This window comes from Ornithorhynchus anatinus, chromosome 16 (assembly GCF_004115215.2).
Source record: "Ornithorhynchus anatinus isolate Pmale09 chromosome 16, mOrnAna1.pri.v4, whole genome shotgun sequence".
Lineage (NCBI taxonomy): Eukaryota > Metazoa > Chordata > Mammalia > Monotremata > Ornithorhynchidae > Ornithorhynchus > Ornithorhynchus anatinus.
Genome location: NC_041743.1, coordinates 4,644,913 through 4,788,264, shown reverse-complemented (window position 1 = coordinate 4,788,264; position 143,352 = coordinate 4,644,913). Strand labels below are relative to the sequence as shown.

Here is a 143,352-nt window from a genome sequence, read left to right as displayed (position 1 = left end):
AGGGGCAGAGAAGGACCGACGGACAGGCAGACAGACGGCCGGCCGGACGGACAGGCGGCCTCGGCCCGGCAGAGCTCAGAAGGCAGGAGGGGAGAGGAGACGATCGGAACCTTCTCCACCGATGGTCGCGACAGGTCCCCGCTACTTTCCTTCAGTCGAGCCCGGCGGACTCCGGACGGATAATCCACGCGCCCAAGAGAGAATGAACCCTGCGCTCGAGTCGAGAGAAAAAGAGCCCTTCCAGCGCTCCCAAAGCTTTCCGCGACACTACGCTGCGAATAATAGAAGTGATAATAAGGACGATAATGGTGAGGATGTTAGAAAGAGAGGGAGGGGAGAGCCGGGAGGAGGGGGGAAGGGGGGGGGGAGAGAAGTTACGCAAACAGAAGAAGAGCGAGAAGAAGGGGGAGAAAATCAAAGGGTTTTTTTTTTTTACTTTAAGAAGTTATTCCCAGGCAAGAGTTTAAGCACCGACAGAAGAAGGCTTGTTCCAGCTTTAAAACATCTTCAAGAAAACGTGTTCCCCCCTTTCTGCACTCCTGTTGATTCTCAGGAGTGCTAGGGTTTCAGGAGGGAGGATGATGTCTTGCAGATGTATTGGAGAGCAGGATTCTCACTTTACTCTTCGTAAAGGATTTTTTTTCAAAAAAAAAAGGAAAGGTTTCAGAGTCCAAGAAAGGGTGGTGGGAGGGCGTTCGCTTTCCCTTCTCTCTTTCTCCGTCTCTGTCTCTCCCCCCTCTTCTCGTGGAGCTCCTTTCCCCTTCTCAGTTGGATCAAGAAGCTCTCTGGCACTTCAAAAGCCACAGACTGGCATGCAGAGGAGGCTTTGTAGGGAATACTTGAAAATTGGAGACCTCGGGGAGGGCAGATCTCGACTTAATAGGAGGCTGTAATTACGTGGCAAAGCCTTTGTGCTGTTTCTGACGTTTTACAGACCCCCTTTCTCCATCACAATCTCCCTCTTCCTCCTTTCCCCCGGACCAGAAAAACAGTCTGATTAAGAAAACCCCCTTTGCCAACATCTGACTGAGAGGGGAGGGGGCAAGAAGCGGGGGAGGGGGGGTTGGGAGGAGTGGGGTGGGGGGAGCTAGTTGAGCGAGCGAGAGAGCCCCTTCGGATTTCGTAAAGTAAAGATCTAATTATCATTCCCCTGCAATAGTATCACGGGGAGAAAAGACAAACTGAAACCCAGTCACTTCAAACGGGCTGATTATTTTGCTTCGGCATTAACTCCTCCTGATTTGTTTAAGATCCTGTTAGAAAATCTCATTTGCATGTTTTGATAACAGCTGCGGGAAAACTTTTTGGAAAAAGTCCACAGTCCTTGTAATCTCATTTTCTTTTCTTTCTTTTACCCTTTCCTCAGAGGGAGAGAAGAAAAGAAAATATAAGAAAGGCAAAGAAAGAAAAAGAAAGAAAGAAGGAAAGGAAGGAAGAAAGAAAGAAGGAAAGGAAGGAAGGAAGGAAGGAAGGAAGAAAGAAACTTTGGCTCCGTATCGACAACCTATTAAATAATCAACTAAACAATAAATAATTCAAGTCTCGTCCACGCCTTCCGGCGGGGGACTCAAGTAAGATCCGCGTTAAAGAGAAACACCTTTAAAAGTGTCTGAGAGAAAGTTACTCTCTCGCTCCCGTAGGGGCATCCGAATCTCAAAGCAACAACTGAACTCTTCTTCTCCAGAGGGATCGATAAGAAAGGAATCTCCAACACCTCCCCCCACCCCCCCCCCCACCTCCCACCTTGGAATTAGGATGCTGCCCAGGCTTGATCCAGAGATGCCCCCCGCCTCCACCATCGACAGACATCTATGTCTCTGGGTGTGGGGCTCTCTGGGGGAGAGGGGGGACTACTCAGGGGAGAACCCGCTTTTTAGCGAGGGAGAGAGAGGGGCTGGTGAAATCCCCTGCACCCCTCCGATCTCTGAGGGGAGAAAGGGTGGGGGAAGCATCTCCATCTAACTCTACACACCACACTTTTGTCGTCCGGCCCTGGAGCCTCAAACGGGGAGACAGGACGGGGAGAGAGAAGTGCCGAGCGGATTTTTCATGACCTGCTGGAATTTGGTAACGGTTTTAATAGTCTCATTAGAAATGAATTACTATATGGCAAGCGGGTAAAATATTAAGTGCTTATTTGTGGCGTTTTATGTTCCTAAAAAAAAAAAAAGAAAAACATCCACACACCCACGCTACGCCCTCACCACTTGGGTTGCTAGACTTTATTGTTGTTGCTGAGGTGTTTTCTGTTTGGGGTTTTTTTTTTGGGGGGGGGGCTCGATAGGAGAGAGCAGGGTGTATGTGTGTGTTTGGGGGTGGGGGGGGGGTTAAGGGCAGGAGTCTGGGCTCCAAGCTGCCACAGTTAACCCAGAACTTCCAGCCCCCTGATCTGGGAAAAGAACATTTGATGCCATCAAAGGGTTGCAGATTGAAACCAGATGTCCCTGTCTCGGTTCTTTCCATGCATTTAATTAAGGAGCTGGGGTGGGGAAGACTTTTTCATCATTAGTCCACCGCGGCCCCCTTCCCTCCCTCCCCCTCTCCCCCCCTTTTCCTCTCCCCTCCGCGGCAGACGGAGAGAGGCTAGGCCGGGGCCAGTACAGCGCGAGTCTGGCCTTTTCATCGGCGGGGCTCTGACCGGTCAAACATCTGTCCAGATGTGTAGGCGCGTCCCCACCCCCGCGAACACGCGTGGCTCAGCCCGGGACCGTGGCGCGCGGTTATGGATACGTCTCGGAATGCGGATCCGCAGGGCCAGAGGCGGGTCGGTTTGGCTGTGCGTAAAAGCGCGCTGCTGGCTGGCCGACCGCTGCCTTTTCCGAGGGGCTCTCGCCGCTCTGAATTGCGCCTACGTGTTCCTGGCTCCCGCCCGGGTCGGGGCAGGCTGGCGGGGGACTTCCTCTGCATCTCTGCCTGGGTGGGGGCGTTTGGGGGCGACAGAGCTGGATCTTAGGATGCTCCGAGCGTGCGGGTAAAAATGCGGTGAACGAATCTCGCCCTTCCCTCTCTTGCGGACACGAGGCCCGCTGTCGGCATTTCGATGATTGACGGAGGACTCATCGAAATCTGGTGGGCAGGAGCCGCCTCCCTTCCTCTCTTTCCGCCCCGGTCCCCTGGGTCATTTCTCCTTCGAGTTCGTCCTTTAAGTTGGTTAACCCTGGCTTTCATTTTTCTTTAGGTCTGATAGAAGCGGATCCGGCTAATACGGTGCACTGCTCGGGTCGGTGAAGGCGGGAAAATATATATATATATATTTTTTTTGCATGCACTTGGGAGAGGAAGGGGGCCAGGAGAGAAAGTGAAACGGGGGTGCTAGGGTAGCCCCGCTGCCTAACCTGGGCCCTACTCTAAGCCCCCCGATACCCCATCCTCCCCGCCCCCTCAACTTCACAAAAGTTGACTACGAGGCATACGGTGACTCCATAAATCACGACGAAGACGATGCCCATTTCGATGATGCAGTTGAAGCTCCGGGCGGGGGGGGGGGGGAGGCTGGAAAGAGAAGAAACAGAGCTTCCTTATCATCGGCTTTAAAGGACTCAATTACTCTGCCCTCTCCTACCTGACCGACATGCTATATAACCGTTACTATTACCCAGTCCTTGTTCCTCTAATGCTAAATGACTCACTGTACCTACATCTCACCTATCTCGCCGCCCATCTCTCGTCCACGTGCTGCCTCTGTCCAGGAAGGCCCTCCCTCTTCCTATCCGACAGATGATCCCCCCTCCTCACCTTCAAAGCCTTATTAAGCGAACATCTCCTCCGAGAGGCCTTCTCCCACTAAGCCCTCATCTCCTCTGCTCCTACTCCCTTCTGCGTTGCCTTTACACTTGGTTTCTCACCTTCTATTCACCCCCTCCTTCATCTCCACAGCACTCATGTACTCATCCGTATTTTTATGGTAACTGTCAAGCGCTTGCTAGGTGCCAGGCACTGTACTGAGCGCTAGATAGAAGCCGAGCAGGTCGGACACAGGCCAGGTCCCACGTGGGGCTCACAGTCTTGATCTCCGTTTTAAAGATGAGGGAACTGAGGCACAGAGAAGTTAAGCGATTGGCCCAAGGTGACAAGGCAGACAAATGGCGGAGCCATGGTTAAAATGCAGGTCTTCCTGACTTCCAGGCCCGTGCCCTATCCACGAATTATTTATTCATTTATACGAATGTTTGCATCTTCCTCTAAACCGTAATCTCCCAAGAGCTTAGTACAGTGCCCTGCACATAATAAGCGCTCAGTAAATGCTACTGATGGATGATGATGGAAAAGAAACACAGGAGAAGGGGGAGCAAGAGAAGATGAAGTTGTTTGCGGGAAAATGTGTATTGCTCTGCACATAGTAAAAACTCAATAAATATCGCTGCTCGATTGATCCATGTGCGGATAGAGGGTCAACTTTATATGTATTTGTTAAGCGCTTACTATGTACCAGGCACTGTACTAAGCGCCGGGGTAGGTACACACTAATCAGGTTGGACATAGTTCCTCTGTTCCACGTAGGGCTCCCGTCTTAATCCCCATTTTACAGATGAGGTAAAACTGAGGCGCAGATGAGTGAAGTGACTTCGCCAAAGTCACACAGCAGACACTGTAAGCCCGGTGTGGGCAGCGATTAATCTCTCTTTATTGCTGAACTGTACCTTCCAAGCGCTTAGAACAGTGATCTGCACCCACTAAGCGCTCAATAAATACGATGTATGAACGAGTGTGACAGAAGCGTGATTCGAACTCAGGTCTTCCTGACTCCCAGGCCCCTGCTTAATCCACAAGGCTACCCTGCTTCTGAATTTGAGAATGAAGCAGTGTCCCACACGAGTGATCAGGGATCCGTGCCGCAAACGATCCAACTTGAAGATTGAAGCCCGGGTTTGAGCCTCAAGTTGGCTTCGCCTCTGGGGAGAAGTCTCGACTTTGATCCTTCTCTCCCCGATTACTTTCTCGAATTCAAACGCTTCGGAAGGATTGGGTCGGGGTGGTGGGTGGGGCAGAGGAGGGGGAAGAGGAAGACGAGGAGAAAGAGGAAGAAGAGGAGGAGGAGAGGAGTGCGAGGGAAAGGAAGAGGAAGCATAAGAGCAGGGGGAGGGAAAGGAGAAAAGAGGGACGGGAAAAGGAAGAAGAGGAGGAAAAGGGAAATAAAGAGAAGGAGGAAAAGGAAGAAGAGAGGAAAAAGAGGGAGAGGAGAAGAGAGAGGGAGAGGGATCAAGTGAGAAGAGTCATCTCCGCTCTCACCAAGGGGATGTGATTCTTCGACCCTGATCTCACCTCTAAGTGTGAGCAAAAGGTGCCGCTGGTGCCGGGGGTGGGGGTCTTAGCGGGGAGACGAGGCCTGGGAAGGGGGAACAGAAGGAGGGAATGCAAGAGAGCTGCGGGAGGTGGGGAAGAAAGGGGATGGAGGGAGGATGAATCCCGAGAAGCCGCATCGGTTGGGAGCCGAGGGTCGAGGGCTGAGGGCAGTAGATCCCCATGAGGAGACCCCATGAGGAGGAGGCCCCGAGGAGGGCTTTGGTCCCGCTTCCCTAGGGTGGTTGTCGCCCGCAATCCCTCCGTCCAGAGGCCCATATCCAGCCTGTGGTTCCTTTTTAAGGCAGTGGTCGACCTCAGGACGGGAGTGGGGGCGAGCTGGGGTCCCCCCCGCCCCTCGCTGCCCCGGAGGGGTCTCTGTGTTGCGCGGAACAGGCCCGGCTGATTCCATCCGCCTCCCCCTCTTCCCCTTTCCCTTCTTTTTGCCTTTCTTCTCCTCTGGTTTTTGTCTTCCGTCCCTTCCCCCATCCCTCGAGGAGTTTCCCCGCTTAAAGATGACAGTTATTATTATTATTACTATTTCCGCCATCTGCTAAGATGCCCTCCCCCCAGTTGAAAGCCCTAGTGAAGGCACCTCTCCTCCAAGAAGCCTTCCCTCCCACTCCCTTCTGCGTTGCCCTGACCTGATCCCTTCATTCATCCTCCCTCCCATGCCAACGGCACTTATGTGTATATAAATATATCTGTAATTATATATGTATGCGTATCTGTAATTTATTTATTTATTGATGTGTATTCATGTCTGTCTCCTCTAGACTGTGAGCTCACTGTGGGCAGGGACCGTGTCTTTTTGTTGTTATATATTCTCCCAAACGCTCAGTACAGTGCTTCGCTCACGGTAAGCATTTAATAAATGCGCCCGAATGAATGAATTGCTATCCTTATTTATTTCTTTTTCATAAGAAGACGGAACGTTTCCCTCCGGCTGCAGAGGGCTAGACGCCCCCGCCGTCTCCCGCCTCGACCTCGGGCGGCTGGCGAGGTCGGCGGGCCTCCTTACCTCTTGCTCCCACCCTGCGGCAGCGCTCGGCCCTCCCCCGGAGGAGGGGGCGGGAGAAAGGGTGGGTAGGGGTCGGCGGGGGCCGGGAGAGCTGGATCTCCGCTGGGGCTCCGGGAGCGAAGGGGAGGAGGTTGGGAGGGGGGTGTCGTAGGAAGACCATCTGGCAGAAATGTGTGGAGGCCCGGGGGTCGGAGGTCGCGGAGGAGGAGGAGGAGGAGGAGGGGGTGGTTGCTTCAGCCTCCTCCCGGAGAAATGGAGCAAGAAGGAGCCTGAGGTCCGAGCTGACCCAGGACCTCACCCGGGCCTGGATCCTGGCAGGACTTTAACGGCAGTCGATCGATCAATTGATCAGTCGATCAAACACACCAGGCCCTGGCTCCCTCTCCCTTCCCCTCCCACCCCTCCTCAGGCCTACCAAAACTAGGAGTGAGGCTGAGGAAAGGTGTCCAAAGGGAATGCGCGGAGTCCAAACTCTGAGCTCCCCACAATGCTACGACCAGGGAAGCCATCCGTCCGGTTTTGCACCGGACAGTCCGGTTTTCAGCTGGTCCGGCCCCTGTCCTGGCTCCGATACGGTACCGGACGACTTTTTGTCTGGTATTTTCATTTAAGCGGCCAGTCTCTCTCCGCCTCGGCTTCTGCGGCTAAGTTCTGTGTCTCCGAAGCGGCTCCTGTGTTCAGAGTGACGTGGGAAGGGGACGCGGTGACTCAGAAGCGGGTAAGTTGGTCATGGGGCCTCGGGAATAAACATTCGGCATCTGTAAGAGTGCCACAAACTTCTGGGAAGATGGTTTATTATAATAATAATAATAACATTCGTTAAGCGCTTACTATGTGCCAGTCACTGTACTAAGCACTGGGGTGGATACAAGCAAATTGGGTTGGACAAAGTCCCTGGCCCATGTGGGGCTCACCGTCTCAATCCCCATTTTACAAATGAGGTCATTAAGGCACAGAGAAGTGAAATGACTGCCCAAGGTCACTCAAAACAAGTAACAGAGCTGGGATTAGAATCCATGGCCTTATGACTCCCAGGGCCGTGCTCTACCCACTCCATCTTGCTGCTTCTCATTATGTTATTTAAGTTATGAAAAGTACAAAATATAGCGTTCAGCTATTGCTTGTGCAAAAGTGGAGGGTTGGCAAAGGGGTGTCTGATATTTCTGGGTACAGTCAGTGGCCTCCCTAATAAGGACCCCCATTTCTCCTACTTGCCCTCCCTTTTGCTCTGCTTAAATACTTGGATCTGTATCCCTTAAACACTTGCTACTCACCCCACCTCCAGTCCTATGACACTTGTGTTACTCCTGTTCGTATCCATAACGTATTTTGTGGATATAGCTCATCCTTTAGACTGTAAGCTCTCTATGGGCAGGGAATGTGTCTACCAATTCTGTTGTACTCTCCCAAGCGTCTAGTACAGTGCTCTGCACATAGTAAGCGCTCAATAAATACAACTGAAGATATGTCTGTGTCCTTCTCTAGACTGTATGGGCAGGGATCAGGTCCACCAGTTCATTGTATTGTACTCTCCCAAGAACTTAATACAACACTCTGCACAGAGTATGTGCTCAACGAAGCCATTGATTGATTAATCGACGGACAATATGAGTGCTGTGAGATTTTCATTTTTAAGTCAGAGGTTTGTTCCCGACCCAGAGGAAAATAGTTCTGTCAGTCCTGTGTCTTGCAGGGCTCACAGTCAGTTGGTCAGTTCTGGGTTCTTTGGTCAGCTCAGGGTTTCCTGGTTGGAAAATTCCAGTTTGCCGCTGCAGGAGTTGGGCCCGTCTCCATTCTCTTCCCCCATTTTCCTGATGGGGACAGACGGGCCCAGGGCGGTTAAGCATCCAAAGTTGCAGCCAAGCTATGTCAGAGCTGGAGCCGGAATCTACGTCTCCTGACTCCCACGCCAGGCCTCGCCTCTCCTTTCCACCATCCTGCCACCCTGGCTCTGAACGAAGCCCTAAGCCTGGGCACCTTCTGCCAGCCATTATTTTCTGGTCTGACTCGGAACTCAAGGGTCTGTCCCATCCTACACCCTTGAGCAAGGAATCGTGCTGCAATTTCTATTGTATTGTACTCGCCCAATTGCTTAATGCGGCGTTCTGCTTGCAGATGAGAAACGGCGTGGCTTAGAGGATACAGCACAGACTGAGAGTGAGGAGGATCTGGAATCTAATCCTGGCTCCACCACATGTCTGCTGGGTGATCTTGGGCAAGTCCCTTAACTTCTCTGGGCCTCAGTTACTGCATCTGTAAAATGGGAATTAAGAGTGTGAGCCCCAAGTGGGACAGGGACTGTGTCCAAACCGATTAACTTGTATTCTACCCCAGGGCTTAGAATAGTGCCTGGCACATAGTAAGTGCCTTATAAGTACCATTATTATTATTATAAAACCTGGGTGGAAGCAGGCCTGAATTCTCACCTTGGTACCATCCCTGACTAACTGTGTGAATTTAGGCAAGCAGCCAAGTCTCTTCATTCCTCAGTTTCCCTAACTGCCCATCTCACCTTGTGAGAAATTTTCTGTTGGATAAAACAGAAGTCAGTCGGGCTACGCATTTCCTCTCTTCCTTGTACCCTTTTTTCATCTCTTGTCACTGCGGATAAGAACACGGGATTTACATGGTAGAATTTAGAAACGTGAAAAACGGCTGAAATAACATGTTATTTCAACACTTTGCAGGTCACGACCTTATTGCGTCAACACTTTCCTAAGCCATCATGCACCATTTTCAAGCCATCCATGTCTTTCTCCAGGTAAGAGTTCGTCTCTACTCCAGAAAACACATCTAAAAGTTCCCTGTGGCCTTTTCTTTTCATGCCTTAGCCCTCTCTCCACATAGATGAGGGAGGGGGTCACCAAACTGGAAGGAGCCAGGTGATGGGATGTAGGATGCATTCTAGGTTCCTCTTTTCAAATGCCCAGGTGGGGCACCCTATGAGCATCATTTTACTACCCAGTGCCTCTGTTTCCCCCTCTCTACAATCCATGGCATGTGATTATGAGGGTAATGGTCATATCCATTTACTCTATTGTACTCTCTCAGCTGCTTAGTACAGTGCTCTGCACAAGTAAGCCCTCATTAAATGCCTTTCATTGATTTAGGTGTTTGATCTGAATGTCATATTAATTAATAAAAATGGGTGGAGGAAGAGGGAGGAAGAGAATCATTCCCACCCCGGCCACTATCTTCAAGTATTATATCTTTCCTTCAATTTGCAGGTAGCTCTGGGATCCAGTGTGAGATACTGCATTTGTTTCTCATAAAAATAAGCTCATCTTGGGAAGGGAATGTGTCAACCAACTCTTTTATATTGTTCTCTCCCAAATGCTTGGTAAAGTGCTCTGTACACAGTAGACATTCAATAAATACAACTGATTGATAAAAGAACGAGAAGAACGTTGGTTGCTCTCTCCGTTATCATCGGGAAGCTTTGGAATGAATGAGATCCTGCTCAGAAAGAGCTTGTAGCTCTTTGGAAAGACTCCAGGTGAACGTACTTGGCTCAACACCAAGCTTCCAAGTGCAGTTTTGCCAAGCCCTCCACCCTGCTTTTCGGAATGTTTCTCTCCTCAGCCAAATCTCAATCACTAAATTAATCAATTAGTCAATAATATTTATTGAGCTCATATTGAGTGTACAGGACTGCACTAAGTGACTGGGAAAGTACAATGGAGGTATGAGCATGATCCCTGCCCTCAAGGATCTTACAGTCTAATGGGGAAGACAAACACGACATCATTTGCAGATAGGAGGAAGAGGAGGACGTCACAAGTTTCTGCTCTTGTAGGCCAGTTGAAACAAAAAGGTCAATTAATCCAGCTTTGTAGATTGATTCAAAAAAGTGGTCCAGTGTATCAGAATTACCACCGGTCCGAAAACCGTCCATCCACATCTACCAGTGCAGTGTAGGTGGCACTGAATACCAGACTGAAGTGGTGTTATAGCAAGCAGCGAGGAAGCAGAGAGAAGCAGCGTGACCTACCGGATATACCGCAGGCTTGGGAGTCACCTGGACCTGGGTTCTAATCCTGGCTCTGCCACTTGTCTACTCTGTGTCCTTGGGCAAGTCATTTCACTTCTCTGTGCCTCAGGCATCTGAGAAGCCGCATGGCCTAGTGAAGAAAGCACAGACCCGGGAGTCAGAAGGGCCTGGTTTCTAGTCCCTTTCTCCTGTGTGATCTTGGGCAAGTCACTTCACTTCTCTGTGCCTCAGTTACCTCAACTGTAAAGTGGGGATTGAGACTGTGAGCCCCATGAGGGACAAGGACTGTGTCCCACCTGATTATCCTGTATCTACCCCAGAGTTTAGAACAGTGCCTGGCACATGGTAAGTGCTTAACAAATGCCACAATTATTATTATTATTATTAGGTCTGATTAAATTTTCATTCTGATTCAAATACTTTCTCACACATTTCCAGATTTCTTACCCACCCACCAAACGTCAGGCCTGGAGGCCTTCTCAAATCCACCTTGCGGCACAGATTGAACAGCTGCGTGTCCTGATTTGATTCTAGATCCTTGGCTTATTTTTACTTTTAATGAGTGACACTTGAGGCCATCATTCCTTTCCACCCCAGCTCCCTCTAGTGATCTCCCGAGATGAGTTGGAGACTTTCCAAATTTCTCTGGAAAGAAGCTACAGCCAGCCTTGCTGTCCTTCCCCAGAGGATGCAAAAATTTGCTCCAGCCTCATAACCCAAGCTTTGACGGTCCTTTATTTTTCAGTCATCATTTGAAGGGAAAGGGGTGTCTGAAAGGTGATATGTTCTCTGAAGAGGAGGTTCTGGAATACAAAGATCAGGCTTCTGAGGTCAAATGGAAGCGGAGAATTGAGTCAGTTACCCAGATGATTTAGGGGGAAAAGATTAATTTTGCTCTCAGGAGCCAATAATGGCTCCAGTACTCTGCTTTATTTTAGGGATGGAGGCTTGGTCAGTGGGTGGGCGGTGTCCGGGTCTGGAAGCTCTGATTATTGTACTTGGGGGTGAAATCAGATGGGAATTCCCTGGACTCAGATTTGGCCCTTTTACCGGATAGAAGAGGGGGAGAAAAATTTGAGAAATTCCCCTGTTCATCTTTAAGCGTTCTTGCTCCTTTCTCTGTTGATGGCTCCTGTCTTTCCTTTTGAAAACAGATCTCTATCCTATTTGGGGGTAAGATATCCCCTGTAAACAATGTGTTCCTAGGCGGCTGTGAGCCCGTCTCCTGTTTTATGACGCCAGCTGAGGCCTGCTTTCACCACTCCGCTGTCGGGCCTCCTGACCTCAGACCTGATTGGTGAAACGCAGTCTGTCCTTCCCGGAGATAAGGGCCAAGCCGAAAAAGGAATCTACACGTCCATGGGTTGAGGAGGAATTTCAGCTACTGCTCATGTTGTAGCCAGAGGACTAATAAAAACCTGACCCACTAGCCACCCCGAAGAACATAGGTCCTTCTTCAGGAGATCAAATAAAAATCATGAAGGCAGACGATTCATGAAATACGCCTTCTAATGACGTTCAGGGCTAGTATTGGTTTTACCTGTCAAAACACCTGATCGACCAATCCGTCAATCGGTAATATTTACTGTGCATCTACCGTGTGCAGATCACCGTACTAAGCTTCGGGGAGTGTACGGTAGAATACAGTAGAGCGAGAAGACAGATCTCTGCCCTCAAAGGAAAAAGAAGGAAAAGCATCAGTAGCACATAGGACAGTGCTTAAGTAATAGGATATAAAAGACGCATACGTAAGGCCGAATACTCCAGTGCTTAGGTGGTGAAGAAGTCCTGAAGCGACAGTTGAGGGAGGATATGACCTGGGAAGATTAAGATGTTAATCAAGATATGCCTCCCGGAGGAGGTGTGTTGTAAAACTGAATGTTTCTCCTGTAGGCCCCAGACTCATCTCATGCTGCAGGTTCATCAAGGCAATTGTTTTTTGGTTTCATGGTATTGGTTAAGCGTTTACTATGTGTCTAACACTGTTCTAAGAGCCAGGGTGCTTACAAGTTAATTAGGTTGGACACAGTTCCTGTCCCATATGGGGCTCACAGTCTAAGTAGGAGAGAGAACAGGAAGTAGAAGAGAACTGAGGCACAGAAAAGTTAAGTGACTTGCCCATGGTCACACAGCAAGCAACTGGCAGAGACAGGATTAGAACCCAGGTCTTTTGACTCCCAGGCCTGTGCTCTTTCCACTAGGCAATGCTGCAATACATTTTGTGACTCCAAGAGCCAATCAGTTAAAAACAGCCCTCTTTCCCGAGCATGCCTGACTGGATATCTGTGGTGAGATCACAGGAATCAGCAGTGGAAACGACCTATTAAATTGGCAGTTTCCCCCCACTTCCCTACCGCACTAAGTTGAGGTAACTTGATCTACTTCCTTCACTCTCTAGACAATGGTGGCTCCACTTCCCTCTGGTACCGAGTGGGAAAAGCAATTTCCATACACGCCGTGGAACACTAACTCTACTAACGCATGCCTCAAACCAGATCCTATTTAAAATAGAACCAAACTATTAATAATATTTATTGAGCAACTGTAATAGTAATAGTCATTGTAATTGTGCTTACTCTGTGCCAAGAACTGTACTAAGCCCTGGAGTGGATACAAGATGATTAAATGAAACAGAGTCCCTATCCCACATGGGGCTCACAGTTTAAGGGGGGAACAGGAATTGCCTTCCCATTTTACAGATGAAGGAACTGAGAGCCAGAGAAGTTAAGTAACTCACCTAAGGTTACCCAGCAGGCAGTAGTAGAGCAGGATTAGAACTCAGGTCCCCACCTCCCAGGCCCAAGCTCTTTCCATTAAGCCATACCTCTTCTCCACTGGGTGGAAGGCTCCATACTAAGCTCTTGGAAGAATCCAATAGAGTTGGAAGATACCAATACTGACTTAAACTCTTCTCTCTCTAGACTGTAAGCTCCCTGTGAGCAGAGAACGTGTCTACCAACCCTGTTGTATTATACAACCCCAAACGCTTAGTACAATGCTCTGCACACAGTAAGTGCTCAGTAAATACCATTGATTCATTAACTGACTTCACCTTCAGGAAAATGCTGGAAGTGGAAGAAAAACTGGAGAGAAAGGATCTCATGCTCAACTCTCTGAAATTCTAGTCATCAGCCTTTTACTTATAATAATAATAATAGTGACATTTATTATGTCCTTACTACATGCTCAGCCCTGAGGTAGGTACAAAGGAATCACCTTCTGAGAGGAAGAGGTAAGAGTTTTCCTCTGCCCATTTTACAGATGAGTAAATGACTTGGCCAAGGTCACACAGCAGACACGTTGTAGAGCTGGAATTAGAAGCCAGGTCTCCTGGCTCCCAATCCTGTGCTCATTCCATTAGGCCTTGCTGCTTTTCTTGAGGGTCCCTTTTTTGCTCCAAGACCCACAGTGACCCTATTTAGTGGCGGGTTTGTGTATGTTTTGTGTGTGTGCCTTTGTTTGCCTGGGACCACACCTGGAGTTACTGCTGCTGTGAGGGATAGGTTTGCCTGGACCCGTGTCAGCCACGAACGATTCAAGTGACCACAGTCCCATTTCCAATCAGCAGCAACCTGAATGGCAGGCCCACACTCAAGGTGTGAAGAGACTCAATCAATCAGTTAACGAGTCATTGATATTTATTGAACGTTTAGTTTGTGCAGAACATTGTACTAAGCACCTGGAAGAGTACAACGGAGTTGGTAGATTTGATCCCCGTCCTCAAGGTGAAGACCGACATTAAAATAAATTACTGATAGGGGAAATGGGAGAGTGAAGGATATTTACCTAAGTGATGTGGGGCTGAGGATGTGGTGAATATCAAGCGCTTAAGGGGTAGAGGTCCAAATGCATATGTAGGAGGAAAGGCAAAGAAGGGAAAGTCAGGGCTTAGTCAGGGAAGCCCCCTTGGAGGAGGTTTTAGGAAGGTTTTGAAGTTGGAGAGAATGGTCGACTGTCAGATATGAAGGGGGAGGCGGTTCCAGGCCCAAGAGAGGATGTGGTCAAGGGGTTGGGGGCGAGATAGACAAGATCAAGCTAAGTGAATAATTTGGCGTTAAAGGAGCTGAGTCTGCGCGTCGGGTTGTCGGAGGAGTTCGGCAAGATTTAGTACGCGGGACAGAAGGATTTGAATGCCCAAAAACCTCTGGCAGAGAGTTTTTGTTTGATGCAGAGGTGGAGGATAATAGCATAAGTTGGATCTGGGCCTCAGTCTTCAAAAGGAGCAGAAAGAGTAAGCAGTTAAGCCCCCTGGGGCACAGCTGACTGTAATGAAGCAGCAACAAGCAAGATGGCTTCTTCCCTCTTCACTTTAAACCTGCTCGGGGGGGGGGAAGGTCAGAGAAGAGCTCAGTTCTCTAGTTCTCCTGCTCCTATTCCATGTCTTAGGGGAAGCCCGGAGAGACCCGAGACATCCAGACCGCGCTTACGCCTTGCAGAAGCTGAAAGTGAGTACCGTGGCCTGCAGCTGGATTTGTTTATTTCCTCTGGGGCTGAAGGAGTCCACAGAAACCACAGAAAGGTCTTAATCACCACCTTCTCTCATTTTCAATAGTATCGCAGGTGCCGGACTGTGAGATTGGGTGAATAAGGAGACTCTGGGTTTTTATCTAAGAACTTTGTAACAGGGGCCTTATGTCTGTTGTTGTTGCTAGTGTCTGGGGGTGTGAGGGGCTATAACTCACAGAAGAGTTACAGCCGTTAAGCTTTCACTATATAGGCTCATTATGAATTGATCCTCTGATTATTTGGTCTCTTGAAAGAATGGAAAAGTTAAGTGACTTTTACGAAGACTAACTATATTGTTGTTTAAAAACTGGGCCTTTAAGACACCATCGGAAGGTCGCGTGTTTTCTTCTTACTCCTTAGTGGTGGTGGGGAGGGAAGCGTGGGATTCAAGTTCTTCAGCACTTTGGGACCACTGGGTTTCACTTCTGAGGGAGCAAAAACAAAACATGATTACTCTAGCCCAGACAGGGCAGTCCAAACATTTGGATAACAATGATAATTGTTTATTAACCCCTTCCTATGTACTAAGCACAGGGGTAGATTTAAGATAAGCAGGTCAGGCATACTCCTTCTCCCACGTGAAGCTCAAACTCTAAGTCGGAGAGACAGTGGGAATTGAATCCCCATTTTACCGTTGAGAAAACCGAGGCACAGAGAAGTAAAGTGACTTGCCTAAGATCTCCCAGCAGCCAAATGGCAGAGCCAGGGTTAGAACCCAGGTCTTCTGACTCCCAGGCTTGTGTACTTTTCACTAGGCCACATTGTTTCTGTTATTTTAGTGTCTGTCTCCCCCCGCTAGACTGAAAACATTTTGGGGGCAGGGATTATGTCTGCTAATCCTACTGTACTCTCCCACACGATTAGGAAAATGTTCTGCTTTCATTTATTGTCGTATTTTTTGGACGCTTACTGTGTGCAAAGCACTGTACAAAGCAGACGCTCAGTAATGACTACTGCTTGACTGGGGCATGCAGCGGTGCATTGATTAGAAAGAAGCCCTGGGCTTTAGAAATTGGAAACGTTGCTTTGTCCTGGATCATGCCCAAGCTGTGGAATTGCTCTTTGTCAAATGTAGAAAAAAGACACATTACTTTAGTCCATCCAGACTGTAAACTCCCTGTGGTCAGGAAATATCTCTACTCAACTCTGGTGTATTGTATTCTCCCAAGCACTCAGTACACTGCTTAGCACACAGTAAGCTCACAGTAAATTCCATTGATTGATCCACCCCAATTCGAATGCCGAATGCCACTGCTAATGATAGGTGGAGACCAGCAAGCTATCTAGAAGAGTGTCTTTCTGGAATTAGTTGTTCCAGCTGAGGTCTCCTCAGCCAAATACTTGTGACAACTTCTTCTCAGGGAACTGAGATAGACACTAGCATTAAAGTATCTCTGATCAGTATTGGGCAAGTCACTTGTTTTTTCTCTAACTCAGCTTCTTTATCTGTAAAATGGGGATAAAATACCTTCTCTCCTTCTCCCTCTTCATTCATTCAATTGTATTTATTGAGCACTTACTACGTGGAGAGCACTGTACTAAGCGCTTGGAATGGACAAATCGGTAACAGATAGAGACAGTCCCTGCCCTTTGACGGGCTTACAGTCTTAGTCTGTGAGCTCTGGGTGGGACAGGGATTCTTTCCAACTTGATAATCCAACATCTACCCCAAAATTTAGCACAGTGCTTAGAACATATTGTTTATTAAATACTATCCTTATTATATATAGGACCTCAAATATTCACAGCAGCAGGAATGTCCTCTCCCAACATTTTAGAAAGTTTAACCTCAGTCCATTATCCAAAATTATAGATTAATTCTCCAGAAAAAAAATCGGGAAATGATGCCAACGCCTCTCCATTAAAGTAACAATGACCTTTAAATAGGATTGTTTCATCTAAGTGGTGTCACATTAAAAGTTAGAAGTAACAAATTATCTCTCTATTCCCACCTCCTTATCTAGATTGCCATTATACCACTATTTCATTTTCTGTTTAGCAGAAGTCGTCCCAGAAATGTCATAATAGTTTTATTTCCAGATCATAAAAACTGAACAGAATATCTCTCTTAGAGCCTTTACCCTTAGACAAGGTTAAAAAATTCAGTTCTTTGAAAATATTACGAAGAAGATTACAAGGCTTTCAAATAAATCACTCCTAATCATGATTTATTCTTGAACGGGAGGGTCAAGTTATATATACTTAGAACAAACTGGCGTGGTCGTTATCAAATAATATTTATCCACTGCTAGTTCCTCTAAAGATAATCTCAAATGGATACTTCATTGAAAAGCTGCTGTTATTGTTTCTCGGCCAGGACTCTTCATCATCAGTGGGAGTTTTACTTGTCGTGCCCTTCCACTTTACTCCACTCTTATTCATGACCCCGCCGTCCTGGGTCGAATCCAAGAATGATGAGAAGGTAGGCAGGGGTTAGGGTCAACCGTCATTGCTAGAAATCATTTCGGCTCATTTTCTAATTAGCATTTCCCTTGCTCCCCTTTAACCTGATCAAGGCTGGGTTATGGGCAGAGAAACTCCCCTCTACCACAACCCTCATTATAACCCTTTAAAATAGTGGCCGTTATTAGTGCCAAATATCCCCCTCACTGTTCAGTCCCTGCTCTTGCACTGTATTAAATCAAGTTACTGTTGAGGCCGGTACCGTAGGTACTATGACTAACTTCCCTTAGATGTGGGTGGATTTAGTTCAGTGAACAAATCTGTTGCTGTATTCATGAAGCACATACTATATTCCAGGGTGCCATGCTAAGCACTGGGATGGATTCAAAATAATCAGATGAGCTACAATCCCTGTCCCAAATGAGGCTCACAAACGAAGAGGTAGGGAGAGCATTTTATCGTCATTTTACAGATGAGAAAACTGAGACGCAGAGAAGTTAGCTAGCTGGCTTTCACGTGGCTGGTCAGTGGCAGAGCTAGGACTACTTGACTGCTGTGTGACCTGGGGCAAGTCACTTAACTTCTCTGTGCCTCAGTTCCCTCATCTGTAGAATGGGAATTAAGACTATGAGCCCCATGTGGGACAACCTGATGACCTGGTATCTACCCCAGCACGTAGAACAGTTCTTGGCACATAGTAAGCGCTTAACAAATACCACTAGTATTATTATTATTAATAGAAGCCACGTTTCCAGCTCCTCAGATTCCCACACCCCTAACTTTTCCCATTCGGCTACACCAAATATATCGACAAAAGAGAGTAATAAATATCGCCTATTTCGAGTGCATATGAGTCTCTCCTCCCTACCCCAACTCGGCCCCCATAGGCTAGAGATGTCAGAAAAGCAGCAACTTTATCACCGACCTCATGAGAAGGACCCCCTCATGCCCCCTAATTCTCTTCTCTTTTTACTAGGCTGCTCGGTGGAGATCGTAAAGCTAAGACTCTCAGAAGCAGATATTTCTAAGTATTTGACTCTTGACCAGCTCCTCCCAACTCAACTAGAACAACCAGTCTGGGTGGTATTTATTGAGCACTTACTGTGTGCAATCACTCCTAAGCAGTGGCTGAGCCGATAAGGTGCTTATAATTCACAGGAGACAGGCATTACCCGTTACTGGGCGGGGATGGTCTCTATCTGAGGCCGAATTGTACATTTCAAGCGCTTAGTACAGTGCTCTGCACATAGTAAGGGCTCAATAAATACTATCGAATGAATGAATTAAAGCAGATTAGGGATATGGGAATAATAGAGCGGGTCCGAAGGAGAGGTCCGCTTCCTCCTCCCTGCTGAATTCATTCATTCGATAGTATTTGTTGAGCGCTTACTATGTGCAGAGCACTGTACTAAGCGCTTGGAATGTACAATTCGGTAACAGAGACAGTCCCTGCCCTTTGACGAAATTATGATGGCGGTGGAGTTTGTGAGAACTCTATTGTGTCTCCTAGTGAGCTCCAGTCCCAGTGGCTGAAAGACTATACGCTGCCTTTGGATAACTTTTACAGTCGTAACATCCCGGCCGTGAAATATCTAGGTTTGGTAGCACAACTGATCATTTTGGAGGGGTGCTTACTTTAGAGGTGTATTCGCGGTAAGCTTCTCGAGGCTAGGGCACTTGATCAATCAGGACGGGTTTTTTAACTCTGTAATAGTACCCACTTAATATTACTAAAATAGAGGGAAGGAAGGGAGAAGCAGTGTGACCTAGAGGAAAGAACTTGAAACCACGAGTCAAAAGACTCAGATTCGAATCCCAATTTTTCTAATGGCCTGCTGTGGGACCTGGGCCAGTCACTTAACCTCTCTGGCTTCAGTTTTCTGATCTATACAATGGGTATTAGGTATCTGCTCTCCCTGCCTCTTAGGTTGTGAGTCCCGAGTGGTCAGATAGATTATTTTCAGTCTGACCCAGCATTTAGCGTGGCACTTTGGGCATATAGTAAGCACTTAAAAATCAATTGATCCAGGGATGTATTTCATTCGATAGTATTTATTGAGTGCTTACTATGTGCAGAGTACCGTACTAAGCACTTGGAATGTACAATTGGGCAACAGAGACAATCCCTGCCCAGTGTTGGGCTCACAATTCCTAAGAGCTTCATAGAAAGTGTGTCAGGACTGGTAACTTAGAGATGACTTTAATTTAGGGTAAAAATGTAAAGAAGCAATAAGACTTACATAGTGATGAGGGCTGGGCAAGGGGAGACAGGGACTTTAATCACTATATTTACATAATTACCTTGTGTCTAACCCCGTGCATAGAATAGTGCTTGACACATAGTAAACGCTTAAATAACACAGTTACAGTAATAATTATCATATTGTATCTACTTCAGTATTTGGCAGATGGAAGTGGCTTTCAAGTACCACAATTATTTTTATTGATAATAACCTCCTTATTGCACCTTAAGATATTTTTCCACTGAGGGTCAGCCATTCAGACCCAATATAGATTTGGCTACCTTTGTCTCTACAGGGGAAAAAAAAGGTATATCAGTTTCTCTTTGGGGAAAAGGTGTTCTACATTAATTTTACACAGTGAGCTCAACATTGTCTCTTTAATCCCAAACATCTTGATATCATCTGGAAACACCCAAAGCAGTTTGTAATTAGGATTTAGCACTTAGATTAATACAGGCAGCAGAAGGGTGAACAGACCATCAGAGTTCAATCAACGATTGAAAAGGGTTTATGACCCTTTTTGCTTAGATATTGAAATCATAATTGAGTTCCCATCACCAGACAACCATTTCCCTCAGAATGCTAATGTTTACACCGTGTGCCTCGGCTTGTCAGATGTGGAACAATCTTTCCCTTTTTAAAAAGAAGTCTAGTGGCTCTAACTGGGGCCTGTGGAAGGCTCATTCCTGGGACTCAGGTCACTTTTATAGGTTGCAAGCCACACTACATGGATTCTCAGCTGGTTGGAACCCAACGTGCACCTACCCGAGACGATCAGACTCTTCCAAGTGAACTTTCCCTGAGATAGTTAGGTGACAACTATGATTCCAAATAGCTCAGCCTAGTGTTTACTGTCTTACTTGAACAGGATTGGACCATGAAGATGTAATTGGATACCTCACACCTCTAGTCCCATTTTAGAATCCACTTCAAACTCTGTCAGCATTTTGACTTGAGTGCTGGTAGTTGTAGTAACTAATTTATCAAGACCCACTATGTGCAAAAGTACTAAGAAGTGGGAAAATATATATGGATGACAATCAGAGTCCCAAGGGGTTAACTTTCGAAGGATAATGAAGGAGGAAGGGGATGGTGACTCACCCATAAGAAAAGACAGGGCATCTCCTGTTTTTTCCACATCCATACCCCTTTCCTTCCACCCCTCTGGGCTGGGTGGCATTAGGACAGTCTACAAAGATCCAAGTGCATAGATGACACGAAAGGGATGACGCAAAAGGGAGAGCTGAGGAAAAGAGGGCTTAATTGGGGAAGGTCTCTTGGAGGAAGTGTGACTTTACTAAGACTTTGAAGGTAGGGTAAAAGGTGATGTTTAGTCCGCATTTTACACATTAGGAAACTGAGTCAAAAAGAGTTTAAAGGATATGCCCTAGGTCACAGAGCTGAGATTAGATTCTGGGTCTCCTGATGTCCAGTCCCTTGATTTTCCACTAGACTCTGCTGCACTTTTTTAATGGCATTTAAGTGTTTACTATGTGTCAAGCACAGTTCTAAACTGTCTAGGCACGGTATCTACCTTTGGGATAGATACGGGTTTATCAGGTTGGACCCAATCCCTGTTCCACATGGGGCTCACGGTCTAAATTCTCTGACCTTATTTCCATGAGGGTTAATTTCCATGAGCAGCAGACTAATCTTGAATGGAGCTGAGACTAAATGGCTCTTTTGACTGATTTTTTTTTTCATCTTTCCCCCTGTTAAGACCTTACGATCCACAGCCGAATGAACTAACATTCTCTGTCATAAGTTTGTTTGCTGTGGAGTAGACAGGCTGTGGGATTATTTTAGACTGTCTCCAATCCAGTAAGTTCTTAGTAAATATCATTATTATGTACATGTCTCAGCTATATGTCTAACTAGTTTGATCTGGGTTTTCACATCTCTGCTTTAGGTATATTGTCTTGCCGAAAGATTTAATTCAGTCGCTGGTTTTCTGTTGGCACTGAGGCAGAGGCCCCCTGCCTGTCTTTCCCAGATCTTCTGGGTGTTTAATTGCTATGATTCCAGGCCACAAAAATGTTTATGGCATCAATATGACTTCCCAATGGATCCAGGATGGCTTCAAATTAAGTTCATGATTGTTCAGGCAATGAAACTTTTTCAAGAATGAGGGGGTGGTCAGTTCCATGGAAGCCTATTATCCAGGTCATTCTTGTAGAACTTTCTAGCCCTGTGTTTGGACTGGAATACCCAATCCAAATTTATTAAAATGGGATGGGGGAAGAGCGTAGCATGGAATGTTATTTCACATAGGAATATGGATTATTGGAAAGTATCTCCGATCACTTTGTAGCTATTTGATGTCAATCCTGCGCTTCGCCACAATCAACTCTGGCTCCCTTGGTGGCAGTAAGAAGGCTGTCATTTTGAAGGATTCTGGGTAAACTGGGTACCACGAACTGGTGGATTCTGTTAAGGCCTTGGTCCTCTCAGAAGTAATCTCACTGGCAAGACGCCAGTCTCCACTGGGACTGGAGAGTATGTGGTGAACTAGCCTCCTCCTTCAGAGGACCATTATGAGGCTTTAGATCAGAGCCGTACGTGACGGGGGACAGGGAGGGTATGTTCTTCAGCTACCCCTGAAGGATCGTGATCTTTTCTGTGACACAGGTAAAGAATCACCAGGATTCTCTGTCCAGCTAACACTGCGAGGAGCCTCGTTTCACCGCCTGCCCAACATTCCATTCCCTGATTGTGAATGCAGCGGCTGGGGAGGGAGAGAAAAACCTCAACCTGGTTGGCTTCCCAACACTGACCTTTCCTCCAAAGTTCCCGGGATTTCCTCTATTCCTGCCCCACAGAAAGCTGCCTCTGAGGGGAAGGGGTAGGAGGGAGGAGAGGGCAGGCAAGATTTGTGTGGCATTGATCGGCTTTGGCCTCTCTTCTGTGACTGTCTACTCCGATTAAATAGTTTCTCAATTAGTCAGTTTCCTTTGAGCTTTGGAAATGAAATATGTGGTAGAGCCACAAATACACAATGGGTAAGAGTGTGAGTGTGTGTGGTTTTTATTATTCTCCCATTTTACATAAGAGGAGACTGAAGTGCAGAGGAGCAAGGCCATGTCCTTTTTCCACATGGCTTGCTCAACGGAGCCAGTTATCCATTACAGAAAGAGGGACTACCAAGTCTCTGCGGGTCTTCAGTTTGAGTGTGTTTCTCTAAAATCAGCCAGTCAGGCCTGACCCCGCTGTTATTGATTCAGCCTGCCTGGGAGCTCCATCCCTTTTTGCTGGGGCTCCTTGTTTGTTTTTTCCTTGGCTGAAGCCTGACTGGCTTGGGGTTTTCCACCGAAGAGGCAGGAGTTTGGATAAGCCTGAAGTTTAAGCAGGTTTTATTACCAGCCGGCGTAATAAAAAGCTCTCAGGGGTCACCCGAGAAACTTTAATCAGCACCAGGGGTCACTGGATAGCACTTCTAGACAGGAGACAGGAGAAAGAAAGCGAGAAAGATGGAGAGGGGCCCGAAAAGGAAAGAAAGAGTCTCGCAAGGTAGCAGAAATAACTTGGAAAAAAAAATCCAGCATTTTTTACAATCAGAAATGGTAAAAGAGCTATAATTGCCCAGCGGAAACTACAGATCTGCAGCAAATTTAGACGAGAATTTTATCCAAAGATTTTATTTCCCCCACCCCCTTGCAGTTTTGGATGAAAGTTTGGCCTTATGACTGGTCTCAGGATGGATATCGGATATCCCTCCCCCAAAGGGAGAAGCAATTCCCACCAAAACCCTCTCCCTAAAAGAGAGGAGGGGAAAAAAAAACCCCTTCATCCAATAATCAGAGCCAGGGCAGACAAATTGGCACCACTGGTTTTTTTTTTCCCTCCTTCATCGTCTTCCTCCCCCCCTACACCAACCCCCCTTCTTTTTTCCAAGGAGGAATAAGGCTGCTGCGTTTAGTCACAACTCACAAATATTTGGGGGTATTATGTTGCAGGGATTTGAAAAAGAAAGAGGCTGGAGGAAGGTAACTCTTAAAAGCTTAGCCTTCACTCATGCAAACAAACTTTATGCTCCTCAATAAATCTCCCTCATAAGTGGCCATTAAAATAGTAGATCATTTGATTAAAAATCTCTTCTTTTCAAAATGCTCATTTCAAGTTTTTTGGGGGGCTCTAAATAAGGACCCAACCATGATGTCATTAGCATGTTAATATATTCACGAGGTTAAAAGCTCCCCCCTTTTTAATAGACCCTTTAAAAGCAAACATTTGATTGCCCCCTGCGTAAACTGCATCTGAGCCCATTAAAATGTGACAACGACTTCGGAAGTGGTCCTGGTGGAAAAAAAAAAAAATTGATCAGGTATTTGCTGCATTTTTAACGGCTTTTAATGAAATGGAAACTGAACTGATGCCAATGTTTGCAAATGGAAAGAATTAAATTCGGCCCAACACCTTTCGATATAATAATGATATTTTAAAAATAAGTGGGTTTTTTTTCTCTTTTAGAATTGAACGGTTCTTTATGGCATGAAAATAGTTTGGAGTTTGAGAGGTTTATTTTTCCCTCTCTGGCCTCATCACAACGTAGTCAGTAGATCGTTAAACACAAGACGGAAAATAAGAAGTATGTTTCAGGTCTCTAAATCTGAAAAAGCGCTCAAGGCTGTGTCTCTAAATTTGGTTTTGTTGTTTATTTGGTTGGAAAAGCATCTGCTGCTTGAGTAGTTGGGAACTCTTCTGTTAAGCTTTGAACCAGCAAAACTGCATTTTTTCCCCCCAAATGGACAAGCTCACAAGAAAACTGCACATATTGTAGAGGAGAAAATGCAAAATCACTGTTACCACATTTGATATTTTGCAGCCCCAGATACAAGATGATTTTAAACTTTCTTCCATCCTGAAATTTAACATTTCTACATGAAATAAAAATGTGAGATTTTCCTCAACCCTCCTCATTTTGAGATACAATTCAAAAGATTATCTAGTTTTTATCCTGCTCTAACATATCACCAATTTCAAAATGGGTTTCCCTTTTTTAAAGGCTGGTAAGATTCCTCTCTCTAGCAGTGTGTGGTTAAAACAATATTGCCCCACAGCAAACTACATCTTTATAAGCTTTTTTCCCCCTAAATAAATCACTTAAGCTATTCTCCCTTTCCCTTTTAATTGCCTATGTATTCACGCTGTATGAGAGAAAACTTCCTAACTAACAGGAGCTGATCATGAGATAAGCTGGCACAACACACATTTTAATCATACAAACAACTCTTTCTGGGGAAAGTCTTCTGACAATTATGTCTAGAAATAAATACACCTCGCTGACTGTCAATAGTAATAAAACCCATGCAATCATTTCTTAAAGCTTTTATTGTTGTCCATAATTAGCATGCTGATGTGATTAAAGCTACTTTTGACTTCTGATAAGCCCCAGACTCCTATAGATAACATTTCTAACAGTTCAAAGCTGCTTTCATTAGGAGCTTCATTTATCTGATTTGTAACCAATCAATTGGAAATAAAACTTTCCTGTCCATGTAGCTGTAGCGGGCTGTTAAAACAGCCATCCTAGTCCTGGTTTCCTCCGAATTTCTAACCTCTCTTCGATTCCATGTCCTTGAGTAAGATGGATTCCATATGGCTGGGAAACGGAGAAAGCGGCAAGGAGCGAAAATAGTATAGACTGTAACATCTATAGAACCCCTTCCAGTTCACTGGCTTAGTCCTAGGCGCTGCTGTTATAAAGTGTGTTAACTTCTGCAACCAATTTTCTAGGAAAATACACTTTTGTGTATATAGTTTTTTTTCTTTAAAAAAAAAAGTCTAGAAAGCTGGGGTTTGTTAAGAAAGTCAGTCTGCACTCTATTTACTTTGCTCTTTCTTTTAGTCAATCTGCATTCAGCTCCTCTATCAGACCTTTTCTGTCCAGGTCTCAGCCCTGTCCTGAAAGAAGAAGAAAGAGAAAGACGCCTTCTGAGGAGCAGAATAAGTGTGATGGAAGCAGGGAGGTGGGTGTTTGGATTTGGCATGGACAATTGGTTTTTAAAATTCCAGGTAGGAAAAATGGGAGCTGGGGGTCCTGCAGGTTGGAGGGAGAGATACTTGGTCCACATGACCCCCAAATTTACCTTGAGCCAGGTAGCCCCAGATTTTCTAGAGTGCCAATTGGTCATCACAAGGATACTATTTCATCCTGAACTTCCACATCTGCTAAATTGCCGGGATTAGAAGTAAGATCAGAGGACACAGACTCTTTTGCTCAGAATGAGAAGTGTGGGAGATGATAAGAGCTATCAACATTTTAGGGCCTGCACTGGGATTTGTTTAAAAGCAGAGCCCACTTCCTTTCCCCCTAAAATGTTGCCCATTTTTAATATGCAAAAGGAAAATATTTCCCCAATAGAATCAGTGTTGACACACAAACTTTTACAGATTTCCACCCCTGCCTCATTTAAAAATCTTCCTTGAAATACCGTGATCATTTGCATATGTGCAGTACGTTCTTGAAATATGAAATAGAGCTGCACAGCGACTCAATAGTAAATCAGATGTAGCTTTCGGGAAAATCAGTAGGAAAATGAGAAACTTTTGAAACTGGGAAAATCTGGGGAAAGCTGGCTCTGTATGTTGATTTGGTTACAGAGTGCCTCTCTGCAGGTTGATTATAGGTCAGCAAGGCAATCGTATTTCTTGAGTCCTTACTGTATGCAGAGCCCTGTCCTAAGAGCATGGGAGAGTCCAGTATGACGATGTAACAGACACATTCCCGGCCTACAGAAAGCTTACAGCCTAGAAGGGGAGAAAGACATTTAATATGAATGAATTACAGATATATACATAAGTGCTGTGTGCCTGGGAGGATGAATAAACAGAGCAAGTCAGATTATTTTCCCTCATCCACTGTAATTTGAAGGATTATAGACTATTCCACCAATTCTGTGCCTTGTCCATGCAGAACTGTAATTTTGAAACAAACCAATCAAGTGCCTCTTTGATGTTTGCCTTTTCACATCTTCGCAATTTGTCCGATTTTAAAAATCGAAGGCATCCCATGTCATGAAACTGAAGTCTGAACTGAACTAAAGCTGAGTCTGTTTCTCAGTGGCACTGAGGGCTCTGAGTAAATAAAAAGTTGGGTCATTCCTGTGAAATTAATTTCCCAGAAATTTGCCAGGCTGCATGTTCAGTACATTTTTTCCCCTGCTCAGTGGGTAATGAATATATGGCATTGCCAAGAATATTTCTAGAGAATGCAGAGCCCGGAGGACCAGATTTGTACACACTATAGGTTACTGTCTTGCAGCCATTACCAAAAAGAAATTGAAACATTTTCTCTTCTGTTTTCCCCTTTTTGGGCAGTTGACAGTCACTTTTTAACAATTCAGTGGTGTGTGGTTTTGCAGTTTCAATGTGCCCTCATTTCTTCCGCCTGACCTTTCATTTCCTCATTAATACAAATGATAGAAAGGGAGCTTGCAAAACAGAGGGTGGTAAAAGGGTAAAAATAATTCTCTTCGGTCCCGGAGACAACACAATAATTTTTTTTTAATTCACTTTATCGATTTCACGTTAAAGATTTAAATATCTTCTTCCTACAGGCAGACATCTAGCAAATCTATTTCAGAATGAGGCTAGTTCTTTAAAAAAAAAATTAAAAGATGTCTCTTCTGCTTCCTATTACAAAATGAAAGGAAAGTTTCAACTATTTTGGACTTCAGCACCTGAGGTGCATCTTAGATTGACTAAACTCCAGATCCAGAGTGTCATAGAGGAAAAAATACATATTTCCACGGGGGAATCATGCTTTCCTTTAAAATTGTGTCCTGGAGGGAAGATTGGGTTTTATTACCAGAGTAGAGTAAATGCTCTAGGTTTAGTCTGTTAGCTAGCCTGTACTCTTGTTCCCTTTCTCCCCTGGGCAAAATATGCTTACTTTTTAGACTCTGAGATCTCGGTGCCTTCAAGTTGGCTGGCATACACCCTTACCTAGTTAATATGTATTAAGTTCACCAAGTGTGATTTAATTGTATAAGCCTCCATGGAGGCTAGAAGCAATGAAAGAGACACCATTCTCCTCACTGCACAGTTTGAGGAAGGCTTGAAAACCTGAAATCCTAATCATAAAGAGTAGAAGTGCCAGGGAGCCACATTGCAACACACCTCTCTTGTATATCCTAGACTGGGTGGCTGAATACTAGTTTTAGTGCTGGTTTGTTAAACTTTGCCTTGTTAAACTTCCCCTTATGAATCACCTGATTATTATTTTCCTTAAATACTGCTTCCATCCAGTTCACCAGGCATCCTGTGCTTTTGTTTCTTTTTGGATGCACCCTACAACTTGGATGGCAAATGGATTTTGAATTTAAGTCCCCCAGAGACCCAGTGGGTTTCTAATGTGGCATTTAAAACCTAGTCAAAGAGAACAGTTGCATGAATCTGGTTGGGAAGCAAACGGGGTAAGGAATCTCACTGCCTCGTAACACTTCTGTAGCTGAATCAAGTTCCAGGAACTATCAATTTGACAGCGATTTGGGCTTTTATTTTTTAGTTATGGGCCTAATCTGAAGCACATTTACCAACTTGCCCTGAGGTCAAGAGGGGTTGCTGGAGTTTGTCTGCAAGGAGAATAGAAATAAAAACACCGGTGATCTTTCCCTACAGGAATATTTCTCTCCCTTCTTGGAAAAATTCCTCATGTTAACACCTAGTACAGTGCTTGGCACATAATAAGCACTTAACAAATACCATTATACTTATTATTATTAGTTTGTTGAATCTAATCATTACCCTGGGACATCAATACCCAGAGCAAAAACTTTGACAGTCTGCCCGAGTTTCATTTGAAAGTTGGGGCAAATATTACATGTGATAAATAATTCTTTCAAGTGTCTCAAACTCGATCTGTTCAGGAAAAGCGAATGAACTATTTTAAAGAAAATGTATTTTTAATAACCTGGGCTTGTTGGCTCTTGGAAATCCTGAACTGTAAGCTACCTAGGAGTGGGAATTCTTCAGAGTGAGACCCCCTGAAAATGGTGGGTGTTTGTTCCTGTTAATTATGCTGGGTTTTGTTCTGGGGCAAAGATTTTTCCACCAGAGTGGCACGGTTGGGAGGCATTTTGCATGCCGGTTGGAACCCTTGGCAGCTGGATTCTGCGAGCCTGCTCTTTGCTGGCCATTTAAATTCCGAACGATTCGGACAGGGCCAGCTCCGGTGACATATCTTCGATTTGTTCTGGGCTTGGCATTTTCTGAAGAGCCATGGCAGAATGCCCCCTCCCGCCCCCACCAAGAAAGCCCCAAACCAAGCACACTCAGTCCCCACAGAAGCCATGCCAAAAAGCAACTAACTGAAACCAGACTGAACTGAAACTAAAAATGAGGAAAGAATAAAACGGATTGGGCTCGGGCTGACGCCGACACCACACGAGAGAACAGCTCGCAGGACTGGAGGAGCAGGGCTTGGCGTCTCTCTGGGACATTTTGCAATTGCATCTTCCTGAGAAAGCCGCGTCCTTCTTCTCCTTTTATCCCGCAGTTTAGGAGAAACCAAAGGGGCTTCCTCGCCTCCCTGGCTGAGATTTACGGGCATTCCACGGGCGGGACGTGGCCACTTCTCTGTCATCGTAGCCAAATGATAAAACCCAGTTAATAGGGCCTGCATCTCAATTCATCAGTCGAGGCCGCTTTCTAAAAGGCATGGGAACACTGGGATTAGTTCCAACCTGAGCCTTGGAACAGAAGGGAGTGGGGTTATTTAAACAGAAGGCAGTATCCAACCTTGATTCAGTCCAACTTTAAATAGTCCAAGCAGTCCAGCAGGCTGAAATTTGCAATCACGTTGGCTACCGGACCGAACCCATTGAGCTGGACCCACTTGGGAGCAATAGTTGACGTGCTCGTCTGTCATTAGGAATCCTTTTAATATTGTGTTCAATGGCATTATTGCTTTCTCCTGTTTTGATCTGAGACTTAATGCATTCATAATCACAAAAAGGAATGGTACGAAGCACTTGCTATGTGCCAGACACTCTGCTAATCACTGGGGTAGACACTAGATAATCAGATGAGATGAAGTCCATATTCCAAACAGGGCTCTCAATCAAGAAAGAGGTATCTTATTCCCATTTTCCAAATGAGGAAACTAAGGCCCAGAGAGATTAATTGGCTTGCCCAAAGTCACGTAGCAGGCTAGTGGAAGAGCTCTGACTGACTAGAAGACTCCCAGTCCCATTTCCACTAATAATAATGTTGGTATTTGTTAAGCGCTTACTATGTGCAGAGCACTGTTCTAAGTGGTGGGGTAGATACAGGGTAATCAGGTTGTCCCACGTGAGGCTCACAGTCTTAATCCCCATTTTCCAGATGAGGTAACTGAGGCATATGGCCTCATTAGTGGAACTGGGGTAACAATTTATACCCAGAGCCCTATGCCATACCTTGACATAATAATAGTGGTATTTGTTAAGTACTACATGCCAGATACCGTACTAAGCACTGGGGTGAATTTAAGCAAATTGGGTTGGACATAGTCCCTGTCCCATGTAGGGTTCACAGTTTCAATCTCTTATTTGACAGATGAGGTAACTGAGACACAGAGAAGTCAAGTGACTTGCCCAAGGTCACAAAGCAGACAAGTAGCCCAGCCGGGAACAGAGCCCATGAACCTCCGATTCCCAGGCCCGTGTTCTATCCACTAGGCCACGCTGCTTGATTCAGTTACGATAACAACGGTTTGTAGGGCTTTATCTGTGCAAGCATTGTACTGAGGTAGATTCAAAACAATCTCTAAACGGTAAGTTCACTGTGGGCAGGAAACGCGTCTACTAAGTCTTTTGTATTGTACTCTTCCAAGCGCTTAGTATGGTGTTCTGCACCCAGTAAATGTTCAGTAAATACCACTGATGATGAATTCAACCAGATGCAGGGCTCACTGTCTTGAGAAGAAGGGAGAACAGGTTTTTTAACCCCCATTTTACAGATGAGGAAACCGAAGTAAAGTGACTCACCCAAGGTTACACAGATCAGTGGCAGAGCTAGGAGATGCCAAGTCCTATGTTTTTCTACTAATCCACACTGCCTCTTCAGTGGAACTGGGGTTAACTACTATCAGCCTAGAGCCTTGTATTGTGCCTGGCTACTGTAATGCTAATTCCCTCTGACCCTTGAGTGTTGGGGTGGGGAGAGAAATTGTTCCTCCAGACCCAGAAAGCCAAAGGTTTCTGGGGAAGTTAGTGCATCTAACCAGAATGAAATATAAACTGTTCGTTCATAGGGTAGCGTGGAAGCAATCTGGTTTCAAAGTGCTGAGAGATTTCTGTGCTTTGAAATAGAGAGCCAGTGAGGGAACCAGAAGGGAGACCTGCCACTGAGCCACAGGAGGCAAAAATGCCATGGACTTTCTTCAGCCTCAGGAGTTTTGGGGTTTTTTTTAACAGTATTTAAGCACTAACTCTGTGCTAAGCACTGCACCAAGTGCTGGGCTAGATCCAAGCTAGTCATCTTGGACACAATCCCTGTCCCACATGGAGCTCTCAGATGAGATGAGGTTACTGAGGCACAGAGAAGTGAAGTGACTTATCCAGGGTCACACAGCAGACAAGTGGTGGAGCTGGGATTAGGGCCCCGTGAGTCGTTCTGACTCCCAGGCCCGTATTCTATAGTGGGAGTGTATTTTGAGTGTTGCTGCTGCCCCAGTACTTATCATGATAATAGTAATTATAACTGTGATATTTGTGAACTACTTACTATTTATTAAGTGCTAGGGTGGATACAAGATCGTCAGGTGATATATCATTTAATTACTAATAAAGCAAAAACAATAATACTGATAGGACCATCCTGTGGTGATGTTTTGAATGGGAAGCGTAGAATCTTTAAGCCCTTATGTCCCTGCAGAAGGAGCTAAGCAACCAGAAGTCGTGTACATCTAGAAGGGGCACCTCGCTCAATCAATTGTATTTATTGAGTGCTTACTTTCATTCATTCATTCATTCAATAGTATTTATTGAGCGCTTACTATGTGCAGAGCACTGTACTAAGCGCTTGGGATGAACAAGTCGGCAACAGATAGAGACAGTCCCTGCCGTTTGACGGGCTTACAGTCTAATCGGGGGAGACGGACAGACAAGAACAATGGCAATAAACAGACTTACTGTGTGGGCAGGGAATGTGTCCACTGTACTCTAAGAAGTGCTTAATACAGAGCCTTGTACACAGTAAGCACTCAATAAATATGATTGATTGCAGAGCACTGTAGTAAACACTCGGGAGACGTGTCCCCAACAATGTAGCAGAGTTGGCAGACGTTCTCTGCCCAGAGTGAGCTTGCAAAGATCTTCATTAATGTCAGTGCCTGGACCTTAGGAGTTTTGTTGAGTGCGGTGATGAAAATCCCATCCTGCCCATCTTTCACTGCTGCATCAAGGTTTGAAACTTACCCCAAATAGCATAATATCACCTAGCACCTCTGACTATTTTATAATTCTGAAATTCGGTCTAGATCAAAATATAAGGCTGGAAGAGGCTCCTAGAGGCTTTCTCATCCAGTCTCCTGCATCAGTGCTGAGCTGCATTTAGCAATCCCAGACCAGTGATGACTGTTTAGAGAAGCAGCGTGGCTTAGTGAACAGAGCCCAGGCCTTGGAGTCAGAAGGACCTGAGTTGTAATCCCAGCTCTGCCTTTGTGTCTGCTGTGTGACCTTGGGTAAGTCACTTCTCTGACCCTCAATTACCTCATCTGCAAAATGGGGATTTCTGAGTGTGACCCCCATGTGGGTCAGGGACTGTGTTCAAACTGATCAACTTGTATTTACCCCAGCACCTAGAACAGTTCTTGGCACCTGGTATGTGCTTAACAAGTACCATTATTATTTTTTTAGTGCTGGGCTTCATTTAATAACCCAGACCAGTGATGACCTTTTAAGCTTTAAAAATTCTGGAGAAGAAGATCCCACAAGCTTCCTCACTCGGTAGCCTGTTTTAGGGGTGTGACTGCTCCATTGTAGAGAAAAATTATGCTTTTTGTCAAACTGGATTTCTCTTTCTATAGTTTAATAATAATACTAATTATAATAATAATAATGGTACTTGTTAAGTGCTTACTTTGTGCCAAGTACTGTAAAACTAAGCGCTGGGGTAGATACAAGCTAATCAGGTTGTCTCGCGTGGGGGTCACGTGAGGTATCTGAGGCACAGAGAAGTGAAGTGACTTGCCCAAGGACACAGCAGACTAGTGGCAGAGGTGGGTTTAGAACCCGTGATCTTCTGACCCCAAGACTTGTGTTCTAGCCGTTACACCATGCAGCTTCTCTAGTTTCTAGTTATTTTAGATATTCTAGTTTCTACTTATCTGGTTTCTCGATAAGGGCCCAGATGTTCATTGTTCTTTAAGACAATGGGGTCAGGGTGGAGAGGTGGGCTCTGTCTTTGGTTAGCAGGGCCAGGTAAAAGTTGCCCGGTCCCTGGAAATGGGCCAGAGGAAGAGCCTCTGGGACTGGACTTGCCTTCTTGTATCTCTGTCCTGCTTTTCTCTGCCTGGGCAGCAAGCCAGAGTTGACCATTCTGATTGCCTGCAGGCCAGAGAGGGCGGCGGCCCAGGGCAAGTGAAGGAACATCCCCGAGCTGCTTGACCTGAGGAGATCCTTGCAGCCTCCGGCGATGCGGTTGGCTACTGGCAGGGATAGCTGGGCTTTGAAACCTGGGCTTTGGGAACAACCCTTTCTGACCCAGAACAACGTACCAAACCTCGTGTGGAAATCTACGGACCCCAGAGAGTGTCCCTGGGGCTATCCCTGACCCTGGAACTCTGCTCCGGAAGCCGAGGTAAAGGGAGGTTGGGCTTTTAAAATTTAAAATACCAGACATCAAAGCATCTGCAGTACCAGCCGGCACGGTCTAGTGGAAACAGCGCAGGGCTGGGAGTGAGGAGATGTGGGTTCTAATCCTGGCCCCACCCCCTGCCGGCTGCGCGACTTTTGGTGAGCTACTTAACTTTTCTGGGCTTGAGTTTCCTCATCTGTAGAATGGGGATTAAGTGTCTGTTCTCCCTCCCACTTAGACTGTGATCCCGGTGTGGGATAGAGACTGTGTTTGGTCTGTTTACACTGTATTTATCCCAGCTCTTAGCGTGGTGTGTGGCACATTAAGAAATGTTTAACCCCCAAGTTATTGCATAGGGGACAGATTGGCTGAAAACCTGCCCTCAGGGGTTCCTGGAAATGAGGAGCCCAGAACACTTTACTCCACAGTTAATTTGACCGGGGAGGAAGATGGGGTGGGGGTTCCTCATGCTAAGTACGGAGGATATGCTAGAGGGTGAGGCCATCTGGGGGAAGAGGAGAGAGGAAGGGTCCCGTGGCCCCATTAATTTGTCACAAGCGCCTTCGTCCGATCCTCAGGCCCTGTTAAATACAGTAGTTAGGTTTAACATCTTGTTTGTGGGAAATCAGGTGGGGGAAAGGTAATCTTCAGCCCTAACACATGTAAGGACTCTTTCCTGGGCTCTCTGAGACGAGGCAGCTGCTGATTTCCATCTCCGGAGAAGGAATCATTTCACTCAGGCAGTCTGGGTTGGCGGAAAAGCTACGTTTAGCCTCTAAAGTTAAATGTTTTAGTGCCTGGCTCTTTTTAACTGGCATATGTTAAGAGCTTTGAATTAGCAGGTGCATAAAAACTGTCAAAAAACACTTAAATCTCAAGACAGTCTGTCAGTTGTATTAAAAAATATGGTGTTACATAACCACGTTCTCTCAACACTTTTAGTGTGTTGCGGCATGGGAGAGTCCCCTCTCCCTCCCTGCAAGCCAGCACAGTTTAATCTGTCCCCTGAAACAAAAGAGTGTGGTTCTTCTAACCTCTTTGATGAAGGGGAAGGGGGTGAGGGGAGTGGCGGAGTCATCCCACAGGAAAGGTTTCTCTCTTCTCAGACTGGATCTTGTCACTTTTTCCAAGATCCTAATTTAAAGCGGGGATGTTTGAGGTGAGCAACATTTTCCCAGCTTGCAGATTTGCATACTTGAAATGGTTTCTTTCCCTTAAAACAAACAAATTATCATGAGGCATAGTTGTATTTAAAATTAAATCAGTAGAGAGAGGAGGGAGAAGGGAAAGGAGGAGGAAGAGAGAAGCAGTTGCCACAATCTTGACTGACAATAGAGAATGCCTCTTAGAGAAGACTAGGAGAATTAAGAGAGACTCTCCTTGCCTTCAAAATCCCCTTTTCCTTTATTAAAAAGGAATAAGGATTATGTGAAGACAAGTCCCCAAACTGGAAGAAGTAGGGGGAGCAGAGGGGCCGAAATTGGGTTCAAGTTTCCTTGTTAATGTGGTCCCTTGTACCCTTTTTCCTTCGGTTTCCATTTGTGATTTGTTGGATAAATGCAGGCCTTCAGGCCATCACTGTTATGACTGTTGGTTATTGCGTGTTTTGCCCTGATCTGCACGTGGGGCAGAAAGGCCTCTGAGAGGAAGATGCCTTCCATTACTCAATCCTGGGAATTAGGCAGCAGGTCCCCTTTCTCTGTGAAGCCCGAAACACCTCCTTAGAAGAACGTCATGGTAGATGACATGCCAGAGAGATTTAGCGGACAGAAGACTCGTTTTTTAAAGATATGGTAAACTTACTTTTGGGGGTCCACTAATCAGAGCCCTCAAACCATGACTTTTGATGACTGTTTCCCGGGACACTAGGAAATTTAACTCTTCTCCTGCTAAGAGTTTGGCCTGCCTAAGCCTGCAGGGAAATCACTAGCTTGTAAACTCTATCATGCTTGTACCGTGCTCTGAGTGCAATAAGAGCTCAAGTACTATTGAATGATAGCTGCAACCCCACCAGCATGTGACCTCCAAAAGACTCATCACCTCCCCTCCCTACCTTTCCCTCAGGCCCAGTTCTACTCTCTCAGTGCACAGCAGTTTGGCTTCTTGGACATGGCTTGCTGTTCACTGCTCCCAATTTCACGCCGTTCAAAGCTCTACCGACGTCTCTCTGTCCTGCTCTTTTTGGGCCAGTGGTGCTTCAGCCTGGCTCCCTTTTCTCGGGGGCATTTGGTCTCACTACCGGTCCCTCCCCAATTTGTCATCTTGGAGGTCTCTGAAATGGTATTAGTTCATGAAATGAACCAATTGATACATGGTATTTATTGAGTTCTTACTGTGTGGCGAGTACTGTTCTAAGTCCTTGGGAGAGTACAGTAAACAGAGGAGATAGATATGTTCCCTGCCTAAGTGGAGATTACACTCTAGAGGTGGAAGCGAACCTATGGGCCACCTGCAAGAGATGGTCCTCCTTATTCAGATCTGTAAACTCCATTACGGCAACTCTTTCCCTATCGCTGTCTTTAGTTCTCTGCCTGGAGGCAAGTCCTCTCAAATCAGAACATCCCCTCCTTTAAAGCAAGAACCTCGATGTCATAGCCTGGTTTCCTGTAGATGGGAACTTCCTAGTGATCTACCTTTCCTATGGAAGTATACAGTGTTTTTTCCTCTCACATCTCCTGGCTCCCCATCCCCTTCCCCAGGTCAGGGGGCACTGGGGCGATCTTCGGGCTCCTCTTGGATCGAAACATGAGGATTGAAATGCAGAGGCATTCTCCAGCAGTCCTCGCTCTTAAACCGATGGGGGGTGAGTTGCTGCTCCCTGCCCTATGCCACTTTTGAGGGGGGCTCCAGGCCCAGCCGGAAAATTAGTATGGAACTAACCTGCGTGATCCCAAATCATTGAGGAATAATTTGAAGTGGGGTCAGGCCCAGGCGAATGGGATGTACTGTGTACTAATTTCTCTGTGAAAGCCAAGCAGAACCAGAACAACCATCCCTTCTATGCCTTTTCCAACAGGAGGTGCTCTTATCCCCTCATTGCTACTTTACCCATGTAGAGGGCTGTTCCTGTTAGGCTCTGTACTGAGCAAAACCCTAGGGAGAGCCCCTGCCCCCTAGGCTTACAATCTAAATAAGATCAAAGTAGGGGTGTTTCACCCAATTCACAGTTCTCTGGTTACCTTGCTGCCCTGTGCCTGTCAACTGTGCAAAGGTAGTTTATGGGCACTGCTTGCTCTCTATATGTGTATAATATAATTATATGTGTATGTGTAATATGTTGTATGTGTATACACAAACACACACACTCAAACTTACACACTTTTACTCCCCCGAGATCTCTTACACAAACTCTCTCTCCTCCCACCCCCTTTTTTATCAGGGGCTGCTCCATTTCAGGTTATTCAGCGTCATGCTGTCTCAGGGAAATATCCCAGCAGATGGAGACTGTAAAAGGATGTCAAAAAGCACAACCCTGTTGGTAAATATTTTGATTGAAGGAAAGCAGAAAAACAATTGTTATTTCGGAAGTTGAAGGCCAAGGCAAAGAGGAAATTCCTGAAAGGCAACCTGCCTTGGCGTTTGCAACCACTTCAGCTGTGAGATATTTTTATCTTAATCTGGAACAGGAAGATCATTTTCTCCCACATTGCCGTGAAACAGAATCTTTGTCAGCCAGCCAGAAACCTGGAATGGAAAAGGAGAAAATGGTTCGAGTCTTAACTACCACACACTTAAAACCCAAACAATAAAACAAACAGCAAAACTCGAAGCAAACAAAATCCTCTCTCTATTCCTGGGAATGAACTAAACAAAACCCACCCCTCAGGGTGATTTGATTTATTTTTATTTATTTATTTATTTACATCTGTACCTTCATTTTACCCTTCCTCTGAGTTATTGAGGGTCCTGTACAAAATGACTGAAAGTGAGTTTCTACCCAGGCGTCCCCGAGGCTGTTATCCTTACGGTTTCATGAAGCTGCCATTTTTCTCTTTGCTGTGCAAGAGTGACACGGGTATGGAAGGAAGCTTCTGCAAAACGTTATGCAACTTGGCCATTGTAGCTTGTAAAGGGCACTCTTTTTTCAAGAGGGAGAAAAAGAGTTACAGAGAAGAACCGGCATACTAGGGAAGAGGGCTAGGCCGGAGGGTGAGATGAAGGAAAAGGGGCCAATCCCCATTTATCCCAGCTACCAGTCCAGGGAACACCGGCTCCTTCTTGCTATTAAAATTGGACTCTCCCGTTGGCCCAGGGGCAGCCTGCTCGTTTCAGGGTTGCCCCACGCTATTCCCACCTCCCAGAATCCCACTACTGCTCAGGAAACGTGGACCAGACATCCACTGTCCAAACGCCGCCGCTGCCTCCACCCACGGAGGCCGAAGTAATAATGTTGGTATTTGTTAAGCGCTTACTATGTGCCGAGCACTGTTCTAAGCGCTGGGGTAGACACAGGGGGATCAGGTTGTCCCAAGTGGGGCTCCCAGTCTTCATCCCCATTTTACAGATGAGGTAACTGAGGCACCGAGAAGTTAAGTGACTTGCCCAGAGTCACACAGCTGACAAGTGGCCGAGCTGGGATTCGAACCCATGACCTCTGACTCCAAAGCCCATGCTCTTTACACTGAGCCACGAAGTGGAAGAGGAAGTGCTGGGGTTGCTTGGAGATGGACTTTCTGGGGTGATGGTCTCTGGACCATCTAGTTTGCTGCCTATGTCTATATCCGGACACGCCGATCAGTCTTCGAGCCCGACTTCCCCGGCCTGAGAGGGGAGGAACAGTTCCGGCACCTTGAACTCTCTCACCTGGCAGCCGCTTGATTGCTTCGGGCTTTCCTGGCTCCTCCGATTGCCCCTTTCCTGGCAGAATCTGTTGTAAGGAATGTGGAGAAGCCCAAGGTGAGCTGCTCACCCCTGCCTTGAACTAATACTATGATTCTCCAACTGCTGCTCTCCTGAGGGATTCCCGGGCTGACTTGGGGAACAGGTTGGCAGTTGCCCCAAAACTCACTCAGAGTTTTTCCGGTTTGAAGCACCCTGTCCAGAGGGGCCCTTGAACATTTAAGACTAGGAAAGGCCACGCAGTGTTAATTAGTGGCAATAAATGCCACCTTTCAATCAATAGTATTTATTAAATGCTTCCTGTGTGCAGATCCCTGTACTAAGTGCTTGGGAGAGCACTGTTTAAAAGAGTCGGTAGATTTGTTCCCTGCCCACAGTGAGCTTACAGTCTAGATGGGGAGGTGAGCATTAATATAAATAAATTATGGATATAATAATGCTGGTATTTGTTAAGCGCTTAGTATGTGCCAAGCACTGTTCTAAAATATGTACATAATTGCATGGCTCAGTAAAAGAGCCCAGGCTTGGGTGTCAGAGGACGTGGGTTCCAATCCCGGCTCCGTCACTTCTCTGCTGTGTGACTTTAGGCAAACCACTCAACTTCTCTGCGCCTCAGTTACCTCATCTGTAAAATGGGGATTAAGACGGTGAGCCCCACGTGGGACAACCTGATTACCTCATATCTACCCCAGAGCTTAGAACTGTGCTTGGCACATAGTAAGCACTTACCAAATACCATAATGATAGTAAGTGCCGTGGGGCTTAGGGAAGGGTGAGTAAAGGGAGAAAATGCATCGTGAGGATGACACAGAAGGGAGTGAGAGAAGAGGAAACGAGGGCCGGATACCCGAGCAAAGATCCACAGTGAGTGGCTGAATGAAGAAAAGGACCCGGGGACTCTTCTGCCCAGCTCTCTCCTGATGAATGGCTGCCTTCTGGAGGCCATAGAGTGCCCTAGTCATGGGCTGGGCAAGGAGAAGAGGGAGTGGAGGGGAGTGAGAGAGGAGAAAGACGGGGAGGGGAGCGAGAAGGAAAAAGAGGAAAGAGAAAGGAGTCTTTGTTAAAGGCAAAGGAGCAAGACCGGCCATTTGTTGAGAGACTGAAGGCAGAGCCTGGAAGGTTTGTGTCACATTTTCCTTGGCAAGCCTCCCCTTAGGGGCCCGCATGCCAAATATTGTGTCTCTCGGTGAAAGGATCTTGTTGTATCAGGGCATGACACCGAGGAGACTAACACTGCCCTCGGATGTAGTCTCGGGCACATTCAATACAAGCTCAATCCAAACAACCAAAAGCTCTATACAACTGTACCGCACAATCCCGGGCCTTGTATCCCCTTCTTTTTGGTCTTTTCCATGAGGACTCACAGATATCAACATCGGTGGTATTTTCTGAGTGCCTACCTTGTGCAGAGCCCTGCACTGGGTTCAGAATAAAGCTAGAGGGCATGAATGGGATTGCTTGGCTTGAGTCTGTCTAAGAAAAAAAAACTTGATTGATTATAAGTACTGCCTGAGGGGTTCATTCATTCAGTCGTATTTACTGAGCTCTTACTGTGTGCAGAGCACAGTACTAAGCGCTTGGAAAGTACAATTCAGCAACAGATAGAGACAATCCCTGCCCAACAACGGGCTCGCAGTCTAGAAGGGGGAGAGAGACAACAAAACAAAACAAGGGGACAGGCATCAATAGCATCAAAATAGAGAAATAGAATTATAGATATATATCTACATCATTAATAAAATGAATAGAATAATATGTATAAATATACACAAGTGCTCGGGCAGGGAAGGGGATAGAGCAGGGGGAGGGAATATAGGGGTGATGGGAGGAGGAGCAGAGGAAAAAGGAGGCTCAGTGTGGGAAGGCTTCCTGGAGGAGGTGGGCTCTCAGGGCTTTGAAGGGGAGAAGAGAGCTAGTTTGGAGAATGTGAGGAGAGAGGACATTCCACAAAAATATTTAGAGAATGCCACTGATATAATCTGTGACTCAATTCTGCCCTTTTGTAGGGATGCTAAATTATAAACACACCATTTCCCCCAGGGGTTTCATTAAAAATCCCTAACTACTGAACATTCTTGCACTGCTTTCGAATTCCATTTTTTCCCCTAGTCTTTCTCACTGCTCTCTCTGCTTTCAGTAAGTAGGTAAATTCTACCATTATCTTTGTTCTCACTGATGTGGATGAAAACATAAGGCAAGTACCCCAAGTCTAGGCCTAAATGCAAAAATAATTGCTGCAAAGTTTGGGAAATTCACCCTTTCTCTCAGTTGACTTTTTTCCTTCTCTTCTTCTCTTATAGGTGAGGGGATCTGGGGGTGGGACAGTAGGGATTTTGAGAAGGGAGAAACCAAGTTGAGGAGTGGGAAGCAACTGGGATTGGCTTGGATTTTAGATGGAAGTTCAACCTAAATCCTGTGTTGTACTTTTCCTCTCTTTCCAGTCCATAAAGGTTTTATAGTTGCCTCTCCAGATTTCAGAATCTATACCCCCAATTTCAGACCATTTTCTTTCCCCAACCAGTTGGGGATTTTGAAAAACACGATTTACCCCCCAAAAAGAGTCTTAAAAGGAAAAGATTGATTGCTCTGCCCAACTGCAGGAGGGAAGCAGGCGGGGGATCCAAGGAGCTGATGGGAGGGAGGGTGAGAGGAGGGATGTGTGAGAGGCTTTAAATCTGCCCGGTCTTTGCAGGGGTCTCATTACGACTGATTTATGTTCAGTGAATTTAGAAAATGACTTTCCCCACACACTCCCGTCCCTAATTCAAAAGGCTGTGGAGCCTTTCGGCATCTCTCCCTAGAACCGAGATGGATGATTTAAGCCCTGTAATGAGTGGCCTGCCCAGTCCTTGAAAGTATGGTCAAGTTTGTCATCTCTTACCATATGCCTTCCCTCTCCCCTCATTCCCTCCACCTCCATCTCCCCCTGCCCCCCATTACTACTCTAGTTACCGATCTTCATCCGACCTGTCTGGGGAAGGCGACTGCTATGACATAAATCAGGAGAAATGTGATCGGGAAACACTTTCTCCTCTTCAAAGGAAAGCACGTCCCCATAACTGGGGCTGGAAGTCCAGAAAGCGATTCTTCTCCAGTGGATGGTTTCCATTATGCCAGGGAAAATCTGATGGATACAGGGCCTCTGACCTCAGCCGGGGCAGGTGCCTCTGCTGGAGACCGGTCTGGTAGCTTGATTTTTGCAAAAGCCCCCGCGAAGGATCAGGGGAAGTTCCAAGTATTCCGCAGGGTCTTAAACTCAGATCCTTGTTTTATGGAGGAGAGGTTGGGATGGGAGTCGTACTGTTGACTCACGTTGCTGGGGAAGGGGGGCTTGGTTTCTCTCCTAAGACACCTCCCTTGGCAAGGGTGGCTTATGTCCACACAAAGCAAACTGGGAACATGTCAGGTCCTTGACTTCATTTCCCATCGAAGGCCAGTGGAGATGGGTGGCTCGAGAGGATCCTAGCAGCTGAGCCTGGTTTTCCTGAAGCCTGAGCGGGTGAGCGATGGCGGTGAGACTAGCCTTGATTCGTTCTCTGTGTGCTGCTTCCTGATGGATCCGGGCCGACAGTTGACATTTCATGGTTGGGGGAGGAGGGATGAGAGAGGCGAGGGAGGGAAAGAAAGATTGGGTGGGAGGAGGGCCCGCGCCGTGGGCCAGAACCGAGCAGGTGAAGAGACAGGATTTCAATAGTCACACTGCCCACAGATCAGTTACTTCCTCCAGCAAGCTGTTCAGAGAGCGGCAGTCTCTGGTTCCACCACTACTTTGAATCTTTTCTAGCCGAGCCAATACAAGCCTTGACTTAGGCAACAGACCCCCGAACTACCCTGGGGAAATTGAGAGGGAAACTACACTAGGGCACAGTGCTTAGTACATTATTCATTCATTCAACCGTATTTATTGAGCGCTTATCGTGTACAGAGCACTGTCCTAAGCACTTGGAAAGTATAATTCGGCAATAGAGACAATCCCTACCCAACAACAGGTTCACAGTCTAGAAATAATAATAATGATGGCATCTAAGCGCTTACTATGTGCCAAACACTGTAATGAGCGCTGGGATGGATACAAGCAAATCGGGTTGGACACCGTCCCCTGTCCCATGTGGGGCTCACAATCTCAACCCCATTTTACAGGTGAGGCAACTGAGGTACAGAGGAGTTAAGTGACTTGCCCAAAGTCACAGAGCAGACAAGTGGCAGAGTCAGGATCAGAACCCACGACCTTCTGACTCCCAGGCCCTTGGTCTAGCCACTACGCCATGCTGCTTTCTGGGGACCTCGGGTATCATGAAAATCGCCTGCAACAGATTACACATATAAGTGGCCGATGATTCAGATGAATCAGATCCTTATTGAAGGACCATCTCCTTCAAGAGGCCTTCCCTGACTAAATACTCATTCCCTTTTTTCCCTCTCCCTTCCGCATCACCCTGATTTGCTCCTTTTATTCACCCCCAGCCTCACAGCCCTTATGTACGTATTTGTAATTTATTTATATTAATGTCGGTCTCTCCCGCTAGACTGCGAGCTTGTTGTGGGCAGGGAATGTGTCTACCAGCTCTGTTGTAGCTTACTCTCCCAAGCGCTTAGTAAAGTGTCCTGCATACAGTAAGCATTCAATAAATATAATTGATTGATCCCCCTGCAGGAACCCATCAGAGGATACAGCTCAGCAGGTTGTAAATCCAACCACCTCTACTGGAGAAAGATCAGCTAGAGGCTTTCAGGCACATTTGTAATCCAATCAAATGCACCTTAGACAATCTGCACTCCTGTCACTTAGCTGCTTGGGTCAAAAGGAGCCCTTCACGGGGAAATTTAATAATAATTAAGGCACTTGTTAAGGGCTTACTATGTGCCTAGCACTGTTCTAAACACTGGGGTAGATACAAGTTAATCAGGTTGAACGCAGTCCCTGTCCCACATGGGACTCACAGTCTTAACACCGTTTTACAGATGAGATAACTGAGCCCCAGAGAATTGGAGTGACTTGCCCAAGGTCACATAGCAGACACGTGGCAGAGCTGGGATTAGAACCCGGCTCCTTCTGACTCCCGGCCCGGTGCTTTATCCACTAAGACAAGCCGCTTCTCTAAAGGTCAGCAGGGAGGACAGAGAGGAACCAAAAATTGGGAATCTAGGCAAATATGCAGCTGTGACTTCAATGAAGAGAACAATTCCACAAATTCTGTGATGAGTTTTATGGCCTAAATAACTAGATACTCATGCTTTTGACTATATGAGCAAAATCCCTGTATCTCAAGAAAAATAACCAAGAACACGTCCTCATTTTTTTTCCATATTTATGCATAGGGAGACAGCGTCATATCACCCATCCTTCATGTACACGCAAACACACGTACATATTTTTACACTTGATTGTAATAGATCCTTGTGGGCAGGGTGTGTTTTACTGTGGTTTTACTTTATCAAGCATTTAGTAGAGTATGTTGCACTTTGAGGTGTTTTCTAAATGCCATTTTTACCACCCCCATGGTCCTTCTGATGGCAAATTGGGTTAATTGTGGGTGTGGGTTCATCGTGGGTGTTAGACCTAAAGGATGTGTACTGATAAAAAGATACCTTTTGGGGTGCTTCTCCTCATTCTCCTTGCTTTGTTTTGTTGTCTGTCTCCCCCTTCTAGACTGTGAGCCCGTTGTTGGACCGGGATTGTCCCTATCTGTTGCCAAATTGTACATTCCAAGCGCTTAGTTCAGTGCTGTGCACATAGTAATGATAATGTTGGTATTTGTTAAGCGCTTTCTATGTGTAGAGCACTGTTCTAAGCGCTGAAGCACGATGCTTCTCTAAGCACGGTGCTTCTCAGTAAGCGCTCAATAAATACGTTTGAATGAATGAACGAATGGAACCTTCTCCCAAGTACTTACTACGGTGCTTCACACTCAGAAGGAGCTCAATAAATACTGCTGATTGCCCGTTTGATCCAATGATGTGAAGCAAAGGACAAAAACATTCTTCTAGTGGAGGCTATGGTCCAATCAATAAATCAATTAAATTAATCATATTTATTGAGTACTTACTTTGCACAGACCACTGTACTTCGTGCTTGGGAGAGGACCATTTAAGAGAGTTGGCAGACACATTCCCTGCCCTCAACAAGCTTACAGCTTAGAGGAGAGTGTGAGATGCACAACTGTGACCTTCAGCTTTGTTTGGCTCATGGTGTAGTGGATAGAACACGGGCCTTGGAGTCAGGAGGTCATGGGTTCTAATCCCGGTTTCACCACTTGCCTGCTGTGTGGCCTCGGGCAAGTCACTTCACTTCGCTGTGCCTCAGTTACCTCATCTGATTAAGACTGTGACCCCCAAGCTGGGCGGGGGCTGAGTCCAATCTGATTTGCTTATTTCCACCCCAGTGCTTAGGATAGTACCTGGCACATAATAAGCGCTTAACAAATACCACAGTTATTATTGTTAGTGGTAGTAATAATTAAAATCTTGTTTTCGTTAGCACACATTCTTCCATAGCACTTGCGCATCAGTTGCCTCATTTTCTCCTCACACATCCTTGTGAGTAAATAATAATAATAATAATGTTGGTATTTGTTAAGCGCTTACTATGTGCATAGCACTGTTCTAAGCGCTGGGGTAGACACAGGGTAATCAGATTGTCCCACGCGAGGCTCACAGTCTTCTTCCCCATTTTAAAGATGAGGGAACTGAGGCCCAGAGAAGCGAAGTGACTTGCCCACAGTCACACAACTGACAAGAGGCGGAGCCGGGGTTCAAACCCATGACCTCTGACTCCCAAACCCATGAGCTTTCCACTGAGTCACGCTGCTTCCCAAAGACAGATAGCAGTACCAAATTTACAGATGAGGAAACTGAGGCTCAGAAAGATTAATTAACTTGCTCTAGGTCACTCAGCATGTTAGTGGCAGAACAGCGACTAGAACCCAGGTTTCCTGACTTCTGAGCCCACTGTCTTTCCACTAGGCCTCACTAAAATGTACTGCACCAGCCCCGCTGAAGTCTGGGTGTCTAGGACTTAGTTATCAGTAGGGAAATGAATCAAATAGCTGAACTTTTCCATTCGTTCAAATTCTTCTGAAACCCAGAACCTAACTGTACGCGGCTGCTCATCCTTGAAGCATCACGGAGCTTGTCGGGTGGAGGGGTTGTTGGTACCTGAATTCTCACCCCACAAAGCTGGTAACAGTTTGGACTTCAATGCCTTGAAAAATGGGGGATTTCAATTGCCATTTCCTTTCAGGAGAAAATGCTTTCTTTGCCCCTAAACTATCTTCCGGTGCTTTTGACTGACAGGCACATGGTTATGATTATGACTGGACTTCTTGACTCCTGCAGGGAAAACCTTCAAAACTGCCCCGCTCTGGCACAATCACAATATTCATAAACTTAAGCTTATGTCAGCGAAAATGGCCAAGCCACAATTGTAAGTGTTTTATATAGTCTCAGAAGTACATGAAAACACAGGGAGAACGAGTCGAACTCCCTCTCTGCAGAGAGAAAATGCCGCAATCTGTTGTCCCTGCTTTATTTTGCATGAATTCAGTCGTGCACACGTTTTGTTCTTTCTTTGGCCTGGAGCCGACACTCTCTATAGCTCATAACACTGGGTTCGCTTCACGTATTCTTTTAGTGACTGTAAAGGTGTTCCTTGAGCAGCTTTCGAGTGCAAGGCACTCTGCTAAACACTTTGGAAAGTACAACATAATCAGTGGTACTTATTGAGAGCTTTCTGTGTGCCGAGCACCAGTCTAAGAACTCGGGGTGAGTACAACGTGATAGAGTTGGTCGGCGTAATCCCTGTCTTCAAGGAGCTTGTAATCTAATCGGGAGACAGACATTAAAATACACTGCGAACCAGGAAGATTTACACTACCCCAGGCACTTGGGAGAGTAAAGTAAAAGTACTTCTATTGAGGAGGTTGGAAAGAGCATGGGCTTTGGAGTCAGGGCTCATGAGTTCGAATCCCAGCTCTGCCACTTGTCGGCTGTGTGACTGTGGGCGAGTCACTTAACTTCTCTGAGCCTCAGTTCCCTCATCTGTAAAATGGGGATGAAGACTGTGAGCCCCACGTGGGACAACCTGATTCCCCTATGTCTACCCCAGCGCTTAGAACAGTGCTCGGCACATAAGAAGCGCTTAACAAATACCAACATTATTATTATTATAATGAGGAATGCTTGTATTCTGGGCATGTCTATGCATCCTTCGTGTACAGAGGAGATGCTAGTGAAACCCTAGCAAGGCCTACAGGTAGCTGAAAAATCCCTCATGTAGCTGATCCTCCATCCCACACTGGTTAATATGGAGTCCTTAACCATGTGAATGTGTGTGCGACATCTGATCCGCCCGTCGATTAGACTGTAAGCCCGTCGATTAGACCGTAAGCCCGTCAAAGGGCAGGGACTGTCTCTATCTGTTGCCGATTGTACATTCCAAGCGCTTAGTACAGTGCTCTGCACATAGTAAGCGCTCAGTAAATACTATTGAATGAATGAATATTCTGATCTTCACCCGGAAGCAGCCAGGCTTAATGGATAGGCCTGGGAATCAGAAGGACCTGGGTTCTAATCCCAGGTTTGCCATAAGACTGCTGTGTGACCTTGGGCAAATCATTTAACCTCTCTGGGCCTCATCTAAGCCATCTGTAAAATGGAGATTATGACTGCGAGCCCCATGTGGGACAGGGACCGTGTCCAACCTAACTTGCATCTGCCGGAACACTTGAACAGTGCTAGACACATAGCAAACACTGAACAAGTACCATTAATATTATCGTTATTATTATATTCACATGGGTGAATAGGGGCAGCTAGGCAGGGAATAGTGGCAGAGGTGGGGATGGTGGAGGGATAATTAGGACAAGGTTGGCATGGCCTAGCTGGGTAGAGCCAGGTTTTGGGGTGCCTAGAAGCAGCATGGCCTGGCATTGATTTGAGGTGGGAGAAGAGTGCCCCGGCGGGTGGGGCTGAGGCCCGTTGAGCCTGGACGCAGAGCCTGGCTGAAGCAGAGAGGTCTCTGCCCCCTGATAAGTAGGCTAGAGTCAGCAAGAAACAGGTGGGTAAAGGGAAAAGGAAAGCAGGTAGAATAATAATTGTGATATTTGTTGAGGGCTTACTGTGTGCCAGGCACTCTACTAAATGCTAGGGTGGGTAGGAGAAGCAGCGCGGCTCAGTGGCAAGAGCCCGGGCTTGGGAGTCAGAGGTCGTGGGCTCTAATCCCAGCTCCGCTGCTTGTCAGCTGTGTGACTTTGGGCAAGTCACTTAACTTCTCTGGGCCTGTTACCTCATCTGGAAAATGGGGATTAAGACTGCGAGCCCCACGTGGGACAACCTCATCACCTTGTATCCCCCCCCAGCCCTTAGAACGGTGCTTGGCACATAGTAAGCGCTTAATACCACCATTAGTATATTATTTCAAGAAATCAGCTTGGGCACAGTCCCTGTCCCATGTGGGGCTCAGTCTCAATCCCCATTTTACAGATGAGGGAACTGAGGCACAGAAAAGTGAAGCGACTTGTCTAAGGTCACAAAGCAGGGAAATGGCAGAGCCGGGATTCGAATCCACGATGGTCTGACTCCCAGGTCCGTGCTCTATCCACCAAGCCATGCTACTTCTCAGAAGAGAATGAGGAGGTGGGGAAAGAAATGAGGGGTTGAAGAAATCCTCAATATGTAAATAACCAAGTCACCGAAGGCCTGAAAACCCATAGGCATTTTTTTAATAAAATATCTGGCCAATAGAATGCAGGAATCCAAAGAAGTGGGTTAAAATAAAGGTTCTTAGTTTCAGCATGTTGGATGCAATTGGCAGCCACTTCTGCTATACAGCGGCGACAATACCCAATAGCCATCGTGCTGGTTTACATAATGGTTTCTTCCTTTAATTTTCACTGTGGTGCTAATTCCATCTCTTTGGAGCAGGGAAACATTCCCAGCTATATAGCACAGGGGCCTTATTTTACTTCTCTGATGAACCTTTGGCCTGGTGCCTTAAAACCCCCCCTTAAGGCATTCTCTAATCACTAAGAAACGGGTTGCCTGTCATGTATCTCGGCTTAATTATGGCTTTAGCTTAGGGGCAGCTTAGGGCTCCTATTCGATCTTTTGATTCACCGAGACCTCTCCTTGGCTGGGCCTCCAAGTGGAGCCCTCTAAACCACCACCTTTTGTGCCTAATTGCACCTTCCCCCTTCTGGCTTGGTGGAGAGTGTTTGACGTCAAATCTGACTCAGGTCAGGGATTGCCCTGCCCCTCGATACTGATCTGGATCAGGTAGGCCCGGGAAAGTCATCTGCTCTGGAGCAGGGTGTGTTCTTTGGCTGGGGGATGTTTGAGAGACTTGTTCAGTCTAGGCTGGTAATCATCATCACTATTATTATTAATATATATCAATGATAAATAGGGTAGGCTTATTGTCATCCCTCCTGGGTGTTCCTGAGATAGAAAACAAGCATAGGCCTAAGTAAATTGGATGCAATCTGGTTCGGCCACGTCAGTTCAAAAACTTCTTTTGAGAGAACTGTCGGAAAACCAGTCTGTTTTGACTCCTGAAAATAGGAAGTTTCAGTCGACTGAAGCGAAAGCCAATGTGGATCGTATAAAGGGAGGTTCAGTGAAATCTAACAAAATCACCCCACTATTCCATAAAATCACAATTTGTGAAAGCAAGTTTTTAGGCAGTGGAGGGCATGGTTTTCCTGAAATGTGTCTTCACAGGAGCTTATCATATACAGGTAGGTCCTGAGGTAGAGTACCCTGTACCTTCGTGGGGATGCTTACGGAGATCCTTGAAAGTAGCTCGCAAGTGATCCCTGAAGAATAACCACGTTTTAAAATCAGCTTTTTCCCCCTCCGAGAGGACAAAATAGCTATTAGATTTGAAAGTGGACTCTGTGACATTGCCTTTTGAGTTAGTTCTTATATTAATTATGGTAAGAACGTTTAACTGACGGTCTAAAGCGTAAGATTGGGATTCTTCCTCACCAACAGGTCAGCAAGAACTGAAGCCTCAGATGAGTTACTTTGACCATATACAGGTTAGGAATTTTGAGGATATTATCGAACCGTCTTCCCGGAGAGACATAACAAATACCCAAATTGGAATATCTTACTCGATATGACTGAGAGACAATGAGGAAACTGCATCTACCCTGTTTATTTTTTTACAAAAACAAAACAGTAACATGGAGGATGAAGCATTCTTTTTATGCCTACCGCTCAAATACAATTTCTATCATTTAACTACATGGCTATTTAAAGTACAGCTAAAGAAAGTAACAACAGTTAGAAATTTCACTAAAATTGGATGGAATAAAAATATAATTTTGCATGGGATTGCCCTCAGTGTCTTCTGAGAAATAATACACTCTGTATTACACTTGTCCTTTCAAGGCTGAAAGGGTTTCAAATAATTATGCTCCTTATAACACGCTTAAAAAGAAGCCTGGTTTCTTAGAATATTGGAAATGCCAAGTTAAGTCATACAACCTGTGCCTTTTTAGTACTAAAATAAGAGCATCTGACTTAACCGCTTTATACGAATACCTAGATGATTGAATTAGGAAAGTAATTTTACTGACTGTGATTAATAAACCTATTATATAAATCCTGATTTCAGCAATGAAAACATTTTTAATATACAATAATTTACAAAGAGGTTCAGAAAAGAAGCACATTACCTTTTTAATGATCAAAAACAGCATTAATCAATTGAATGGATAGTTTTCCAATATCTACTTTCTTTTCTTATACATTAGCTTTCCATTTTTCAACTAATTAAGACATTTGGCAGGACTGATCATGCAGTTCTTTCTTTTAACAATAGCTTACCATCTTAAATGTAGTATATTCTAAAAAACACAACATAGTGTAGGTATTTCAAAAATTGACAAAAAAAATTATTATCCTCGTTAAGCACTTACTATATTACGAGCACTTTTCTAAGCACTTGGGGCATATGCGAGTTAATCAGGTCAGACACGGTCCCTGACCAAACCGACCTCCGTTATTTTCCAAGACTTTCTGTTGGTAAAGTCCACTGCAATTCTTTTTTTGAAACATAAAAGATGAGGAACAGCATGGCCTAATGGAAAGAGCACAGGCCTGGGAGGCAGAGGACCCGGGTTCTAATCCTGACTCCGCTACCTGCCTGCTGGGTGGCTTTTGTTAAATTGGGGAAGTTTTCTGTGCCTCAGTTTTGTCACGTGTAAAATGGGGATTCAGTACCTGTCCTACCTCCTAGACTATTTGGAACAGGAACTGTGCCTGCCCTGACTAACTTGTATCTACCCCAGTGGTTAGAACAATGCTTGAATAATAGGAAGCACTTAAATACAACAATATAATAGTTTTTCAAAAAGAGCAATTTGAAGCTAGCCTTTATTTTCTGTGGTGTTCTCCGAAGCACTTGGTAGAATGCTCTGCACAGGGGAGGTGCTCCATAAATACTAGTGACTGACCGAAGGTCACGTTTTCAGAGTTGTAGAGAGTTGGGGTTCAAACTTTGGCGGGAAGACCCGTACCCCACACGCCGCCAGTTGAACAGAAGGGAAAACGATATTAGAGATTCACGTCACGGGATCGGTTGGGATTTTGTCTGGGGCCATCTCAACTACCTGACGCTGGCTGCTTGGGCCGGGGAGAGAATTGCCACCGATTTCTCAGACTGTTCCTTTAGTTGTTGGGGGGCAGCAGGATGGACAGGCTCCTTTTCCTTTGCTGCTGAACTGAGAGTTGGGTCCTGCGAGGTGGTGGTGGCCTCTGAGGTAGCCGCTCGCTTCTCTCCTTCTATGTCTTGCTGCTGCAGTAACTTCTCCACCTCAATCTCGAGCTCTAGACTTTCCTCGTCGGCTTCCACTTCCAGTTGCCGCATTAACTCTTCCAGCTTCTTGGCCTTGCGGAGCTCATTCTGTTGAATGATGGTACAGAGGTGCTCTGTGAGGTGTTCCTTGAGCTCGTTCTTCCGCTGGAGATCTAGTTTTGCAGTGACGTACTCCGCTTCTGCCTTATCGAATCGCTTCCTGTAGAAGGAAAAGGCCAATGTGTTAGTTTGTCACTGAAGGGGCCGATATAAAATAGCCCCACTGCCCAACAACGTGACAGGGGTCTGGGGTACAAACGTCAGGACTCTTGCCACTATTGTCCTTTTAAAATCAGTCGGTGCCGGCCCTCCGAACAGTTTCACCCTGTGCTTGGCTCAAGTGGGAGTAAGACTGGCCGGGGGGTGTGTGGTGGATTGTGTTTGTGTGTCTGTCTCTACGGAGTTAAATAAAAATAACTCGTAGATAAGAAATGTTTATGCTATTGCACGTTGTGGAACGGGAGTAATGGAAAGTGTGGAAGGGTCTTGGTAGAGGCTAGGACGGGCTACAGGTTAGAAGAGTCAAAAATAATAGTGGACTAGAAGAGGTCTGGAAGGTGATATTGGTCAGCAAACTCATCGGTGCTGAAAATCTACCTGCAGGACTGGAATAAATCGTAGGAGTCATTTTACTAAATTTATGAAGGTTGCAGATCTAACGGCTTGAGAGTAAAAGAGAGCAAAAAACAAAATTCCCAAGCTTACCAAAACCAGGAGGCAGCTTGTGGAACTAATTTATGATTATTTATTATGGTCAATGACTTCTTAGAGCCAACTGGGTCACTGTAAAAATAGTGAAATAATTACTTTTCCCATCTAATTTGATCAAAAACCTCTTCATAACGCTCTTATGCTTTGAGCAAGTGGTCACATCCACCCAACCCATGGCTGCCACATTACAGAAGTAGTCGACATTTTAAACATAATGCTTATGTTGTTTGTGAATATGGATGTGTGCATCAGGGTGAGAGGAATCTGAGAGGAGTACATGGGAAGCAGCATGACCTAGTGGACAGAGCACGGGCCTGGGAGTCATAGGGTCATGGGTTCCAATCCCCGCTCCACCACTTGTCTGCTGGGTGACCTTGGACAAGCCACTCCTGTGCCTCAGTTACCTCATCTGCAAAATGGGTATTAAGACTATGAGCTCTATGCGGGACAGGCATTGCGTCCAATCCGATTTGCTTGTTTCCAACCCAGTGCTTAGCACAGTACCTGGCACAGAGTAAGTGCTTAACAAATACCATAATTAAATACACTGCAGAAACTTCAATCATTTATCTAGGGTAACAGATCAGTTAAAACCTGGTGAGCTAAATCTGAGTGAAATCTGCCTGTCCTGCCTGTGACTGAGGGAGACCATGGTCTTGCAGGGGAAGAGGGTAGCATATCTGTATGGAGATTGTCACAAGAGCTCTTAGAGAGAGCATCCACGATCAGGTGCACAGAAGATACCCATTTGGAGAGTTCCCTTAGAAAAACTCCCTTTCCACCTGGTATTTCTGAAGAACAGAGAGCTGGCCAGCTCAGTGCAATTTTCATTGTACCTAAGGAATATCATAGCAGAGTAGTCTTAATGGTCGCATCCATGGAGTGTATCAAACAGACTCGATGGATACTTTTCACTGAGCGTTAAACGCGAGAGGGCAATATTTTTCAGACCATCAAAAATCTTTCTCTAGCGTATTTTTGATCCATTATTAAATCAGACCCAATGAATGAATATTACTTGGGGTACGGGATGTTTTCTCTTCCCCCCGACCCTCTACTAACATCTTCTTCATCTTGGTTCCCTGAGGTCAAAACCTATGAATATTCTGTTTCTGCAATGATGGAAATGTGTATGATAGTCTTCATATGTGTTTACACCCCGGGAATACCTGAGGAAAAAAAACACACGATGCCCTTAACCTCCCTAAAATTGCCTCTCTGGTAAACTTGTGACCAGTTCAAAGTGTAAAATGGGCTGAGGGGAAAAGGTTTATGATATCATTTGAATCTCAGCAACTCTTGAGCACTTTCTTAATGACCTGAGAATGCAGATATGAAGCCCCGGCTACCGGTGGCAATCATTTAAGAAGCTAATTAACAAAGTCAACCCGTCACGTCTACTGGCATGTGGTCAGAAAACAGTAAAAATCACAAGAACCACAAGCCTCTTTCTTAAACACCAAACAGTGAGCTGAAAACCACAACCAAGCATTTCCGCTTTATTAAACTGTTACATAAACATTCTGATGCTGAGGTTTACCCCGGACTAATGAGGCATTCTGATTGATTTCTGGTGTTGCAGAAGATGCTGCAAAAGTGAATCATTAGCACAGCATTCCCTTGTGGAAAGAGACAACTCGGATGATTAAAGCAATGAGGAAACACTGGAAGGCCCCAAAATTGGACTTCTTTTTTCTCTTTTATCTGTCTGCAAGGTTTATATAATTCTTTACATCTGTTCCCCTCACTTCACAAGTACGCTACCAAGTCTTCCTCCTAAGGAAGACAATTAGCAGAGCCCCAAGCCAAGGAAATCTAAGCCATCAAACCAATGTTTATGCAGAAGAGGATTGGGAAGAAATGAGTAGGAGCATTACTGAGCAGCTAAGGTGGGCAGGACACTGTATAGGATCAGGGGAATCTACATGGGAAGTAATATACTTGGTCCCTTAGCCGTTCACAATGTATCAGGTATTCTTGGTCAGGAAAAACAATGTAGTTTCCAAAAAGACCGTCATTTTTCCTCTCTGAAATTCAAAAGTAATAGAGAATCAGAGAGTCGCAAGAGACCTTGAAGAACGATCTGGTTCAAGCCCCTGCTTCCGGGCAGGTAGACAAATCAACCGTCCATGATGGACAGATGGCTATGCTGGTTGAAGTCCTTCATGGAAGGAGACTCCATGACCTTCCTTTGGAGATTATTCTACTGTTTTACCTCTTCGGTAGTCCTGGATATTCTTCCTCGGGTTACACCAAAATCTCCTGCTTTGCAGTCATTTCCCATTAAAAAACAACACAAAACTAAAATCCTAAAATGGGTTGGGTCTTCTACTTCAATCTTTGTTACCTTTCATCGTCTCTCAAATTTCCCAAATCCATTTTCTAGAATTGAAGTCTTGCCACTGAAGAATGGAAATTTCACTTATTTTGGGGTTTAGTAAATCCCAGTCTCTTACAAAATCAAAATTTCATTTTTTGTCCTGACTTTTTCCCAGAGCATAAATTATCATCAACAAAAGTTCATCCAAGACTCACCGAGCATACGAATAGTCCATGCTGGCCTGATCAATTCGGTTCCTCAGGATTCCAATGTCCGCTGACACCATGTCATCTAGAGCCTGTAACTCCTTCTGGATTCTCTTTAGTTTCACCGTTTCTGCCTGAGTTCTTCTCGATCTAGTCACAGAAAAGGAGCAAACTTGGGTTCGGAGGAAAAATGCATTCTACCGAACGACATGCCATCTTGTAAACCCTCCAGTCCTGAGGCGATTGCTGATGTTCCAAAATCATAACCCTCCGCCACAATCAAAGGACCGGAAGGACCTTTGTAAGTCAGATAGGTCTGTTTCCCTGCCTCTGACGGAACTGCATCTGACCTTCTCAGGAAGGCAGACGTCTTCCCTTTCCTCCAAAACCTCCAGGTATAGAAAGGCATTCGATTTCTAACAGTCCTGATGGTCAGGAACTTCTTCCCAATAGTGAATCTAAGTTTCTGTTGCTGCGGCGTTTTACACTTACTACTTGCATACACTGTGGAGAGCGCTGTCCTAAATGCTGAGGTTGCAAGAAACTTAATTAAGACACAGCCCTGGCGTACTAGGGCCTCTCACTCTCTCAGTGAGGAAAGGCAGGCACGTAGGAAAATAGGAATATATTCCAGGCCGTAATGAAAAAAGTTAACATTCAATGACTGAAAAATAGTGTCAAAAAAACAGAGAGTTTAACGACAACTCGGAGAGGAGATACGGCCTAGTGGAAAGGGCCCAGGCCGGGGAGTCGGAGACCGATGGATTCTAATCCCAGCTCTGCCAAATGCTTGCTGGGTGACCTTGGGCAAATCACTTAACTTCTCTGTTCCTGTTTTCTCATCTGTAAAATGGGAATTAAACACCTGTTCTCCCCACTACTTAGACTGTGAGACTCAAGAGGGACAGGGATTGTGTCTACTCTGATAAACTTGTATCATCTACCCCGGCGCTTAGAACAGTGCTTGACACACAGCAAGCACTTAAATACCATAATTAAATTCACTTGAATCAATCATATTTATTGAGCCCTTACTGGGTGTAGAGCACTGTACTAGGCACTTGGGAAAGTACAATATATCAGCACTGGGAGACAAATATCACACGTGGCTAGTCCTCAATGATTAGAATTTGAATAAGTTTATTATGTTTGTTGAAAGTCAGGGATTTTATTCAGAAATGTAAAATGATGAAACAAATCTAAACCCTTCTGTTTTCAGCGCTGCCACTGGCCAGCATGTGACCTTGGAAAAAGTCAGTTAAATTGTTCTATGCCTCAGTTTCCCCAAGTGTAAAATGGATACCTGCTCTCCTTCCTTCTTAGATTGTGAGTCCCATGTGGGTCCGGGCCTGTGTCTGATCTGATTACCTTATACCTAGCCCAGTGCTTAGTTCATAATAAGTGATTAATAAATATCTTAATGGTTCAAAATAATGGTCATCCAAACTTCCTTTTCATTCAGTCGTATTTATTGAGCGATTACTGTGTGCAGAGCACTGTGCTAACTGCATAGCACTCTCAGGACCAGTGAATGCTCCAAGCCCCGAGTTTTCACCATTTTGTCTGATATTGTCTCAGATTTCTATTCCTTAATTTTCCTATTTTTGCTTTAAGTTATTAATACTGTAATTTGGTGCTCACAAAATTGAACTATTTTCTTAGGTAACAAAGCTCGGCCTTCAGCATCAATGTAGAGAAAATGGAAGCCCTGTTCTTACGAGAGAGACAAGAATTCTGGAATAATCTGCCCGACTGATTAAACCACCATGCTGCATAAGCAAGCAGCAGCATTCCTTCTTGTGGCAGGAGAACTTTTAAGCAGTGTCCTTACCTCTCAGCAATAGCTTTGGCCAGAAGTGCTTTCTTACGTTTATTTTTCTCTTCCATTAGCCGCTGCTCCTGCTGGAGGACTTCCCAGTGAGATTTTTCCTGCCTGGTCATTAAAAAAACCATAGAAATGGTTTACATAAAAGATTTCCATTTTCCTCCTCCAACCCCCTCCACCCCCAATAGTAATTAGCCAAGAATATTTTCTTTTAAGAGTCCCCATTAAGTAGCTTTAGAAACGCATCTGCAGCTCATCATTTTGTTCTAATAGGAACAAAGGGGGGAATCGGAAGGATGATCGGAAAGAAGGTTTAAATAAATTGGTTTCGTGAGATCTTCTTAATGTATATCATTTAGTAACAAGAAAGTCAAAGAAGCTGTGGCTCTTGTTATGAACACAGATGAATCTGTGCTGGTTATTTCTCATTTACAAATCGGGGACGAAATTCATCTGAAAGCTGATGGCTCACACCCTATTGGCTGCATGTATCTTGACTTAAAAGCTACCTACCACGTTTAACCGAGCACAAGGTAATCAGTGATCAATGATGGTTGCACTTAGCGATATTTTTTTACTTCCTACTTGGACCTCCCAAGAGCACATAATCTCAGCTCATCGTCACCTTTCATGCCACAGATCCAGTCTGGCACATCCATCCGTCTTTCCCTCGATGTCACCTTCCAAGTCACCCCTTTCCTCTCCATTACTACATCCTCAAGTTTGGTCTAAACCTCCGTCATTTAGCAAACTGGATCATTATATAACTTCCTCATTGGCTTCTTGCCTCTAGCCCCACATTCCTCCAAACTGATCCGGAAAGTTGCTACCAAAATTTCCTTCTCCACCCACTGTTCCGACCACACAACCTCCACGCCTTTTTTTTACTGGCACTCTGGATTAAGATGAAGTGCCTCACCTTCTGTTTTAAAGTGATCTGTTGAGACAAAATGAGGATGGGAGGAAACTGTCACCTCCCTACCATTTAGTGAAGGAAAGCTTCCTGGAGAAGGTGGAATACTAGGAACCATTTGAATAATAGGTGAGGCAGCCCACTAAGATGGACACTGGAAAGGCAGGTATTGGAAGCAGTGAAATTGCCTGGTTAGTGTTATCCTGAACCTATGCTCACAGAGTGCACACTGTATCTGCTTAACTTACCTTGTAAAACTTTCCTTTGAAAGATAGGCACTTCAAGGACAGGAAATCTCTAGAGGAGGGTGATGATAATATAGATTTGACACTGTTTTAAGGAGCCTTCCTAGGATAAGAGCTCATCTGCGAACAGCACCAGCCCTTTGGTCCCAGCTAGTTTCCACTGCACCGCACAAAACTAAATGGTGACAAATCTAACACCTCACTTGCAGCATAACTGATTTCTACTCCCTTCTGCTTTCTCACCTCCCTCTAAGGCTCTTTCCTTATGACTCCTCATATTACCCTTCCATATTACCCATATCTCTCCCCATATTACCCTTCCAATGCCAAAAACATCCAATCTGGAAGCCTCAGAGTGAACTCAAGTGCTTGAGAAGCACTGTGGCCTAGTGGAAAGAGCATGGGCCTGAGGATCAGAGGACCTGCGTTCTAATCCCCGCTCTGCCCCTTCTCAACTGTTCGACCCGGGGCAAGTTACTTCACTTTTCTGTGCCTGTTTTCTCTTCTGGAAAATGGGGGTTAAATCCTACTCCCTCCTAATTAGACTGTGAGCCTCATCCGGGACAGGGATTGTGTCTACCCTGATTACCTTGTCTACCCCGGCGCTTCGTACACCGGTTGGTGCGTAGTAAGTGCTTAACAAGCACCACAAAAAAGGTGGCGGTGTGGGGGAGAGGGCCCTTGAGAGCTGGCCTGCACAAGTTGAGTGGTGAGGCCCTGCACTCGCTCAGAACAAATTTTAGCTCCCCCCACCAAGGCTTGATTAGTAACATACACAAACTTGAATTTCCCAAAGCCCCAGATAAAGGAGTAAAGACGTGAAAAAATCAATCCCTTGATTTTAGAGACTTACTAACAATTCCACTTTCTTTTTTTCCAATTTGCAGTTTGGTTTTGGAATGATATCCTCAACTTTTCTGTGGCTATCCTGGGAATTCTCAAGTCCGGGATCTCTTCGATGATTTCCAACCGTCTGGTGCCGTGGCTCTCCATCCGGAGGCGGAGGGGGTGACGTCGGTGGCTGCTGAGGGCGAGGCTTCTGTTGAGGTGGGGAAAGTAGCTGTTCTGGCAGAACTGCCGTCGGCCCATCTTGGAGCCCAGATTTCTGCTGCTGCTGCTGTAGGGCCTTTTCTCGTTGCAGCCGTTGGCGACTTTTGTTCACCGGGAGATGCCGCTGCCGCTCGGGTGGTTCAAATGGATCTGTTTTGAGCAAAGTGGGGGAAAGAAATCATTCCTGCAGGAGGAGTGATCACAATTCCTGGCAGGTAGCGATTGATAACATATTCATTCTTTAGCAGGACCCTCCTTCTTATACAGCTTTATGCCTTCACTGGGAATGCCAATCACCTGTCCTCTCTATTTCCATCTCTGACTTACATGGGGCCGTGACAATCGTTGTCCAGGTTACAATAATCTGTACTCTGTCACTCTGAGTCCCAAATCACAGGGTGGTGTGGGGAAGGTGGAGGTGCAATATGATTGCAAAATGCAAGTCACTTATTGGGAATTTTCCCTATACATCTCCATGACACAACTTTTACTTTACCAGTACGATGATATGGAAAATCATAGTTCTTCCCTCCCTTGACTTTACTCCTGCCTAGAGGAATAGAGTAACAGATCCTATTCTGCAAGGATCTTTTTAAACCTGTTAGCTTTCAGGAGAAGAGTTAGGGTATATCCCCATGAAGAGAGTGCAGAATTGTGCAGGTGTTCAATATATATTTATAAATAATGTATATATTCATTCATTCAATAGTATTTATTGAGCGCTTACTATGTGCAGAGCACTCTACTGAGCGCTTGGAAACAAATCGGTAACAGAGAGAGACAATCCCTGCCCTCTGACGGGCTTACAGTCTAATCGGGGGAGTCGGACAGACAAGAACAATAGCAATAAGTAGAATCGAGGGGAAGGACATCTCATTAAAACAATAGCAAATAAATAGAATCAATATCAATATATTTGGATTGGCCACAGTTTCAACTGTCCAGAAAGTCTCCAGGCCCCAAACCTGTGGGTGGGGAATATGGCTGTTTTAATTGTTATAGTGTGCTCTCCCAAGCGCTTAGTACAGTGCTCTGCATATAGTAAGAGCTAAGAAATACCACTGACTGACTGCCAATACCATCCCCTCATCCTTATAACCAACCCATCTGCTAAGTGCTCCTTCTGCCCCTAGTTTTAAGAATCCCAAGTTTTAAAAATTTTCATTAATTTAAGAATTATATGAAAGGTCAATATAAAAGTAAAAAAAAGTAGTGGACCCATGTCCTCTGACTTCCAAGCCCGTCCTCTTGCCACTAAGCCACAGTGCTTCCAGCGTGGCTCAGTGGAAAGAGCCCGGGCTTGGGAGTCAGAGATCATGGGTTCGAATCCCGGCTCTGCCACTTGTCAGCTGTGTGACTGTGGGCGAGTCATTTCACTTCCCTGTGCCTCAGTTACCTCATCTGTAAAACGGGGATTAAAAGTGTGAGCCCCATGTGGGACAATCTAATTACCCTGTATCTACCCCAGCGTTTAGAACAGTGCTCTGCATATAGTAAGTGCTTAATAAATACCAACATTATTATTATTATTATTATTCTCTGTGCCTGTGACCCCATCTGTAAAATGGGGGTTAAGACTGTGAGCCCCACCTGTTTACCCTGTATCTACCTCAGCACTTAAAACAGTGCTCTGCACGTAGTAATAATAATAATGTTGGTATTTGTTAAGCGCTTACTATGTGCCGAGCACTGTTCTAAGCGCTGGGGTAAACACAGGGGAATCAGGTTGTCCCACGTGGGGCTCACACTTAATCCCCATTTTACAGATGAGGGCACTGAGGCACAGAGAAGTGAAGTGACTTGCCCACAGTCACACAGCTGACAAGTGGCAGAGCTGGGATTCGAACTCATGAGCCCTGACTCCAAAGCCCGTGCTCTTCCCACTGCGCCACGCTGCTTCTTCAAGTAAGCGCTTAATAAATACCAACATTATGATTATTATTCTCTGTGCCTCAGTTACCTCATCTGTAAAATGGGGGTTAAGACTGCGAGTCCCACCTGATGACCCTGTATCTCCCTCAGCGCTTAGAACAGTGCTCTGCACATAGTAAGCGCTTAACAAATACCAACATTATGATTATTATTCTCTGTGCCTCGGTTACCTCATCTATAAAATGGGGGTTAAGACTGCGAGCCCCACCTGATGACCCTGTATCTCCCCCAGCGCTTACAACAGTGCTCTGCACATAGTAAGCGCTTAACAAATACCACCACTATTATTCTCTTGATATCACTAATAATAATATTTACGGCATTTAAGCGCTTAACTATGTGCGAGGCACTGCACTAAGCGCTGGGGTGGTCACAAGCAGATCAGGTTGGACCCAGTCCCTGTTCCACGTGGGGCTCCCAGTCCCCATCCCCATTTTCCAGAGGAGGTCACTGAGGCGAAGAGAAGTGACTTGTCCAAGGTCACTCAGCTGACAAGATGTTCATCCCCTTGAGTCTATTTATTGCCACTGTTCTTGTCTGCCCGCCTCCCCCGATTAGACCGTGCGCCCGTCAAAGGGCAGGGACTGGGCTCTATCTGTTACCGATTTGTCCATTCCAAGCGCTTAAGACAGTGCCCTGCACGCAGTAAGCGCTCAATAAATACTATCGAATGAATGACTGAGAAGTGGCGGAGGCGGGATTCGAACCCATGACCTGGGACTCCCCAGCCCGGGCTCTTGCCACCGAGCCACGCTGCCCCACCCAGCGCTTAGGACAGTGCTTGGCATATAGTAAGCGCTTAACAAATACCATTATTATCCTTACTATTATTACGATTCCTATTATTATGATGAAGATTACCTTTGTGCTGCCTCAGCCTGCGCAGCTCCTCCTCGGAGAAGCCGGCCCAGGCCCGCGCCATCGGCTCGCGCGTACGTCAACGTCAACCCCCCCCCCCCTTACGCACGCACGTCGGTTGCCCCGCGACGGCCACATCCGGGTTCCCGCCGGGCCTCCTCTAAGTGCCCGCGCTCCCGCGCGGCCCGACCCGGGCTGCCCCTCTCCGTGCCCGATCGGCCGACGCCGGAGAAACCGTGGCAAAGCCGCCTCCGCCCCTTCCCCGCATCTCCCGCGGGGCGGAGGCGGGGTCGCATCGGCGCGGAAAGGGATGGCGGAGTCGGGAGGGGGGTGGGCGGGGAAAATCGAGGCGCCGCTGAGGGCACCGTAATGGGGTCCTAAGGTGAGAAGTCAGCTCCCAAGAGGCCTCGAGGGGCCCAGGCTTGGCCAGTCTCTTGGCCAGTCTCTTGGCCCGCCTGTTGGCCCGCCTCTTGGCCCGCCTCTTGGCCCCAGTTGGTGGCGAGTTGAGTTCGGCTGTTGGTGCAGGTTAGCTTCCCTCTCATCTCCATTTCCCCCCCCAGATAATAATGTTGGTATTTGTTAAGCGCTTACCGCGTGCAGAGCGCTGTTCTAAGCGCTGGGGTAGATACAGGGTAATCCGCTTGTCCCACGTGAGGCGCACAGTCTTCATCCCCATTTTACAGATGAGGGAACTGAGGCACAGAGAAGTGAAGTGACTCGCCCACAGTCCCACAGCTGACGAGTGGCAGAGCCGGGATTCGAACCCATGACCTCTGACTCCCAAGCCCGGGCTCTTTCCACCGAGCCACGCTGCTTCTCAGATCATTGCTCTGCTGGCATCTCTACTTACTTATCTACTAGCCGGTTGCCCCCGGACCACGTCCTCCTCCTGTCCTGGAACGCCCTCCCTCCTCACCTCCGCCATCATTCAATAGTATTTATTGAGCGCTTACTATGTGCAGAGCACTGTACTAAACGCTTGGAATGGACAAAGCGGTAACGGATAGCGACGGCCCCTGCCCTTTGACGGGCTTACAGTCTAATCTTCCCCTTTTCCCTCTGCTCCCTCTGCCCCCGCTTCACCTCCCCTCAGCTAAGCCCCCTTTCCTCCGGTCATGGGTTCGAATCCCGGCTCTGCCACTTGTCAGCTGTGTGACTGTGGGCAAGTCACTTAACTTCTCTGTGCCTCAGTGACCTCGTCTGTAAAATGGGGTTTAACCGTGAGCCTCACGTGGGACAACCTGATTACCTTATATCTATCCCAGCGCTTAGAACGGTGCTCTGCACACAGTAAGCGCTTAACAAATACCAACAGTATTATTATAGTCGGGCAAGGCGTCTTGGAGGAGGTGTGATTTTAATGCAACTTTGAAGGTGGGGAGAGAGATGGAGTGTTGTATATGAAGGGGAAGTGAGCTCCGGGCCAGAGGCAGACTTGGACAAGGGGTCGGCGGCGAGATCGACGAGATCGAGGTACAGTGTGTGGATTGGCATTATTAGAGCCAAGTGTGCGTGTTACGTCGTAGAAGGAAATCGGAGAGTTAAGGTAGGAGGGTTGAGCTGATTGAGTGTTTTAAAGCCGATGGTAAGAGGTCGGTACATAGTAAGCCCTTAACGCACACCACGATAATAACAACGATATAATTAAGCGATTCATTATTTTTAGAGTAGCATCCTAGCATGCTTGCAGAAGAAAATTAGGCAGCGTCATATTTTGGCCTATTACCGAGATTACTTTTGCCTGCTCTCACCTCCCCCATCTGCTCCATGAACCCTATTACTTTGGGGTTACTTTCTTCTCCCTGCTGCTTCCACTTTTCTCTCTTGGTTTTCAATGATTTCAGGGTTCAGAGAGATCAGAGAGCTTATCCACATTTAAAGATTTTCTAGTACAACATCTTGAGATTAGAAGAAATGTAGTATGGACGTCCAATGTTCGTACAGAGTCGAAACTGGTGTCAGAGGTGGTCTGGTGAAACTTCACCCTCATCGATCCGTCGACCGATCAATGGCATTTACCCAACACTTACGGAATATGAGTATTGTACTGAACTCTGGGGAGAGTACAATACAACACAGTTGGTAGATATATTCCCTGCACACAAGGGACCGATAACACAGATATTGTGGAACTCTGGCCCCATCCTGCTTTGCTCTACATTCCCTATTTTTCAATATAAAAGGGATTAGGAAGGCTTTGAGATTTGGGATGTTTCCAACTTCAGGCCTGAAATTTATCTTTTAAACAGTTTTCCTGATTCCATTTCCCCGACGCCTTCAAAAGGTGAAGAAGGGGAAAGAGGGTGGTGAGCTCTGGCGGTCCCATTCTCTAGCAACACTTGAATGGTTTTTAGTGAAACTCTGACCCCTCTCCTCTCCAGATGTCAGGGAAAAGCTAGAGGTCCCTAAAGAAGAGGTGTAATCTTCCTCTTCCCTCATAGGCAGTAACGGCGAATACAAATTCCGTTACTGGCCAAGGGTGGCCCATTGAATGCCATCAAGTCTTCTCGGTTCATCCCGCCTTTCTTCCCAGAGATTGCTTCCCGGAGAATCTAGTATCAACGTGTCCCAAAGGTTGTGTGTTCCTAATAAAGAATGATTATTATTTTTATTATTAGCAAACTTTCTTTGCAAATGTCTATCTACAACCCTCTCAAAACGAATTTATTTTTATTTTCGGCCTCATCGGCACTTTCATCCCCTCTGCCTCCCTTAGCACCCTACGTGTGTGTCCATACATATATTTATGATATATGTTTATTGTAAATTTGATTTGCCTAATTTCATCTCTTACTGTGCTCTTTTTTGCCTGTTGTGCATTTGTAGTTTTCATTCATTCATTCCATCATATTTATTGAGCGCTTACTGGGTGCAGAGCACTGTACTAAGCACTTGGAAAGTACGATTCGGCACAGATACAGACAATCCCTACCCAACAACGGGCTCACAGTCTTGTCTCTACCTGTCTCCCCTATTCAATTATAAGCTATTTGAGAGCAGGGATCGTGTCTCTTATTTCTGCAGGTTCACTTTGTAACCGAGTTACAGTGAGAATGAATAATTTAGCCGAAGTATGGTAAAAAAAAAATTCAGAAGTCTCGATTCAGGAGTGTAGCTCTGTTAACAAATTGAGCATGATTCTTAAAGTTATTTAAGGATAGAAGAATACAGTTAGAAATGGCAGAGGAACATTTAGGGGTTTCTATCTCAAATGTTGTTGTATTTCAGTGTGTTTTATACAAATGACCTCAGTAAATGGAAGCATTAATAATTCATATAGGAGTTTGGGAAAATACATCTTTGTCACATGAGAACAGGTTTAGCCGAGTAAAATGGCCAAGTAAGGGGAGGCAAAGACCTAGTCTAAGACACATTTTTTTACTTCTTTCTCACATTAGATAGGGATAGTTTAGTCGACTTTGTGGTGTGTAGTAGGAAGATGAAGTCAGAGACTTAGCACTTCAGAAATTTGTTGAAATTCGGAGCCTCACTCTGCCCACAACCATATGCACCTCCATAGCAGAGCAACCAGAAAATCCCCTAATGTTAGAGATCTCTTGGGTAGACTCTGAATCCTGAAAGCATAAGGATGGGCTTTAACGCTTCAGAATGCGCGGAGTCCAAACTTTTTGGTCGAGGGTTAAAATAACTGAACTCCTCGCAAGTCTGAAGCTTCACCTTCCCCCGGACTCCCACATTAATCTGTAACTTAGGGTGAAGCACCAAATTCTCTTTATTGCAGTAGATATTGTAGGCACAAAGTTCCCATGTACTTTTTATATAAAAATTTAAAGAATTGTTAACTAGAACGCTCCTGGGCAGAATGACTCCCCTGTTTAACAGTTTCCATCAGACCACAGTTTAATTACCACTCCTTTCTGCCAGTTTTCTCCAGAAATAATTATGACTGCATGAAGTCATTTCATTGGACATTTACAAACACTAGACCCGTAAAGGGGAGACTGTCAATCCCCTCCTGGCTCGGAAACGGCTGGGTGGACTGTCCCGGCCGAGCAGAACTGCCGTCGGGCCTTGCGGTATTTTCACGGCCACCATTCCAAGAAGATGTTCGAGAAGGGAGAGATGTGAAATGTGAGGTGTAAGGAAGGAGCATGGTCTCGAGTAAAGAGCACAGGCCTGGGTGGCAGAGGACCTGGATTTTAATCCCAGCTCTATCACTTATCTGCTGAGTGACCTTGGGGGAGTCACTTCACTTCTCTGGGCCTTGGTTACCTCATCTGCAGAATGGGGATTGAGACTGTGTCCAACCTGATGATCGTGTATCTACCCCAGTGCTTAATACTGTGCCTGACCGTTAGCTAGCCCTTAAGAAATACCATTTTAAAAAACAGGAATGAAAGAGAGGGATTGTTTAATCCAAGACCCAGGTATCACCGTGTTGTTAGGAAAGTTCACGGTCCAGCGGAGGAATTCATTTGATCCAGAACCCAAAAGGCAGAGAGTGATTTGTTGGTGTTGGCTCTAGTGTAAGGCAAATAATAATAATCATATTATTTATTTTTTAAAATTATTGTTATTATTGGATTTATTAAGTACTTACTAGGTACCGAGGTTCTAAGCACCGGGGTGGCTATAAGATCATCGGATTGGACACGGCGCCTACCTCCCATCGATCTCCCAAACTAATAGAGCAGGTAGCTCATCCCCATTTTAGAGAAGAGAAAAGTGAGGAACAGAAAGGGACAGAATGGTTAAGTGACCTGAACAAGGTCACAGAGCAGACCGTTAGAACCTGGCCCTCCTGACTCATGTTCTTTCCTGTAAACTACACCGTCTGCTTTCTGCATTTCTACAAGGGTCAGTAATGGACAGAAATCCACAAAGCCTCTCAGAAGCCTAACTAGGATTTATTGCCAAAAGACACAGTCTAGTTTGAGGTAATAGAAACAATGACTACGTAGACTGTGCTGAAGTCAACTGTATTCCAGCGGCAAGGATACTGATTTCATAAAACAGGAATTTCCGTCCCGGTCCAGATCAGGTTGCAGTGGTCCAAACAGTTAGATTCACCGATTGACCGCTGCAGTGTGATGCGAAGAGGGAACAGGGGGTGAGAGAGAGACGGACACTTTATTTTGGGAAGTGGAGGGAACACATAGGCCCTCTAAGAGAAAAGTAATTTAAGATTTGAAATACAGAAGAGGTCGGGAATGGAACCTAGCTGAAATGAGTTGGCCATGTCAAAAGAGAAAGAGTCAGATTAATGGCAGATTCAAAATTCTTAGGGTTTCCTTACCAGGATTACTGTTCTCTCACACATGAACTAGGAGGATCTGTGTCTATAGAACTGTACATACTTGCATTTTTAGGTTACGGTTCACCCACGGGATTTTTCCTAATGCAGCAAATTCATGGTCCCCGCCCCCCGCGATTGACATCTGTTGCCTGAGGATGCTGGAATGTCTGCAATCTCTCTACTCACCCTGCTGCCTCATTCACCTGCTTCGTTCTTCTCAAACATGATTTTGCCCGTCCCGCCTTCCTCACCCTTCCTCCTGCCTGGAATCCTTCCTCCTTCATATCCACCAGACCACGGCTCTCCACTTCTTTGGAGGCTCTTCTGAAGTCACATCTCCTTCAGGAGGTCTTCCCTGAATAATTTCTCCTCTCCCTGGGTTACACCCTCCACCTGCCTCCTTTCTTGCCAACACTTGTCCTGCTCTCCTCAGCACTTCTGTACCGACCGTACTTTTATACGGTCCCAACAACCTGTGGCACTTTTGTGCGTATCGGCCTTCATATCTTATGACTCTATCACTCCCTCCTCTCCTTCTTCCTCTGCTCAGCAAATGATTGTAGTCCTCGACTCCCCCACTAGATTATCAGTTTCTTGAGGGCAGAGATCAGGTCTGTTAACTATATTGTCCACTACTAAGTAGTCAGTATCATGCTCTGCACACAGTGCGTAGCGTTTACTAAAATACCGTTGATTAATGTCCAGCTTGCCTGATCTCTAGGCACTGCCCCGTGGCTCTCTAAGATAGCAGCAGGAGACGTCTCCTTCTGCTTCTCTTTAAGTCTGATAGAATCGGCGTATAGCCTCACATGCGCACATTTATAAAGTCCGTGTGCTGTTTTATCATGAAGCTCTATGGCCTAGAGCACTACACTGGAGATAGACCATTATTTGAGCACTATATGAGTGTAAAAGATGGTTCTTTACTGATCTGATTCATTTTCAACTCTCCTGTTGAAGTATATGCCTCCGGGCAGTCCCATCTTCCTGAAGCTGGGCTGTTACTTGTCCTCTAAATTCAGGGTTCCTTGAAAAGTTGAATAGCTGTTGGCTCCCCACACCATCTTAGGTACCCCACCACTCTTTTATCTCTTTCTTGTTCACCTGGTGTTTAATAATAATAATAAAATTATGGTACTTGTTAAGTGCTTACTAAGTGCCAAGCACTGTTGTAAACCCTGGGGTAGACACAAGTTAATCAGGTTGGACACCGTCCCTGTCCCACATGGGGCTCACGCTCATCCCCATTTTGCACGTGAGGCAACCGAGGCACAGAGAAGTGAAGTGATTTGCCCGAGGTCACACAGCAGACGCGTGGTGAAGCTGGGATTAGAACTCAGGTCCTTCTGACCCCTAGGCCTGTGCTCTATCCATTAAGCCATGCTGCTTAGAGGGTATAGGGAACCAGGGACAGTGGTTCCCTGGGGGAGAGGGTGGTGATAATTGTCCTATGCAGTTGACTGAGGGCAAACCTTAGGATTTAGACAGGAACAAACTCCATCTTTAAAACCGAGTTTTAGAAGGAGAGAAAGATGTTTACCCCCTTATCATTCTTACCGTTCTTCTTTAATGTTGCAGCAATTAGTCAAGTGGATTTCACTGGATTTCTAACCATATTGAGATGTAGGAAAATAATGGGGAAAGGTGTAATGTGCAGGGAAATCCAAAGGATCAGTCAGTCACATTTATTGAGCGCTTACTATGTGCAGAGCACTGTACTAGGTGCTTGGGCGAGTACAATATTACAGTTGGCTGACACGTGCACTGCTCACAAAGCACTTACGGCCTAGAGGTTTACTCATCGTTCATCCTCTCTGTGGGATTTATTGAGCATCTATTGAGTGCAAAGTACTGTACTAAATGTTTGGGAGAATACAACAAAATCAAAGGTACTCGCTGTGGGGCGGCAGAAGGCATTCCTGACGGTTCCCCCGATTTCAGAGAGCCAGGCCTAGTTCCAAAATGAGACCACCTCTAATAGTTCATTATAGGAGGCATAAAACACGTGGTTCATGCTAACAGATCCCCCTCTCATGACTAAGTTGACCAGGTGCCCTGATTTAGCTGGGACAGATCTCTAGTTTTGTCAACTCTCTCGGGCCATTTTAGAAAAATCGGCAGATGGCCTATAACTGAGAATGTTCCGGCTACCTCGCACCGACTCGCAGGTGTTCTTGCTCACTTCAGATTATTGTATTTCCATGTACAGGCTGGAGCCTGTTCCATACACGTTCAATTTAGGGTCCATAGCCTTCTCAGGCTTACAGTACCCATATTCCAGAATGCTGAAAGAGTTTCATTACCTCATAACACCTTTCTCTTCCCTCCCAACCCCCATTTTTTTGGTCACTGAGAGGCAAGGGGTATTTGTTAAGCGTTTACTGTGTCTTAAGCACTAGGATAGACACAAGGAGTTGGACACAGTTCCCTATCCTGCATGGGGCTCACACTCTAAGTAGGAGGGAGAACAGTAGAAATGAAGTATATTAAGTGACTTGCCCAAGATCACACAGCGAGCAGTTGGCAGAACCGGGTTTAGAGCCCGGGTTCTCTGACTCCCAGGCCCATGCTCTTTCCGCTAGGCCATGCTACTTCTCAAGTGTTCTAGTTTTAACAAAAATTTGGGCAGCCTAGCAAGAACCCAACAGAGGAACACCTCCAGAATTGAAAGTAAACCCTAAAGGATTTTACTAATCTATCCAGAAACCTAAATTGCATCAGCCCATCAATCATTGGTGTTTAATGAGCATAGACTGCTTGGCAGACACTCTACTAAGTGCTCGGGGGAGAGTACGACAGTAACTAGGCGCATATTTCTTGCCCTCAAGGAGCTACCGATTTAATAGATGTTTCTAAAGAACTCACCTTCTTTCCATAACCCATAATGCGAGGGGAATCATTTGTCTAGTGCTCATATTTCTGGGACTGGTAAGAATTCCGTTTGCAAGTTACCAAACATTGTTCAGAACTGCAGTTGATTAGAAATGCCAATGTGCTAATACCTTGGGCGTTGTTGACTGAAGATCTCAAATCCTCTCAGATCCTGGGGCTCACTGGAGGTTGATAGCTCTCTGCTCGCTTACCCGGGCGGCCTCGCTGACCACCACCTCTTGCATCCTTTAGCTTCTCGACAATGGGCGTATTAAAAAAAATAGACCTTCAGAGAGGGTGAGATTTCAACCAATATAAGAGTTGATCAAAGCAAATTCCACGTCTCCAAGATGAGCCATTGACCTTAAACCGGCGATAAAATGTATATGGCCCAGAATTCTCCCAGAAAGTTAGGGGCTAGCGGTCCTTAGTCAACATTTTCTGAGTTCTTCTTTTTTTTGTTAGAGGAAATAAAAGTATATAGGCAAGCAAACGCTCACCGTCCCCGTCCCCCCAAGATTTTGTCACATTCCATGACTCTCCTGTGGCTTTCATGCCTTCCTGACCCCCATTCTTATATTAACCTTTTGCCTCTTTGCTTGTTTTAGGGGCAGGCTCAGAGTCACAGAGGGCAGGAGGTTAATTGCAGGCAGGGATGGAGTCAGCATCATTTTACGGATCTTTCTGAACCCCGTGGTGCTCGTCTGTGAACCCGCTGTCTGCGGTGTCGGGGACTGAAACCAGGAGATCGGAAGCTTGGCTCAGGTAGGTCCAGGAGGCAGATTTTCCTCGGCTTATGTGTGTTCCCCCCCCGAAGAACTCTTCCTCTTCAGTTCATCCAGAGACTCACATGAAACGTGTGCTATCTACTAGACATTTACAGTTTATGACTCTTTTAAGTGAAGCAGCGTGGCCTAGTGGAAAGAGCCTGGGCCTAGGCGGCAGAAGGGCCTGGGTTCTAATCATGGATCTGCCAATTTCTTGCTCTGTTTCCTTGGGCAAGTCACTTAACTTCTCTGTGCCTCAGTCTCTTCAACTGTAAAATGGGGATTAAATACCTATTCTTCCTCCTACTTAGTCTGTGAGCCCCGTATGGGACAGGGACTGGTCTGACCTAACCCCACTGCTTAGAACAGTGTCTGACACACAATAAGCGCGTAAGAAATGCCATTTAAAAATATCCCAGTCCTGTAAGAGAGGACTAAAAATATTCCTGCCGTCATACTTTTCTTATGGTAGGCAAATGAATAAATAATAATAATTAGGGTATTTGTTGAGCTCTTACTATGTGTGAAGCACTGTTCTAAGCATTGGGGTAGTTACAAGGTAATCAGGTTGTTCCACACGGGGCTCACGGTCTTAATCCCCATTTTACAAATGAGGGAACTGAGGCACAGAGAAGTTAAGTGACTTGCCCAGGGTCACACAGTAGACAAGTGGCAGAGCCGGGTTTCAATAGTCATTCTTCTTTCCTCACCCCGCATGGATTCTCACTCCCTTTGGGTGAGTAGAGGCTCTTTCCATGGCTGCATTAGACATCGAAGGTACCTCACTTTTTGACTCTAGAAAATTATGTTGCTCAGCAGCTCATCTTAAGAAAGAATTCCAATAACTCCATCTTCCCACATACAGTTCACCAGTCTGTCCCCCTCACCCCCTGCCAGAGTGACGTCTCTGACGGCAGCTGGCATCGGCAGCATGAAGCCCTATACCAGTGCTGGGGCTCATTAGTTTCAATTTTAATTAAAATTCTTACTTGCCCACATCCTGATTGCATTTCGGTCTAGCCTAATTCTTTTCAGGTCCAGGGCTAACTTTCACTCTCTTTGTCCCTCTGAGAACTGGTACCCAATCACTATCCCAGCTAAAGAGACCTGCTCTTGGCAAAGACAAAAACAAAAAAAAAAAAACCAAGCACAGGCTGTAACATTTCAAGGCTCTTAAAGTTGGATAGCATGAGTGGTAACAATAATAATAATGGTGGTATTTGTTAAGCACTTACTATGTGCAAAACACTGTTCTAAGCGCTGGGGGGAGATACAAGGTGATGAGGTTGTCCCACGTGGGGCTCACAGTCTTAGTCCCCATTTTACAGAGGAGGTCACTGAGACAGAGAGAAGTGAAGCGACTTGCCCAAAGTCACAAAGCTGGCAAGCGGCGGCGCCGGGATTGGAACCCATGACCTCTGACTCCCAAGCCCGGGCTCTTTCCACTAAGCCATGCTGCAAGATGGTCTGCTCCTTGCTCTGTTTCAACTCAGACCCTGGTGTTTGGTCAACATAAATTTATTCCACGATTTTAACCGGAGACAACTTGCCTATGCGGGTTCTTGTCTGGCATTCGGGAACCAGCCCAGAGGCAGCTGAGACGGCTCCCAGAGCAGGGGAGGTAGGATGGGACACCCTGGCATTTGACCACCTTAATAGCCCGCTCCCTCGCCTTTTCCTCGGTCCCCTTTTTTTTTTAAAAAAAAATTAAGCGCTTACTATGTGCTGGGTACTGTACTAAGCACTGGGGTAGGCACAAACTAATCACGTTGGACACAGTCAGTGTCTCACATGGGGCTCACAGTAGTAATCCCCATTTTGTAGATGAGGGAACTAAGGCCCAGAGAGGGCGAAGTGTCTTGGCCAAGGTCACGCAGCAGACAAGTGGCAGAGCCAGGATTAGAACTTGGGTCTTTCTGACTCCCATGCCCGGGCTCAATCCACTAGGCCTTGTTGCTCTTCCTGTAGGCTCTCTGCAGCCCACCCCTCTCCCCTCTGTGAACTTTCACTCTTCCCCTCCTCCCCACCCCGGCATATAAGGAATATCTGATGGCAAGTGAATTTTCTGGCTCCCGTACCGTCCCTCTGCCTGAACGTAGAGTTTTGAGGCCACCCCTCCAGATGCAGCGGACACATCTCAGTCCAGGTCACGGTGCTCAGAAAAAGGAAGGGCAGCAGGGGTCTTCGAAGCCAGCTCTGACCCTGTCCACCTGTAAAGCCCGTCCGGAACTCTCCTCCCATCAGCGGGGCTCAGTGGTCTCCCTGCCTCTTGGCGGTGATAACCCCCAGTTTCATATTAATAGTTGGCAACCGTGCCTTTCTCCGGGTGGTTCCCGCTTAACCAAACCGTTCCGAGTTCCTTAAATCTCCCCCCGTACGTCGGTCCCTCTGGCCCCTTAATCGTTTTTGTAGCTCTTCTCTGAACTCACTCCAGTTTGCCCACATCTTTCTGGTAATGAGGTGCTCAGAACTGAATGCAGCATTCCAGGTGTGGACTTGCCAGGGCCCTGCTGGGTGGGGCTGGCGGTGAGGGGTGTGGGAGGAGAGAGAATGAGAGAGACAGAGACAGAGACACATGGTCGGTCTGCTCATAAACACGTGCGGCAGCTTTCCAGGGAACCGAGTCAAAGTTCTGGGTAAGCGGGTTTCAGAAGGAAGAGGGAAATGACTCTTGAGTCAGAGGGAGAAGTAAAGCCAGCTGCCTGGCAGGATGGAGGGCTGGAGGTATATTTGAAGAAAGCCCTCACTGGAAAAAATGACATTGAACCGCAGATTCTCAACAGGACGTTTACCCGCAAATAAGGGCTGCCGAAACGAATCGGTGGAAACAATAGCCGAAACAAAGGGCAAGTGATCTGTGGGTTTGGCCTATTTCAGTGCTACAACCAATCGATTGATCAGTGGGTTACTGAGCGCTTATCGTGTGCAGAGAACTCCTCTAAGCGCTTGGGAGAGTTTAATAGCTCTTGCAGTTGATTTTGTATTTATCTATCTTCGTGTACATGATGGAGTTTCCCATCAAGAATGACAGAATGAGCCTCGGTCTTGAGACTTTGGGAACGAGAAGGAATCGATCAGAGTGATAGTGATTTGCTCAGTGCCAGGCTCTCTTTCATCCCGGGGTAACAGTTTGGCAAAAGCATGGGCCTGGGAGTCAACGTACCCGGATTCTCATCCCAGTTGTGCCACTTCCTTGCTGTGTGACCTTCGGCAAGTCATTTAACTCCTTGGTGCCGTAATTTCCTCATCTGTCAAGAGGTTATTAAAGTACCAGTCTTCCTTCTCCTCTTAGACCGTGAGCGCCTTTTGGGTTGGGGACTGGGTCGAACCTGATTATCTCGTAATTACCCCGGGGCTTAGTACAGAGAGCTTGTGACCCAGCTCCTGAGGCCCTTGAGATGGCTTTCCGTGCCCAGGTTGGGGTTGAGTTGCTGGATGTGGAAACATCCGTGCCGTCTCATGGCTTCCGCCGGATATGCGGTGCAGCGTAGTGATGCCAAACACACCGTTCTGCGGAAGTATACTGAGTTTGTCCAACCTCCAGGAGTAGTAATAGTATTTATTAAGTGCTGACGGAGCTCAGGACACTGTACACAGTGCTGGGAATAAATAACCAGTAGGAAGTATTCACGGTCCCTGCTCCTTGGGGGCTCAAAGACCTAGAGTGTTTCTCAAAGGGGACAAGATTTGCCCCAGAGCCTTTGGGTTCCCCCAGCAGGTCCCTCTAAATCCGGGGGCCTCTTCCTAGCTGCGGGATTTAGTAGCGGGAGGGAGCCTGGGTAAAGAGAGGCTTAGATTCAAAAAAATAGACATATTAATACTAAAAATTGAGGTATTTGCTAAGCCCTGAGTTACTATATGCCAGGTCCTCTGCTAAGCCCTGAGGCAGATACAAGGTGATTGGGTTGAACGCAGGCCCTGTTCCAAGTAGGGCTCACGGTCTTAATCCCCATTTTCCAGTTGAGTTAACAGAGGACAGAAAAGTGAAGTGACTTGCCCAAGGTCACATACCAGGCACGTGGCAGAGTCGGGAATAGCGCCCAAGTCCTTCCGACTCTCCGAGCTACGCTCTGTCCACTAAGTCACGCCGTTTCTCTAATAAAGGCGTTTGGTGCCATTTCTGTATCGGGCAGGCAGACACACCAGTTGAAAAGCAGATCGCCTGGTGGAAAACCAGACAATTGCCTGCGCTATTCCTCTGTTACCTCAGGGTAAGATCGATCAGTCGTCTGTAGCCTGTCCTCCCACGGTCGGCTCTTCTCCTCTCCAGGGCCACTGACGTCGACCCTGGAAATATCTCTCAACTTGTCCAGGTGCTTTAAACGACACCATGGGCCAACCTAACAGTGAACTCTGGAAGGGAAGGGAAGGCGGGTTGGAGAGCAGCAGCTACTTTGGACACAGCTGGGCTCTCCTAAGGTTGTTAGGTCTTCAGGGGCCTCTATACCCAAAATAACGCTGGATAGTTAAATCCGACCACGTGCGAAATGGCAGCTGCCTTTTAATTTTTAATGGAATCTTTTAGGGTATTTTTATGGCCCAAAGTTCTGCGTTTTCACCTTAATGAAGGAGCAAAATGTGTTTCTCTTACTATCGATTTCATAAAACGTTTAAAACCATTTCTGCGGCGCTTAACAATGTTGTAGCCGTGGGCCTGGTTGGCTCAACCCATCCCCGGTTGCCTCCTGCCCTCCTGCCCACGTTTTTTTTTTCAAACGGTATTTATTAAGCGCTTACTAAGTGCCAGGCACTAAAGTAACCGCCGGGGTAGATACAAGCTAATCAGGTTGGACAGGAGTCCATGTCCCACAGGGGGCTCACAGTTTGAATCCCCATTTTACAGATGAGCTAACTGAGGCACAGAGAAGTGATGTGACTTGCCCAAGGCCACACAGGAGACAAGCGGCAGAGCTGGGATTAGAGTCCAGGTCCTCCGACTCCCAGGCCCGTGCTCTTTCCACAAGACCACACACCTTCTTCCAAGGGTCATCTGCTGCCTTTCGGACCAAGGCGGTCACGTGAGAAGGAGCTGTCACCATCTGGGGTTGAAGGGGAAGCTGATAGGAAAAAGTCGCTGATATGAAAAAGGTGTAGACTGCGGAGAAAGACCACGGAGCCGTAAGTCAGGAGACCTGGGTCCTCATCTTGGCTCTGCCTCTGAGCTCCTGTGTGACCGTGGCCAAGTTATCGTCATCATTAATGGTATTGAGCGCTTACGGCGTGCAGTGCTTGGAAGAATGCAGTAAAACTGAGTTGGTAGACACGTTCTCTGCCCACGATGAGTTTACAGTCTAGAGTCACTTTGCTGCCGAGGAAACTGAGACACAGAGAGGATAAGTGGAGATAAAAATCACAGTCTCTTTCTGCCTCAAGGGAATTGTGACAATAAAAATGAGATAATCGACGTGAAAACGTTTGGTAAAAATAAAAGCACTCCACCACCAAAAGTCCTTCACCAAGCCTTGCAAGTAGCTTTTTGTCCACTCTCATGGGATGAGTTCTGACTTCTGCTGGTAGACTGCTTTCATTTCCTTACTTTTCTTTTACCCTTTGGAGTGAGGGAGAAGGCAGAAAGGCAAAAAAAACCACTCATTTTTTCTGGGAGCAAAACATTTTCCCCCTCCTAGCACCCCCTCTTCAAATAGAACAGAACTCACCCCATTTTCAAAACCCTCTTAAAATCATCCCTCCTTCAGGAAGCATTCCACACGCTTCAGGTCATGTCAACAGCTCCCCTGGCACTTTTATTTTACACCTATGTATATTCATCTGTTCTGCCTTTTCGACTCTGGCTTCTACCACTTATATCCGTATTCTTCCTCCTGCTCACATTCTTAGTAAACAGTCTCTCTCCTCCTGCCTCCGGCGTTAGATTACAAGCTCCTCGAGGGCAGGTAATGCCATCAACATCACACACTCTCCGGACTCTACAGGAAGACGCGAGGTAGAGGAAAGTGCTGGATCTTTGGATCTTATTTTTTTTATGGTATTTGTTAAGCGCCTCCTCTGTGCCAGGCACTTTACTCGCAGTCTTAATCACCATTTTACAGCTGAGGTGACTGAGAGCCAGAGAAGCCAAGTGACTTGCCCAAGGTCACACAGCGGATATGTGGCGAAGCCCGAATTAAGCCAGGTCCTTCCGATGCCCAGTTCTCTACTCGCTGGGCTACGCTTCTTCCCCGAAGCAGTCGTTCCTCCCGGCCTGAAGACCCCGGGGAGTTATGTGCCCGCCCAGACGCCAAGGAGATCTGCCGGGAAGGGCATCCAGCCTGTCTTCCTCAGGTTTGAGGAATGATGGGGGCTTTTCCCTCCACAGCCCCAAGCAGTTTTCCTGTCAGAAACGCCCATCCGCCCCTGTCACCGGAAAGCTATGCGCTGGTAAACTCACGACAGCAGTTCAAGGTTAGCGAACCCCAGACAACACCCCGAGGGCGGGCCAGCACCAAGGCGCCTACTATCCCCGAGCCGCTAATTTGCTGGACACCGCACAGCCCCTTTCTGTCCCCTCCCCCCAGGTTGTAGGCGAGTGGAACCCATTAACATTTAAAAATATTTGCAGAAATCAGAGGGGAAAAAAGGTATTTCTGGAGGGCCATTACTCAGTACACTTTCATGTGTGCCAAAGTTTGCTGGCATGGCTTCGACTTTGATATGGAACATCTGGGCAGCTGCTGCTTGCCGTTAGAGCATATAGATTGGCCAGGGGCAGCAAACAAAAGGGGCTTGTGCAGGAATGTCTGAGGGGGGAAATGCCTCGGAAAAAGGAATCGAGTAAATGCTCTCTGTGAAAGAAGCCTTAATGCACATCCCATGTTCAGGCTTAAAAAAAAATGGGGGAGGAGGCGATTAAAAGGTGGGGGAGGGCGGCGGGTTTGGGGGATTTCTCTCCCTGCAAGAGTGTCAGGGTAATGAACGTCAGAGGCTGGTCTGAAGCACATACAACTAGCCTTGTTCTCCTGCAGATCTCCTGGTCATGCAGTTGGAAAAAATGTAGTTCTCCTGCAGGTCTCCTGGTCACCGCAGTTGGAAAAAACGTATGTGCTCCCGGGGGAAGATGGACAGGGAATCGGCAAACGGCTTCTTGGGCGCCCTGACTTTTCTAATCCATCAGCTGAGCGCTTACTCTGTGCGGAACACCGTATTAAGCTCTTGGGAGAGCGCAACACAACCAGATTAGCGGACGCGTTTCCTGCCCGTGATGAGCTTACAGTCGATCTCACGGTCCTTCGAATGCGACCGTTAGTGGTGCCGCGCTAGGTCAGCCCTGGGGCCACGAGGCCGGTGTTCTGTCTGTAATAGTTGATCTATCGATCAACAGTAGCGATGTGTGTCTCCAGTGCGCACGGCTATAAACTAAGCGCTTGGGAGAGTTACATCGTGGACCTATAGACCGTACAGGTCTACAATGTAAGCTCGACCCTCTAGACTGTAAGCTCGTTATGGGCGGTCAGTGTGTATCTTTACCGTTATATCGTACTGTCCCAAACAGTACAGTGCTCTGCACGCAGTGAGAGCTCAATAAAGATGATCGAATGAATGGATCGACCTATTGTTCATAAACCTAAATGAACGCCTTCTCGAGCCACGCGACTTCTCTAACTTCCCCTCTAGCATCTACGTCTTTATCATCTAAACTGTCCCCCCACGGACCGCTCCGTTAATTGGCCCAAGGCCTTCTTGCACCTCTTGATATTTTCTACCTCCAATCGATCAATCAAGCAGCGGTATTTATTGAGCGCTTACTGTGTGCACAGCACTGTACTCCGTGTTTGGGAGAGTACTTTACGACGGAGTTTGGAGACACGTTCTCTGCCCACAACAGATTTACAGTCTAGAGGGGGAGCAGTTCTGTTCTAGCCCGGGGCTCCCGGGGGGCTGCTGTTCCACTTAGGAAATGATATAATAGACTCTGAGTTCAAACCAATAGAGAAGGGAGTCAAGCTACGTAGTCCCAGTACCCTGAGCCTTAATAATGTTGGTATTAAAAAATAATGTTGGTATTGCCGGTCACCCCTGCATCTCACCCCTTGCAGGTTAGGGGTGAGAAATTGTCCAGGTGAGAAGTCCAGGAAAATAAAGGGAGAGACTTTTGTAATGGGAACTGAACCAAACCATCCCCTCTTCCAATTAGAAACCGATCCGTTTTCTATAATAGATTCCAAACCCACCTGGCCCCACGGCCAGCTTGCCAAGGACTTCAGGGAACTCCTAAGTAGGACCAAGCTGGTTAGGTTAGACTTTATATGAAATTCAGGGTCGGGCGTGGCTTCAACAAGAACCCATGTAGAATTTAGCTGCCCTTTGGGGTTTTCAGGTTGATTCACACCTAAAGCTTTAGGACTAAAAGTTTGGGGAACAATGGGTGGTATTTATTGAACGCATACTGATGTGAGCCACTGTTCTAAGCACTTGAAATAGTACAAAAGAAGCAAATCCTTCTTCCTCTGACTTAGACTGTGAGCTCCATGTAGGACATGGGCTGTATCCAACCTGATTATCTTATATCTGCCCCAGCGCTTAGTGGGGCACTTAACAAGTACCATTAAAAAAAAAAGAAACATTTCCCACACTTGAGGGGCTTACAACTTATGGATCGTGGGAGAGGGTTTTAACTTTCAAATCGGCAGCAGCAGCAGAGCAACCTTGACCTGAAATCTCTTTGAACGAGCAGTTTGCTTCCCCCCGTCCATTTTCTGGTCACCGGTCTAGGCTTTGAAGACACGGAATGGAAAATCCAGTATCATTTTCCAGAGTTCGAGTCACGCGATAGACCGTATGCACTTGTGCGACTCCTGCACGCTCATTCTTGTGCATGGTGTGGCCAGGTTTTATATGTCTGCTTGTCTCTCACAATAGATTTTAATATTCTTAAAGGCAAGGAACCTCTTGTATTCTACTTTGCAATTTCCTCTCTTAGTCCAGTACGGTGGTTTGGACTTACAGGGGGCCATTGACCCGATTTTGTACCGGTTGTATCTTTGTCAGCTGGTCTATCTCTGTCCGCTACAGATACGACAGTGGACGCGTTTATGTCCATAAATATCCAGCCTCCCTCTGCTTCGGTCCTACCTCCCAGTTTCATGGGTTGGAAGGGAATCCGGAAAGGGAAAGAAAAGACTGTGGAGCGAGTGGCAGGGGTTCATTCATTCATTCATTCGATTGTATTGACTGAGCATTTAACTGTGTGCAGAGCACTGTATCAAGCACTTGGGAGAGTCCACTGTAACAATATATAGACACGTAAACATAACGAGCCGATTACGAGCTTGGGTGTTCCCATTGGAAAAGCACTCTCCGTTCAGACAAATGTGGCGTGTTTTCAGAAAATTATGCATATGGCGCTATGTGCCCGGTGTCACGCGTGCGACGTCGTCCACTTCTGTATGTCCAGTGTCGTCGGGGACCATCCGGGGCCATGCCAGATGTACTCGATGAACACGGATGCCGACGCCTTCCTCCGGTATTCACCAGAAACCCATTTCCGGGTAAAACCTGCCCTAGCAGAAAATCATCCGACATCTAACCTAAATCCCTAGCGCTGTAGTTTAAGCCCATTTCCTTTTACGTTGTCCTCAGTGGGGATGGAGAACAGCTGGCCGCCACCCTCTGACTAACAACATTCAAATACAAAGGCCTTTATTGAAGCAACCATCAGCCCTCTTCTCTCCGGGCTGAATAATCCAAGTTCCTTTAACCTTTCCTCATAGATCTTATTTTCCAACCCTTTAATCATCTCTGTGGTTCTCCTCTGAACCCTCTCCAAATTCTCCACGTGACTTTTTATTTGAGGAGCCTGGAACTGGACTCAGGACTATATAGTAAGGGCTTGTCCAGTGGTAAGTAAAGTGAGAAGATTACCTCATGGATTTTACACACTTTACTCATATTTAGGTTTTCCAGGATTCTCTTGCCTTTTTTTTTTTTAACAAAAACATCACATAACCGACTCATTTATGGTGGTCCACCCCTCTCTACTTTTACGCTGTTTTCACACGGAGGTAGCCCCACTCACACGATCTCCCATCTTATAGTTGAGTAGTTTCTGGTCCCTCCTTCAGGCTTCTCACTGGGTTTGCCCCAGTTTCACTTCATTCAGTTTCTGATGACTCTTCCAAAGTATCAGATCATTTTTAAAGTCCCAACTTTAGCTCCAGAGTCCTGAGCTTTCCCTTCCTCAGGCCCCTCATCTAGCTCCCACACCCCTTATCTATGAATTTAAAGGGAATGGTTTGCTTTCCCTCACTCAGGTGATGGATGAATACTCCGAGTCCAGGCCTCGGCGCCTCAATAAGTGCCCCCTTCTCCCCAGCCGATGTTGAATCATGTTAATAAGAGGGACCCCGAAGGTGACAAACCCCCAGGGACACACGAGCAACACTTCTCCCCCGTAGTCTAGCTTGTCCTTGGTCTCTGAGTCCCATGGGGTTCTGAGACTTTCCAGTCAGGGTGAAAAGGCCCCAAATGGTGACTTTTTTGACCTGTTTTCTCTTTGCACCCCATCCCCTCCCAATTCCCTGTGTTGTTTTTTTGTCCCGGCACTCAAAAAAAAAGTTGGCATCCATACAGGCGCTGCCGATCATTTTGGGGCCACCATTCATAGTCCTATAGATCAAAGTAATCAATCATCTCAGAGAAATATTTAGTGTGTATTTGACCAACTTCTTGTTTACGTAGATTTATAATGGTAATTATAACGATGACATCTGTTAAGCGCTTACTATGTGCCAAGCACTGTTCTAAATGCTGGGGTAGGTATGAGGTAGTCAGGTCGGCACAGTCCCGGTCCCGGCTGGGGCCCATAATCTAAGTAGGAGGGAGGACAGGTTTTGAATCCCCATTTTACAGATGAAACGGAGGCACAGAGAAGTTATGTGACTTGCTCGAGGTCACACAGCAGGCAGGTGGAGGAGTCAGGATTAGAATCCTGGTCCTCTGACTTCCAAGCCTGTGCTCTTTCACCAGGCCGTGCTGCTCTTCGTTGATTCAACGTAAAGCACTGATGATGATGCAGCCCCAGCAGTACTGTGAGGTTAAAGTTACGGTCACCACAAAATCTTCTCAGAGACCCACAACTTTGGAGCACATTTTCCTGCTTTACTGAGGAGACTATCATGCCGGATCAAATCAGAATCTTTGCTCAAGTCAAGATATTGCTATCACTTCCTCTTATTTTACTGCTTGAGATTTCTTTTTTTTCTGCGAGTTATTTTTTAGTTTGCTGCGTATTATCGTCATCAGTGGAATTTATCGAGAGCGTATTGTGTGCAGAGCACTGTACTGAGTACTTGGAAAAGTACAGTACAACAGAGTCGACAGGCGCGTTCCTTACCCACAGTGAGCTCTGAGTCTAGAGGGGGAGCTTCCTCCGTGTTACGGTTGGTTCGTGTTAAGGATGGAAACATAACTAGCGACAAGCACCTCCTTCATCATGGGCCCTTCCTTCCCTTTCTAGTCAGATGTCCCTCAGCTAAGATTTGTGCCATCTCTTGGGTCTTTCTCGGTGTTGGATTCTGAGAGGTGACCCAGCCGTGACCTTTCAGGCGGCAGGCTAGACAGTAGGTTGCCACCGCTGCGCCTGCCCGGCAATTAGCAGCTAATTGCCCCGGAGCTAGTTCAGAAGGTCAGGGGAGTCAGGTCAGAGGCTCACCCTCACTCCAACGGGCAAGATGCGTTTTCCGGGGCGCTCGGAATCGCCGCCGGAGCTGCGGTCCCTCACGGTCGATCACGCCTCCTTCACGGTCCCCTATACATTTAGCCACGCGGCTCGGGAGGGGACGGTGAGATCCGGGATCCTTCGATCCCAGGTGGCGGGGGAAGAGAGCTCTCGCGTTGCTGGATGTCTCTCGTTCCGCGTGATGGCTTCAGTTGGCCGTCCCCGCTGGAAGACTCTCTTAGGCCGCCTCAGCTCCCAAGGGATGACCCAAACTCTAGTTCCCGTAAATCCTCTCATTCTGGCTTAGGACCAGTTTGCTAAGCCGATTTGGAAGCCTCCTTCCTCACCCTCCGAACTGCCGGTTGTGTGGTTCGTGCTCTTAAAGTAAACCCAGTCCTTCCGTAAGACCTGTTTTCACTACGCTACACCAGAGTGCCGTCGTGGAATCGGGGAACACTATTCCGACAATATTTGTCCACCAGGATAGTACACGATTGTGAGGTCGGAAGAAATGGTTGGGCGGATGCATTCCGATCATTCGAGGGTATTTCTTGAGGGTCTACTCTGTGCGGAGCACTTTCCTAAGCATTTGGCAGAGTACAACAGAGAATTGCAATATTTGAATCCAGAGATTTGATCTCCTTCGATTAAGGATTGATTCATTTTCAGTTGTCAGGTCTCAGGCTGCGATGAGGTCCCTGATTTTATTTTTTGATCATTTTAATCTAGTAGGGAAAGATAGCTGGAGTAGATTTGGATCTAATAAAATGAACCCAGGAAGAAATGCAGGAATAATGATTACGAAGCTGTCGTCAAATGAAAACACTGACTTAAAAAATGTTTTACATATATGAAGCAAAGGGCAGGGATCATGACTTTCAACTCCATTGTACTGCACACAATACAATCAGTGCTTACTATGATAAGATTAGTGTTTATTATTTCCCAGATAGAGTACTAAGTGCTGAGGTAGATACAAGCTAATCATATCGAGCCCCACGTGGGACAGCCTGATTACTTTGTATCTACCCCAGGGCTTAGAACAGTGCTTGGCACATAGTGAGCACTTAACAAATAACAGTCCCTGTCCCATATGGGGCTCACAGTCTCAATCCCCATTCGACGGATGCGGTAACTGAGATACAGAGAAGTGTAGTGACTTGCCCTAGGTCACGCAGCAGACGAGTGCGTGGATTAGAACCCGGGTCCTTCTGACTCCCTGGCCCTTGCTCTATCCACTAGGCCATGCTGCTTCTCCTTTGTGAGAGTAGTGTGCAGATAACCCAAGGCTTCTCAGTCCCGCCCCGTTCTTTTGGTACCCGCTGCCCGTGGGGACTAAAGAAAGAATGTATACTTTAATGGCGCGGAGGGTCGTTTTCCTTTTGGCGGATTCTGCTCTTCACCCCTAGGGAAAGGGGAAACAGAGGCTCTGAAATAACTAGTTTATCAGTATTCTCACCAATCTTACGGGAAGAATTCCGTACGCACCTCAAGTTTTGTCGCTAAAGGGGCGGAGGGGAAATAGATATTTTTTTAGCTTGAAATGGAAGGAGATGTAGAGCTCTAATCCATCCCTCTTTTAATCATCTCTGAAGTAGGGATTAAGACTGTGAGCCTCATGTAGGACAGGGACGGCGTCCAACCTGATTCCCCTTTATCTAGCCCAGCGCGTAGAAGAGTATCTGGCACATGGTAAGTGCTTAACAAATACCATAAAAAAAAGCTACTGAGACTAAGGCTAAACCGTGTGACGTGCCCATCGTGTGACGTTTGCCTTCCTGTGTTGAGGGGCAGGAGGGAGAAAGCTTCAAAGAATCAAACTGGGGTCTTGAAAATAACCAATAAAGAGACTCAGGGCACGGCCCCAGGTACGTCCCCTTAGTGGAGAGTGAGATCTGGGGTAAGACAGAAGCAAGGAGCCAAAGACACTCCTGAATGAGCTCTCCGAGGCCTGCTCGATTGTGTCTACCGGCTCTGTTGTATTGTACCCTCCCAAGCACTGAGTACAGTGCTCTGCACACAGTCAGCACTCAAAATGTATCATTGATTGATTGGCTCATGCGCCGGTCCCACTCTGTTACCGTGCAGAATGCCACCTCCCTCCACTTCACGCACAGGAGCCGGGCCCTTCTCTGCTATCAGTCAGTCAGTCGTATTTATCGAGCGCTTACTGCGTGCAGAGCACTATACTAAGCTTTTGGGAGAGTACAGTGTAGCAGTATAATAGGCACATGCCCTACCCACAGTGAGCTTATAGACTAGAGGGGGAGATATACATTCATATAAATAAATAATATTCCAGCAAAGTGCTGGGAGGCTGGGGGCAGGAATGAATAAAGGGAGCAAGTCAGGGCAACACAGAACGGAGCGGAAGAAAAGGAAAAGAGGGCTTAGTCAGGGAAGGCTTCTTGGAGGAGATGGGCCTTCGAAAAGTATTTGAAGCGGGGGCAGGTGATTTTCTGTTTGATGTGAAGAGGTAGGATGTGGGCGAGAGGTTGGTTGCAAGATAGGGGAGCTCAAGGTATAGCGAGGAGGTTGGCATCAGAGGAGTGAAGTGTGCAGGCTGGGTTGTAGTAGAAGAATGGTGAGGTGAGGGAGGAGGGGGCAGGGTGACCGAGTGCTTTAAAGCCATGATTGAATGCTATGCAGGCAAATAATTCTCCAGTCAACTCGGGGTCGGGGGGAGATACCGGACGGGCCGAGAATGGTCTCCATCCTTCCACTCCTGCGAAGGTTCGTGACTAGATACCTCCCTGCTTGAGGAGATAACGGAGCCTGATATGTATCATGCTTCCCAGCCCCGATCCCCGAGGTTAAATGGATGATTGGAAAGCAACTTTCACACGTATGGAAGCGCTGAACGGAATAAAGGAAAAACAGCAAATAGCAGGTTAGGCATTTCTAACAGTAAATCATAGACCACAGGATATAGATCTACAGTATGTATAGCCGCATCTATATATAGACGTCTGTGCGTGCAGATTAATATATGGATATATTGGGAAATACCAAGCCGTTGTCAGCAATCATTATATCTTCATTTGTCATCAGTGAGGAGTATTGCAAAATTCGACGTGCAGTATAGTCGGGGGGTTTGATTTTATTAGTCCTGAGGGAAACTTTGACAGAGGCCGTGTTTTCACTCATTCAGTGTAAAGATCGTGAATTTCATAAGGGATCCTTGCCTGGTCTCGGGCTTTCGTGATCTATCCCTCGCTTTCATTTTTTTTCTCCCCTCTGAATTCAGATGATGCAGAAACATGCTCGATCCCACCCCACGAAACCCAGAATTACACGTCGCTCAGCAGTCTCTTTCCTCGCTTCAGTCAACACCGATATTAAGGAACCCGCAGACGGCCCCCTCTTCATACCCCACCATTTGGGGTGTTACAGGGGAAGGTGTTATTTCCCAGAGATAAGGGAACAAAGAGGTTTTAATATCCGCTCAGCCAAAGCAGGAAATTGCCTGCTTCCTGAGCCAGTTGGGTAAAGCAGAGAATGAGAAGCAGGGATGCCTTATTATCTGGGACGCGTTCACTCTCTTAACTACTCTGGCCTGACCGGCGCTCACCCTAAATGCCAAAGGCCCAGGATCAAACGGTGGTATTTATCGAGCACTTACTCTGTGCAGAGCACGGTACTGAGCACTGGAGGAGTAATCGATCGGTGGTATGAATCTAGCGCTTACTGCGTGCAGAGCACGACACTACGTTCTTGGGAAAGTACAGGGTCGGTAGACGTGATCCCTTTCTACAGGGAGATTGTATGTTCAGGGGCAAAGCAAGCAACCGGGCAAGAGATTCTCCAAGATAAATCCAATCAATCGATGGTATTGAGTGCCTATTATATGTTCACTATTCCGGAGAAGCAGCACGGCCTAGTGAACAGAGCATGGGCCCGGGAGTCAGAAGGAACTGGATTCTAATTTCGGTTCTGCTGCTAAGCGCTTAGTACAGTGCTCTGCACACAGCCAGCGCTCGCTCGATAAATACTACTGAATGAATGAATGCTACTTGTCTGCTGGGTGACCTTGGGCAGGCCGCTTCACTTCTCCGTGCCTCAGTTACCTCTTCGATAAAATGGGGATTAAAACTGTGAGCCCTAGGTGGGACAGGGACTGTGTCCAACCTGATTAGCTTGTATCTACCCCAGTGCTGAACACAGTGCCTGGCACATAGTAAGTGCTTAATTACCGTAAAATAAAAACCAAAAAAACTGCCTTACCGCATTTACTAAATGTCAGAGCCGTCAGACACACCTTACCCACGCTACCTCTCTTATGCTCGGTTCAACCGAGATACGTGTTTTCACTAAATAATTTGGATAGAAGGTGATGGCACAATTAGAGAATATTTTTTCACATTGCACAGTTGGGTGACAGAAGAGGCAGCTGTGAGGAGGTACACAACATCAGAACCCGGGAAAGTATCCCAGCACGAATTTTCCTCGATGAGGAGATTCATTCATTCATGCAAAACGTCTCCTTTTCAGGACAGACGCTAAATGGAAAACTTGGGATCGCAGTCACCAGAGGGTCTTCAGCATCCAATCCAGAATTTAAATCACCGTCTCCTTTTCCACGATCGTCAGCTAGGATGCCGGGACGTAAGGGACTATTCCACCTCCTCCGGTCAGGCTTTCTGGAGCGAGCGTGTTTGCGGTGCAGGAAGAAATGTTATTTGGGGTTTCCTAAAAAAAGGAAAGGAATCGGATGAATGGGCTTCAGAGATCTGGGGAGACCAGGAGTCAGGTTCTAAAGCAGAGGACCGATGGTTGTCTGTAGAAAACCCAGCAGCAGGGTCAAATAGTAATGGTATTTATGAAGTGTTTACTGTGCGCACCGCGCTATACTAAACAATGGGAGAGGATACATAGGTGGGAGCCTGTCTGCCAACTCTCTTGTATCGCACTCCCCCTAGCACTTAGTACAGTGCTCTGCACAGAGTAAGCGCTCAATAAATACAACTGATTCAATTAGACATCGTCCCTGTCCCTCCGGGGGCTCCCAATCTAAGACGTTAAGTTGGGGGAAGGTATTGAAGACACAACACCAACAAATCCAGAAAATAGGCTCAGCATCTTGGCGGGGATGGGAGGAGCCTGAGCAGCTTTTATTCCTGGCCTGGTGGGACCAGACATGCTGGGAGCAGGGTGGAGAATCTCCACACGCAGGTTGAAATGGAAAGTCTGATGACACCTCAGAGTCTTTTAGACTGTGAGCCCGTTGTTGGGCAGGGATTGTCTCTATCTGTTGCCGATTTGTACATTCCAAGCGCCCCATGTGATACCCGATTATCCTGTGTCTACCCCACAGTTTAGAACAATGCTTGGCACCTGATAAGCACTTGGAAAATCCCACGATTGTGATTACCAATACTCTCCAGTGACAATTTAACATCCAAGCTTTGCCTCCGGTGTCCAAACCAAAACCTTCTTTGTGGGAATGTTTGCTACTTGACGTTTCCATTACTGTCCAAAATGATGTATCAGGTGGCTCTCATTTCTCCAGTGCTAAGACGTAAAAAGCGCTGCAGAGCTCACATCAAATAGGCACGATTAAATGTGACTCTCTTAAAAATGCCCAAAAGCCGTTTAAAAGTCCAAGTAATGAGTAGCTGCTGCTATAGCTCCCTTCACATCTTCTATTGCCCAATTCAAAGCACGTGAGTGCTACCAAAAAGAAGCTTGGCTAGGGAGTCCTTTTTCGTCCAGGAAGCGAAACCAGTAATCGGTTCTTTGGCGTTTACGGATCCCTCATTGAACTTCTTACTCAATTTCTCACAGAAGTAAGATGTGAGCTGAAAATAACTGCGGCGCTCTGGAACGTATATTTTCCCAGGACTTGATTTTAGGCCCTCTATCTGTAAGGATGTTGGTATTTGTTAAGCACTTACTCTGTGCAGAGCACTGTTCTAAGCGCCGGGGTAGATACAGGGTAATCAGGTTGTCCCACGTGAGGCCCATTTTACAGATGAGATAACTGAGGCCCAGAGAAGTGAAGTGACTTGCCCACAGTCACACAGATGACAAGTGGCAGAGCTGGGATTCGAACCCAGCCCGGGCTCTTTCCACTGAGCCACGCTGCCTCTCTGTTTGTCTCCTACGGATGCAGTCTTTGAGATTCCGTGACCTATCTAGATAGTGTAGTAATAGCAGTAAAGAGATTTACTGGGGGTCTACTGAACGCAGTGCAGTGTACGTAGCGCGTTCAACAGAAGCGTAAAGCAGATTCCCTGCCCGCGTGAAGCTCACACACTATAGGGGAAGAAAGCTGTTTAAAAAAAAGCGTCGATCTTCACAATCAATCCATAGTATTTATCGATCGGCTACTATGCACAGAATGCTTTACTGACAGTGTGCCAGGGTATAGTAGAATTAGTCAACATCACCCCTGCCCACAAAGAGTTTATCATCTAGTGGTGTGTGGAAATACTGAAATAGTAGAGTTTGTAGTATGTGCCAAAATCTTACAGGTGGTTGAGCGGATAAGTGCTGAGGTAGCAGATGAGAGGATATGGATCCGGAGAGCGTCTTTATTGAGCAGGATACTTAACCCCATTTAAGTCATTTTCATTCCAAATTTTCACTGGATAGTTCTAAAAATTATTCCCGCCGGTTAAATATAGTATACTGAAAAAAACACAAATAACCTCTCGGCAGGTAGCATTTTCAATGAATGGATGGTGATATGTTTTCATTCACTTAAGTTCCCACATCGGTATTTTCTTTGGAAAGAGTCAAGCCGGGGTCAAAAAAATGTTAGTGGGCTCGATGATATCTTCCTTGTCATAATTACCTATACAGATTACACTGTTTCCACTAAAGACAGGGAAATAGTTGCAAGAATTAATTCCACACTGTCTGCTCTTCTTTACCCCTTTGCCCGGAATTTTCTCTCTCTCTCTTTCTCTCTCTCTCTCTCTCCTTGGTATCTGTTAAGCACTTACTATGTGCCAGGTACTGTACTAATCCCGGCTCCTTCACTTATCTGCTCTGTGACTTTGGGCAAGCCACTTCACTTCTCTGTGCCTCTGTTCCCTCATCTATAAAATAGGGATTAAGAGTGTGAGCCCCAGGTGGGACAGGGACCGTGTCCAACCTGATGCTTGTATCCACCTCGGCGATGAATACAGTGCCTGGCACAAAGTAAGCACTTAACAAATACCGCAGTTATCATTATTATTATTATTATTATTATTCCCTTGGCCGGCCATCCTGCTGTAGCCAGCCCGTTCCCCCGTGTTCCCACTTTCTACACTGCATCATCACTGCCAGCGGCTCCGGGCTGCCACAGTCTCTCCCGGCGACTCAGCGAGGAGTTTAAAGCCAACTTTAAAAGTTCTGGCATTCGCTGTTGATGAGTTTCAAACGCGTAGCGAACCTACAGAGATGTCAAAGGGAGACAGTCAGCGTGCGGGAATTGCTGTGCTTAGGAGACTTCTGTGGAAAATTCAAAACACCCAGCACTTAACACAACGCCAAAGCCGATTAGGGAAGTTTATTGCCAACCCCCAGGGGATGCCCGCTGGCACCAGGCTCGACTCTGGACCTGGGACCTGAGGGAAGGTGAAACGCTATGTTAGTTCCGCACTTTTTCTATTAGAGCCGGCTCAAAGCTGCCGACACCCAGATGTGTTACAAATGAACATTAATTCTCCTTCAGCATCTGGATCGCATGTACAGTGAGGGGCGAGATTTATGCCCTGCTGAAGCATTCCCCAGTTTTTAGCACAGAAATGATTGAACTCCAGATGTTAACAAGATGCAGGGACCTCTCGGATTATTAAAAACATGATTTCTTGTTTTGCTCATGACAAAAACCATTGGATTAACTTATTAGGAACGGAGCTGCCGTCGGGCTCGTTGGGAGCCGGGTCTGCTTTTGCCGTGGGGAGCCTGTCGTCGATGCTTTTATGGAGGATGAATTGCTCATCAAGCCTGAAATGAGCAACTTCAAGGCTTCGCCCTTAATGCCAAGGTGATCTCGTAGGTGAGAGGTCAATGAGAACCGAGCCCTGACCGGGTACTAGGGGAGGAGTGTGGAAAAATCAACGACTAGTGCCCTCCTTCCACTTCTGAGGAGGACTGGGAAGAGCTTCTCCTTCCTTGAGGACAACATTTGACGACCGCAACGGGCTGTGAATCGTGTCACATATTAAGTCTCAAATCGGGGAAAGGCCGGTTGGTGTTACTACTCGCTGTTGTAGCTTTAACTCCCCGCCGAGCACCGCGGAGGCCTCAGCTTTCTGTTCGGTGCCTTGCCGGCAGCGGAAGCCACGGCCCCTGGCCGTGACTCTTTCCGAGCGTTTCTTGGAAGCGTTCGTGTCCGTATCGCCGCCGAATAATTCCGGTATTTTGTCGAGTGGGACGCAGTCCCGGTCCCATGTGGATTGACAGGCCTAAGGGAGAAGGAGAATAGGTATGAAACCCGATGAGGAAGCCCAGTGAAGTAAAGTGACTTCCCCAAGGTCACATAGCAGGTAAGTGGGCACGTCGCTTCTTAATAATGTGCAGTGCAGAGCACTGCTCTGAGCACTGGGGTAGATACAGGGTAATCAGGTCGTCCCACGTGAGGCTCACAGTCTTAATCCCCATTTGACAGATGAGGTAACTGAGGCACCAAGAAGTTAAGTGACTTGCTCACAGTCACACAGCTGACAAGTGGCAGAGCCGGGATTCATTCATTCATTCATTCATTCAATAGTATTTATCGAGCGCTTACCATGTGCAGAGCACTGTACTGAGCGCTTGGAATGAACAAGTCGGCAACAGATAGAGACGGTCCCTGCCGTTTGACGGGCTTACGGTCTGATCGGGGGAGACGGACAGACGAGAACGATGGCAATAAAGAGAGTCAAGATTCGAACCCATGACCTCCGACCCCCAAGCCCGGGCTCTTTCCACTGAGCCACGCTGCTTCCCTTCATAGGCTCCGAACCTCTTGGATGCAGTGGTGTCCAACTGGGAGATTAATTTGGCATCGCTACGTAGTGTTCTAAGAGAACATCTGACCCCCAACTTGTCCATCCGTTTTCATTATTACTCAGAGCTTTGCTCCAGGACTCTCCGACTTCTTTAAAGAGCTTATGGACTTCATTTCGGATTATGACATTTAAGTTTCGGGATTTCCTCCTCTTCTGGTCCTTGGGCGGGAATTAACGGGCAAGTGATTTTCATCATCTCTTGATTTCATTTTCATTAAGGAGGTTAAGCTTGTCTGCCGTCTGACCACGGCACTTAACTTCCCCGGGCCTCAATTGTCTCATCTGTAAAATGGGGATTAAGGGTGTGAGCCCCACGTGGGACAGGGACCGTGTCCAACCCGATTAACTTGTATCTACCCCAGCGCTTAGAACAGTGATCGGCACAAAATTATCATTATCGTAATTATTATTATCATTATCATTCTTAGGGCTCAGTCTGATTCCTGAGAGCACCGTCACTTCTGCTAAAATGTGGTAGTTGAGTTCCCGAAGAGCCACACGTCGTGGAAAAACTGTTACGGCATCGTCGGGTCAAGGGGAATTAACGGATTAGGGGACAGATAGTTTGACGACAGTACCGTGACCGACATTTTGTAGTCCAAATTCCTACATTTTTGTTCTGGTGACTGTTAAAAGAATTATTGTCCCCCTTGCCACTCGTCGCTATTTTACATAGTAAACGATAATGCCGTCTCAATCGATCAGCGGTATTTTTGGAGCTATGTGTAGAGCACTGGGCTAAGCACTTGGGAGAGTATAGAACATCAGGATCGGTAGACACGTTCCCTGCCCACAGCGAGCTTACAGTCCAGAGGGGGAGAGGGACATCGGTGCAAATAAATCATTTTTGCCGAGGGTCGAGTGAATGCCAGATGCCCAAAGGGTTCATATTCGAGTGCACAGATGATGCAGAACGGAGAGGGAATCGGGGAAAAAAAGGGCTTGTGGGGGAAGGCCCCTTGGCGGAGACGTGACCTGATGTGGCCCCCGTCAGGAATGAAGGTGAGCCTCAGTCCGGAAACTTCCGGACCACGACCTCGCCCGGGCGAGCCGACGATGCTGGTGGCCTGCGCGATGCTACTCACGCTCCCTCATCTCTGCCCATCAGGCCCCCGCTGGGGCGTGGAGCAGGTGGCCAGGGGCGCAACGATCACAAGCGCTCAGTACAACGCTCTGCACGCGGGAAGTGCTGGCTCAGTGGAAAGAGCCCGGGCTTGGGAGTCAGAGGTCATGGGTTCGAATCCCGGCTCGGCCGCTCGTCAGCTGTGTGACTGTGGGCGAGTCACTTCACTTCTCTGGGCCTCGGTGATCTCATCTGGAAAATGGGGATTAAGACGGTGAGCCCCACGTGGGACAACCTGATTCCCCTGTGTCCACCCCAGCGCTTAGAGCAGTGCTCTGCACATAGTAAGCGCTTAACAAATACCAACGTTATTAGTATAAATACCACTGATGGACCGACATGCAGTCTTAGAGAAGCAGCGTGGCTCAGTGGAAAGAGCATGGGCTTGGGAGCCAGAGGTCATGGGTTCGAATCCCAGCTCTGCCACTTGTCAGCTGTGTGGCTGTGGGCAAGTCACTTCACTTCTCTGTGCCTCAGTTACCTCATCTGTAAAATGGGGATGCAGATTGTGAGCCTCATGTGGGACAACCTGATTACCTTGTATACCCCAGCCCTTAGAACAGTGCTCTGCACATAGTAAGCGCTTAACAAATACCAACGTTATTATTATTATTATTATTATTAAATGACCCAGCTGTAGACGGAACTAAGATTAGAACCCAGGCTCCCTGATTCCTAGCGCTGGACCAGCTAGCAGAAAGAGCGCGCGGATGCGATTGAGGAAGCGCGGCTTTTAATCGGAGCGTATTACCCCTGCATCATTAGATACTGTAAATTCCGTATCCCTAAAGAAGCACCGCATACCGAATCGTACAGAATCTTAGGTTTGAGACAGAAGCCGGGAACCTCGGCAGCCTCGCACCTCGATTCCTCACACACAGCTCTTGCGGCCACGTGGATCGTGTTTATCCCGAACTAGGGAACGTCCTCCAGCCCTGTGGGGAAAACGCTTTTAATTCTTCGATAACGTCGTCTCCAAGTTGCCGAACGAAAACGCGGGCTCTAGTGGAACTGGCCGTTCAGTGTGTCTCTGTGTGGCGGTGTGCGGTCTGAACACTGCAGAGTACCGTCTGTTTTACTGGTAATCCCTCAACTCTGGAAGGTGGGTTGGTCTTCCGTTACTTCCCAGGCTGGTCTTTCAGCTGGAAGGATCTAAATACAAGCCTCCCCGATTGATTCGCAGGACCCAGTCGTGGCAGCCCAACACCCACTGTAAGCACTTGTGTTTTTTATTACTCTCCTTAGCACTCGTGAACATATGTATTTTTTTATTTGTGTAGTTTACTTGTAAATTCATCTGCACGACTGTTATTTCTGCAGGGGTTTTGTCCCGATGAATTTGTACCGCTTCCCGCTTTACCCTTGTCCTTCCTCCGACTTTCGACCGCGTCCCTCGGTAAATTTAAGCCCCTCGAGGGCCGAGAATATCTCGCCTCGGTCGTTCTCTCCCCGGGGGCTCGCAGTGCGCAGTATAGTGCCGGGCACTCAGTCGAGTACTCGGTAGACATGATCGATTGACCGTGGCGTCTTGCATTTTAGGCGTCCCAGCCCAGAAATTTCAAATGGAGCAGTTCTTGGAACGGAGCTTCAAGACCATGATGCGAAGAGGAAGAAATGAAAACAGCATCAGGTATGGTGGAGAGCGAGTAAATCAGGGCAGATGGGCAGAGGCGATAAGAGGCTTGCCGTGCGTAGCCGACCAGAAGGCTAAAAAGAAGGCCCGGTTGCTATAAAAGAAAGGAAGGATTTATTTTAATGTAATAGGCCTTCGGTAGACTTTCTTTCTTTGGACCAAGATGGCACAAGGGTGTCATGTCATGGCCACTGGAGTGCAGCATGCTTTTCGGACGCTCTCTTTGTGAGGTATGACAAAGCCACCGGAGAGGATACTGACATTTCTACCCGGGGCTGTTTTTATTTACCGTGGAGAGAGTACTAAAGACCGTTGTTGATATTTCTGCATTTCCTTGTTGCTTGAATTAGAGTCTCATGGTTCTCTGAGGCTGTCCCCCCTTACTGCAGTCCCCCCCCCCCATTATAATTTTTTTTATTTAATTGTGCTTTTCCTATAGCGCTATAATCCTGGCATTACATACAGCATTCTCTTACTTAAGAAAGCCCAGCAAAGTGTACTTTAGCACTGGCCTTCCCCCTTTGAAAAATCCTCGGGTGATTAAAGCCCACTAATTGATCAGTTATTTCCAACTCCTTAGCATAACTAATGGCAGTTCACTAGAAAGTTACCTCAAGATCACTCCTTGCTGAAAAGAGCGTAAAGCTAGCGTGTTGAAAGTTGAATAGCGTACAGCCGTCCTCCCCAGAATCTATTTGAAATCTTTCGTTGTTGGTAGGGATTTACACCGCTGTTTGATCACATCACCGTGTCTACCGTTCACCGTGTTAGAGAAGCAGCGTGGCTCAGTGGAAAGAGCCCGGGCTCGGGAGTCATGCGCTTTTAATTCTTCGATAACGTCGTCTCCAAGTTGCCGAATGGGTTCGAATCCCGGCTCTGCCACTTGTCAGTTGTGTGACTTTGGGCAAGTCACTTAACTTCTCTGGGCCTCAGTTACCTGATCTGTAAAATGGGGATGAAAACTGTGAGCCCCACGTGGGACAACCTGATCACCCTGTATCTCCCCCAGCGCTTAGAACAGTGCTCTGCACCTAGTAAGCGCTTAACAGATACCAACACTTTTATTTATTATTACTGTGTTTTCCAGTGTATTTATGTGGTAGTTATGTGGTGTTCGCTGAGGGATTGCTTAGAGCGACATCCGCAAATGAGGTACAACCATGGATACCCATCTCTGCCAAAGAGCAGAAGTTATTCGTGCAGCCCGCGGCCGTCCGGGCTCTCCGTGCGGGTGGAGGTGGCCATCCGGTCACTAGAGAGATGGGATCGTGGGCACCGGAGACCAGAGAGGCAGCTAGCAGCGGGGGGAGGAGCCAGTACCGGGCCTTTCGCCATGCCCGCAGCCGTGAATATGGGTTCAGTCAACCACAGATAGGTGGAACAACAAACAAACAAAATCCTAGGGACTACTGTATATAGTTGGGTCAATATTTCGGACCTTGAGGACGAAATGGGGTTTGCAAGATCTGTAAGTGTCTAGGCGGTGCATAGGCTAGCGAGTGGAAGGCGGTCGGCTACAAGTCCAAAGTCAACCGGGCTGGGCAGCAGTGACACACGAGAGGGTCGAGGGTGGAGACTCAAGTCTAATGCACGGAAGAAGGCAATGGCAAACCACTTCCGTATCATTTACCGAGAAAACTCTGCGGCTCCGCTGTCGGAACAATTGCAGGTGGAGGCGGGGCGTTCCGGGAGAGATGCGTCCACGGGGTCGCTATGGGTCGGAGGTGACTCGACAGCACGAGACGAGAAAAGACGGGGAGATAGGTGATCTGTTTGATTTGAAGAGGGAGGAATTCCAGGCCGGGGGACGTGTGTGAACCAGAGGTCGGGGCTGATGGTTACATGTGTTTGTAATATGGTTGTATTGTACTCCCCCAAGCACTTAGTACAGTGCTCTGCACCCAGTAAGCGCTCAATAAGCGAGACACAGACAGAAGGTGATCTTGAGAGGAATGAAGATTTTGATCTGGGATGTAGTCGGAGAAGAGACTGGGTAATTGGAAAAGAGAGCGCCGAATGCGTTTCTTAAAGCCGGTGGACCGAAGCTTCTGCCCGGTGCGGTGACGGATGGGCGGCCGCTGGAGTTTTTCGAGGATTGAGGAGATGTGGGCAGAGTGGACGTTTTGCAAATATGATCCGAGCAGCGGTATGAAGTTGAGGGGGAGACCCTGGAGGCGGGGAAACCAGCGGTGAGGCCGACGACGTAGTAAAACCAGGGTATGACAAGTGCGCGGACCCAGCGTGGCGGCTGTTTGGATGGAGAGGAAGGGGCAAATCCTAGAATTTTGTTGGGGCGGGGAACCAACAGTATTTGGTGATCACTCAATACGGGGTTGAAAGTGAGAGAAGAATCAAGGATGATGATAAATCTGTGGACCTCAGAGGTGAAGGTAACCGCGATCTGACCTTTCCATCATTCTCTACGATAGCTCCCGTTCCTTCGCTCCTCGAACCCATCCCGGCTCTGTTACTACTCCCAGCGACGGTGATATTAGTAAAGCGTCACTATGCGTCAAGCACTGTACTGAGCAGTAGCGGAGGTACAAGATGCTCGGTTGGGACCCAGTCCCTGTCCCACGTGGGGCTCACGGTCTAATTAGGAACAAGAATGGGCACGGAATCCCCATTTTACAGATAGGAAAGAAAGCACGGAGAAGGTAAGTGACTAGCCCAAGGTCACACAGCAGGCAAGTGGTAGAGCTGGGTTTCGGACTTAGGTCTTCCGACTTGCAGGCCTGTGGGCTTTTTCCTCCAGGCTTCGCTGCTTCTCTAGAACAACGGCTTCTCTCTCTCCCTCTCTGTCGTTCTCTCAACAATTTACCATCACGTTTTAAAGTACCAATAAAAAATAAAACTTTCTCCTCTAACTAAGAGCATCCCCTATGTCATACTTCTAGGCTTCTTTCTCCTTTAACTCATTCTTTTGCATAACACGTTATACCGAGTAACATGGAACTGTTTTACAATTGTCCTAAATATCTTTGGGACTGACTCATTGAATTATCCCTTGGAAACGCTGGGACTCTACAGACCAAACACAAGATGGGGAGTTAAGGCATTTTTGTTCCAGTTACGACTTATCTTCTGATCTCAAGCCAACCATTTTTAGGGGCTTTCATTTCTCTGCCAGTATAAGGCGAAGTCCATTTGTAAAGGCAATTTAAAGATGGCTGCCAACTATATGAAGCCATTTATTAATTACCGTTGCCGAGCAACAGGTGTTATCATCGAGACAGACGCTTTGGGTTCCTCACTGTCACTCGAGTTTGTTCTGCACTCTGGGAAGCTTGGCTTCGAGGCCTCAACATACACCCTGTTAACAGATCACTTCTAGCCCACCACCATCTTTGAGAAGAGCGGCAGCCCAGCCACCTGAAAGGAACACTGTGGCAGCACCAACTAATGATAATGATAATTATGGAATTCGCTGAGCTCTCACTGTGTGTCAAACGCTGTTTTAAGCACTGGAGTACGTACGTGTTAATTAGGTCGGACCCAGGCCCTGCCCCGCGTGGGGTTCATAGTCTATGTAGAAGGGAGAACAGGTATTTAATGTCCTGTTTGCAGTTGAGGAGACTGAGGCACCGAGAAGTTAAGAGACTTGTCTGAGGTCACGCAGCATGCAGTTGGCAGAGCTGGGATTAGAACCTAGATCCTCTGACCCCCAGGCCCGTGTTCTGTCCGCTAGGCCAAGTTGCTTTCCATTTTTGAGAAGGAGCAAGTGGCCCACCATCTCTCGAAGGCTCCACTTGGTCGTCCTCCACCATGCCGTTCCCCGAGGTAGGGTTTTACCTCTCTCGGAGTCTGAAGCCGCCCCTACCTACTGCTGTAGAGAAGGTATAGCGACTGGCTTGCTTATGCAGGAGGAGGAGGGGCATATTATCTCCCGAGGGTAGGGGTTGGGGGTAGAGAAAGTAGACTTACATTACGAACAGCTATAGGTAGTCTCAGACCCGCCAGGATTCTCTGAGACCCCCAAAGGATTTAAACTCTGGTCTCGGTGAATTCGGGGTCCCGGGCGGTTCCGCGTGAGACAGACCTCGTGGAAAAGTAGAACAGGTTTGCCGTCTATCATTAGGAGGGCGGATTCTTGTACTTTTGCAGGAGATCCAACACCTTGACTTATTTTGGGAGTTTGTGGGTTTGCGAGTTTGCGAGTTTTTTGTGTCTGCACTCTCCCCCACTTGCCGGGAGTTGTGCGATCGACAGCTGCTTCCAGGAGATGTCGGGGGCCCTGCCCTCATCTCTTCCTCATTCTGCGTGATTTAGGGCAATGCCCAGGTTATCAGGGGGATGAGGGAGATGGGACCTGGTGGCCCGAAGGCCCAAAATATTCTCGGTCAGTCGGACGGTTATCGGAATTTCTGCGCTGGCTTGGATGCCGGGCTGATGATTCATGATTCCAAAGTTGATCGTGCCTGCACCGTGGTTCCCACCAGAGATGGGTTTTCCCCAAGGAGATTCCGGTGAAGGACAGGTATTTTTTTTACAGGTTAATTCCTTTGGAACAATCCTGCTGCCCCGAGAAGACACAGTGATCCTCATCATCTGGGATGCAGCTTCCCATTTTGACCACAGAATGTCCCATTTGAGGAAATGATGTGGGGATGGAAGTTCTGCGTAAAGATAGATGTTTTAACTTTGAAATGTTCACCTTCTCAGCTTCTGAGGGAAGCCGGACAATATCAATCTCAGTTTGAAGCTTTATCGGATCATAATTCTCTTAACCTCAGGTTTCTAGAATCCATGTATTTTGTCATTCTGTTCCAAGATCCAAAAATTTCTCCTGGGACTCCCTTCTTGCCCATCCATAGACGGGATAGAGAAGAGAATGACATTGAGAAGAATGACATTGTGCATTATCCTCGTTCAAAGCATGAGGGAGAGGAGGTGATTAGAATGATTTTTTACCTTTTTCATCCTCTCACAACTTTACCAGATGAGCTTGTTACTCTCTGGGCACCGTGTTCCATCTCAGCTGTTTGTAGCTCCGGCCTGAACGTTTCATCTGGAAAACCGGGTGCTTTCTCAGGGCTTCTTGGAATGCGCTAAGGCTTTTTGGAGAGGTCCTGCGATGCCCGGTTTTGGCAAACACTGAGGGAGTTCAAGAGAGTTGGACAAGAGGATGATAATCTGTAGAGATGATGATAATTGTGACCTTTACGAAGTACCCACCGTGTGCCAAGCACCGGACTCATCCCTGGAGGAGATGCATGAGAATCAGGTTGAATCCAGTCTTTATTTTACTTGGGGCTCACGGTCTGAATAGGAAGGACTAGGGAGATCTTTCCCGTTTTCACAACGGCCCATACTCCCTGTCTGGCTCAAGGCCTCCTTCCCTTTCAGCTGTCCCCCCAGTCAATCCTCAGTTTGATTTGGTGAGAAAAAGGATCGTTTTCATAGTGACTTCATTCATCGTTCAGATCGTTGCTCAGATTGGGAAGCGGCACGGCGCAGCGGATAGGGCACGGGTCCGGGAGTCAGAAAATCGTGTATTCTAGTCCCACCTCTGCCGCTTGTCTACTGAGTGACCTTGGGCAAGTCACTTCACTTCCCTGTGCCTCAGTTCCCTCATCTGCAAAGTGGAGATTGAGACTGTGAGCCCCACGCGGGACGGGGACTGTGTCCAATCCAAATTGTTTGGATCCACCCCGGCGGTGCCCGGGAAGCGCTTAACAAATGCCGTGATTATTATTATTGTTATCAGAATCCCTTCCTACCTTGCTTTTTTTTTTTTAATGGCACTTGTTAAGCACTTACTACATGCCAGGCACCGTACTAAGCAATGGGGGTAGATACAAGCTAATCAGGATGAACTCAGTCCTTGTCTCACGTCTTAATCCGTCTTAGAGAAGCAGCGTGGCTCGGTGGAAAGAGCGGGGGCTTCGGGGTCAGAGGTCATGGGTTCGAATCGCGGCTCGGCCACTCGTCAGCTGCGTGGCTTCGGGCGAGTCACTTAACTTCGCGGTGCCTCAGTGACCTCATCTGTAAAATGGGGATTAAGACCGTGAGCCCCACGTGGGACAACCCGATTCCCCCGTGTCTACCCCAGCGCTTAGAACAGTGCCCGGCACCTAGTAAGCTCTTAACAGATACCAACATTATCGTCATTATTATTAATCCCCATCTGACGGATGAGATAACGGAGGCACAAAGAAGTTAAGTGACCAGCCCCCGGCCGCACGGCAAACAAGTGGTGGAACCGGGATTAGAGCCCAGATCCTCTGCCTCTCAGAAGGTCTTCTGACCGTTCGGCAGGACCTCGGACCGGAATCTCCTCGGACAACTGCGTGCAATTGTCGCTCACGAAAGCTTCTGAGAAATTCCTCCTGTGCATCCGAGAGCGATCCAAACCGTCCGGGGTCTCAAGTCGAGTCACGTCAACCTCCTCACCGGGAACAGAGGGGAGAAAATCACCGGTCCTTAGGAGCGGCTCCGAACGGACAGGGGGATGCAGTTGGAGCTGTGGAGAAAGGTGGGGCGGGCGGGCGGAGGAGCGCCGAGCTGGCGAGCCCGCTGGAGAGAACGTCTTTTCCGGTAACTGCCGGATGCCAAGAGACGAGGGCAGGCGGGTGTTCTTTGGTGCAGAGCCAGATCCCGGCAGCGGTGCAGGAAGCTCCCGGGAAGAGGGAGAGGAGAAGAAGGGCCGTCCCGAACCCCTCTGGCCGGAAGCTAGACTCTTCCGGGGAGAGGGGAGGCTCCCGGAAAGCCGGGGACCTTCACGCCCCGCCACAGCCCACTGCGGGGAGGACGGAGGTAAGAGGGCGTAGATTCAGGGAGACACCCGAGGGAAACGATCCGCGGCAGCAGGGGAGCCACGGATCCAGGCCGCCGTCCGAAGGAAGTGGAGCGTGGCAGCCAGAGTCCCACTGACGCACGAGGAGACCACAAGGCCGGGAGAGACTTTCCAAACCCAAATCCCGGGATCAAACGAGGGGCGGCCCGCGGCCCGGCCGCCGGCCCATCCGTGGCCGCCCCCGCCGCCGCCGCCGGCCGGATTTAGAGCGGTGCCGGCTGGAACCCCCAGCCGGGCCCCGGCAGCCTCTTTCATTCGCTCGTTCGTACTTATCGGGCACTTACCGTTTGCGGAACAGCGTACCGAGCAGCGGGGGGAGTAGAACAGCGGACGGGCACGTTCCCCGCCCAAGGCGAGCCCTCCGTCTAGAGAGGGAGACGGCCGTCGATACGAATAAATAAATTACAGATGTGTCCGTAAGTCCCGTGGGGCAGGGAGGGGCGATGAATGAAGGGAGAAGGGGATAGGAGGGCTTGGTCGAGGAAGGCCTCTCGGTGGAGACGTCCCTCCGGGAGGGTTTCGAAGCGGGGAGAGATACCGAGGTACCGAGACTGCTGCCTTCTGGAGACACGCCCTTGGAGAGGCGATGGAGTTTCACCGGTGGGATTGGGACCCAGGAGCGGGAGCCGGGTTTGGGGAAAAACGTGACTCCATCAATCAGTCGGACAGCCGGGAGCGTCTATCGGCAATCGACCAGACTGAGTCACCCCTTTCCACCTGCAGAGCCCTGGAGGAAGTCCTTGGGAGAAGACAGTAGAGGTACAACAGACCCAAGCCCCACCCTCAAGGAGCTTACAGTCTAGTAGGGAACTTACTGGAATGTTGGGAGTGTAGTTAATAATGTTGGTAGTTGTTAAGCGCTTACTGTGTACAGAGCACTGTCCTGAGCGCCGGGGGAGACACGGGGGAATCAGGTTGTCCCACGCGGGGCTCACAGTCTTCATCCCCGTTTTACAGATGAGGGAACCGAGGCCCGGAGAAGTGAAGCGACTCGCCCAAAGTCACACGGCTGACAGGCGGCAGAGCCGGGATTCGAACCCACGATCTCCGTCTCCAAAGCCCGGGCTCTTTCCGCCGAGCCACGCTCCGCGGCCGTTGGCGGTAGCCCGGGGCCCGAGCCAAATGGGATGCCACCCTGTCCCCAGCCGGGGAGCCAGATTTAATGACGGAGAAGATTCTCCATTCTACTCACTCTGTTCCGCTGAAGGTGCGTTTCCCAGTCCTTCCCCGGTTCCTACCAAGAAACGAGCTCTGACGGCCTCACGGGTAATTTTGAGAAAGCCTACGGAGATTCAGCCGGGCCCCTATTAACCAAAGCCCCCAGTAACAGCTGGTATCTGTTAAGCGCTTACTATGTGCAGAGCACCGTTCTGAGCGCTGGGGGAGATACGGGGTCATCGGGTCGTCCCACGTGAGGCTCGCGGTCAATGCCCATTTTCCAGATGAGGTCACTGAGGCACAGAGAAGCGAAGTGGCTCGCCCACAGTCACACAGCTGCGCCGCTCCCAAAGCCGGGAGGCGGCGAGAACGGGAGCGACTGCCGTTTCCCTTCACTTGGCCACCTCCCCGGCTGCCCATATAACCAACACAGAGGGAGAGTTAGAATTTATCCAGTTTCTCGTCAGGTTGGTGGAGAAGCAGCGTGGCTCAGTGGAGCCCGGGCTTGGGAGTCAGACTGGGTCACGGGCTCTAATCCCGGCTCTGCCGCTTGACACCTGTGTGACTTTGGGCGAGACACTTCACTTCTCTGGGCCTCAGTGACCTCATCTGGAAAACGGGGTTTAAGACCGTGAGCCCCACGTGGGACAACCTGATCACCTTGGATTCCCCTCCGGCGCTTAGAACAGCGCTCGGCACACAGTGAGCGCTTTATTTGAGAAGCGGCGGGGCTTAGTGGAAAGAGCCCGGGCTTGGGAGCCAGAGGTCGCGGGTTCTAGTCCCAGCGGAGTATCTGCACACACCACTGGTCGGCTGTGATTTGTAACCACACTTCTGGCTGCTCTGATCCTGTGTTTACTGAATATATCTATTTTCCTGAAGTGTTTTTAATCGAAGCCCACTGTGAATTTTTATTTGAGTTCTCAGAACCATTATCGAACGTATCAATCGGATTTATTGAGCACCTATAGTGCGCAGAGCTCTGTACTACGTGAACGGTACAATATAACAGTTGGAGCTCGGGCTGGGGAGTCGGAGGTCATGGGTTCGAATCCCGGCTCCGCCACTCGTCGGCTGTGTGACCGTGGGCGAGTCGCTGCACTTCTCTGGGCCCCGGTTCCCTCATCTGGAAAATGGGGATTAAGATTGTGAGCCTCACGTGGGACAACCTGATGAAGCCGTATCTACCCCAGCGCTTAGAGCAGCGCTCTGCACGTAGTAGGCGCTTCACAGATGCCAACATTATTATTATTAAAGCCCACAGCCCCACCGGTCCCCCAGGGACCACCGCCAAGGGGAAGTCATTTTGTTCAGGTGAGAGAAACCGTGCTATAGACTTGTCCAAGCATTCATTCGTTCAATAGTACTTATTGAGCGCTTACTGTGTGCAGAGCACTGCACTAAGCGCTTGGAATGTACAAATCGGTAACGGATAGAGACGGTCCCTGCCCTTCGACGGGCTTAGTTCCCACACGCCAGACAGGAAAGCAGACTCCGTGGCTCACTCCGCAGTCCCTTCCTCTCATTTCCCATATATTGGAGATTCAAATTTAATAATAATGATAATAATAATCATAACGTTGGTATTTGTTAAGCACTTACTATGTGCAGAGCACCGTTCTAAGCGCTGGGGTAGATACGGGGCGATCAGGTTGTCCCACGTCAAGGCTCACGGTTAATCCCCATTTTACAGATGAGGGAACCGAGGCCCAGAGAAGTGAAGCGACTCGCCCGCGGTCACACAGCCGACGAGCGGCGGAGCCGGGAGTCGAACCCATGACCTCTGACTCCGAAGCCCGGGCCCTTTCCGCTGAGCCACGCTATCTAGGAGCGACCGCGAGAGACCAACCCGTGGGACTCCTGAATTCGGGTTCGTGGCAGAGGATTCTGGGTTACCCTTCCCCCGGGAAGCGTGAACTCAACAGGGTTTTCCGAGCACCACGAGTAGCGGGGCATTCTGGGACATGCCTCCTGTGGGAAGGGCTCACTCCGCACTGTGCCGACACCAGACATTTGAAGAAGAAAACCTCTGGATTTTTCTTCTCCTTTTCCCCTGACTTTTGGCTCGGCTTTTTCTACTGAAACACGCTTCAAAAGACTTCTCTACAGAAAGGATGTTTCAAAAATACACTATTTCCATCTGTTATTCCAACAATACGTGCTCCGGGACTCTCCTCGTGAACCGTCTTCCTTTCTTTGCTCCCATTTAGATGTACAGATATTTGATTATAAAGTCCTTAGGGATGTCCGGCCAACCCGATCTCTGGACCGGGAACATTCCTGACCCTCTAATTTTGTCTATGGCAGGCCCTCCTGCTGTGGAACTAACTGCTGAGGGATCGTGGCGCTATAATCCTGCGATCATTCCGCTTCAAGGTTACTCGGAGGTGGAGGGAAGGAAGCGGTCTCAATATTAATAAAATAAACCTCATTTTCTGAATTCATCATTTGTTTTCTCTCCCCTCCTTCCGGCGCTTTACGATCAACGCGTCTGGTTCTCCGAGGGCGGTCTGGCCGTCCGCGGGACGGCCCGAGGGCGTCTCACTTGGTTCGTTTAAGAGGCGGCGGCTCTAACTCCGACCCGATTCCTCGGGTCCGAAGCTCAGAACCGGAACTGCTGTGGGTCGCGGGGACTACTGAGCCCAGCCGTTCCCAACCTGTTGAAAAATACGCCCTCGGGAATATCCGTATCCTTACTCCCGAGCCGTACTCTCTCGGATTCATCTAGTTACAGATTCGTTCGTTCGATCGCATAACGAGACCGAAACACCCAGACGGCGCCGTAAGCTGCGGAGATCTAGATCGTATTCCACGGGCAGATCATTTCGTTCTCTTCCAAGTGCTGGGAAAATCTCACTTGGCACTCAGAACTATATTCTAGCAACCGCAGGAACAAAGATACGATAAAAGTGGCAGGACAGATTTGTGCTAGGATCCGTTTATTCACCTAAATACTCGTACACGTACGTACACCCGTACAAACAAATCCATCCAAATAAACAGTCGCGCAGAGTGATCTTTTTTCTTCGCATGGAAACGGCTCTGCTTGCCTCAGATCCGAAGTGATTCTTTCTGTGGGAAAAGGGTATTCACGGGAGAGCTCTGGAAGAGGATGGGATAAAGCTATTTTCCCATTTCTCCGTAAGTAAAAACTTTGCGATTGCAAATGCCTGAATCCCGAAGACAGAGCCAATCGGGAGGTTTCAGAAATGAATGACAGCTACCTTTGCAGTTTAGAGAAGACTCTTTTTTTATTTGCGGAGTAACACGATGACTGGCATTTGAAAATTCTTCACAGTTTTTAAATGGGGTGCGGCGTAAGCCTTCGCTGAAGAGTGCCCAGTTCCTTCCTGTAATAGGGCCAGTGGATGTTAGCCTCAGAGACGCTCGGGGCTAGGAAAGGCTTTCAGAAGTGGGGATGTAACAGACTTATTCTGGGTCACCCGCAGAGTTGGGGTGGGGGAGCCATTTCCCCCTTCAGCCACACTTTAGTAACGTCGGTATTCGTTAAGGGCTTACTCTGCGCAGAGCGCTGTTCTAAGCGCTGGGGTAGACACAGGGGAATCAGGTCGTCCCACGTGGGGCTCCCAGTCTTAATCCCCATTTTACAGATGAGGTAACCGAGGCACAGAGAAGCGAAGTGACTTGCCCACAGTCCCACAGCTGACGCGTGGCAGAGCCGGGATTCGAACCCATGAACCCACTTTAGTTCTCTGAACCCACAGTTCCCCAACCCATTTGTATATCCTGGAAACCCGAGGCCCACATTGCTCCCTGGGGGCCATCTACTCTGCCCTCGATCAGTTCTAGAGATGGGCTTCGAGATTGGTCTCGGAAGCTCTGAGGAGTTTCCGCCCGGTCCCTCTGCTCCATCTTGCCCCAGATCCCTCTGTCGGGATCCCCCGTTACCGCTCCCACCGTGAATTCTGAACTTGACTGTAAGCTCCCGGAGAGCAGGGGACGTATCCGCCGACTCTATTTTATTGTACGCTTCCCAGCGCTGAGTACAGTGCTCTGCACTCGGTAAGAACCCCATGATGATGATGATGACGTTGGTATTTGTTAAGCGCCTACTATGTGCCGAGCACTGTTCTGAGCGCTGGGGTAGACGCAGGGGAATCAGGTTGTCTCACGTGGGGCTCACAGCCTTAATCCCCATTTTCCAGATGAGGTAACTGAGGCACCGAGAAGTGAAGTGACTCGCCCAGAGTCACACAGCTGACGAGTGGCCGAGCCGGGATTCGAACCCATGACCTCTGACTCCCAAGCCCGTGCTCTTCCCACTGAGCCACGCTGCTTCTCGATGCCATAAATGCCATCGATTGAATCGTAAGGAGCCTGAAACTCTGCTTCTCTAACCACAGTGCCAATCCGCTCTTTTTATATTCATTTTTGCATTTTTTTGTCGACTCGACCTCTTATGTCGTCTTTACTGTTTCTTCTTTCCTCAAGTATCTGTCTGCCGTCCCTTTCCCATCCACGTATCCTTAGCCGGTGATCCCCAGGGGCCATACCGATTCTCACCCAAGGATTTTTTTTTTTTCCTCAGAGCATATTAAATTGCTTTGCGCTCCGTAGACACTTCAGTAATGATTACGGTATTCGGTAAGTGCTTGCTACGTGCTGAGCACTGTTCTGAGCGCTACTGTTACTAGTGTTAATGCCACCGGCCTTGGTCAGAGGACAGGGCCTCTGATCTAGGAGTTCATGCAGCTCCATTCCCATCTCACCAGGAGGATTAGAGCTTAGAAATGATAGGTTTAGCCCTACTAATGTCGCCGTAAATTGATTTTAGCGTCTGTCTCTCCCTCTAAACTGTAAGCTCCTTGGGGGTCAGGGACCGTGACCGCCAACTCTATCGTGTTGTGCTCTCCCAAGCGTTTAGTACAGTGTCCTGCCCTGAGTAAGCACTCCGTAAATAAATGATTGATCGATGGATCGAATGCCCCCTCTACTAAGCCTCTGGGGAGCGCAAAACAAAGGAGTGACCCATTTCCTGCTCACAGGGAGCTTACACTTTCTCAGGGAAGCCGGATATGAAAATGGGACCTTCTGGGGGTGTGGAGAAAGATTTTCGTGGGCTACCAACTCTTCCGTAGCTCCTTCCGCCTCTTCTACCGCCTGCTGCCGCAGAGTGATCTTGTTCTGCAGGAAGGATGTGACGTTGAGAAAAGCGGAGGAGGGAAAAGGGAATTTGAGCATAAAATCCACTGGACAGTGAGCTTTCCTAGAGAAACAGGAGTCCGGACATTAACGCTCACGCCGAGAACAGCCTTAGAATGATTTCTTCCCAGAAGATGTCCCGAGCGAATGAATGGACTAGATAACTCTCTTTTTCCTTCCCAGCGTCTTCATTCCTTTCACACGGCATGGATCGGCAGAAAACATGAAAAGGGGCTAACTTTTGGCAGAGAACCTTCTTCTCCTCTGGGATTCCTTATCTTTTGAGCTCGTCAGATTCCTTCCTATTCATTCCGTAGCACCGGTTCTTCCAGACCTCTCAGTGGTCCATCTCTTCTTTGGGTTGGAGAGATTTCCAGGAGAGGACGAGAGTGGCCAGAGACCTCTCCCTCCTCTCTGGTTGTCCCCCTCTGTCCTGACTAACCCTTCCGACAGCGGTGTCCCGCATCCACTGTCGCCCCCTTTCAGGGTGGTGCCGTGGGTGTCTCGTCTCCGGCAACCCCCGTCTCGCTAAGGCCCCGCTTCCTCTCGACGGCATTCTCGCTTCTGATTTTCCCGTTCCCTTTTTAGGAAGCAGACGGAGCCGGATGCTTTCGCCGGGGCGGAAGGAGGAGTCTATGACATTTTAGGTTTATGTCTGTATCTCAGGCCGTCAGAACACGGGACCTCGCTTGGCCCCGTTTCCGGAGATGGGCTTTTCTCCCCCCCTTCGGGGGACCGAAGACCATCCTGCCGGTTCTCGACCTTCTAGGTTGCCGTTCTTTGCAAGCTGCGTGAAGAGAAGATGGTGGGAAGGATTTTATAGAGTGGAAAAAGTGCCTCATCTTCCTTGCTCTTGTATAATTCAAAACCATGGAGGCAATTTAGCTTAAACTCTCTGGAAAGGGGGAGAAGTCACCTCTGGACCCAAACCAATATTTTCAGTCCAAAAGGAATGTATTTTGAGAAAGTTATAAGCACTGAAATGGGAAGGTTAAAAGAAACCATGTCCCAGAAAGGCACTATTTAAATACAAAAGGATGTTACCCTTAGAGTCAGGATGATTCAGAGGGCTGAAATCTTGGAAACAAAAGGCATAAAAATATCAAGCGGGATAAGGAAATTCAAGGCCAGACTGCTAAAAAGCTCAGGAGATTGAGCATCATTTTTAGCAGTGAGCAAAAGGGAGAGGGTAACGATTTGGTGAATGTAGCGGGGAGGACCGAGAGAGGAAGATCGCTTGTCTTCTTTCTGCTCCCGCTATTTATAAATAATTCACGTTGGCCTGTGCGTCTCCCCCATTAGATGGTAAGTTTCTGGGGTCTACAGAATAGGTGGGTTGTTATTACACTCCCCGCAGTGCTCACTGCCATGTCTAGCACTGAGGAGGGGGGCAAAAACACCGATGGACTGATTCGTTCAAACCGACGTATTGTACTCTCCCGAGCGCTTAGTACAGTGTCCTGCACACAGCAAGCGCTTTGTGAATTCCACGGATCGATCGGTTGATTAGGTGAGGGACTAGGAGTTTAGAATAATCATCGGAGAGTGAGGGTCATAAGGACTGCGTGAGGGGGACTTGAATACTATCCCCGAGGAAGGACAGGTAAAGGGGAAAGGCGGACTTATCTGTTCAATAGGGGGATGCTTTGGGGAGCCACTTTTTAGTTTCATTCGTTGATTCGACCCTATTTATTGAGCACTCGCCGTGTGCAGAACACTGTTCTAAGCGCTTGGAAAGGACAGTTCAGCAACAGAGAGAGACAACCCCGGCCCGCAACGGGCTCACCGTCTAGAAGGGGGCATTCAGACCTCAAAACTGGTAAACGGGCATCAGTAGCGGCAATAGAAATAAACGACGACGATGGTGTTTTTTCAGCGCTTACTGTGTGCCAGGCACCCTTCTAGGAGCTGAAGAATTATAGATATATATACACATCAAAACAAGGAAACAGGCATTAATATAAATGAATAGAATTAGAGATGTGTACTTACATGCACAATATGACGCAGGTTTCCGCAGGTGGTGCGTCGCTCAGCTCTGAAACCAAAGGAAACGACTTCTCCAACAGTTGAAAGAGACTAAAGAAAATACAGTACTCGTGTCGGGCTTCCGTGCCTGCTGCGGGAGGGTCTCGCTGCGGCTCGCTCTGTCTTGCGCTGGTTAAATCCCGTCGCTCAGTTAAACCCATTCTTTTCCACTTAGCGGCATTTATTATGTACTTACTACAGTCCTGGAGTAAATACAAGATAATCGGATTGAACTCGGTCCCAGTTCCACATGAGGCATCTAATCTTAAGAAGGAGGGAGACCATCCCATTTAAGAGATGAGGAGACTGAGGCAGAGAGCAGATAAGTGACTTGCCCGAGGTCACCCAGCGGGCAAGTGGCGGAGCTGGGATCAGAACCCAGGTCCTTCTGACCCCCGGTCCCGCGCACTATCTGACAGGCGGCGCTTCTCAAGATGATAATGAAGGTATTTGTTAAGTGCTTACTTTGTGCCAGGCACCGTGCTAAGCGCCGGAGAGGAGACGGGCCAATCGGGCCGGACGCGGTCCCCGTCCCACACGGGACTCGCGCTCTCAAGCCCCGTTTTGCAGATGAGGCACAGGAAAGTGAAGTGACTTATCCAAGGTCACACTTCAGGAGCGGCATTTATCGAGCACACACTTGGGGGCAATACGCTCCACTAAGCGCTTGATAAGAGAACAGGAAAAAGTTACCACGGCCCATGGCCACAAGGAGTCTACACTTCAACGGGGGCCAGGAGCAGAGATATTTACAACCGGAGTGGTCGTAGCAGATCGAGTACGTATGAAAACCTGAGTCCCGAGTGCTAGAGTTGGACGAAGGGATGATACGGCAAAGGTGGCCGAGAAGCGATTCAGGGAAGGCTCGTCGGAGGAGGTAGAGTTTTAGGAGGGCTCGGACCGCGGGGAGAGCCGCGGTCTGTCCGACGGGTCGGGCCCCGGCGACGGCGTGACCCGGGGGACGGAGGCGGGAGGGTCGCCAACGAGGCGTGGCTGAGCAGGTCGGTACGGGAGGGGCAAAGACAGCGAGTTGGGCGACGGCGGGTGACGAGAGTAGTCGGGTGCGGGGGGGCCAACCTGACGGAGAACCTGCTGTTCTCCCAAGTTGACATCTCCGGAAGCGCTTGCAAACCACGTGCCCTGACGGCACGAAAGACATCCGTAAGCTTACTCTAGTGTAGAGATGTCTGCGGCAGAGCGCTGTGGGGAACGTAGTCCCGTCCCTACGCGGGAGCGAGGAAGAGACAGAGCAAAACGGCCAGAATGGCGCACTTTAAGGGGATCTCCTTAAAGAGACTCTGAGAGGTCTTGGGGAGGTTCAGGGGAGCGGTTGGAGATTTCTAAATCAAGCCTGGGGGACTGTCAGATCGCCACTCTATTCTCAGATCTCTCAAACTCCCAAGCCCTTACTACTGTGCCCTACACCCGGTGAGCTCCCCAAAATACGATCGAATGAATGACCGATTAGAACTCCTCCGCCTACAGTGAATAACTAGGCCCGAGGAAGAGAGATATCTGGGGCTGGGCTGTAGGCGAACCGTTGTAATCGAGAACCCGGCGCCTCCGACTTGGCCCGGAGGAGGAGGGATTAGCAGTTATCCCTTCCTCACAGGACTCCGGCACACGCCCGCATCCGGTTCTCAGTAGACTGTAGCTTCCGGAGAGCCAAGATGGTGCCTTCTCATTCTGTTGCCCCCTCCCAGGTTTTTAGTACACTGCCCCGCGCTCCGCAGCTGTTCCGTGAGTACTCCCGCTCGATTGATGGGTGGAGGTCGAAGCGCTTTCGAGAACGGCGATCCAGCCCCGCAGAGTGAGGCCGAGAGAAAGGGAGAGAATCAGGGAGATCCCGAAAGGGGGGGGACCCAGCCCCCAAATCGGCCGGTCCCGGAGGCTCCGACCCCAGCGGTCCCGTTCGAGCAAGAGGCGGTAAATCCCAGACGATCCTCTCCGTGCTGTTTCACCGTGAACCTCACTCCCAACTGCCGGGATGGCAAGCAGACAGACCGTGCCGGCACGCGGACCTTTTGATGCGGTTTGGCCCGGAGGAGCGCAGAGGCGGCAAGAGGTGGAACCCCGGGCCGAGATCGCCAGGCCTGGCCCTAACCGAGCCACCCGGTCACTCTCTTCAGGTCCATCTCTGCTGTATCCAGGAAGAAGCATGGTCCACTGGCCTGTCTCTAGAGCGGAGGGAATGATATCTAGGCAGATAAATGCTTTCACTGCGATCGGAGAACCTTACGATTTGAGAACCCCGGCCGCTCCACTCTTGATCTTAATAATAATAACGTTCACGAGGTTGGTATTTGTTAAGCGCTTACTATGTGCAGGGCACTGTTCTGAGCGCTGGGGGAGATACAGGGTCATCGGGTTGTCCCATGTGGGGCTGACGGTTTTAATCCCCATTTTACAGGTGAGGGAACTGAGGCCCAGAGAAGTTAAGTGATTTGCCCACAGTCACACAGCGCATCTTCCTTTTCCAATGCTACTCTCCGGTTGAAAATCTCCAGTTCGCCCATTCGTTCATTCAGTTGTACTTACTGAGAGCTTACGGGGTGCAGAGCACCGAAATAAGCTCTCGGGAGTACTGCAGTGAGCGGACACAGTCCCCGTCCACAAGGAGCTGGCTTCCCCCGTCTCCGGTCCCCGGAAGTGCAATCCCGGGGCCGGAAACTTGAGATAAATCTACGCCCCCCCCCGCCCATTTGCCCCTGTGATGGGTTGCTGGGATTACAGATGAATAAACTCCATAGATGGGAGGATGAAGATTCCATAAATACATGGTTTTATTTGCTTTTGCCCCCAATTTAAGGTACCTAAATACCTCACTGAAGTTAACTCCAGCTGAGCCTCACGTGGGCCGACCTGATGACCCTGTATCTCCCCCAGCGCTTAGAACAGTGCTCGGCACATAGTAAGCGCTTAACAAATACCGACATCATTATTATCATCATTATTATTAACGGCATCTTTCTCCCCTTCCCGGCATTCGTGACTGCTTTTCTAGGGTGGGACGAGAGATGAGAACCCTGGGCCGTCTGACACGTATTCTGCTGTCAACTTCGGCGTTTCTTTCTCTCCGTAGACTGTACGCGTCATGAGAGCAGGGATCCTGTCTGCCGACTCTTTCGTATTGCAGTTTCCCCAGTGCTTAGCACAGTGCTCCGACGTAGTAAGTGCGAGCTCAGTGCCACCGGTAGATTGAGTTCTCTCTCTACTCACAGCCAGTCTGGGTTTCGACAACCTGAAATTTGATTTGACTTGCTTTCCACCTTGGGGCGCAGTATGGCCTAGTGGATAGAGCACGGGCCTGGGAGCCAGAAGGACCTGGGTTCTAATCCCGGCCCCGCCGCTCGTGGGCTCCGTGACCCCGGGCAAGTCACTTCACTCCTCTGTGCTTCGGCTACTTCGAATGGGGATTAAGACCGTGAGTCCCATGTGAGACAGGGACTGTGTCTCCCCCCGACCCCCGATCTGCTTGTATACAGTTCAGTGCTCAGCACGGCGCCTGACGGGAGACGGGGACCGGGTCCCACCCGCTTTGCTTGGACGCAGTTCGGTGCTTAGCACGGTGCCTGACGTAGAGAAGCAGCGTGGCTCGGGGGAAAGAGCCCGGGCTGGGGAGTCAGAGATCGCGGTTCCGAATCCCGGCTCCGCCGCCTGTCAGCTGTGTGACTTCGGGCGAGTCACTCCACTTCTCTGCGCCTCAGTTCCCTCATCTGTAAAATGGAGATGAAGACCGTGAGCCCCACGTGGGACAACCTGATCGCCTCGTATCCTCCCCGGCGCTTAGAACAGTGCTTTGTACATAGTGAGTGCTTAACAAATGCCGACGTTATTGTTATTATATGGTGTTTAGCAAATACCACAGTTATCGTTACTCTTGCCGTTATTAATAGTAATGATAATTTTTATTACGGTATTTGTTAAGCGCTTGAGCACCGTTGTGAGCCCTGGGGTAGATACAAGCTAATCAGGTTGTCCCACGTGGGGCTCACGGTCTTAATCCCCATTTTACAGACGAGGGAACCGAAGCGCGGAGAAGTGGAGTGACTTGCCCGCGGTCAGCCAGCCGCCGAATGGCAGGGCCGGGACGAGAACACCCGGTCTGTGACTCCCGAGCCCGTCCTCTCGCCGCCGAGCCACGCTGCTTCTCTGTTCGTTTTCCCCGTGTCCATTCACCCGAGCCTCTGGAAGCGTCAGGGCTTCGCGGCGTCTTCCCGACAGGTTCGGGTCAGGAGGGCATCCTACCCACCTGCGGCGCTCCCCGCCGACGCCCGCTCATAAATCTGCCCGGAACCCCGAGGGTTCGCCTCCCCTCCGTGGAAGCGGCGTGCCCCCTCCCCGCCCCTTCATCAAAGGCGGCGGCCGTCTGCCCGCCGCGCTCGGTCACTCCGGTGAATGAAGCGGAGGAACGCATCCGGCGGCTCCGCTCCGCCTTGGCCTGCCCTCACAGCTGTCCCCGCCCCTTTGAACGCCACTTGGGGCAAAGCTAACTTCTCACCTTACATTAAGGCACGTGACCCCTCAGCCTCCTCGGCGGTCTAGCTCAGAAAAATACCTGCGCCCCGTGCTGTTCGGCTAAGTATTTTAAAAGCCCTGCTCTTCACCGCACGGTCAGTTCTCCGACTTCTCGGACCGCGGACCGTCGAGGGATGGACTATCCCGAACGTTTACCGTTTTGTCAGTTTCCCGACTCGTAACCATCGCGGACCTGTGTTCGGGTTCACGGGCTTGAAGCAGCGTGGCTCACTGGAAAGAGCCCGGGCTTGGGAGTCAGAGGTCATGGGTTCGAATCCCGGCTCCGCCACTCGTCAACTGTGGGACCGTGGGCGAGTCACTTCACTTCTCTGGGCCTCGGTTACCTCATATGGAAAATGGGGATTGACCGTGAGCCTCGCGTGGGACGGCCCGACGACCCTGTGTCTACCCCAGCGCTTAGGACGGTGCTCGGCACGTAGCGAGCGCTTAACGAATTCCGACGTCATCACTCTTCCGAGCGTCCGGTACAGTGATCTGCACGTGGTAGACGCTCCGTAAATACCAGTGATTGAATTATCGATCCAAGACTAATTATTTATTGACGTGCTCTCCAGGGCAGCGGCGTGGCTTAGTGGATAGAGCGCGGGCTTCGGAGACGGAGGCCGTGGGTTCTGATCCCGGCTCCACCGCTTGTCGGCCGGGTGACTTCGGGCAAGTCGCTTCACTTCTCTGCCTCTGTAAAGTGGGGATTAAGACCGTGAGCCCCACGTGGGACAATCTGATAACCTCGCATCTATCCCGGCGCTTAGAACGGTGCTCGGCACATAGGAAGTGCTTAACGAACGTAGCAATAATAACAACAGTAATAATAACCAGCATCTTATTGCTCAAGGCCAGAGAAGAGGGCCGGGGTAGGGGTGGGGAGGAATGATGATTCCCTATATTGTGCTCTCCCAAGTGCTCGGTACGGCGCTGTGCACATGGTGAGCACTCAGTAAATACGACTGATAGTTCAGTAGAGGGTTCCGGGGAGAGGTTAGCAGATCCAGGTTCGCCTCAGCTGGCATTTACTCCTCCGCCTGCCCCCTCCCCCCTAAGTTTCTCCGGGCCTGCTCTCTCCACGCATTCTCTCCCACCCTCCACCATATTAACCTGCTCGGTCATCATCCCCTCCATCTCTCGAAAGACAGAGTCCTGATTTGGTAATCTTAGGATCGGCTATACGTGACGTCGGGGATAAGTTGCTTTATGGGCTTTATGTGTGCTCAGTGGGGGGACAGAGTCTTATATACGGTAAAACGACTCTAATTCTGGGTAAGGTGGCAGTGGGCAGTGGTGGGGGGAAGACCGGTTTAAATTCGTGGAAAGGCTGAATCGGAGATGTGTTCTTAAAACTGTGGGAATCTGGCCTCTTCTGCTGAAAATCTGCTCTCTGTGGTATGCTTTTCTAAACAAGACTAATTGAATTTTTCAAACTTAAACTTCTTTCAGATGCCCTGTCCTAGCTCTTTTTCTCCCCCTCTTCTCGATCTACGCTCTGTACTGTTTTCATGGTATCACGTCGTCAAACCTCAGGCCCGGTGATCGCAAAATCCAAATCAGTGAGGTCCCAGTTAGTGAGACTTTCCGTACGTGCGTTTCTCGATATCTGTAGGTTTAGAAGCTTGGCCAGAACTCCCTAAAGAGAAAAGAGGATGATTCAGAGTCCGTGCCACTAACATTTACCTGGCTACTGAGATGAAATCACTGACTCACAAAATAGAACCTCCCCGAATTTGTCCGAAGACACGATCCTATTGGATTTCGTCATCTGTTTGGATTTGACATATTTAAAAACGCAGCAGGATGCTGGAGTTGTGGACCCGTACATATCCGAGGCTAGTGAAGTGGGACTAGATCGTAATGTCTGTCTCTCCCCGTCTCCCCGAGTTTATCCGAAGACGCGATCCTATTGGGTTTCCTTATCTGTTTGGATCTGACATATTGAAAAATGCAACAGGATGCTAGAGTTGTGGAACCGTACATATCCGAGGCTAGTGAAGTGGGACTAGATCGTAATGTCTGTCTCTCCCCGTCTCCCCGAGTTTATCCGAAGACGCGATCCTATTGGGTTTCCTTATCTGTTTGGATCTGACATATTGAAAAATGCAACAGGATGCTAGAGTTGTGGACCCGTACAAATCCGAGGCTAGTGAAATGGGACTAGACTGTTAATGTCTGTCTCTCCCCGTAGACTGTCAACTCTTCGTAGGCAGGGATTATGTCTCCCAAACACGTAGTACAATGTTCTCCTCACAGAAAGCACGCAATAAATACCATCGATTGAGTACTGCCCTCTGGTCTAGAGAGGAAAAAGACCATCCATATTTGGGTTTCACGTTACTAACCCTGCCCATATCACCTCTGTTTCCTTTGTGCGTGTCCCCTTACTATTGACAGACTAATAAAATGACGTCGGTCTTTTGGCCCGGTCCGGCGAGCGGTTTCTTGCGTGTTCTTCAGTCTCAGCTATGGGTAGCCCAAATCTCTTACCCGGTCAGGACCGTCGACACCCACTTCCATGCAGAAACATCCCCAACCCGAAGGGTCGGGCTTCCCAATAATCCAGAGCAGCCTCCCCCCGGCCCCGAATGGAGCGAGTCTGAAGTTCGCTCTTCGGTTTATGATGTGTAACAATTGAAGTGGGAGGATATAAAGTTTGCAGCTATTATGTAATCAAAACCATTTGTATGTTCATGGAGGAGGAGGAGGAGGAGGAGGAGGAAAAGAGGGGGGGAAAAAGAAAAACCCCAGAATTGGAAGCATGGAGACTGTGCAATGAGCAGGAAGTTGAAACTCTTCCAGCTGTCACATAACAACAAAAGAAAAATGTTTTATGTGTTCAATCATCGTGAAATGTGTTGGATGTCTATTTCCCACGATGTTTTTGCCAGTATACGTTGGGTTGAAAATGCTAGCAGTTCAAGGTCCGGCTAGAAAAAAGAGTGACTCTGAATGTAAAACTGTTTAATCGAGGGGACCCGTAACAAATAAATTTGTGTGTCGAAGGAAAAGGTGCCCTCCCCCTCCTCTTCTCACCCGAACTTCACTGAAAAATTCTTATGAGAAACTAAAAGACACTGTTTCTTGTGACTTTATCTTCTCTTAAAGGAGAACCACAAGATGCTTCTGTAGCTCTGATTTGCCTGTGCGTGTGCTGGCTCGCTCCAGCGGGAAGAGTAAAACGCTCAATCAATCGGAGTTATTTATTGAGCACCTACCGAGGACTTGAGAGTGCTCAGCGGAAGCGGGACACGCTCTCTCTGCCCTCCTGGAGTTCACAATTTCATGGAGTGGACCAACAAAAAATACTTACAAATAGTGGGAGCAGGAGGATAGTGTAGGTAATAGTACAGATATGCCAGGATGAGGTAGCCGAACAACTGGATGAGCAATCGAAAATATTCATGCGTACTTGCTGCGGGCGGGAGTCACACGAGTGGCTATCGGGTTAGCAAGTCCTAAATCCGAAGAGTAAAATCGACTGAAATGTTAATCTCTCCGATTGGTACGCCGGGACAGAACGGGGCACAGAGCGAGGAGTTATATATCTGCTGTGGTACCGTAAGAAATCCTCTCCATCTTCCAAAAAGGGGTTATGGGGAGAGCCGGGTGTGGTGAGGGCTTCCTGTTAAGTTGTAAGCTTCCCGAGGGCAGGGAATAAGTGTTTCGCTTCTGCTGTACTCTCCCAAACACTTAGGTCAGGACTTCATCGTCGATGAGCGTTCGGTACCTATCGTCGATTGATTTACTGGTTCTCCGACCGGACCTGGCAAGGCTCTCGTCCTCTCTGTCTGGAAAGAGGAGGTGTAAGAGGCAACCGCGAGGGAATTCCCACGAGGGAATTGTCGTTCATCGTGATCGAGCACCGGCCCCGAGGGAACACCTTCCTTTCCCGGCATCAACGGTGACTTAGGTAACCGATGCTGTCTTTAGCTTTGCTTTCTAGGGCACCGACCCCCCCAAAATTACTGGGTGTCTGCTCCCGCAAATGTCAGCAGCCCCCCAGCACTAGCCTACCCAAAACACACCCGGTGGTGAGTGGCAGTTAGAAAGCCAAGGCCCCAAATTGCACACAGGTTGAAACCCCTCGTCGACGTGTCTTGGGGACCCCGTCCTGTTGGGCGAACCTCAACTTGTAAGGATCTCCTTGCTGTACTTGCTCTTCTCTGACTTGAACCCTCTGATCCCGGTCTGTTAGGGCCACTGTAGCAAATGTCCCAGGCAAGAGCCGAAATAGCATTTGGCTCCTTCACTGGGCTGCGCTCTCCACCCTGGGAGAGGGCTACTGCATCGTCCCCTCAGCACCGTACTCGTCCGCCCAACTGTATATATTTTCATTACCCTGTTTATTTTGTTAATGAGATGTTCATCCCCTCGATTCTATTCATCGCCATCGTTCTCGTCTGTCCGTCTCCCCCGATTAGACCGTGAGCCCGTCCAAGGGCAGGGACCGTCTCTATCTGTTCCCGATCTGTACCTTCCAAGCGCTTAGCACAGTGCTCCGCACATAGTAAGCGCTCAATAAATACTATTGAATGAATGAATGAATCACAGAGACAGATCGGAGTTATCGATCCATCGGTCGACGGCATTTATCGAGCACTTGCTGGGTGCAGAACGCTCTACTAAGCAAGCGGCTGGGAGAGGACAAGACAACAGAACTGTCCTACACAGTCCGTGCCCACAAGGAGCTTACGGTCCCCAGGCGACATTTCCATGCCCTTCAACTGGGATGACCCCATTAATGGCCTTCGTGGATAATAGAAATATGGACCCACGTGTCATCACGTGCATTGAGTCAGGCCCGAACACATAGCACGCATTCTCACGCCGTGGACTGTAAGCTCATCTCTAGTCCGTATGCTCGTTTGGGGCGGGAAACACGGCCGCTAATTCTGCTGCACTCTCCCGAGTGCTCAGTACGGTGCTCTGCACGTAAGAAGTGTTCAGTAAATATGATTGATTGACTGATTAATCATATGCATCATTTTCTGGAAGCTCATCCAAGGCCACCCAGACTTCGAGCGCTTCTCCAGGAAGGTCCGTCATCCTCTTGCCTACCCCCTTGCTTCAGAGTCGTTGCGTGCCTCTCCCGGGCCCCTGTGACTGCCCCCGCTATTCCCGAGCTGTGGGGTTCGGCGATAGAAGCCATAGCAGAGGGAGATTGGGCGCTTAAAATAAAAGAGCAGTATCTTCACATGTAAATCTGCCGAATGGATATAATGGAGATGAAAACTGAACTGTCTGGTGTAAAATGGAATAGTGGAACTGCCATCGGGGGACTCGTTAAGAGCAGAATAAGCGTTTAGGTCAGTGCCTTGCACACAGTAAACGCTCAGTAACTAAGATTGAATGAATAAGAGATCAGCTGAAAGCACCTGGGGGCTTATGGGAGCTAGTCCTGGACCGTAACCAGAGGCCCGTAAAGTTTCCTGTACCCATTCAGGGAGAAAGGAGTAGAGCTCTCACGGTTTGAGCTGACTGGCACCCAGTTTCACCCCAAATGACCCATTGAGACTGGGGACTGGGTTTTCTGTTGACTCTCGCTACCTCAGCGAGCCAAAAGGAAGGCCTGGGAATCACTCGCTTCTCCCTTGCTTCCCTTTCTTGCTTCCCCCTCCACCCCCAAGCCCAGCAAAGATGATTCTGTGTTCGTGGTCGTTCCAGTCCAGTGCCAGAAACTGCATCCCTGACTCATTCTCTCCTCCAGTTTCACTAGGCTAGGGCATTCTTCCTCGCTTTCTGCCCGATCACGCTCTGTTCCTTAGATGTCCAGCGGAACCGTTCCCAAGTGGGACAGACAGCCGGAGAAGTAGCCGTTCTGGCTCAGACCTAGGGGAAGAGACGCTGAAGGGGTTGCGATGGCCGTGTGACTGTGGGCAAATCACTTCGCTTCTCTGTGCCCGAGTTCCCTCATCTGTAAAATGGGGATTAAGACTGTGAGCCTCACGTGAGACAACCTGATTACCCTGAATCTACCCCGGCACTCAGAATTGTGCTCTGCACATAGTAAGCGCTTAACAAATACCATCGTCATAATTATTATCATTAACTTTCATTTGAAGATCTTCCTTCCGGCTGCTCGGTAAGTGACAGTCACCCAAACGACATCGGGCAGGTCCGGCTCCCTGTCCGCCTAGGCCCCAGCCTCCGCGGAGTCTAGCGGGGACGTCCCGTGGGACAGAGCGCGGAGGGCCACGGAACCGTTCTGCCGGTCACTAATTAACAGAGTCGCTGATGGGTCCCCAAAGGCAGAGATCCCCCCATTATCTTCACCAGCATCTCTAGTCTTCCCCGAGAGCCCCACCGAGACGGCTAGAACCCGCACCCAATACCGGAGATCGTCTTTTCCCCCTTGGACAAACTGCTGAATTCACCCACTGCTCCGGGCAGCTTAGAAAGCAGGGCGGAGAAGTCTTCCATCAAGAGCTTGTTCGGCTAACCGGTGGTCTCCTGCCGTTTGCCCTCTCGTTTCTGTTGGCCTGGGCTGCCTCGAAGCCGTCACTACGGTTGACGTGGAGTCGATCCGTTTTTCTGGACCCGAGTCACGGTGTCCATCTTCTGAGCATCTCACCTCTTCCCGAGATGCCTTCCAAAATGTGACTTTTGAAAGCGCTGAATAAAAATACCCTTCCTTCCTCTTGTAATCGGCATTCACTCCAAGGTGGGGGAAAAACCCACCTCAGGATAGAGCCCATTTTTCACAACAGATGTGAGCGAGGGAACGATGGAGGGGATCCGCTGACATGTTTATTAGCCAGGGGTAAATTTAAAGTTTCAGTTTGGCCCGGCACCCGAGATATTCAGATGCTGATCCAGATGTGAGCCTCGGGAGTCGGGAGACAAAAAAAAAAAAATGGAGCTGGACATCTTTCAAGATTTCTGGTACTTCCCGCTTGATGAGAGGCACCCCAGAGAACAACCCATCGCACGTTGTTTTGGCAGATTCACTCTCCCAGCCAGGCCCGAGCCAACGAGTGCAGAGGGGCACGGAATCCAAAAACACAGAGAGAATGCAATGAGAAGTTAACTAAACTCTGCCTGACCTTGCAGGGAGGAGGCAAGAAAGAGTGTTTGGCTTAGAATCGGGGGTGCCTGTCTCCTCTTCCAGGCACCTCCGGTTTATTTTGATTTCTGGGAACAAACCTAGCCGTTCTTCAACTCGTCAAAAGCATCCGCTGAGGGTAAGCCCCCGATTAAGCCGCTTGGAAAGCGTAAGGGACGGCACCTGGCCGAAGCGTCTCCGGGTTCAAGGTGAGGGGAGAGATTGGTCGGGAACAAAAGGAACAAAGGTTTATCGGTTTCAAGGCTCCATTCCTTCAGCCGCGGGCTCAGCCTGGGAAACCACCGGCCGTCATCTCACTCATTTATTTTGGACCCACGACGCGTACTTAGTTTTTCATCGATTGTAGCCATTTGGTCAAATTCTCGGTCAAAAAGATCCCTTTTTCTTAGGTAGAAGAAAATTGAGAATGGTCTGAGTTCTGATTTGGGGGGGAAATGCATGAAGAACAATGTTAAATATCCATTCAGTGCTTGATGGGCCCATATGCTTTCTCTTTTGAGAGAGGAAGGTGATGAGGAGTATCCTCCCCATTTGACAGATCAAGAGTCTGAAGTATGAAAGTAGGGTCTGATCAGTCAGTCAACTGATATTATTGACTGTCTAATGTGTGCAGAACAGGCTACTAAGCACTTAGGAGAGTAGACTAGGTTAAAAACACGGTCCCAATTGTCAAAGGGTCTACAATCTAGAGGGGGAGGAGAGAGATCCGAAGTCATTTACAGAAAGGAGGACGAAGCGCTGAAAGTAGGGTATGATTACTTCGATCCGAACCTTCGAGAAGCAGAATGGCCTAATGGATAGAGCCCGGGCCTGGGAGTCAGAATGACCTGGGTTCTAATCCCAGCTCTGCCACTTATCTGCTGGGTGACCTTGGGCAAGTCACTCCACTTCTCTGTGCCTCAGTCACCTCGTCTGTGAAATGGGGATTAAGACCGTGAGCCCCCATGTGAGATTTGGACGGTGTCCAAAGCGAGCGGCAGATTGGCTGATTATCTACTCCAGTGCTTAGTGTAGTGAGTAGAGTGTCTGGCACAGAGTAGGCACTTAACAAATACCATAAAAACCAAAAAATAAAACTTGGGTGAGCCACAGTAGAGACCTTCTGAAGCTCCATACGGTAGCCCACCCCTGGCCGGATGGACTTGCCTTTTGGGGAGACTATTCCAAATGGTTCAAAAACTTCACCATCCTCCCTAGTTTAAGCGCGTGAGCTGAACAGGTGTTCGTAGCGTTCCCTGCCTGGCCCAAAAGGAGACGGTGAAGGGGCAGATACGCGGGAATCACCAAGAGGCGAGACTGGATCAAAACCCTCCGCGGTACTAAAAATAAAGCAAGCTCAGCCCTGGATACATAGAGAGGGAAATCATTTGGAGAAAGGTGACGTAAGCCTCCGGGCCTACCCAGCTCTTCTGAATACTAGGTAGCTCAGACTTTTAGTTGCAGAGCTGAAATCCAGGCTCGATTCTCTTTAAAGGATGGGGACACCGTGGAGGGGATCTGGAGGAGAATTAGAAAGATGACTTCAAACTTGGGAAATAAAACCCAAGAAGATGGGCAAAAGGAACTTGGATTTATTCTACTCAGAGAAGAGAGGGCTCGGGATGATTCAGTTGTGATCCTTGAATGTGAAGGGAGGGTGACTAGCTGGTCTCCACCTCTGTAGTGGTCGAAAGAAGCACTGAGATTTTTGACCGCAGCATAAGCGATTGAGGTTAGGCAGAAGTATAAAGCCCGAATGAGTTACCGAGCGAGTGTGTGGACCTCCTTTTCCGCTCGGCTGGCTTGCGTGGAGATGAATTCGAGTCCCTTCCCACCCCGAGGATTCTGTTCTTCTATACTTTCCGAGGCAAGCGAGCCATTTAGCAACTTCCCCTCCTTACCGAGGCTCTGCCTTCTGCATTTTGCTCCAGCCCCAGATAATGTGACTGAACAAATAGGGCATTAACAGCTAGCACTGGAAGTCTGATATTTCCACGTCTCCGCTGACACGGCTGCCATTCATCTGGGGGTAATTAGAAAAGCCAGCCATCCACAGCTTTGTATTGATTTCTGGGCTCAGCCAGATGTTAATAGCAATTTCATTTGACTTCCTTCAGCCAGAAAATCCCCATTATGATGATAAATTATTGACTCCTTACCAGTCTAGGAAATTGCAAAGGAAAACAGCGACTGAGGAACTAATCCACGTCTGGCGCAGACTCGTGCCGTGCACGGGTGTTGGTGTGCCCATTTGGCCAGCAGCGGGAGGAGTTTGTACTGTCCAGTACGTTGGACCAGTTAGGTTCAGACCAGGTTTCCCACAGTCTGGACCAAAAGCATCTTCGGGCCAGCAGATCTTTTGGGAATAGCACTCTGCTTCTGCTTCTGATCTAAACCAGAGAATCCAGAGAGTCAGGATCAGGAAAACACATACAAGGTTAGCTGAACCATTCTCAGCCGTAAAGAAGTGTTTTGTTTTTTTAACCTGAGGTGGCGATCTTCTTGCCCATTCTCTGTCGGGTCCTCTGGTTCCGCGGTCCCTGATGAGGTCTTTCCCCACCAATTACATTGCGACTGGATTCAGCCCAATTAGCCTGTCCTTGTTCTTATTACACGGTGCCGGGGGGGTTGTAACGCCCATTCAAAGCAATTGACTACGATGGGATAATCCAGACCTGAAATCAATCAATCAGTGCTCTTTATTGAGCACTGACTCTGTGCAGATCACTGGACTAAACGTTTGGGATAATATTATACGGTTGGTAATAATAATAATGATTATGGGATTTGTTGAGTGCTTACTATGTACCAAGCACTATTCTAAACGCTGGGTAGACAAGATCCACGTCCACAGAGTGTTTACGCTCTAGATAAACTCCACCAATACCCTTTGGGAAAGAAACGGGGAAAGCTTCACCGTGGAAAAATGACAGCAGATGAAGAATCATGACACTGAGACAGGATTAGAGAAATGGATCGGCTGACCAGCATTTTCTGAAATGTGAGACACCCCATCTCCAGCCCCATCACCCCAGTTTGTTCCTGTTAACCTTACTTATGTATTTAGTTCGAACCATCCTCGGTCTTGTGTATTCTTGAATATCGAATTATTCCTAGTCCAACTGTGATCTCTATGAAACACATGTTAAGTTCTTAGTTCCGCTTTAATTTGACTCTCCATCCAAATTCCTTCGCTTAACCTTTTTTTTTCTTGGCATGGGAGCCTTTTAGCAGTGTTGACTTATGTCCGTGAATAAAAAAGTTCTCATCAACCGTCTCTATTAAATCTCACACTTCTCTTCGGACCTGGTTGAAATCAGACCGCGCTAAATGTTGTGTTTCTGCCCCCCTCCCAACCCCGGCCCCCAAATCCTTTAATTGTAACTGAAACCCGATCCAGTTCTTCAGTAAGATAAACCGTAGTTCGGCACATCTGAACGATAATAGCGGGAGTCTCATAACTCTGCCAGGAGCGTTACTATGGTTATTGAGACAGATTTACTATCGATTTACCATAATGCACTTTAATGAGGATCTGGTTGGCTACAGTTTTACTGTGATAACTATAATTCAACCATAGTTTTATGATAAAATCTGTTTTGGAATTGGCCTTGGGAAATGGGAGAGGGAATGTTCATATTTCAAATGCCCTCAAAGCCTTTCTGATAGTCCTCCTACACTAAAATACTTGGACTCCTTAGTGCCTTCTGCCACTATAATAGTAATGATAATAATTAATCGTCACGGTATCCGTTAAGCGCTTACTATGTACCAAGCACCGTTTTAAGTGCTGGGGTAGATACGGCATAATCAGGTTGGACAAAGTCCTCGTCCCACGTGGGGCTCACGGTCTCAATCCCCATTTTACAGATGAGGTAACTGAGGCCCAGAGAAGTGAAGTGACTTGCCCAAGGTGACACAGCAAACAAGAGGCAGAACCGTGATTAGAACCCACATCCCCTGATTCCCCAGCCCGTGCTCTTGCCGCTAGGCCACGGTGCTTCTCTGTCGCTATTGTTGCAGTCCTTCTGGGTGTGTACTGGGGTAATGGTGCGTTTCAAAGTCGTGGGAACAAAACATTCATGGCTGAAACTAAAGTTAAATTAGAAGTTTGGGGATTTGGGACATTTCAAGGGTGAACTGAGGGTATTAGGAGATGCCCTCCAAACCTTGATGCATATCGAGCTGTGGCTTATAGTAATTGTGGTACTTGATGAGTCCTTAGCAAGTGTCAAGTATCATCCCTAATGCTTGGGAATATGGTGTCTCACCTTCCCCAGGTCTTATCCTTTCTCGGACGGGGAGAAGATATTTGGTGGCTCTGTCTCTCTCAGGGTAGCTTGCGGGATTAATACTGACGGCAATGATAATAATAACTGTGGAGTTTTTGAAGTGTTTACTATGCACCAAAATCTGTACTAAACACTGTAGCGGATATGAAATAATCGAATCGGACGCAATTCCTGTACCGGACAGGGCAGGGAGAAGAAGTATTTAATCTCCATTTTACAGATGTGGAAAGTGAGATATCGAAGTTAAGCAACTCACCCGAATCGCCCGGTAGGTAAGTGGCAGAGCTGGGGTTAGATCCCAGGTGCCCTGGCTTCCAGGCTCGTGCTTATTCCACGAGGCCATTCTACGTCTCACTGGTGGGTAGGGGTGCTGACTTAGTGATGCCATCATGCTAGCAGAGGTAAGAAAAGCAAACGGCGTTGAATATTTCACATCAGATCTGCCAAACTGTGGCTCTTTGTCCTCTAAAGTTGGGGAAACCTTTTAGATGCAAGAGATAAGTAAGAGTAAGTTTGGCCCCTCGGTATCATCAGCTGCCCTCCCAGCCAGGGTTAGACCGAGACCCGAGCTCCTGTTTGTGACTGTGTGGTCACGGACAGCTCCACTTAATCTCTCTGGGCCTCAGTTTCCATCCCTTGATGTCCATCTGAACACCGGCAAGTCCTCTCAATCTCGGGGCCTCAGTTACCTCGGGATACAAGCGATTGCTCGGCAATTAATGATCATTCTGTAGATTATCCAAACTCTTGCTTCTCTTCCTCTCTCCTCACTTACCACCTTATGGGCAATTTCTATTTCTGAGTGGGCAGCCCCAAGGGAGTGTAACGGGGTGGGAAGAGGACCGAAGCTATTAACTCACATAACATTTTGGTGTTCTCTTTGGTAGGTTCCGCTTGATATCCCCAGAGCCAGTCGCCCCAGCGAAGAGGTGGCTGGATCAGGCTTCTGGGACTTTTCTTTGACATTTCCCGCCAGAGGATACGATTCAGTTTGCGTCCTAGTTCTCCTCTTCTATATCCCGCTTCAGAATTAATGCTCTGTCCCAGAGAAACAGTAAGGGGAGCAGTGTGGCCTAATGGAACGAGCTCGGGCCTGGAAATCAAAGGACATGTATCCTAATCCCACTCTGCCGTTTGCCTGCCATGTGACCTTGGGCACATCGCTTAACTTCTCCGTGCCTCAGTTCCATCATCCGTTAAATGGGGATTAGAATCTCTCTCTCCACCTTAGTGCGTGAGGCCCATGTCGGACAGGGACTGTCCCCGACTGGATTATCTTCTATCTTTACGTCCCCGTGCGTAGTACGGTCCTGGCACAGAATGAGTGCTTAAGGAGTACCGGCAGAAAAACCCGCCCAATCAAGATGATCTTTGGCTAGGAGGAGCTCAAACCTGAAAATGAATCTAAAAGGCCTTTTAAAATTCCTCGCATCCCCCAACTTCACCTCCTATTAGCCTCTTTCATAAAAGCCACTTGGCTATTCGGAGATCAGGATAGCTCCTCCTTAAGTTACATAGTAAACGGAGAACTGCCAATTACTCCGCCTGCTGTTTTATGGGCAGGTCCTGAGGGTTTTATATCCCCTTTCATTCTGTCCATACCAAGCAGCTCTCCTATGGATCAGCTGAAGACGAATGTCCTTCACCTGTATGGACGTCTTTAACCGTGTGGGCAAAACAAAATGAAAAGTGACGCCCCACAACCTTTCTCTTTTCTCTCTGATTCCCAGGTTCACTGTTCTGTGCTCTGGAGTTTTGATGTTAGCGGGAGAGAAGCCCCTGTCGTGAACGTTGGCTACCTTTGCCGGCCGTTGGGGGGGTTCTTCTCGCTAACAGTGACCACTTCCTGAGGCGAGAGGCTTTTTCTCTCCCCTCGTCCTGCCTCGGCGCCCTCTTTCCCTTTCATTTCCGGATCAGGTGGTCGAAACTGTGGAGCCCTTCTTCCTTGACCAAGAACTAAATTCTCCAGTGCCTCCTCTCTCTCCCTCTTGTGTTTTCTCTCTCTCTCTCTCTGTCTCCCACACATACCTCTTCAGTCCCATCTCAGAGCACCAGTCGTGTCATCGATGCTCATAAATCGAACAAGCCTTGGCCATCGAGCCGAAGGAACGTGTCCCTTTTTGACGGCTCTGTCTTCCCCTCCTTGGGTCGACGTTTGAGCCAAACCCAGGGAAAACTAGTCAGGAACCAAATGGAAGTTGCATGAACTTGGAGGCCGTTAGCGCCCCCCGATTTGTAGCTCCGCTCCGAGCGAGCGCGGGTTTAACCTTGCAATTCCCACAGCAGCCACCTCCCCTCCCCCATGTAGAGATTTGGAGAAGGTGCGGTAAGAGGAGGCCCGCCGCTGGAATCTTCTGAAGCCTAATGAAACAGAAAACATTTATGGGACGAGTGGGAAAGTCTTCTGGGTCTGTAAGATCGGAATGGAAATGCCTGGGGAAGGCAGGCCCCGATCTGGATCGACTCCCAAGACCGGTGGTTAGTCTTTTTCAAAGTCAGCAAGGTGACTTCCAAAGCGGGGGCCAGGCTCCCCTTCTGGATTTGAGAACGCTTTTCCTGGACATCTCTTCTTGAACTTCTTTTTCAGCCTGTCTCAGCTCAGCTTGCGAGAGGAGGCAGAGGCTGGGGGAGAAGGACCGGCAGAAGAACCATTCAGTTCCGAAGTCCTGTTCCGCCTCTTCAAACAGAATTTAGGCTCTTTTCTTTTCCGTTCCATCAGAGGCACCGCGGTCCAGCGGGAAGAGCAAGGGCCTTGGAGTCAGAAGACACGGATGGTGATCCCAGATCCGTCACTTGACTTCTGTTTGACCTTGGCCTGGTAACTCAACTTCTCTGCCTTTGTTGCCTCGGATCTGTAAAATGGGGATAAAATGCCCGTTCCCTCTCCCTCTGAGACTGTGCGTGGGACAGGGACTGGGTCCCATCTGCTTATACTGTATCGGCCTCAGAACTGAGTACGGCGTTTAACAGATGCCACAGTTCTTGTCAGTATTAAAATCGTTAACAGTACCTGCACTGGTTTGGGTAGGAGTGGAACCAGAATTAGAGAAAGATGGAAGTATCTGGTTAAGGGCTGGAGCACTGGGAGAGAAAGAGGGGGGAATTAGGAGACACCCAGAGGTGAGAGATGATAGGAGGGAAAGTGCTCTTTCTTCCAAAAGGAAAGATGAGCACTGTTTTGTTGATATGGCCGCAATCACATGCCCACAAATCATGCCGGCGGTCAACTTCTCGTGGGCAGGGATCGTGTCTACCAACCCTTTTGGATTGTATCGCTCAGTCAGTCGGCCAATCAGTCGTACTTATCGAGCGCTCACTCCGTGCCGAGCGGGCGTCGATGAGGACGGAGAAATGATTTTGCCGGGCGGCGCTGAAGCCCACGGGGATGAACTTGAGGTGGATGAGGTCGGCCTGATTTCCAGATTACAGCCAGGAGCGCTCGGCGGCTCCCGCACGGGAGCGAAGGAAGAAACCGTGGAGGCGATTGTCCTCTCCCAAGGGTTCTCCCAGTGTTCTCTCCCACGGTAAGCACTCGGTAAATACCGCTGATTCGTCAATTGTCTCGAGCAGCCCCCAGAGAAGGAGGGGGATGTCTCAGGCCTGGTTTCTGGCTCCTGGATTACCATCTCCTCCTCTTTCCACCCAGGAGGAGGGGAGCCACCTAATGGGGTCATCTTCTTGCCGGTTTGCGTACTTTCCGGCCGGAAGTTGGAGACCCACAAACGTACCAGGTGGCCACCTATCCCAGCCTGACGGGCAACCTGTAGATCTTACCGTGGCCACCCTCTCCTAGCTGCAAATCCGAGACCAGTCAGGGGACTGACCGGCTGAAGATATGGACTATCCAGCCTAAACCCCGAAGAATGGCCACCCTGAAAGGTAGTTCAGGATTGAACAATCTCACCCTTGTTTCCCGGTCTGTTCTTCCCAGACAGGGAGTCTTTCCTCCCAGCAAGTGATGACTTGGTTTTGCGTTCAGAACTTCCTTCTGGTTTGCAGTTCGACTCAGGATCTCCGCGCTCTCTCTGCTGAGACACAGCGGTGACGATGGGAGGCTGCGGGGATTGGCATCTGTCCCCCGGAGGTTGGCGCGGTCCCAGAAAGAGAGCCCCCCTCTTCCAGCAGTTTCCCTTTGGGTCCCGTGAAGCTCGGGTTTGGAAGAGGTCAGGGTGCGAGACGAGGACTTTGGTCCTTGATCTGATTAGCCCCAGCAGGTAGCCCTCGGTCTTTATCATCTTTTCTGCCAGTGCAGGAATTTCTCCTCTTGGTCAAACCTAACTATTGCATCTGTGACCTGGTCACCGGGTCAGAGGCCCCGGGGTCTGGTTTAAATGAAAAAACCTTCTGCCCCGCTTCCCAGCCGCTCCAGACTGGCCAGCTAGGGAAAGTGGACGATGGGAAAATCCAAAGGTGATTTTCAAGGTGACGGAACGTTCTGAGGGGCTATAGGGAAGCGGCGTGGCTCAGCCCGGGCTTGGGAGTCAGAGGTCATGGGTTCGAATCCCGGCTCTGCCACTTGTCAGCTGTGTGACTGTGGGCGAGTCACTTCATTTCTCTGGGCCTCAGTTCCCTCATCTGTAAAATGGGGATTAAGACTGTGAGCCCCACATGGGACAACCCGATTATTCCTGTATCTACCCCAGCGCTTAGAACGGTGCTCTGCAAATAGTAAGCGCTTAACAAATACCGACATTATTATTATTATTATCTGCTGCCTCTCCCAGGGAGCTGAAGCAGAGAAAATCTCATATCGGCTGTCCATTCCAGGCTTCTCTATTTCCACTCCTTCCCTGGGGGGGGGGGGGGAGGGGGGGGCCAACGTACCCATCAGATGCAAACAGTAAAGGGAGCGATAATCCCGGATTCCACTCACCGGGTATCCCTTTCCCAGGGGACCGTTGAAGAAGCCTCCAACCCTGCTTCTTTTTGAGCCTCTGTTTTCCCCCATTTTCCCATGGTCTTTTTATTATGACCAGGGATCAGTGGTCGCATCCTTCTCCTTCCAAAACATTCCGACCCTAATACTCCGGCGTATTGGACTCTCCCAAGCGCTCAGTACAGTACTAAGCAAGGGTGCCATCAGATGCCTACCGGGGTGGAGGTCTACCGGAGCTGCGCCGTTTTCATGGGACATGGATAATAATAATAATATAATAGTAATAATACTATCAATAATGAGAAGCAGCGTGGCGTAGTGGATAGGGCAAGGACCTGGGAGTCGGAAAGACCTGGGTTCTAATCCCGGCTCCATCCTTGTCTGCTGTGGGACCTTGAGCCAGTCACTTACCTTCTCTGTGCCTCAGTTACGTCGTCTGTTAAAGTGGGGATTTAGACTATGAGCCTCTTGTGGGACAGGGACGGTGTCCAACCCGATTTGCTCGTACCCACCCCGGCATTTAGTATACGGTGCCTGGCACCCAGTCAACACTTTATAAATACCACAAGTATTATTATTAATCTTGCATTATTATCGTAGTAACGGTAGTATTTGTTACTACTAATCCGGTACCAGTAAGTTAAGTGCTTACTAAGTGCCAAACACTGTACTGAGCACTAAGGTAGGTGAATGACCGATGGGACTCGTGTCCAGTGAACCCAGCCACCCTCGGGTCCGCCTTCAGACCGTAAGCGAGGGAGGTCATCGGGGGTGGTGACGGGATGGCGGAGGGGCAGCCGCACTCCGTAGGCCCCCCCTAGACTAAACTCGTTACGGGCGGGGAGCGTGTCTACCGACTCCGTCGTACTGGGAGTCTCCCAAGCGCTCAATACAGTACTCTGCACACGGAAAGCACTCAACAAATAGGATTGATCGACTGATCGATTGTTGGGGCAGCGGTTAGAAGTCTGAAAGGACCTCACACATCAGAAATGATGCCCGGGCAAACAGGGACGAGGAGGGAGAATGTGTTGATCCCCTGGCAGAACTCTCTGGATGCCGTGGATTTTCACCACGATCCTTTTCAGGGGTACAGCACTTATGTCTGTAATTTTGTAATTTATGTCTGTAAATATCTGTGATTTTATTTAAGTATATTAATGTCTGACTCCCCCTCTAGACTGTAAGCTCATTGTGTGCAGGGACTGTGTCTGTTTTATTATTATATTGTACTCCCCCGAGCACTTCATACAGTGCTCTGCACACAGTAAGCGTTCGATAGTGATGATGATAATAATGATCATAATAACGGTGGTATTGAAGTGTTGACTGTGTGCTAAATTTGTCTGGGAAAGTTACTTCAGTGTTTACCGTGGGACTCCAAGTCCTTCCAGGAGTCAAATTAGACCATGGCTTTGACTTTAGCCGTCCGCCAACATTTGACACTTCTGCACATACATTGTAGATTGTAACTTGAGAAGCAGTGTGGCCTAGTGGATAGAATATGGGCCTGGGAGACAGAGGACCTCGGTTCTAATCCCAGCTCCGCCGCTTGTCTGCTGTGTGACCTTGGGAAAGTCACTCAATTTCTCTGTGCCTCAGTTACCTCATCTGTAAAATGGGGATTAAGACCACGAGCCCCACTGTGGGACATGGACTGCGTCCAACCCGATTAGCTTGTATCTACCCCAGTGTTTAGTACGGCGCCTGACGCACAGTAAGCTTTTAACAAATACCATAAAAAAAATTCAAAATGTCACCCGAATCCCAAAAGCAGCCAAAAGCATGGAATTTCAACTAACTCCTAAACCGATCCGGGGCTCCAATTCGTGATTTCCAGATTATCGCACTTAAATATATGGCTCTCTGTGAAATCTCACCCAGCATTCAGTAAATATGTTAATATTCTTCGTAGTCTATTATTTAGTTCCCTGAGAATAGTTATTTTCTCTGGTGGCCCTAGTCATAAATGCAAATTATGTTCATCCCTGTGTTTATCTCAAAAAGCATGAGCTCAGAGGTACCTAGGCGATGTCAAATTAACAATCCTGCAAAGGGATTTGGGGTTGAGAAAGCTATTCAATGTAGTTTCTACCATGAGACTCAGATTTCGGCCCTCCTTAACAGAGATGAAATCCGGGAGGACTCAGGAGGTGCCTGAGGCACTTCACATCAGAAGCCCTGGTGGGTAGGGAATATCTATCTTGCTTCTCCCCAAGGTCTGTCAGTAGGAGCTCAGTAAATATCATTCCTACCACTAGAATGTTCCACTAGAAACCGACATTCTAACAGTACCCAGTAGAAGCTCTTAAATCGGTATTAAGCCCCACCGGATGAAGATGCTTAAAATTCCATTTTTTTAATGGTACGTGTTAGGTGCTTACTATGTGCCAGGCAGTTTATTAAGTGCTGGGGTAGATACAAGGTAATCAGGTTGAACCCAGTCCTTGTCCCACCTGGGGCTCACATTCTAAGTAGGGGGAAGTAGGATCTAATCCTCATTTTACAGATGAGGAAATTGAGGCTCGAAAAGTTAAAATGACACGGTCGAGGTCACACAACAGGTAACTAATCTTCATGGGAATCTCGAGGTTCCACAGAATGAAAAATCTCCTAATTAGCTGGATCCCTATATGGGTCAGGGGAAGTGTCCAATCTAATTTTCCTGTCTATCTCGGTGCTTAGAAAAAGTACTTAACGAGTACAGTTACCATTATTATTGTTGTCGTTATGGGATTTGGAAGAGAATGGAGCGTATATCTTCCCTTTGAAAGTTTAGTAAAGTTTAACAAAACTACTTTTTTCTTTCCCTGTCCCATCTCCCTCCTCCCCGACAACACTCATCAAACTTGCAAGTGAGCAGCACCTAGAACTCCCGATGGACACCGTCAGAGAAGTGGCCCATCTATCGGTCAATCAGTCACCTTTATTGAGCACTTACTGTGTGCAGAGCACTGTGCTAAGTGCCTGGGAGAGTTCGACAAAACCGTATAACCCGTCCCCTGCCCACAACGAGCTTACGGACTAGAGGGGGAGACAGACATTAACATAAGTGAATCGAACACGGACATGTACGTAAGTGCTGTGGGGTCGGGGGTGGGGGTGAATAAAGGGAGCGAGTCGAGGTGACACAGAAGGGAGTGGGAGAAAAGGAAATGAGGGCTTAGTCAGGGAAGGCCTCTTGGAGGAGATGTACCCGTGAAGCAGGGAGCTCTTTCTAGGGGAGCGAAAGTCAACGCCCGCTTCTCCCACCAAGTTCCATTTCCCAAACGTTTAGACCGGCTCCTGGCCGAAGATCAAGGTGGTGGTCAAACTCACTGGAATCTATTCCAGGTGTCATATTCCTCCCTCCCTCTAAGCAGGGAGGGTCTAGGCTTTGAAGCAGTCGAAGCCAAATTGAGTTTGGCTTAAACCAGGCGCTTTCCGGAAGGGAAACGAGGAAACGAGACTGGCCGGTAGGTAGCTGCTATTCTGAAACTTAGGTCCAGGAGGGGTTGGGCTAAAGGAGTTACGTATGGATCATCCCCCGATCCTGTCCTAATATCCCATTCTCAACCTCCTATCTTCAAGCGGGACCGGCTGCCTGGATCCCAATCAACCACATATTCCCTACGCCGGCACAAAGTGGAAGAGAGGGAAGAAGGTGGGAGAGAAGTGGACAACCTAATTTGGGGTTCGTCTTCACCCTCTAATAGAAGTCAGTGAGAGTGTTCCGTAATATCTGGCCCTTTCTTCTTTCCAGTTACTTGGAATCCTCCTTCTAAGCTCCCGGCCCCCTAGCCCCCGCCTCTTGGAGTCCTGAGAATCACTATCCCGTCTCCCAACACCTTTCCTCTTCCCCCTTTCCCTCATTATGACTTGGCAATAAAGTCACTGGGCAAACCGGAACGATAAGCTCCAAGTCAAACGTAATGGCTGGGTCCTCTGGGACCCCGGGTCCTCTGCTTCGGACATCGTGGCGTGATGATTTATTTTATTTTATTTTTTGAGACCTCGGGACGCACGCAGCAATCGCTCGTTCTTTAAGACCAGAACGAGGTCCGTTTATCCTTCTAGCCGTGTGTTGCGGTAAAGTCAGATGAAAGCCATCTGTTCCCCATCCGGTGATCGTGTCTTCTTGATCTGTCTCTTAAAATTACACAGTTATTAGAAGCCTCTGTCGTATGTTTCCTGTTTGCTGCAACACCTGTCACATGGGCTCTGGCTCCACAGTCAGTGACTGTTGTGCTCCTGGAACACCCACGGCTTCACAGCCCCACTCTGTGGGAAATGAGCACGGGCCCGAGTTAAAGGAGGCGGGGGCCCCGGCGGGGGGCGTTCGTTGGGCTCCCCTACCATCTTTCCAGAGCCGCGTTCCGTTCTTTGTTCAGATCTTTCGTCCAGATGGGCCTGCGCTATCTTCGTTCTTCCTCCGACCTGCGGTATCTCTAAATCAACTTCGTCCAACTCCCCCGTAAGACTGTAACCAGGCCAAGAAATGCGTGTCGGGGTACTGAGGTACCGTCCCAGACACCAAGCTTCTGAGGTACTCTCCCAAACACTTAGCTCGGTGTTTAGCACTCAGTCGGTTCCACCGACTGGTTGATTGAACCACTGGAAAATATGCATTCTTTTCTTACTTTTCTTAGGTCAAAGCTTTGTAGTCCCTGATCTGATATAGCGGTAGTAGGTATGTAGGGAGCTCCGTGCTAAGCCCCGGGAGAGAATACACAGGTGGAAATTAGTCATGGTCACAACTTTAAAGAGGGACCACCCCTCCAAAGATCTGGTAAAGAAGACCAGGGCTCGGGCCAAGGCACCAGAAAGCGTGGCTGTCTTCTTGGGGCAGGGTCAGGCCCTCATGTTGAGTGACCAAGGGAAGAGTGTGAACCCGGATTCCTCCCTGGAGGTCCCGATTCTGCCGTGACTGTTTGGAACACTCATTTAGCTTCCCTTTCCCTGTTGCGGGAAGACACGGGGCGGGAAGAGCTTTGCCCGTCTCCGATTTCGTGCGGAGTTGTGTCGAGCAGTTTAGATCAGTGACGGCGTGGGGTTCTCTGAAGGAAGGGAAGGTGCGCGTGGGGGCGGCCTGAGTCTCTGTGGCATTCGAGATAGGGATGGATTAGCCCTCGGGTGCCTAATGGAGTGTGAGCTTCTCCGTCAGTCAACGAGGAGATTATGAAAAGGCACCGAGTTCGTAGCACCATTCGAAGACTTCCGCTGCTCTCCGGCCGGAGGGAACGGTGATTATTCAAAAGCCAGTCCGGCACTTAACGCGGTGTATGCCGTATCGGAAGCTTTAGATAAATCCACATATTATGATAGAGGGATGAAAGGGCGGATATCGATGTCGGGCCATTTGAGTGCTCTCTCCGCTCCCACACTCCTCCCACCACCTGTTTAAATGGACGGATCCTCCGTCAAAGCGGGAAAGGACGCTTCTAGGAATGCCGAACCATTCCCAGGGCCAACCCTTCCCAAACAAAGGGTTTTGGAGGAGGACAAAGGGGAGGAAGAGAAATACCAAGTTTTCCCTCCATCAACAGTGCTGATTTTCAGCGCACTGAGTTGCAGGGACTGAAGCAGCTAGTGGACTCGTCGGCGTCCCGTTTCTCCTTGATGCGGAGTGAGCTTCGACAAGAGAAAACGTAAGAATCTGTTCCCTGATAGGCTCACTTCCTCTCGCCTCTCTCTTGAACGAGCTTACCGTGATGGTGAGAGGATTAGTGTGGGCTGGGGGTACAGAGCTAACTTCTATTCAGTACAGTCCTCCGCACACTCGGAGCACTCAATAAATACCACCGCTTGATGAGTTGATTGATTAAACTCCCTGGGGGCAGGGAACGTGCCACTTCTTAATTTTGCACTTTGTCTTCCAAGCGCTTAATTCCGTCCTTCTGCGGAACTGTTCTCAAACATCCCATTCGAATATCAGAGTCGTCACCGTCTCTGTTTTCCTGGATAGGAAGGCCCAGGGCCCAGAAGGTACGGTTTCACGTACCGGCTCTTCTCTTCCCTGAATACGAGGAGGGTGCCAGGCTCACTAGCCATGTGGACCCAGGTATCTGGATTTGTTCAAAATGGAAAGTGCATCTATCTCTTATGCCCTGAGGGCTCTTTAGACTGGAAGCTCTTTGCGGGCGGGGAACGTGACTACCGACTCTGATGTATTCTACTCTCCCAGTTGCTCTGTAGAGTGCCTAGTACGGAGTAAGTATTCGATGAATACTAACGACCGATTAGTCCCAGACGTCCAGGACCTCACTGTCTAGTGTGGATGGAGGATTTCTTCCAGCTCCGTCGGCCCGGGCGATATTTGGGGAGACGGATGATCTCTCTTACCTCAGTTTGCCAAATCTGTTAAATAGCGGTAGTCATCGAGAGTATTTATGGATCATCTCTCGTAGGCATACGGAAGCAGCACGGCCTAGTGGATAGAGCGCGGACCTGGGAGTCAGAAGGGCCGGGGTTCTAATCCCGGCTTCGCCACTTATCTGCTCTGGGACCTTTGGCAAGTCACTTCTCTTCTCTGTGCCTCGGTTACCTCATTTGTAAAATGGAGACTAAGATTGTGAGCCCCAGGTAGGACTGGGACTTGATTGGGTTGTGTCTACTTGACACATAGAACAGTACTTGACACATAGTAAGTGCTTAACAAACATTATTATTATCATCATTGTTCAGAAGTAAGGCACAACGTGATCCTTGCCTTCCAAGGGATTAAGGTGGGGAACTAATTTAGTAGCTAATCTGTCAGTTGGTTCAAAGCAGTGACATTGTTTGAGCTTCTCCAATGGAAGGCTGAAATTGGAGTAGTGGGAGTGATATTCTGATCTAGCCAAGGCTCTTCACAGACAAGCTTTGGACTAAAAATTCTCCAGAGAAAATGTTGGAATTTTAATTTCAAGCTGATCCGGAAACATTCCGAAACCTTCACAGTGTTGAGGCGCTGCTTCTTCGAGAACCAGCCGGGGCCTGAAAAGGCAGAAATTGTGGGAAGATTTAATATAAACAAACCGAGGAAGAATTCCAACCTTCCAACCTCACACCTTTCCAGTGGAGCAGTCGGTTTGATTTTTTTTTCAGAAATGACCGAGCAGGAAGCCCGGTTTTAAACCAGCACTCTGGCTATTTTAGTAGCCTATATTTCACCTCAACCCAAAGCCTTTGAAAGAAAGCCCAGTCTTCTTGAATTTGACACCTGGAAATCATTGACTTGAAAAAATAAGCCTATTTCCCTGTCTACCATTTATAAGGACTACGTACACATTTATGATTGGGTTCCCTCGCAGACCAATCTCGAAAATCTCGGGCCCTTGAACTCGAGCCAAGTAGCGGTAGAGTCTACGCTCCTTGTGGGCGGTCACTGGCGTCTACCGACTCGTATAAATTGTCTTTTCTTCAGGTGCTCAGGGCCCCGCTCTGCCCTCAGGAAGCACCCAATAAATACCATTGATTGAGCGAGCGATAGTGGTAATAACAGAGTGGATAGCATTTTGTGACAGCCTACAGGGTATGAGACACTGTATTGAGCACTTGGAAGACAAAGTACAAAAGAAAGAAGTGACACATTCCCCGCCACAAGGAGCTTCGTCAATCAGCGGCATCTGTGAGTGGTAAATTAACTTTTTGAGCACTGATTGTGCGTCGAGCACTTTACCGAGCTCTTGGGCAAGTACAAGACAATAGACCCGGTAGACGTGATCACTGACCACGAACAGCTGATTGACTAAAGGAGGGGGCAGACAATAAATTACAGATGGATATGAACGTACGGATGGAGGTGGGGTGAATATCAAGTGCTTAGAAGGTGCAGACCCAAGTGCGTAGGTGACGTAGAAGCAAGGAGAGGGGGCTTAATCAGAGAAGGCCTCTTGGGGGAGGCGTGATTTTAGGAGGGTTTTGAAGGTGGAGAGAGCCGCGATCTGTTGGATGTGAACGGGGAAGGCGTTCCAAGCCAGAGGGAGGATTCGGGTCAGCGGGAAGATAGACGAGATCGAGATTCAGTGAACAAGCTGGCATTAGAGGAACAAAGTGTGCAGGTTGGGTCGTAGTAGGAGATCGATAATGAGGTAAGGTAGGAGGGCGAAGTCTCGCTGCCTCTAAGCCGAGGGTAAGGAGTTTCTGTTTGATATGGAGAAGGATGGCCCACTATTAGAGATTTATGAGGAGTGGGGAGATGGCGAACTGAGCATTTTTTAAGGAAAACGTACCAGGCAGCAGAGTGAGGTAAAGACTGCAGAAGGGAGAGACTCGTGATTCATCTTACTGTCCGTCTCCTCCCCGCCCCGGACTGTTAGCTCCTTGTGGGGAGTGAACGATTCCACCAACTCTGTCGTATTGTACTCTCCCAAGTGCTTAGTACAGTGTTCTGCACACAGTAAGTGCTCAATAAACGATGGATCGAGGCAGGGAGGTCAGCAAGAAGGCTGAAAGATATGTGCTTACCAGCTAACAGGAGAGTACTTACAAACGGAGTAATCGGTACGGTGCCTGGCACATAGTTAAGCGCTTAATAAATACCGTAATTAATGAATCGTAGGGCTAGTCGTTCAATCGCTCTCCCATCCCCGCTGGGCCAGGGGCTAGAACAATTCATCCAGTGAGGCAACCTGAACAACGTTTCCACCCCGAGACATTTAGTATAGTGATGCGGGTAGATTTCCCCAGCCACAAAATGTCCCGGTTGAATTTCCCCTTCCTCTTCCCATGACCCCATCCCAATTCACCGCGCCGAAGGAAGCGACTTTTTCCGTTCAGACCGGGGACGGGATGGGGAAACTTGGCAGCGTCTGTGATGAAGGAAATCCAAGCCGAGGGCCAAACCCCGTCCTCTGCCCGGGCTGAGACGAACATCTGCAACTTGGACACGGACGTTTCTTTCTGTGGGGAAATTTTTCCCTCATGCCTCAGATCAGACCCTCTCCTCGGGTCCCCACCGGGTGCCTCCCTTCCAGGTCTGATGGCCAAGCGGCCCAAGACCAGTCCGGTCTGACTGGGAAGCGGGTCGGCGGTGTCGTGGAGGGCTGGCCTTCCGGCTCGACGCCCAACTCCCCGAGAGCAGCGCCGTAGCGACAGGCGGGAGAGAAGGGCCCTTCGGTCACCCCACGGTGTCGAAGAAATGGCCGGGCCTCACAAAAGACAGGACCGCGTATCTGTATATTTCGCAGTCAGCCTTGAGAAGCAGAGTGGCCCAGTGGAGAAAGCACAAGCCTGGGAGTTTGAAGGACCCGGGTTCTAATCCTGACCCCGCCACTCGTCCGCTGTGTGACCGTGGGCAAGTCATTTCACGTCTCTGTCCCTCAGTTGAAGAAAACGGGGATATCCGTTCTCCCTTCGACTTAGACCGCCAGCCTGTGTCCATCCCGATTGACTTGTACCCACCCCATCGCTTAGAACAGTGTTAACACATAGTTAACACTTAGCAGATACCATTAAAAAGAAAAGAGCCTAGCCTCCCTTCGGCCTGTTGGGAGACATTTTTCTGGCCAGATCCTGGGTAGAAAGAATGCGCCGTTTGATGACATTTTGAGAAATCCATTTCCTGGAAGCTCTCGGCAAGCTGTGAGTGGAAACTGCGTCGGAGGGGAGGAGTCCGAGCCCGTATCAGCCGCAGAAATAGTCTCAAAGATTTACCAGGCTGCGTACACATTTTGCCAGTCTGTCCTACCCCAGAGGGTATGAAAATCGGTATTTTTTTATCCTTACCTGGCCCAAATTGTAACAGTTTTGGAAATAACCACTTACCTAATCACCAGGGATATTGCCATAATATGGATATATTTTATACGCTCATACAGATTGGACGATATCCAGCGTATCGCCTCACCTGAGCGGTAGGTGCTCAGTAATCGATCAGTGGTATTTATTGAGCTCTTACTACGTGCAGAGCACTGTTCTAAGCACTCGGGAGAGTACAGTACAGCAGAGCTAGCAGACATGCTCCCCGCCCACGGCGAGCTCACGGTAAACAGCATCTCAACTGCTGCAGACCCAGGGAGCGGAACGAAGAGTGCGATTTTCAGAGGGGGGTTATGAAGTATCTAACTAGACATTCCGACGATCCTGGCGATGTTGTGTGGGAATTGAGGAGCCGCCAATATGCACTCTTGACTCATTTGTTGTTCTGAAATGGGGCCCTAGCTTACTTCAGCCAGGGGGAAAGACGCATATAGGTTAATTTCTCAAACTGAACTGTTGGATTCTTTTCCTAGATGCCTTGAGAGTGCTCTTCCCATGGTGGACGCTCAAAAACAACCTGATTAGGAGGTGGGGGATGTGATGATGAGATGATCTAAATTATAAACTCCTTGAGAGTGGGGCTCGCGTCTACTAAAGGCCTTTACTCTATCCTAAGCTCCCTTGACCGCTCAGCTGCCTTAGTACAGTGCTCAAGCGCTCGGTACAGTGCTCTGCACATAGTAAGCGCTCAATAAATACCACTGGACGAATGAATACTGTTGACCAGCCCCTTCTCCCCGAAGCATTATAATAATGTCGGTATTTGTTAAGCGCTTACTATGTGCAGAGCACTGTTCTAAGCGCTGGGGTAGACACAGGGTAATCGGGCTGCCCCACGTGAGGCTCACGGTTAATCCCCATTTTACAGGTGAGGTAACTGGGGCACAGAGAAGTGAAGTGACATGCCCACAGTCACACAGCTGACAAGTGGCAGAGCCGGGATTCGAACCCACGATCTCTGACTCCCCAGCCCGTGCTCTTTCCACTGAGCCACGCCGCTTCTCATGATCCGACCCCGGCTTCACCGACACCGTCCTCTCCCGATTCTCCTCCCGTCTCTTTGACCCCTCCTTCTCGGTTTCCTCCGCTTCCACCCTCTTCCGGTGGGAGTCCCGCAAGGTTCAGTTCCGAGTCCCCTTCTATTCCCCATCTCAACCCATTCCCTTGGAGGACTCATTCGCTCCCGTGGTTTCGACTACCACCTCTATACAGGTGATTCAGGAGAAGGTCTGCAGTCTCCCATTCCTTCCTGACTTCAGAGCATCTCTGCCCGGATGTCACGTCGACACCTCGAACGAAACGTGTCCCGAACCACTCGTCTTCCCTCCCGAACCCAGTCCCCTCCCGACTTTCCCTTCACCGGGGACAGCGCCACCCTCTTCCCCGTCTCACACGTCCACGATCCCGGTGTCGTCCTCGACTCGTCTCTCACCCGACACGTCTGTGCGGTCCTCAGTCCTGCGAGCTCTACCTTCACGACACCGCTGAAGTCCGTCCTTTCTTCTCCGTTCAAACTGCCACTACGCTGATCCGAGCACTTATCGTATCCCGCCTTGATTACTGCATCGGTCTCCTCGTTGACCTCCCCGCCTCCCGTTTCTCCCCCTTCGGTCCACAGTTCACTCTGCCGCCCGGGTCGTTTTTCGAAAAATAGTTCGGCCCGCATCTCCCCGCTCCTCAAGAACCTCCAGCGGTTGCCCATCCACCTCCACATCAAACCGAAACTCCTGACCACTGGCGATAAAGCGCGCGATAAAGCTCCCCTTCTCCCTCTCCTCCCTCTCCCGCCCCCCCTTCACCTCTCCGCAGCTTAACCCTCTTCTCCCCCCATCTCCCTCCGCTCCTCCCCCTCTCCCTTCCCATCCCCTCGGCACCGTACTCGTCCGCTCGACTGTTTATATTTACATTACCCTATTGGTTTTGTTCATGAAATGTACACCGCCTCGATTCCATTTAGTCGCCGTTGTTCTTACGAGACGTTCTTCCCCTCGACTCTATTTGTCGCCATCGTTCTCGTCTGCCCGTCTCCCCCGATTAGACCGTAGCCCGTCGAAGGGCAGGGGCTCTCTCTATCTGTTGCCGGCTTGTTCATTCCAAGCGCGTAGTACAGTGCTCTGCACATAGTAAGCGCTCGATAAATACTTTTGAATGAATGAATGAATGAAAGCGCACAATCAGTTTGCCTCCTCCTGCCTCACCTCTCTGATTTCCTACAATAACCCAGCCCGCACACTTCGCTCCGCTAATACCAACCTAATCACCGAACCTCCATCTCGTCCGTCTCGCCGCCGGCCCCGTGCCCACATCCTCCTTCCGACCTGGAACTCTCTCCCCCTCCATATATAACAGACCGCCACTCTCCCCACCTTCAAATCCCATCTCCTCCAAGAGGCCATCGGTGATTTATTTGCGTGCCTTCTCCCCTCTGGACCGTAAACTCCTCGTTCGTTCTTTCGTTCAGTAGTATTTATCGAGCGCTTACCATGTGCACAATAAATACTGGTGAACGAATGAACGAACGAGGGGCTTCCAGTACGCTCCCCGTGAGCGGGGAGTGTGTCCGCCGATCCTGAAATAGCGTACAGGATCCCCACGGCTTCGCACAACGCTCTGCACACGGTAAGCACCCGGTAAATGCCATTAACTGAATGCCAGGTGTCCGCAAGGGTGATCTGAGACCACCCTACCCGCATCCCTGCTCTCAGGATGCGTACAGCAGCACACTCTCAGACTAGACTCCTTTACTCGTTCATTCATTCAACAGTATTTATTGAGCGCTTACTCTGTGCAGAGCACTGTACTAAGCGCTCGGAATGTACAAATCGGCCGCAGGTAGAGACGGTCCCTGCCCGTTGCCGGGCTTACACTCTACTCGGGGGAGACGGACAGACAAGAGCGATAGCAGTCAATAGAATCGAGGGGATGTGCAACTCGTTAAAACAATAGCGATAAATAGAATCAAGGGGATGGACATCTCATTAACAAAATAAATAGGGTAACGAAAATATAGACAAACGAGCGGACGAGCACGGTGCTGAGGGGAGGGGAGAGAGGGAGGGGCAGAGGGAAAGGGAGGAAAAGGGGGCTCAGCCGAGGGGAGGTGAAGGGGCGATCTCGAATGTGGAGATCTACTCCCCTCGACAGGCCGTTAAACCCTCATTTGGAAAACCCATTCGCTTCTTTCCCTGTGCACCGCAGTTCCTGAAATGGGAGGCGCCCGGCCCCGTTAAGAGACACAGAGAAGATCGAACTAACATCTACTGAACCTTAAAAGAAAGATTGTTTTTCAAAATCCAAATTGTCTTCCAAAACCAACATTGCCATAAAGAAGCAGGTAACGTGACCCAATTCCCCCACCTCTTCCCTCTAGCCAAAACACAACACCCCTCTCGCCCTCCAAGTATCAATCATCAGCATAAGCGAGGCAAACGAACTTTTAATCAATAACAGCTACCGTTTCTTGTCCCGGGACTGTTTATGATTTAAAAAGGGAGAAATTTAAATCAATCCTGATGTGAATGTTTTCCCACTTGAAGGGAAAAAAAAAAAATCGCCCTGTATCAAAAGGGAGGGTTTTATGTGTTTTTAAGTGACTTTAAAAGTAAAATGAATTTTAAATTGTTTTCACATAGATCGGCTCTAGACAGAACACTGTTAAACCACATCAGATGATAAGGATGGGTGGGCCAGAGTGAATTAGTCCTCGAAGTACTTGTTCTGACTCTTAGCGGCTCTGTTCCCCAGTCACTGCGTTTGCATTCCCTTCTAGGACGAGTTATTTGCCTTAACAGTGGCCGTATTTGTTCAGCGCTGGCTCTGTGCCGAGCACCGTTCTGAGCGCCGGGGTGGATACAGGGTAATCGGGTCGTCCCACGTGAGGCTCACCGTTAGCCCCGTTTTACAGACGAGGTAACCGAGGCCCAGAGAAGTGAAGTGACTGGCCCGCGGTCACGCAGCTGACGAGTGGCAGAGCGGGGATTCGAACTCGTGACCTCCGACTCCCAAGCCCGTGCTCTTTCCGCCGAGCCACGCCGCTTGACCGTACAGGAGGCGAAACCCCCAGGCTTGTTAGGATACGGTTCTCCGAGAGCCCAAGGTAAACAAAGCGAGCCTTGCCGCGAAGCCGACCGCGTTTGCCCGGCGTGTCGGCGCAACCCAGAAGAAGTCGTGTTGAACAGTGATGATAGTAATGGCGATCAGGGTAATATTAGTAATAGCAGCGTCTGTTAAGTACCGAAGACTGTACCGGGCACTAGGGTAGATACGGGTCTATAGGCTCGGAAACATCCCGGTCCCACGTGGGGCTGACATTTAAGAAGGAGGGAGACTAGGCGGTGAATCCCCATTTTACGGCTGGGGAAACTGAGGCACAAGGAAGTTCAGCAACTTCCTCAAGATCACGGAACAGGCGAGCGGCAGAGCCGGGGTTAGAACCCAGGTCCTCCGACTCCCGGGCCGGGGTTCTTTCCACCCAGGCCACGCTC

General features: G+C 48.2%; 1 protein-coding gene and 3 long non-coding RNA genes across 7 annotated transcripts; 3 read left to right on the top strand and 1 right to left on the bottom strand.

Annotated features, from left to right (window-relative positions):
* The first annotated feature begins 14,557 nt into the window (after positions 1-14,557).
* LOC114817465 lies at positions 14,558-22,452 on the top strand. The gene is made up of 2 exons (XR_003765323.2): positions 14,558-14,737; positions 22,073-22,452. It is a non-coding gene; the product is annotated as an uncharacterized LOC114817465 (long non-coding RNA).
* Positions 22,453-49,197: 26,745 nt separating this feature from the next.
* GORAB (golgin, RAB6 interacting) lies at positions 49,198-61,065 on the bottom strand. Of its 4 annotated transcripts, XM_001514744.4 has the most exons (5): positions 60,985-61,065; positions 57,999-58,341; positions 55,990-56,091; positions 54,168-54,308; positions 49,198-51,081 (listed from the first exon to the last, which is right to left on the bottom strand). In XM_001514744.4, exons 1-5 carry the CDS (start codon positions 61,043-61,045, stop codon positions 50,673-50,675), a joined length of 1,056 nt encoding a protein of 351 aa, XP_001514794.2. In that variant the 5' UTR covers positions 61,046-61,065; the 3' UTR covers positions 49,198-50,672. The 4 variants fall into 4 exon arrangements, with proteins under 4 accessions (XP_001514794.2, XP_039770322.1, XP_039770323.1 ...); XM_039914388.1 differs by lacking the exon at positions 60,985-61,065 and having other exon boundaries at positions 57,995-58,129; XM_039914389.1 differs by lacking the exons at positions 57,999-58,341; positions 60,985-61,065 and adding an exon at positions 57,145-57,186.
* A 292-nt stretch (positions 61,066-61,357) lies between these two features.
* Positions 61,358-89,942, top strand: LOC120638885. The gene is made up of 3 exons (XR_005660915.1): positions 61,358-61,506; positions 69,718-69,874; positions 89,370-89,942. It is a non-coding gene; the product is annotated as an uncharacterized LOC120638885 (long non-coding RNA).
* Positions 89,943-93,190: 3,248 nt separating this feature from the next.
* On the top strand, positions 93,191-142,802 carry LOC120638886. Its single transcript, XR_005660916.1, has 3 exons — positions 93,191-93,266; positions 142,067-142,202; positions 142,773-142,802. It is a non-coding gene; the product is annotated as an uncharacterized LOC120638886 (long non-coding RNA).
* The last annotated feature ends 550 nt before the right edge of the window (positions 142,803-143,352 follow it).

What these genes read in the sequence shown, in the direction of transcription:
- GORAB (XM_001514744.4), bottom strand. Translation starts at nt 61,045, where the DNA reads ATGGCGCGGGCCTGGGCCGGCTTCTCCGAGGAGGAGCTGCGCAGGCTG. An exon ending in CAGGCTGAGGCAGCACAAAG is followed by an intron (nt 58,342 to 60,984) that starts GTAATCTTCATC and finishes TGCTCAAAACAG; the next exon opens with ATCCATTTGAACCACCCGAG. An exon ending in GAAAAAAAGAAAGTGGAATT is followed by an intron (nt 56,092 to 57,998) that starts GTTAGTAAGTCT and finishes TTTAATGACCAG; the next exon opens with GCAGGAAAAATCTCACTGGG.